Source organism: Callithrix jacchus, chromosome Y (assembly GCF_049354715.1).
Source record: "Callithrix jacchus isolate 240 chromosome Y, calJac240_pri, whole genome shotgun sequence".
NCBI lineage: Eukaryota > Metazoa > Chordata > Mammalia > Primates > Cebidae > Callithrix > Callithrix jacchus.
In genome coordinates this window covers 6,905,892-7,009,037 of record NC_133525.1, presented here as the reverse complement: position 1 = coordinate 7,009,037, position 103,146 = coordinate 6,905,892, and the positions used below count along the sequence as shown (strand labels likewise).

The 103,146-nt window shown below is 38.8% G+C and overlaps 1 protein-coding gene across 6 annotated transcripts; it reads left to right on the top strand.

The window, feature by feature from the left end:
• The first annotated feature begins 42,585 nt into the window (after positions 1 to 42,585).
• On the top strand, positions 42,586 to 102,191 carry KDM5D (lysine demethylase 5D). 6 transcript variants are annotated; one of them, XM_035289837.3, is made up of 27 exons: positions 42,586 to 42,837; positions 42,934 to 43,102; positions 44,271 to 44,348; positions 45,610 to 45,732; positions 52,792 to 52,962; positions 54,106 to 54,237; positions 58,020 to 58,149; positions 58,289 to 58,416; positions 60,725 to 60,883; positions 61,304 to 61,423; positions 61,540 to 61,698; positions 75,034 to 75,215; positions 75,308 to 75,470; positions 84,738 to 84,857; positions 84,977 to 85,171; positions 85,444 to 85,625; positions 85,709 to 85,833; positions 85,944 to 86,091; positions 97,093 to 97,189; positions 97,779 to 98,137; positions 98,584 to 98,722; positions 99,174 to 99,353; positions 99,537 to 99,674; positions 99,873 to 100,472; positions 100,744 to 100,822; positions 100,964 to 101,163; positions 101,287 to 102,191. In XM_035289837.3, exons 2-27 carry the CDS (start codon positions 42,953 to 42,955, stop codon positions 101,551 to 101,553), a joined length of 4,524 nt encoding a protein of 1,507 aa, XP_035145728.1. In that variant the 5' UTR covers positions 42,586 to 42,837; positions 42,934 to 42,952; the 3' UTR covers positions 101,554 to 102,191. The 6 variants fall into 6 exon arrangements, with proteins under 6 accessions (XP_035145728.1, XP_035145727.1, XP_035145734.1 ...); XM_035289836.3 differs by having other exon boundaries at positions 54,103 to 54,237; XM_035289843.3 differs by lacking the exon at positions 99,873 to 100,472 and having other exon boundaries at positions 54,103 to 54,237.
• The last annotated feature ends 955 nt before the right edge of the window (positions 102,192 to 103,146 follow it).

Sequence of the window (103,146 nt, the reverse complement as noted above, 5' to 3'; positions counted from 1 at the left end):
ACAAACTGCCATTTACTATTGCTACAAAGAAAATAAAATACCTAAGAATAAAGCTGACAGGGAACGTAAAGGACCTCTTCAAAAAGAACTACAAACCACGGCTCAATGAAATAAGAGAGAACACAAACAGATGGAGAAACATTCCATGTACACGGTTTGGAAGAATCAACATCGTGAAAATGGCTATACTGCCCTAAGTAATTTACAGACTCAATGCTATCCCCATCAAGCTACCAATGACTTTCTTCACAGAACTGGAAAAAAACACCTTAAATTTCACATGGAACCAAAAGAGAGCCCGCATAGCCAAGTCCATTCTAAGCAAAAATAACACAGCAAAAGACATCATACTACCAGACTTCAAATTATACCACAGGGATACAGTAATCAAAACAGCATGGTACTGGTACCAAAACAGAAATATAGACCAATGAAAGAGAACAGAAGCCTTGGAGCCAACACAACATATCTGCAACCATACAATCTTTGATAAAGCTGACAAAAACATGCAATGGGGAAAGGATTCCCTGTTTAATAAATGCTGTTGGGAAAACTGGCTGGCCATGTTCAGAAAGCAAAAACTGGACCGCTTTTTGACACCTTGCACTAAAATAAACTCCAGATGAATTAAGGACTTAAATATGACCTAACATCATGAAATCCCTAGAAGAAAATCTAGGCAAAACCATTCAGGACATAGGAGTAGGCAAGGACTTCATGAACAAAACACCAAAAGCATTGGCAACAAAAGCCAAATAGAACCTAATCAAACTCCACAGCTTCTGCATAGCAAAAGAAACAGTCATTAGGGTGAATCGGCAACCAACAAAGTGGAAAAAATTTTTTGTAGTTTACCCATCTGATAAAGGGCTGATATCCAGAATTTACAAAGAACTAAAACAGATTAACAAGAAAAATAACAAAAAAGACCATTCAGAAATGGGCAAAGGATACGAACAGACACTTTACAAAAGAAGACATACATGAGGTCAACAAACATATAAAAAATGCTTATCATCATTGGTAATCAGAGAAATGCAGATCAAAACAACATTGAGATACCATCTCATACCAGTTAGAATGGTGATCATTAAAAAATCTGGAGACAGCAGATGCTGGAGAGGATGTGGAAAAATAGAAACACTTTTACACCGCTGGTGGGGGGTGTAAATTAGTTCAACCATTGTGGGAGACAGGGTGGAGATTCCTCAAGGACCTAGAAATAAAAATTCCATTTGGCCCAGCAATCCCATTATCGGGTATATATCCAGAGGACTATAAATCATTCTAATATAAGCACACATGCCCACGAATGTTCACTGCAGCACTGTTTACAATAGCAAAGACCTGGAACCAACCCAAATGCCTCCTGATGATATACTTGACTGGGAAAATGTGGCGCATATACACCATGGAATATTATGCAGCCATCAAAAGCAATGCATTCATGTCCTTAGTAGGGACATTGATGAACCTGGAGAATATCATTCTCAGCAAACTGACACAAGAACAGAAAATGAAATACCACATGTTCTCACTCATGGGCGGGTGATGAACAATGAGAACACATTGACACAGGGAGGTGAGCATTACACACTGGGGTCTATTGTGGTGAATCGGGGATAGACAGTGGGGCGGGGCAGTTGGGGAGAGATAGCATGGGGAGAAATGTTACATATAGGTGAAGTGGAGGAAGGCAGCAAATCACACTGCCACGTGTGTACCTATGCACCTATCTTGCATGTTCTTCACATGTACCCCCAAATCTAAAATGCAAATAAATAAATAAATAAATAAAAAGAACACCAAAAACAGAGCAAAACAAAACAAAAAAAAAAAAGAGTCAATACCAATTGCTGTGCTGTATTGGGGAGACTCATCTCACTTGCAAAGACACACCTAGACTCCAAATAAAGGGATGGAGGAAGACATACCATGCAAAAGAGCTAAAAAAAAATTCATTTACCATTACATAATGCCCTTTGTCTCTTTTCATCTTTGTTGGTTTAAAGTCTGTTTTATCAGAGACTAGAATATATCTAAAATCAACACCCTAATGTCACAACTAAAAGAACAAGAGAAGCAACATAAAACAAATTCAAAAGCTAGAATAAGACTGGAATAACGAATCAATGAATCTAGGAGCTGATTTTGTGAAAAAATCATCAAAATAATAGATTGCTAGCCAGACTAATGAATAAAAGAGACAAGAATCAAATACCTGCAATACAACATGATATCACCACTGATCACAAAGACAGACAAACTAACATCAGAGAATACTACAAACAGCTTTATACACATAAACCTGTAAATATAGCAGAAATGGATATATTTCTGGACACTTAAATCCTACCAAGAGTAAATGAGGAAAAACTCTATCTCTAAATAGTCTGAGGAGAAGGTCTAAAATTCAGGCAGTGATAACCTACCAGCCAAAAAAAAAAAAAAAAAAAGTCCAGCACCAGATGGATTCACAGCTGAATCCATACCAGAAGTACAAAGAAGAGCTGATACCATTTTTTTCTACAATATTGCAAACAATAGAAAAAAGAAAAAACCTCCCTAACTGATTTTATGGGATCAACATCAACCTGATACCCAAACCTGGCAGAGACACCAAAACAATAACAAAATTGAAGCTAATAGCCATGATAAACACTGATGCAAAACCCTCAATAAAATATTAGCAAACTGAATCAAACAGCACATCAAAAAGCTTATCCATCACAATCAAGTTGACTTAATTCCTAGGATGCAAGGCTGGTTCAACATACGAAAATCTATTGATTTAATTATTCCATCAAATAAACAACAAAAGACAAAAACCTAAATGATCTCAATAGATGCAGAGAAGGCCTTCAAAAAAATGCAACAGGTGTTTTGCTAAAAACTCTCAATAAACTTAAGTATTGATAGAAGGTGTGTCAGAATAGTAAGAGCTGTTTATAACAAACTCACAGACAATATCACCCAGATTGGGTAAAAACTGAAAGCATTCCCTTTGAAATCTAGCACTAGACAAGGATGCCCTCTCTTACCACTGCAATTTATCATAATATTGGAAGTCTGGTAGGGCAATCAGGCAAGAGAAAGAAATAAACAATTTTAGGAAAAGAGAAAGTAAAATTGTCTCTATTTGCAGAAGACATAATTGCATTTAGAAGACTCCATCATATCAGCCCAAATTCTCCTTAAGATGACAATCAACTTTAGCAAAGTCTCAGGATACAAAATCAATGTGTGAAAATTACAAGCATTCCTATATACCAGTAATGTGAAAACAGAAGGTCAAATCATGAGTGCATTCCCATTCACAATTGCTAGGAAGAGTATTAAATATCTACAAATGCAACTAACAAGGGATGTGAAGGACCTCTTCAAGAAGAACTACAAATTACTTCTCAAGAAAATAAGAGGAAACACAGATAGATGGATAAACATTCCATCTTCATGGTTAGGAAGAATCAGTATTGTTGAAATCACTGTAGTGATTCAAAGTAACTCATAGTGATTTCAAAGTAATTCATAGATTCAATGCTATCTCCATCAAGCCACCATTGACTTTCTTCACAGAACTGATTAAAAAAAATACTTAAAACTTTCTATAAAACGAAAAAAGAGACACAGAGCCAAGACAATCCTAAGCAAAGACAACACAAAACAAAACAAAAACAAAAAAGGGGAGGATTCAGGATCACAGCTCTCAGTGAACGCGCAGAGGGTGAGTCAACGCTGCATTTCCAGACAGATCTTTGTTGCCCACAGAATGAAGAAATTCCCAGGTGTAGGAGAGACACGGGACGCCAGTGCAGCTATTTTGGCTGGTGCGGCCGCTTTGGCCGGCCCGGCAGCGCAGCGGCACTCCACAACACGTCGCACAGAATGCACTGATCTGGGTGCCCTGTTAAACTGGCAATCTGAGATTTGGGAGGGCAGATTAGCATTTCCATCTGATTAAACAAGACTAAGACAGTGAGCCAGACCAGGAGATTCCTGGGAAGCAGCGTCTGAGCCAGCACAGTGGGTCGCTGCACAGGAAATCACACAGACCCTGGTGCCCTAACAGCAGGCGACTTAAACACCTGGGAGAGAGTCAACTGTTCAACTTTCAAAAAAAAAAAAAAGGCACTCTGAGGCAGGGAGCCAGGTGAGCAGACTCGGTGGGTTTCACCCCCACAGGAACAAACAAAACGGCAATCCAAAACGCTCTGAGTGGAGGTTCACTGCGGGTACAGCTGAACCCAGGATGGTGCAGCTCGGTGGGAAAAGGGTGTCCGCCATTACCGAGGCAATCTGCCCCTACTGAGGTACACTAACATTGCTGATTCAGCCTGCCATTGCCGAGGCAACCCGCCAAAACAGAGAGACTCTGCCACAGGGTGGAGCCCATGGCAGCAGGGTGGAGACTGTGGCAGCAGGGCAGAGCCCACAGCAACAGGGCAAATCCCATGCCAGCAGGGCCCAGCCTCGGAAGGCAAATAGTGACTAGACTGCCTCCTAGCTGGGCGGGACAGTACAATGGACACTCATAAAGAAAGCCCTAACTCCCCGAGACAGAGCATCTGAGGAAAAAAAAAAGGTTTTATGAGTTCTGCTGCAGCAGACTTAAATGTAGCAGCCTAACAGTCTATAATGAACAACGAAGCTAACAGCTCAGGACTTGAGCTCCTATAAACTACAGACTGTCTCCTCAAGCAGCTCCCTGACCCCTGTATATCCAAAGAGTAACTTAAAAAAAAAAACTGATCAGAGTGACATTTGGCGGGCACCATTCTGGAACAAAGATAGAAGGAGAAGAAACTAGTAGCATCCCACACTGTTCCACAGCTGCTACAGGTGTACCCCAGACAAGCAGGGCCTGGAGTGGACCTCAGCAGTGGTACAGCAGAGGGGCTAGACTGTTAGATAATAAACAAAGTAACAGAAATACTTCATCATCAACAATCTGGGAATCCACATAGAGACCCAATCAAAAAGTAAGCAACTACTCAGACAAGAGGTGGATAAATCCAAAAAGATGGGAAGAAACCAGGGCAAAAAAAAAACAAAAACAAAAAAACACCCAAAACCAGAACACCTCTCCTTTTACAAAGGAACAAAACGCCTCACCAGCAAGGGAACAAAGCTGGATGCAGAATGACTGTGACGAAATGGCAGAATTAGACTTCAGAAAGTGGGTAATGAGAAACTCCTGTGAGCTAAAATAACATGTTTTAAATCAATGCAAAGATAATAAGAAATTTGAAAAAACATTCGAGGAAATGATAACAAGAATGGATAACCTTAGAGAGGAATATGAATGAATTGAAGGAGCTAAAAAAAAACACACGAGAACTTCATGAAGGCTGCAAAAGTTTCAACAGATGAATTGACCAAGCAGAAGAAAGAATATCAGAACTCGAAGAACAACTCAATGAAATAACACGAGAAACCAAGATTAGAAAAAAAAAAGAATGAAAAAAGTCTCCAAGAAATGTGGAACTATGTGAAGACACCTAACCTACGTTTGATAGGTGTACCACAATGTGAGGAAGAGAACGAATCCAAGCTGGAAAATACTCGTCAGAATATTATCCAGGAAAATTTCCACAACCTAACAAGGCAGGCCAACACTGAAATCCATGAAATACAGAGAAAACCACAAAGATATTCCACAAGAAGAAAAACCCCAAGGCACATAATCCTCAGATTCACCAGGGTTGAAATGAAGGAGAAAATACTAAGGGCAGCCAGAGAGAAAGGTAGGGTCACCCACAAAGGGAAGCCCATCAGACTCACAGCAGATTTCTTGGCAGAAACTCTAAAAGCCAGAAGAGAGTGGGGGCCAATATTCAACATCCTTAAAGAAAAGAACTCTCAACCTAGAATTTCATATCCAGCCAAACTGAGCTTCATAAGTGAAGAAATAATAAAATCCTTTGCACACAAGCAAGTACTCAAAGATTTTGTGACCACCAGACTTGCTGTACAAGAGACCCTGAAAGAGGCACTACACATAGAAAGGAACAACCAGCACCGGCCATTCCAAAATCACACTAAATGCTAAAGAGCCTGAACAAAATGAAGAATCTACATCAACTAACGGGAAAAATAGCCAGATAGCATCAAAATGGCAATATTAAATTCACACATAATATTAACCCCAAATGTAAATGGGCTAAATGCACCAATCAAAAGACACAGACTGGCAAATTGGATAATAAGCCAAAAACCATCAGTGTGCTGAATTTAGGGAACCCATCTCCCATGCAAGGATACACAAAGGCTCAAAATGAAGGGATGGAGGAAGATCTACCAAGCAAAGGGAGAGCAAAAAAAAGCAGGAGTTGCAACTTTCATCTCTGTTGAAAGAGACTTTAAAGCAACAAAGATCAAAAGAGACAAAGAAGGCCATTACATAATGGTAAAAGAATCGATACAACAAGAAGAGCTAACAATCCTAAACATATATGGACCCCATACAGGAGCACTGAGATACATAAGGCAAGTTCTTAATGACTTACACAGAGACTTAGCCTCCCACACAATAATAGTGGGAGACTTTAACACTCCACTGTAAATATTAGACAGATCCACCAGACAGAAAATTAACAAGGATATCCAGGGCTTGAACTCAGACCTGGAACAAGCAAACCTGATAGACATTTACAGAACTCTCCACCCCAAATCCACAGAATATACATTCTTCTCAGCACCACATCACACCTACTCTAAAATTGACCACATAATTGGAAGTAAAGGACTGCTCAGCAAATGCAAAACAACCGAAATCATAACAAACAGTCTCTCAGACCATAGTGCAATCAAGTCAGAACTCAAAATTCAGAAACAAACCCAGAACCGCACAGCTTCATGGAAACTGAACAACTGGCTCTTGAACGTTGACTGAATAAACAATGAAATGAAGGCAGGAATAAAGAAGTTCTTCAAAACCAATGAGAACGAAGACACAACATGCCAGAATCTCTGGGATACATTTAAAGCAGTATCTAGAGAAAAATACATAGCGATAAGTGCCCATATGAGAAGAGTGGAGAGACACAAAAATTGACACCCTACAGTCAAAACTGAAAGAGCTAGAGGATAAAGATCAAAAAAACTCAAAACCTAGCAGAAGACAAGAAATAACTAATAACAGAGCAGAACTGAAGGAGATTAAGACACGAAAAACCCTTCAAATAATCAATAAATCCAAGAGCTGCTTTTATGAAAAGATCAAGAAAATAGACAGACCACTAGCAAGACTGAATAGAAACAAAAAGAGAGAATAACCAAATACATGCAATAAAAAACGATAAAGGAGAAATCACGACAAATTCCACAGAAATTCAAACCATCATCAGAGAATATTACAAACAACTCTATGCACATGAACTAGTAAACCTGGAAGAAATGGATAAATTCCTGGACTCCTGTGTCCTCCCAAGCCTAAATCAGGAGGAAGCTGAAACTATGAATAGACCAATAACAAGGTCTGAAGTCAAGGCAGCAATTAAGAGCCTACCCCGCAAAGAAAGCCCAGGTCCAGATGGGTTCACAGCCGAATTCTACCAGACACATGATGAGAAACTGGTACCATTCCTTCTGAAATGATTGCAAATAATCCAAAAAGAGGGAATCCTTCCCAAATCATTTTATGAGACCAACATCATCCTGTTACCAAAACCCAGAGAGAAAACTCGGGTTCTCTCCAAAACCCGGAGAGAACCAATGAGAAAAGAAAACTTCAGGCCAATATCCATGATGAACATAGATGCAAAAATCTTCAATAAAATACTGGCAAGCTGATTACAACAGCACATCAAAAAACTTATCCATCATGATCAAGTAGGATTCATCCTGTGGATGCAAGGCTGGTTCAACATACGCAAGTCTATAAACGTAATTCACCACATAAACAGGACAAAAAACAAAAACCACATGATTATCTCAATTGATACAGAGAAGGCATTTGACAAAATTCAACAGCCGTTTATGCTAAAAACTTTCAATAAACTCGGTATCAGTGGAATGTATCTAAAAGTAATAAAAGCTATTTATGACAAACCAACAGCCAATATCATACTGAATGGGCAAACACTGGAAGCATTCCCTTTGAAATCTGGCACCAGACAAGGATGCCCTCTTTCAGCACTCCTATTCAATATAGCACTGGAAGTTCTAGCTAGAGCAATCAGGCAAGAAAAATAAATAAAGGGTATTCAAATAGGAAAGGTGGAAGCCAAATTGTCTCTAATTGCAGATGATATGATAGTATACCTAGAAGACCCCATCACCTAAGGACAAAAACTCCTGAAACTGATAAGTAACTTCAGCAAAGTCTCAAGATATAAAATCAATGTGCAAAAATCACAAGCATTTGTATACACCAATAACAGACTTAAAGAGAGCCAAATAAAGAACGAACTGCCATTCACAATTGCTACAAATAGAATAAAATAACCAGGAATACAACTCACAAGGAACGTAAGGGACCTCTTCGAGGAAAACTACAAACCACAGATCAACAAAATAGGAGAGGACACAAACAGATGGAGAAACATTCCATGTTCATGTTTAGGAAGAATTAATATTGTGAAATTGGCTATACTGCCCAAAGTAATATACAGACTCAATGCTATTCCCATCAAGCTACCACTGACTTTCTTCACAGAATTGGAAAAAACCACCTTGAACTTCATATGGAACCAAAACAGAGCCTGCATAGCCAAGTCAATTCTAAGCAAATAGAACACAGTGGGGGGCTACCAGATTTCAAACTATACTACAAGGCTACAGTAATCAAAACAACATGATACAGGTACAAAAACAGAGATATAGACCAATGGAACAGAACAGAGGCATCGGAGGCAACACAATATATCTACAACCATACAATCTTTCATAAACCTGACAAAAACAAGCAATGGGGAAAGGATTCCCTGTTTAATAAATGGTATTGGAAAAACTGGCTAGCCATGTGCAGAGAGCAAAAACTGGACTCCTTCCTGACACCTTACACTGAAATTAACTCCAGATGGATTAAAAACTTAAACATAAGACCTGGCACCATAAAAACCCTAGAAGAAAATCTAGGCAGAACCATCCAGGACATAGGAGTAGGCAAGGACTTCAAGAACAAAACACCAAAAGCCTTGGCAACAAAAGCCAAAATAGACAAATGGGATCTAATGAATCTCCACAGCTTCTGCATGGCAAAGGAAACAGTCACTAGAGTGAATCAGCAACCAACAGAATGGGAAAAAATTTTTGCAGTTTACCCATCTGACAAAGGGCTGATATCCAGAATTTACAAAGAACTCAAACATATTTACAGAAAAAACATTCAAAAATGGGCAAAGGATATGACAGATACTTTACAAAAAAAGACATACATGGGGCCAACAAACATATAGAAAAATGCTCATCATCACTGGTCATTACAGAGATGCAAATCAAAACCACATTGAGATACCATCTCACGCCAGTTAGAATGGCGATCATTAAAAAAATCTGGAGACAACAAATGCTAGAGAGGATGTGGAGAAATAGGAACACTGTTGGTGGGAGTGTAAATTAGTTCAACCATCGTGGAAGACAGTGTGGTGATTCCTCAAGGCCTTAGAAATAGAAATTCCATTTGACCCAGCAATCCCATTCCTGGGTATATATCCAAAGGACTATAAATCATTCTACTATAAGGACACATGCACACGAATGTTCACTGTGGCACTGTTTACAATAGCAAAGACCTGGAATCAACCCAAATGCCCATCGATGATAAACTGGATTGGAAAAATGTGGCACATATACACCATGGAATATTATGCAGCATTCAGAAATGATGAGTTCCTGTCATTTGTGGGGACATGGATGAATCTGGAGAACATCATTCTCAGCAAACTGACACAAGAACAGAAAATGAAATACCACATATTCTCACTCATAGGTGGGTGATGAATAATGAGAACACATGGACACAGGGAAGGAAGTACTAAACACTCGGGCCTGTTCGGGGGGAATAGGGGAAGGACAGCGGAGGGTGAGGGAGCTAGGGAGGGATAGCCTGGGGAGAAATGCCAAATGTGGGTGAAGGGGAGAAAGGCAGCAAAACACACTGCCATGTGTGTACCTATGCAACTGTCTTGCATGTTCCGCACATGTACCCCAAAACCTAAAATGCAATAAAAAAAAAAACCAGGAAAAAACATTTGAATTCAGATGAAACTACAAGACTACCATAATCAAAACAGCATGGTCCTGGTACCAAAACAGAGATATCGCCTGATGGGGCAGAACAGAGGCATCAGAAATAATGTCCCATATGATATTTGACAAATCTGACAAAAACAAGCAATGGGGAAAGGATTCCCTGTTTAATAAATGGCGTTGAGATAAACTAGCTAGCCACATGCAGAAAGCTGAAAATTGAACCCTGTCCTTACACCCTATACCAAAATTAACTCCAGGTGGATTGAAGATTTAAACATAAGACCTAACACCATAAAAACCCTAGAAGAAAAGCCAGGCAATATCATTCAGGAAACAGGGATGGGCAAGGACTTCATGACTAAAACACCTAAAGCAATGGCAACAAAAGCTGAAATAGACAAATTAAATCTAATTGGACTAAAGAGCTTCTGAACAGCAACAGAAACTATCATTCGAGTGAACTAACAATCAGAATAGAAAAAAATTTTTTTGCAATCTACTCATCTAACAAAGGTCTGCTATCCAGAATTTACAAAGAAGTTAAATAAATTTACAAAAAACAAACGATCCCATCACATGTGGGTGAAGGATATGAACAGACAGTCTCAAAAGAAGACATTTATGCAGCCAACAGACATATGAAAAACTCCTCGTTTGTTATTAGAGAAATGCAAATCAAAACCACATTGAGATACTACCTCACACCAGTTACAATGGCAATCAATAAAAAATCAGGAGATGAAAATGCTGGAGAGAATGTGAAGAAACTGGAATGCTTTTACACTCTTGGCAGGAGTGTAAATTAGTTCAACCATTGTGGAAGACAGTGTGGTGATTTCTCAAAGACCTAAAAATGAAAATATCATGTGACCCAGCAATGTAATTTCTGGGTATATACCCAAAGGACTATAATCATTCTATTATAAAAACATGTGCATAAGTATGTTTGCTGTGGTATTGTTTACAATTTTAAAGCCCTGGAACCGACCCAAATGGCCATCAATAACAGACTGGATAAAGAAAATGTGGCACATATATACCATGGAACACTATGTAGCCATAAAAAAGGATGAATTCAGGTCCTTCGCAGGAATGTGAATGAAGCTGGAAACCATCATTCTCAGCAAAATGGCAGAAGTACAGGAAACAAACACTGTATGCTCTAACTCATAAAAGGGGGTTGAACAACAAGAACAGCATGGACACAGGGAGTGGAACATCACACACCAGTGCCTGTCAGGGGGTGGGGGTTCGGGGAAAGATAGCATGGTGTGGGGACATAGGGGAGGGATAGCATTAGGATAAATACCTAATGTAGATGACAAGGCGATGGATGCAGCAAACCACCATGGAATGTGTATACCTATGCAACAAACCTGATTATTCTGCACAGGTACCCCAGAGGTTAAAGTATAATATGAAAAAAATTTAAAAAGGGAAAATGCATCAGAAGTAAAACTAAATAAATAGGATATACTAAAACTAAAAAACTTTGTCTAGCAAAAGAAATACTTATGAGGACAAGCAACCTATAGGAGAAAATATCTGCAAATTACACATCTGACAAAGAACAAACATCCAGAAACAACATGAAACTCAAGTAAGCTAGAAAGCAAAAATAATGATTCCATTAAAATCATTAAAACATGAGTGAATGCATGAGTGGCTATTTCTGACACAGAAAACAACTAGCAACAAACACATTTTAAAATGCACAATATCATTAATCATCAGGCAAATTAAAACAACAGTGGGATACCATCCTATCTCAGCCAGAATGAAAAGTACTAAAAAATAAAAAAAGGATAGATATTGTCATGGATCTGGTAGAAAGGGAATGCATGTTATAGACTGCTGGTGGGAATGTAAATTAATACAAACTTTATAGGAAAAACTATGAGGATTTCTCAAATAACAAAAAGTACATCTTCCATTTGATTCAGCAAATTGTATGCTAGCTATAGATCCAACAGAGAAGTTGCTACTGTCAGCAGTATTTATATGTTCATCACAGCACAATTCACAATTGCAAAGACTAATCAGCTAAAATGCCCAGAGAAAATGTGGTGTGTTTCAAGAATTGAAAATGAAATACGGCGTATTCTCACTCATAGGCACGTGATGAAAAATGAGAACACATGGACACAGAGAAGGGAGTACTAAACACGGGGGTCTATCGGGAAGAATCGGGGAGGGACAGCGGTGAGGAGGAGCTGGGGAGTGATAGCCTGGGGAGAAATGCCAAATGTAAATAAAGGGGAGGAAAACAGCAAAACACACTGGCATGTGTGTACCTATGCAACTGTCTTGCATGTTCTGCACATGTACCCTCAAACCTAAAATGCAATAAAAAAAAGAGTAGAAAAAGGACATTATATATCTTTTCTAACAGGAAAAAAAAAAGGAAGAAAATGTGGTGTGTTCATGTGCATGTGCCCCTCCCCCTCTGTGTATGTGTGTGTGCGTGTCTGTGTGTGTGTATGGCAGAAAAACATGTGTCCCATTATATTAGTTCATTTTCATGCTGCTGATAAAGACATACTTGAGACTGGGTAATTTATAAAGAAAATAAGTTTACCTGACTCACAATTCCACATGACTAGAGAGGGCTCATAATTATTGCAAAAAGCAAAATTGGAGTAAGTCACATCTTTCATGGTGTCAGGGAAAAGAGTACTTGGGCAGAGGAACTCCGCTTTCTAAAACTATCAGATCTTATGAGACTTATTCAGTATTACAAAAACAGCATAAAAGACATTCTCCCATGATTCAACTACCTCCCACTGGGTGGATCTGTTCCTCTAACACATGGAAATTATGGGAGCTATAATTCAAGATGAATTTAAGGTAGGTACACAGACAAACCGTATCAACCCTACAACTATTGAAATAAAAAATAGATAGTTTAAAAACATAGAGAAGGATATGAATACCTAGGTATATGACGGTCAACTAACACAAACTATAACTAACACAAACTACTTCATATACTGAGGTATGTGAAGGTCAAAGACCACAAACTATTTACCTCCCATAAGCCTACCTCCAAGTTATATCAACTCTCAAAGCTAAAGAACAAAGGCAAGGTTTTAAGAGTTAGCAAAAGAGAGATGTTGAGAAAAATTATGGATAGGAGGCAAGACTAACATACAAATCTTGCACAGATGGCATAGCATCTGGAGACTCACACTGTGAACCTTTTGTTCCAGAAACTCCTGCAGAAACATACTAGAAAAACTGGAAAAAATCACAGATACTCTGAAAGAAACGGCTTGCCACTGCATATGCCATTAAGGCAGTAAAAAACAAAACAAAACAAAACAAAACCTGTGAGTTTCTAAAGTGTGAAGGGGTGAAAGAAAGCCTCCAAACACATTCACACTGGGGAAAACAAATATGCAGAACACAAAAGGATTTAAGCTTACAGAAGGCCAAAACACATTTAGAGAGCCAAGAAAAATATGTAGTTGAATTATGTAGTTTCTACTTAGAAACCCCAGCAGTAAGTAGAAGAGGTAGCCAGAAGAGTTGTGTAGGCACTATTGTTCCCATCTGAAGCCGAAAGAAGCTATTTCTGACTGAGATCCTCAGCGTTAAGGAAAGCAGATAGTGAAATTGGGGGTGGGGCACAGGATGAAGAAAGCTCTTACCTGAGCTTTGTAATAATTTTGACTGAGCATAAACCTTCTGAGCAGAATCTGCAGTGGGGGAAGAGGAGATAAGAAAGTGTAGAAACAAGTACAGAAATCACAGGCAATAGTGCTAGCAGGTGGGTGAGGCCAGACAACACTGCTTGCTTTCTGAGTGGAGAAGCTTGTTGCCTGGGCAGGATCTCAGCCCTGTTCATGGGCTGCCTAAACAATATAGTTATGGTGGAATGGTGTAAGTGAGATTGACCTTGGTGGCTGCATAAAAGCTGGGTTTTATGCAGCTGTCACTGCTGGCTTTCCCCGACTTCCCTGGTGCCTGTATAATGTAGCATAGGCAGCCATAATCCCCTTGGGAATGAAATTCCACTGACCTGAGAACCACCCTCCCATCCCCCACAGTAGCCACAGCAAACCCAGCCCAAGGAAAGTCAGAACTCAAACCTGCCTAACCCTGCCCCTACCTTTTGATTTTCTCTCCCAGCTGGTAGCTGAAGACAAAAGACATAATCTCTTAGGAATCTACCCACCACCTTAGAAACCCCAGCAGTCAACTGGGCAAATGTAGGTTAAGATAAATGCCCCTTCTCCTACTGCAGCTGATGCTGTCTTTAATGTGTCCCAGGTGTAAGCTAACTATGTGAAGCCATTATAGCAACCCATAACAGAATAACCCTAATCTGAAAAAGAGGAAAACCACAGTTAACTCACTGCAAGCAAAGCCCTGGCTAACAACCAGAAGTCCAGAGTCTGTCCATGTGACAGCTTCATTGCTAGCATAATCAGAATTCAAAAAAAACAGTGCACTAAAAACAATTACTACCAATGACTCACTTGCCACCTTCACCAGACCAGCTACTGCTATCCATAGCTGGGAGACCTGAATACAAATCACATTTTAGGACTCTGCAGACATGCCCCAGCACCTGAGTAGAATTGGAGACCATCATTCTAAGTGAAACCAATCAGGAATGGAAAACCAAACATCTTATGTTCTCATTTACAAGTGGAAGCTAAACTAGAAGGATGGAAAAGCATAAGGATAATGTAATGGTCTCAGGGGATGTGGGGGGAAGTGTGGAGGGGTGAGGAATGAAAGACTATACAATGAGTTGAGAATACACTGTTCAGGTGATGAGTGAATCAGAATGTCAGAAATTACCACTAAATAACTTATTCATGTACCTAAACACTAGCTGTTACCCAAAAGCTACTGAAATAATGATTCAACTACATAGAGTATTATCTCCACATTAATCAAGAGAATACTGACATCTAACCAAATACAGTTGTGATATATTTAAATTTTTTGAAATAGATGATGTTATATTCATGATAGTTTATCTTATTACTAACATATTACATCTCAGAATAAAGACTTAAGAGAAGCAGTTCTTAACTCAAGTTCAAAGTAGAACTATGTCCACAAATCACATTTCTCTCATTAATTTATATTTGTATCTTTAATACAAGTCTTACATGTGAACACCAACTCACTCAAATATTCTGATTAAATCAGATATTATATCCCAGAGATTTGCTCTATTATGATATTATAAATAAAAATTATCCTAACTCTGGAAAATGTAAAATTAGGGACATGTTATGAGCCAAATTTTATTATTTACTTATTTGAGATGGGGTCTCACCCTGCCACCAGGCTGGAGTGCAGAGGCTCAATCTCGGCCCACTGGAACCTCTGATTCCCTGGTTCCACCAATTTCCCCTAACTCAGCCTCCTGAGTAGCTGGGATTACAGGAAGGCACCACCACATCCGCCTAATTTTTATATTTTTAGTAGAAACAGGGTTGCACCATATTGACCAGGATAGTGTCAATCTCCTGACCTCATGATCTGCCAGCTGCCTTGGCACCACAAAGTGCTATGATTACAGGTGTGAACCATTGCGTCAGCCAATTTTTATTTTTTTAAGAAAAATATAGCAAAACAAAAAAAATTCAAATAACATAAAGTAACTCTCATACGTCTGACAAGAGGATTCTAACTGAAAACTTTAAATAGCCAAAAAAGTGCAGGATGACACATTCAAAGTGCTAAAGAAACAAATGCTTCCAGCGTAGAGCATTTTATCAAACATTCTTTGAACATGAAAGAGAAATACACTTTTCCTGGACAAACAAAAGCTAAAGGATGCCACAAACAGAACTAGCATAAAAGAAATTTTAAAGGGAGTTCTTAAATCTAAAACAAACAAAATAAATATTACCAAAAAACACATGAGGATGACAAAAGTCAAACTGGCTGACTAAAAGAAGCCAGAAAGAGTTCCTTCACTAAGACCATCAAAAAGATTGGTACACTACAAACAGATTTTCAGAATAAAGACATTCGGATTCACCTGAGGAAGAATGCAGATGCTGGGCTGAAAGACAAGGAAGATGGAAACCCTGCTCCGGATTACTGAGCATCACTTCCTGGCCCTTCATGCCTTCAGGAAAAGAGAGTAAAATAGGTATGTAATGCCTGCTCTTACCATAAACCTGGGAATTAGAATTGCTTCAGAATATTTTTTGCTTTGGGAGATATCATAACCCTCATAAACATTTGGATTGGTAGGGAGAACTGCTAGAAGAGATGATAGGGTTAAAACTCCAGCGGGTTTAGCAAGTTAATGGCTGAAGCTAATTACAGTAAGAAAGCCCATCCTCCTACATTTGCCACTCTCCTACAAAGGACTTCCACCTTCGTTGACTGAAAGAACTAAACTGAGCAGGACTGTCCTTAGGGATGGAACATGGCTGGTCTATTTTTGCCCTTAGATCCCACTACATTGCTGATTCATGCTTGCCCATACCCTTCTCCACCATCACTATGCTGCTGCATTTGCATATGAACCTCACCTGTGTGAGTGCATCGTTAGTTCACATCACACTGCCACTGCCAGAGGGCATGTTTATATGGACCCAGATCTACCACCACCAAGACACCACAGTCACACATGTGTAAGTAGAGATTCCATGGCCACTGCCCTGATGAAGGACTTTGGCAGCATACCCATTGGAGTTGTGTCATCATCAGACTGAGAACACATTGGCCCCTATGGTTCAGGAGGTGCTCAGCATCACAGGATGGGTTATTTTAGACAAAACAGTAAATTTAAAGTTAAATTAACAATGATCAAAAAGACAAAGAAAACATTACATAAAGAAATTCTGAATTTAACAGAAAGTTTAATTATCCTAAATATAATTGTACCTGAATAACCAGGTTAATAAAACAAGTTCTTAGACACACGCGAGTATACTTTAAAGCCACACATTAATAGTGAAAGACTTTGGTTAGGCATAGTGGTTTATGCCTGTAAAATGCCAGCACTTTGAGAGGCTGAGGCAGGTAGATCTCCTGAGATCAGAAGTTTAAGACCAGCCTGGCCAACATGGCAAAACCCTGCCTCTATTAAAAATACAAAATTAGCTGGATGTGTTGGCAGGTGCCTACAATCCCAGCTACTCAGGAGGTTCAGATAAGAGAATTGCTTGAACCTGGGAGACAGAGGTTGTAGTGAACTGAGATGGCACCACTGCACTCTAGCCTGGGTGACAAGAGCAAAACTCCATCCCCTCCCCCATTAAAAAAAGCAAAAGACTTCAACATGCAGCGAATTGTATTAGACTGAGGAAGAAAACAGAAATACAATCAGAACCAAAACCTGACAATTGATCAAACTGGTGTAACAGATATTGACAGAATACATAACTAATCAACATCAGAATATGCATTCTTCTGATTTACACAGGCACATACTTAAAATCGACTACACACTGAGCCATAAAGCAATTCATTGAAAATTCAAAAGAATCAAAATGGGCCAGGCACAGTGGCTCATGCCTATAATTCCAGCACTTTGGGAGGCCAAGGTAGGCTGATTACCTGAGGTTGGGAGTTCGAGACCATCTTGACCAACAAGGAGAAACCTGATCTCTCCTAAAAAAACAGAAAACTAGCCAGGCATGGTGACACATGCCTGTAATCCCAGTTACTTGATAGACTTAGGCAAGAGAATCACTTTAACCTGGAAGGCAGAGGTTGTAGTGAGCTGAGATAGCACCATTGCACTCTAGAGTAGGCAACCTGAGTGAAATTCCACCTCAAAAAACAAACAAACAAAAAATCAAAATGTAAACAGCCACATTTACAAAATGCAGTGTAATAAAAATAAAAATCATATGAAGAATATCTCCAAACTACACAGTTATATGAAAATTAAATAATTTGCTGCTGCTAAACTTTGGCTAAATAATACAATTAAGGCAGAAATTTAAAAAGTTTGTTACTAATTATGCACAGTCTGAATCGTAAGGAATAGGTAAAACTTGGAAGCCTTCTCTTTGAGGAGACTGGAATCAAAACAAAATTGACCACTGTCATCATTCCTATTCAACATAGTGATGGAAGTCCTAGTCAAAGCAATCACTTAAGAGAATTAAACTGTTTCCACATAGTAATGTTAAACTGACCCAACAGGATCATAGACTGTTCTTTTTTACACATAAAAATTGACCTTCTGATTTTACAGCTTATTTGAGTCCATTCCTCAGGAAAAGAGGTTCAGGTTGCTCAAGCAAATATCAAATAACTGAAACTTAACAAATTACTGTATCACATACTTGAGCCCTCATTTACCATGATTTCTTCCTTGCACCTCCCTGGTTCTGGATCTCTTACACATTGTTACATTTTCTCCCTCATTTTAGTGAGTCAGGCAGATGAATTTGAAACTGGGTTTCCATCTCCTCACCTGCAGCATCTAATTAAAGCCTTCTTTCTTGGCAATACTTATTGTCTCAGTGATTGGCTTTCTGTGCAGCAAGCAGTAGGACCTAGACCAAATCCCTTGTGCTTTGTAACATCTATTGCAAGTGCCATGACTTCAAGAACACAAGCTATTCTCTTTTTAGGCATGAGTTTATTGATGCATATCCTCAAAGAATCTTACAAAAAAATAAAATCCCTGTTCTCCCTTCAAAAAAAAAAAAAAGGAAAATAAATAAAGAAGGTTTAACTATCTCTCTTCATGAATTATATTTATTTTGTACTTAGAAAACCCACAGTCTTTGCCCACAGGTGCATAAAACTTATTTTAAAAACACAACTTCAGCAAAGTTTCAGGATACAAAATCCATGTACAAAGTCAATAGCATTTCTCTATTCCTAAGTAGCATCCAATCTGAGAGCCAAATTAAGAACACAATTGGAAAACACTGCTAAAAAATCAGATGTGACACAAATTAATGCAAAAAACTCAATAATCTTGGATTAAAAAATCAGCACTATTAAAATGATCATACATCTAAAGCAGTTTACACATTCAATGTTATTCTCACCAAATTGCCAATGATATTTTCACAGAATTAGAAACTAATATCTTGAAATTTATTTGTAACAACAACAACAACAACAAAACTCTGACTAACCAAAACAATCCTAAGTAAAAATATGAATCCAATAGTATCAGACTATCCGACATCAAACCCTACTAGTAGGCTACAACAAACAAAAGAGCATAGTTTGTATGAAAGAGACACATAAATAAACTGAATATATTAGAAAATCCCAAAAGAAAGCCACACACCTATAACCATCTGAAATTTGACAGTCAATAAGAACAAGCAAGTAATGAGGAAAAAATCCCCATATTCAATACATAGTTCTAGGATAACTGAGTACTTATATGCAGAAGACTGAATTGAACCCCTTGCTTTCATCACATAGAAAAATTATCTAAAGATAGATTAAAGACTCAACTGTAAGTCTGAAGCTTTAAAAACCCTAGTAGAATACCTAGAAAGTGTCATTCTGTATATAGGCCCTGGCAAATATTTTATGACAAAGATTTCCCCCAAAATTGCAACAAACAGCAAACACTGACAGGTCAGACATAATTTAAGTGAAAATCTTCTGTATGGCAAAAAAAACAAAAACAAACCCCAAAAAACAAAAAACTGCAAGCAGAGTGAAGTGGATAATCCACTCCAGGTGAAAATATAATTGCAAACTATGAATCTGACAGAGGCTTAATATCAAGCATCTATAACGCAATTAAATGAACCCGTATAAAACAAACAATTCATGTAAAAATAAACAGAAGACATAAACACTTCTAAAAAGTATACATCTAGCCAATAAGCATATAAAGACGTTCCGTATCACTAATTTTTAGAAAAATGCAAACCAAAACCACGAGACGCCATCTCACACAACTGCTATCACTAAAATGCCAAAAAACACAGATGCTGACAAGGTATTGTGGAGAAAAAGGAATATCTAAACACCACTATTGATTATGTAAATTAGGTCAGGCATTCTGGAAATTAGTTTGGCAATTTTCCAAATCACTTAAAACATAGCTGTCTTTTGACTCAGCAATCCCATTGCTCAGTATATACTCGGTTGCCGCGGTCCAGCCGGGCAAGGTCCAGGGGATCTCAAAGGTGAGCTAGGCGTCGGCTGAAGGAGGCAGCACGATTTGCAGGTTATGTTAACCAAAAGATGTGTGTGTGTGTTTATTATAGGCAACTTATGATTTTTATACTTTTAATTTTGGCAGGTGAACAGACAAATCAGGAAATTCAAACATTAACAGGGTTTTGTGGTTACACTTCAAAAAAATTACATTGTCCAGAACAATCAGAAGAGTTTGTTTCAAAGATGATTCCAAGGAAACCTTAGATATCTACATTCTACTCTTTCTAATTAACTTTCCTTTTTTCTTAAAGGTTATTAATTTATGATTAACTTGTGTTAGCCATTATGCTTTTATAACTAAATGTTAAAGAAATTATAAAACAGATTAAGAGTTAAATTTTGACCAAGTGATAGACATTGTCCATTCTATCTTCAGGGATGAGTGGATAGTCCTGGGAGACAAGAACATCAAACATTGGCAACGCATATTATTAACTATGGTTACAGGAAAGGGTCAATGAAATTCAGACTATGAGGTAGAGGAAAGCGTGGAAATTCATGAACTTGCTTTCTTTAACTGTTTTAGTGCAAATATTTTTTATTGTTTTGTTTTTATTCACCAAGGAGATCCTGTTCTAGCAAGCGCTTTCATAAATGTTAGAGAATGACAAAGGACAGTGTCTATAATAACGATTTTTATTCCATCCTTGCTATTTACTTCTGTATAAGGTAGAGAAAGATCAGTAAGTCTAATTGTTTTTTAATTAACTTTTGTTCCTTCAGGGGGATACCAAAATTTATTCCCTAGCTTATAAGCTACCTAAGGAAGCCTCTGGGCAGTGGGAAGTAAATTTCTAAGTTTTTGTTCTTTCCTTATTTCTGGGAATAGATGTAGAGGTGACTGGTTCCTAGAGTATTTCCACCTGTTGTAATTCAAGCATAAACTGCTTTATGTCTTTAATGAATTTAGGGTCTTTCCTCAAGATATCAAGTATACTGTGGTGACATCTGGGGCCATTAGTAGTAACGGGGATTTCTGAGGTGCTAGGAGTGTTGGTGGAAAATTGGGACTCTAAAGTGACATCAGCCGAGTACACAGTTTTTTGATTAGCAAGAAAAATGATATAGCAGACAATTCCGAAGAACCCACTGATCCACCCAAGAAATTGTATCCCCACCTTGTCCTTTTCCAGGAAAGAGTCTTCCTTGAAGCTTGTCTCCCCACACTCGGACTTTGTCAAGCAATATGGTTAGAAAACGACATGGCACTTGGTGGCTCATGCCTGTAATCCCAGTATTGTGGAAGGCTGAGGTGCGTGGATCACAAGGTCAAGAGATCGTAATCATCCTGGCCAACATGGTGAACACCCATCTCTAGCAAAAATACAAAAGTTAGCTGGGCATGGTGGCTTATGCCTGTAATCCAAGCTACACTGGAGGCAGAGGCAAGACAATCCCTTGAATCTGGGAGGAGGAGGTGGCTGTGAGCCGAGGTCACACCACTACACTCAAGCCTGGCAACAGTGTGACACTCCATTTAAAAATAAACAAATAAAATAAACATATAAAAACTACATATAAACAATGGAATACTGGACAGCATAAAAAGGATAAAATTATGTCCCGTGCAGCAACACAGATGTAGCTGGAAGCCATTATCTTTTATTTATTTATTTATTTATTTATTTTGAGACAGAGTTTCACTCGTTACCCAGGCTGGAGTGCAATGGCGCGATCTCAGCTCACCGCAACCTCCGCCTCCTGGGTTTAGGCAATTCTCCTGCCTCAGCCTCCTGAGTAGCTGGGATTACAGGCACGCACCACCATGCCCAGCTAATTTTTTGTGTGTGTGTATTTTTAGTAGAGACGGTGTTTCATCATGTTGACCAGGATGGTCTCGATCTCTCAACCTCGTGATCCACCTGTTTCGGCCTCCCAAAGTGCTGGGATTACAGGCTTGAGCCATTATCGTAAAGAAAGTAATGTAGGAAGAGAGAACCAAATACTGCACGTTCTCATTTTTACATGTAAGCTTAAAATTGAATACACATGAAAACAAAGAAGACAATAATGGACACCAGGCTCTACTTCAGGGGTGAGGGCCAGAAGAAACTGAGCAAAGAAAACTACCTATAAGAAATACTATGCTCATTATCTGAGTAACAAAATAATCTGTGAACCAAACCTACACAACTTGCAGTTTATCCATGTAACAAACCTGCATATGCAGTCCCCGAACCTAAACTAAATGTTTGAAATTTAAAAAGTAAACAATAGAATTAAACAAGTCTTCTGAAGTTATAAAATTCAATATCAGTAGTAAATACACAAGTATAAAATACTCTGTTGCAATACCACTCACATCTTTAGTAGAAACACTAAAGAACTGATATGTTAAAAGTGATTACATCATTTAAGAGACAGGTAATACGGCACATATACAGCATGGAATATTATGCAGCAATCAAAAATGATGAGTTTGTGTCATTTGTAGGGACATGAATGAATCTGGAGAACATCATTCTCAGCAAACTGACACAAGTACAGAAAATGAAATACCGCATATTCTCACTCATAGGTGGGTGATAAAAAATGAGAACACATGGACACAGGGAAGGGAGTACTAAACACTGGGGTCTATTGGGGGGAAAGGGGAGGGACAGCGGGGGACAGGCAGCTGGGGAGAAATGCCAAATGTGGGTGAAGGGGAGGAAGGCAGCAAATCACACTGCATGTTCTGCACATGTACTCCAAAACCTAAAATGCAATGAAAAAAATAAAAACTAAAAAAAAGAGACAGGTAATACATGAAAACAGAAGGCAACTAAAAGACATAAATCAGAAAGACTACAATGTGGAGATTTTTAGTTTTCTATGTTTTTAAATTTTGTGATTATCATTTTTGTTTATTTAAAACAATTGGTTATTACGTGTTATTTGTAAGCCAAATAACCACATACCAAAAAGCCATAATTGACACAGAATACATTAAAAGAAAGAAATTAAACTGTAGAAGCAGGGAAAAAAATCACATATTAAAAAAAAAGAGAATAAGAAAAAAAATGATTATAAAAAAGAAACAAATAAATATCAGTATTAAGTTACTGCTCATCTATAATAATGAATGTAGGCTAGGTGCAGAGGCTCACAGCTGTAATCCCAGCACTTTGGTAGGCCAAGGAGGGTAGATAACAAGATCAGGAGATCAAGACCATCCTGGCCAAGATGGTGAAACACTGTCTCTACTAAAAATGCAACAATTAGCTTGGTGTGATGGAGGACGGCTGTAGTCTCAGCTACTCGGGAGGCTAATGCAGGAGAATCCCATGAACCAGGGAGTCAGCACATGCCGTGAGCTGAGATGGCGCCACTTTACTCCAGCCTGGCAATAGAGCCAAATTCCATTTCTAAATACATACATACATACAGACAGACAGACAAACATACATAAGTAAAATGTAAATAAACTAAAAATTTTTTAACCAAAAACATAAAGTAGTTGAATAAATGAAAAAGGATGACAGCACAAATATATGCCAATGGAAATCGAAACAGAGGGTTAGTAACTATACTTTTATCAGATAATATAGATTTCAAGACAAAAATGTGGCTATGAAATGATGATAAAGGTATCAATTCAGCCAAAAAATGTAACAATTTTAAATTTTCCTGCACCCAATTCTATAGCATCAATATTTATAAAGCAAATATCATTAAGGTAATGAGATATATGCCAATACAATAATAACTGTGGACTTCAAAACTTCATTTTTGGCACTGAATGGATCGTTTAAACAAATAATTAAAAAACAACAACACAAGCAACAGGAAGCCAGTGATCATGCCCCAACACAGGGAAGTAGTGAGTGAATGTGTACCCTGGGAAATGATGCTTGATACTTCTAAGGATCTTTGTAACATTCCAGTCAGGAGATCCCCTCATGATCCCACTTCACCAAGGCCTTGGGTTTCACACACAGAGCTGTGTGAAATCTTGGCAGAGTACCTACTCAGGCATACACAAAGTATCAGGAGAAATTTTTCCATACTTTAGGCCAGGATCTCCCGCAAAGGTGACTGCCACTCAGGCAAGGTGAGAGATGAGATCTTTGTACATAACCCTAGGAAGAGAGCTGAATCCATGAAGCTGAGCAACATCCTCTGTGGGCCCACTTTCATGGTACCTGACAGGATAAGATCCACCACCTTGGCATTCCAGCCAGCTCCTAGTAACTGTGTTGTCCAAGCTTGGGTGTAACAGAGTTCTCACAGAAAGGAGCAGGTTGCCATCTTTGGTGTTTAGATGGCTCACTTGTTCCAGCCTGTGGATTTAGGAGAGTCCAAACTAAACCTGACTGGGAGAGGACAGGGACTCGTTGGCACACCACATCTGCTCTACCAAAGTTTGGCTAGACTGCTTCTTTAAGTGGGACCTTGATCTGCTTCTTATCTCTTCAGAGGAGCCTCTCAACTTGGGTTTTAGCTATCCCCACCTATATTCTCCAAGGTTTGATTTCTCCCTGGAATGAAGTGAGCAGGGGAAAGGGTAGCCACCATCTTTGCTATCTGGAAAACTCAGCCACTCCAGCGTGCAGATGTAGGAGAGTTCAAACTATTCAGGAGCAGACAGTATTCCAGCACAGCACTGTTGCTCTATGAAAGCATAACCAGAACTGTTTAAACGAGTTCCTGGTTGTTCTTCCTGACTTGGTGGAACTTCCCCTCCAGGCCCTCCAGTCACTCCCACTGATGTTCTCTTGCCAAGAAATGTTTGAAAACTTCCTGGGACAGACACCCTAGAGAGAGGAGATATTGCCCATCTTTTTTTTTTTCCTTTTTAAATCAACCTAGCAGTTCCAGCCCACAGGATACAAACAGCCCACCCTGACTGGTGGGAGTTTAAGGGGTAGAAATACTAACTCAGTATAGTAGGGCTGCTCTGCAAAATCAGAGCTAGACTGTTTCTTTAAGTGTGTTCCTGGTCCGATTTCTACTTGCCGAATGGCATCGGCCAACCAGTGTCCACATATACCTTCTACAGGTGCATGCAGGCTAACAACAGGTCTGTACACCCCTGGGATGAAGCTCCTAGAAAAACTAATAGCATGCAATCCGTGTTGTGTCACAGTCTTCACTGCTGACAGTTCCAGGTACTGGAAAATCTGACATAACTAGGAACTGAAGCAAATGCTCAGAAAACCATAGCAACTCTATGAAAAAGCAGCCAGACTGTTGAAAGCAAACCAATGACCCCAAAGATTAGCCACCTCAAAAATTGAAGGTGTAGAGAAGTCTACAAAGATGAGAAAGAATCAACTCAAGAATGGTGAGAATCTAAGAAGCCACAGTGCCCTCACTTCTCAAAATGGTATCACTTCTCAAGCAAGCGTTTGGAATGGAACTGTGGCTGACATCATTGATATGATAGAAGCAGATCTCAGAATGTAGATAGAAACAAACTTCACTGAGCTAAAAGAACTCAATGCAAGGAAGCTAAAAATCATGAAAAATCATTGTAGAAACTGACATACAGAATACCAAGTATAGAGAACAAAATCAACCTGATAGAGCTGAAAACCACAATATAAAAATTTCATAATGCAGTAGTAAATATTAATAGCAGAACAGACTAAGGAAAATAAAGAATCACAAAGCTTCAAAACTGTCTGTCTGAAATGACACAGGCCAATAATAATAGAGAAAAATGAATAAAAGGAAATGAATAAAACCTCTTAGAAATATGGGATTATGTAGAGATGGAAGTTATGACTGCTTGGTGTAACTGAAAGAATGAAAATGAATTTGCAAAATGTTGAGATGGAATCTAAGACTGATTGGTGTAACCAAAAGAGCCAAAACGAATCTGCTTGGTGTAACTGAAAGAGCCAAAACGAATTTGCAAAATATATTTCAGGATATCAATCAGGAGAACTTCCCCAACCTCACCAGATGTGCCAACATTCAAATTTAGGAAATACAGAGAAGAAGAATAAGATATTCCACAAGAAGATCATCTCCAAGGTACATAATAATCAGATTCTCTCTTAAATGGGAAAAATGTCCCAATTAGGAGATACAGAGAAGCAGTCTGGATAAAAACCCGACTCATTGTTATGCTGACATTGATAGATCTCATATGCAAAGACACACATAGGCTCAACATAAAGAGTTGGAGGACAATCTATCAAGCAAATAACAAGAAGGAAAAAGTGGGCTCAAAATTCTAGTTTCTGAATAAACGGATTTTAAACCAACAATGATCAAATAAGACAAAGAAGGACAATACAATGATGAATAGTTCAATTTAAAAAGAAGAGGTAATAATTCAAAATATATGTGCACCCAACACAGAGGCATCTAGATTAATAAAACAAGTTTTTATAGACCTGCAAAGACAGTTAGACCCCCACACAATAATAATGAGAGACTTAAACACCCCGCTGACAATATGAGACAGATTATTAATATAAAAAATTAACTATTGACACAGAAAATTAATTACTGATACCAAAAATTCTAAGGACCTGAACTCAGTTCTTGATCAAATGTACCTGACAGACATCTGGAGAACTCTCCACCAAAACAAACAGAATATACATTCTTCTCATTGTCATATGACAATTCATCTAAAATTGATAACATAATTGGACATAAAACTCCATAGAAAATTCAAAACAAATGAAAACATAAGAAAGAGTCTTTTAGACTACAGCACAATCAAATTAGAACTCGAGAATAAAAATTTTACTCAAACCCATACAAGTGGATAGACGCTGAATAACTTGCTTCTACATGACTTTTGGGTAAATAACAAAATTAAGGCATAAACTGGCCAGGTGCAGTGGCTCATGCCTGTAACCACAGCACTTTGGGAGGTGGAGGGGAATCACAATGTCAGAAGTTCGAGACCAGCCTAACCAATATGGTAGAAATGCTGTCTGTACTAAAAATACAAAAATTAGCTAGGCACGGTGGTGCACACCTATAATCTCAGCTACTCAGGAGGCTGAGGCAGGAGAATCTCTTGTACCTGCGATGCGGAGGTTCAGTGAGCTGAGGTTGTGCCACCGCACTCTAGCCTGGGCAACAGAGCAAGATTCAGTCTGAAAATAATAATAATAATGATGAAATTAAGCATAAACAAAGAAATAATTTGCAACTCATTAGAACAAAGATACCATGTGATGGAATCTTTGAGACACAGCAAAGGCAGTGTTAAGAGGAAAATTTATAGCACTAAACATCCACATAAAAAAATAATAAAATCTCAAGTTAACAACCTAACTTTGTAACTAAAAGAACTAGATAACCAAGAGTCAACAAAGTCCAAATCTAGCAGAAGACAAGAAATAACCAAAATTAGAGCTAAACTAAAGGAAATATACACAAAAAAAGCATTAGAAAGCTCAATGAATAAAGAAGTTTTTTTTTTTTTAAAAAAGATTGCTGCTAGCAAAGACTAGGAAGAAAAAAGAGAAGAATCAAATAAACATAGTCAGAAATAATTATGAAGATATTATCACTGAATCTACAGAAATATAAACAGGAGAGAATAGTACAAACACCCCTATGTACATACACAGAAAATCTAAAAGAAATAGATACATTCCTGGTCATACAAACCCTCCCAAGACTGAACCAGAAGGAAACTGCATCCCTGAACACATCAATAATGAACTTTGAAACTGAGGCAGCAATACGCAGGCTATCACCCACCCCCAAAAATTCTCAGGATCACATGACTTCATAGCTGAATTCTATCACGGGTACAAAGAAGAGCTAGTGCCATTTCTATTGAAATTATATTTAAAATTGAAAAACATATTTCCCTAACTCATTCTATGAGACCAGCATCATCTGGATACTAAAATCAGGCAGATACACAACAATAACAAAAACAACAACAATAACAGATTCCAGGCCAGTATCTTTGATGATCAATAGAAAAATCTTCAACAAATGGAAAAACATTCCATGCTTATGGTTAGGAAGAATCAATATCGTGAAAATGGCCATACTGCCCAAAGCAATGTACAGATTCAATGCTATCCCCATCAAGCTACCAAGGACCTTCTTCACGGACTGAAGAAAACCACCTTAAACTTTACATGGAACCAAAAGAAAGCCCCCATAGCCAAGACAATCCTAAGCGAAAAGAACAAAGCCAGAGGCATCACACTACCTAATTTCAAATTATACTATAAAGCTAGAGTATCAAAACAGCATGGTTCTGGTACCAAAACAGAGATATAAGACCAATGAAACAGAACACTTGGAAGCACCATATATCTGCAACCATCTGATCTTTGACAAACCTGACAAAAACAAGCAATGGGGAAAGGATTCCCTGTTTAATAAATGGTGTTGGGAAAACTGGCTAAAAGTGTGCAGAAAGCAAAAACTGGACTCCTTCATAATGCCTTACACTAAAATTAATTCCAGATGGATTAAAGACTTAAACACAACACCTAACACCATAAAAATCCTAGAATAAAACCTGGGCAAAACCATTCAGGACATAGGCACAGGCAAGGAATTCATGACTAAAACACCGAAAGTATTGGCAACAAAAGCCAAAATAGACAAATCGGACCTAATTAAATTCCAGAGCTTTTGTACAGCAAAAGAAACAATCATTAGAGTGAACTGGCAACCAACGGAATGGGAAAAAATGTTTGCAACCTACCCATCCGACAAAGGGCTAATATCCAGAATCTACAAAGAACTAAAACAGATTTACAAGAAAACAAATAACCAAACTTATCCAAAATTGGGCAAAGGATACGAACAGTCACTTTTCTCAAAAGAAGGCGTATGTAAGGCCAACAAAGATATGAAAAAATGCTCATCATCACTGATTATTAGAGATATGCAAATGAAAACCACATTGAGATAACCACCTCATGCCAGTTAGAATGGTGATGATTAAAAAATCTGGAGACAACAGATGCTGGAGAGGATGTGGAAATACAGGAACACTTTTACACTGTTGGTGGGAGTATAAACTAGTTCAACCATTGGAGAAGACAGTATGGCAATTCCTTCAGGACCCAGAAATAGAAATTCCATTTGACCCAGCAATCCCATTACTGGGTATATACCAAAAGGATTATAAATCATTCTATTAGAAAGACATATGCACACATATGTTCATTGTAGCACTGTTTACAACAGCAAAGACCTGGAACCAACCCAAATGCCTATCAATGATAGACTGGACAAGGAAAATGTAGCATATATACATCATGGAATACTATGCAGCCATAAAAAATGATTAGTTCATGTCCTTTGTAGGAACATGGATGAATCTGGAAACCATAATGGTCAGTAAACTGACACAAGAACTGAAAATCAAACACCGCATGTTCTGACTCTTAGGCCAGTGCTGAACAATGAGAACACATGGACCCAGGGAGGGGAGCATCACATAATGGGGTCTACTGGTGGGGGCACCGAGTGAGGAACAGCGGGGAATGTGGAGGTCAGGTAGGGATAACATGGGGAGAAATGCCAGATGTAGGTGACAGGGCAATGGGGGCAGCAAACGACATTGCCATGTGTGTACCTATGCTACAATCCTGCATGATCTGCACATGTACCTGAGAACATATAGTACAATAAAAAAAAAAAGAAAGAAAAATCTTCAATAAAATACTGGCAAACCAAATTCAGCAGCATGTCAAAAAAATTGTCCACCATGATTAAGCAGACTTCATGCCCAGGATACAAGGCTGGTTCAACACATAGAAATCAATAAATGTGTTTCATTTCATACACAGAACTAAACATAAAAACCACATGATTATCTCAATATATTCAGAAAAGGCTTTTGATTAAAGTCGGTCTCACTTCACGTTAAAACTCTCAATAAACTAAGTATGGAGGATATATTGTAGGGGTTATTAAGAAATTATTGCCAGGTGCAGTGGCTCATGCCAGCACTTTGGGAGTAAGAGGCAGGTGGATCATCTGAGTTCAGGAGTTCAAGACCAGCCTTGCCAACATGGTATAACATCGTATCCACTAAAATAAACAAATATTAACTCGTGTAATGGCATGTGCCCGTAAACCCAGTTACTCAAGAGGCTAAGGCAGGGAAATCACTTGAACCTGGGTGGCGGAAATTGCTGAGAGCTGATATTCACACCACGCACTCCAACCAGGGTGACAGAGCAGGACTCCATCTCAACAACAAAAAGAGAAAAGAATTAGGCAGGTAAGAAAAGGGGTCCTTCAGGAGTTTTTCTTTTTGAGATGAGTTTTGCTCGTTACCTACACTGAAGTGCAATGGCATGAGAAGTTTTTCTTTTTCTTGTTTTTTGAGACAAAGTTTTGCTCCTGTCACCTAGGGTGGAGTGTAAGGGCATGACCTTGGTTCACTGCACCCATCATCTTCCAGATTCAAGTGATTCTCCTGCCTCCACCCCCAAGTAGTGGGGATTATACGCACCCACCACCAATCCTGTCTAATTTCTGTATTTTTGATAGAGACAGGGTTTTGCCATGTTGGCCAGGCTGATCTCGAACTCCTGACCTCAGGTAATCCAACTGCATCAGCCTCCAAAAGTGCTGGGATTACAGGTGTGAGCCAACATGCACAGCTGTTTTGGTTTCTTTCATAGCAGCTCCAGAAATGTATCTTGTCTAGCTGGAAAGCACCTGCTCAAAGAGCTGTGTGATAATCTTGATATGCAAAGGCTGACCATTAGAAACTGGGTACACACAAACATAACAATTCCTTCCCTTTTCTTTCTTGCCCCCACATGTGTCTGGCAACATGGTCACCCCCACATATCCTACAAGTGTAGAACATGGTGCTTGCATTTGCATATTAAAAGGCTAGGGTGAAAGAACTAGTTTTTTTCCAGGCTATATGAATGACATATCCGGTCAAACCAATACCTTGAGCCATATGCAAATCATACACTACCTCCTTCAGCCTCCCCATAAAAGCAGCTACTTTTTTTTTTTTTTTTTTGCCACACACAGTGTTTTCTCTTTGTTGGAATTCCTCTCTCTCTCTGTCACTGTACAGGGGAGTTGTTTTCTTCTTCCAATACTTTCTTGCCTATTAAGCTCTCTGCTCCTTAAAACAACCCCAGGTGTCTCCATGTCATTTTATCCAATTAAGTGCAAGAGTAAAGACCCTAGTGCTACTCCACTCATCTAAGACATGTCAGAAAATCCCTCAAAATAATAAAAGTCATATATGACAAACCTGCTGCTAATATCATAATGAATAGGCAAAAGCTGGAATCATTTCCCTTGAAAACTGGCACAAGACAAAGATGTCCCCTGTCACCACTTGTATCCCATATAGTATTGAAAGTTCTAGGCAATCAAGGAAGAGAAAGAAATAAAGGACATTGAAATAGAGAGGAAGACAAACTATCCCTGTTCACAAACAACATAATACTATATGTAGAAAAATCCATCATCTCAGCTCCAAAGGCTTTTAAGCTGATAAACAACTTAATCAAAGTCTCAGGATATGCAATCAATATGCAAAAATCACTAGCACTCTTACTCAAAATCAAGAATTCAAATCAAGAGCCAGAGGGGACTCAAGATGGCACAGTGAGAACAACCCAGGATTGAAGTTCTTGATGAATGCGTGGAGAGGGTGAGTCAGGGCCGCATTTACAGACAGATCTTTGTTGCCCACAGAACGGGGAAATTCCCAGGTATAAAAGAGACGCGGGATGCCAGGCAGAGGTTTTGGCTGGTGCAGGCAGCGGCTGGCGCTGTAGTGGAGAGGCGCTACAGTGCAGAGGCAGTACACAGTGCTCCCCACAAGGCACACTGGTCCGGGTGCCATGTTGAACCGGCAATCTGAGACTTGAGAGGGCTGAACTTGGGACTGAGTGGGACTTGGACATTGAGCCAGCCCAAGAGATTCCAGGGAGACAGCGTTTGGGGTAGCACAGTGGGACAAAAAAAGCAGCAATTCCACGCGCTCCGGGCGTGGGCACAGCTGAACCCAGGACGGTGCAGCTCCATGGGGGAGGAGCGTGTGCCATTACCGAGGCAATCCGCCCCTACTGAGGTACACGCCCATTGCTGACGCAGCCTGCCATTGCCGAGGCAACCCGCCACAACAGAGAGACTCCACCGCAGGGCATGGCCCATGGCAGCGGGGCGGAGAACCCAGCAGCAGGGCAGAGCCTACAGCACCGGGGTGAACCTCGCACCAGCAGGGCGGAGCCTCAGCAGGCAAATAGTAACTGGACTGCCTCCTGGCTGGGCAGAAAAGCATGGTGGAAACTCACGAGGTAAGCCCCAATCCCCCCCCTCCCCGAGACAGAGCATCTGAGAAAAAAAAGGGTTTTGTTTTATGACTTCAGCCGCAGCAGAATTAAACGTAGCAGCCTAACAGACCTGGATGAACAACAGGGCTCAGAGCTCAGCACTTGAGCTCCTATAAAATACAGACTGTCTGCTCAAGCAGCTCCCTGACCCCTCTATATCCAAAAGACTGACATTTGGCAGGCATCATTCTGGGACAAAGATAGCAAAAAAAGAAACTGGTAGCATCTCTCACTGTTCCGCAGCAGCTATAGGTGCACCCCAGACAAGCAGGGCCTGGAGTGGACCTCAGCAGTCATACAGTAGAGGGGCCAGACTGGTAGAAAAAAAACCAAGTAACAGAAATACTTCAACATCAACAATCTGGGCATCAACTCAGAGACCCAATCAAAAAGTCACCAACTACACAGATGACAGGTGGATAAATCCACAAAGATGAGAAGAAAACAGCACAAAAAGAAAGAAAACACCAAAAACCAGAACATCTCACCTCCTAGAAAGGACCAAAACTCCTCACCAGCAAGGGAACAAAGCTGGAGAGGGACTGTGACGAAATGACGGAATTAGACTTCAGATGGTGGATAATGAAAAACTTTGTGAGCTAAAAGAACATGTTTTAAATCAATGCAAAGAAACTAAGAATTTTTAAAAAAGATTTGAGAAAATGATAACAAGAATGGATAACTTAGAAAAAAATATGAATGAGCTGAAAAACACAATATGAAAACTTCACGAAGCATTCACAAGTTTCAACAGCTGAATTGACCAAGCAGAAGAAAGAATATCAGAAGTCGAAGATCACCTCAATGAAATAAAATGAGAAACCAAGATCAGAGAAAAAAGCGCAAAAAGGAATGAACAAAGTCTCCAAGAAATGTGAAACTATGTGAAGAGACCTAACCTACGTTTGACAGGTGTAACAGAATGTGACAAAGAGAATGAATCCAAGCTGGAAAATACTCTTCAGGACATTATACAGGAAAATTTCCCCCACCTAGCAAGACAGGCCAACACACAAATACAGAAAACACAGAGAACACCACAAAGATATTCCACAAGAAGAGCAACCCCAAGGCACATAATCATCAGATTCAACAAGGTTGAAATAAAGGAGAGAATACTAAGGGCAGCCAGAAAGAAAGGTTGGGTTACCCACAAAGGGAAGCCCATCAGACTCACAGCAGATCTCTCGGCAGAAACACTACAAGCCAGAAGAGAGTGAGGGCCAATGTTCAACATCCTTAAAGAAAAGAACTTTCAACCCAGAATTTCATATCCTGCCCAACTGAGCTTCAGAAGTGAAGGAAAAATAAAATCCTTTGCGAACAAGCAAGTACTCAGAAATTTTTGTCACCACCAGGCCTGCTTTACAAGAGCTCCTGAAAGAGGCACTACACATGGAAAGGAACAGCCAGTACCAGCCATTCCAAAATCACACTAAATGCTGAAGAGCATCAACATAATGAAGAATCTACAAAGACTAATGGGCAAACAAGTCAGCTAGCATCAAAATGGCAGTATCAAATTCACACATAACAATATTAACTATAAATGTAAATGGACTAAATGCACCAATCGAAAGACACAGATTGGCAAATTGGATAAAAATCCAAAACTCATCAGTGTGCTGTATCCAGGAAACCCATCTCACATGCAAGGATTAACAAAGGCTCAAAATAAAGGGATGGAAAAAGATTTACCAATCAAATGGAGAGCAAAAAAAAGCAGGAGTTGCAATTCTCATCTCTGATAAAATAGACTTTAAAGCAACAAAGATCAAAAGAGACAAAGAAGGCGATTACATAACGGTAAAAGGATCGATACAACAAGAAGAGCTAATGATCCTAAACATATATGGGCCCAATACAGGAGCACCCAGGTACATAAGGCAAGTTCTTAATGACTTATAAAGAGACTTAGACTCCCACACAATAATAGTGGGAGACTTTAACACTCCACTGTCAATATTAGACAGATCAACCTGACAGAAAATTAACAAGGATATCCAGGGCTTGAACTCAGACCTGGAGCAAGCAAACCTGATAGATATTTACAAAACTCTCCACCCCAAATCCACAGAATATACATTCTTCTCAGCACCACATCACACCTACTCGAAAATTGACCACATAATAGGAAGTAAAGCACTCCTCAGCAAATGCAAAACAACTGAAATCATAACAAACAGTCTCTCAGACCAGAGCGCAATCAAGTTAGAACTCAGAATTCAGAAATCAACCCAGAATCAGACAGCTTCATGGAAACTGAACAACTGGCTCTTGAATGTTGACTGGATAAACAACAAAATGAAGGCAGAAATAAAAAGTTCTTCAAAACCAATGAGAACGAAGACACAACATACCAGAATCTCTGGGACACATTTAAAGCAGTCTCTAGAGGAAAATATATAGCAATAAGTGCCCATATGAGGAGAATGGAGAAATCCAAAATCGACACCATATCGTCAAAATTGAAAGCGCTAAAGGAGCAAGATCAAAAAACCTCAAAACCCAGCAGAATACAAGAAAAAACTAAGATTAGAGCTGAACTGAAGGAGATAGAGACATGAAAAACCCTTCAAAAATTAATAAATCCAAGAGCTGGTTTTTTGAAAAGATCAACAAAATAGATAGACCACTAGCCAGATTGATTAAAAAGAAAAGAGAGATCAACCAAATAAATGCAATAAAAAATGATAAAGGGGAAATCACCACAGATTCCACAGAAATTCAAACCATCATCAGAGAATATTACAAACAACTCTATGCACATAAACTAGTAAACCTGGAAAAAATGGATACATTCCTGGACTCCTGTATCCTCCCAAGCCTAAACCAGGAGGAAGCTGAAACTATGAATAGACCAATATCAAGGTCAGAAGTCGAGGCAGCAGTTAAGAGCCTACCACACAAAAAAAGAACAGGTCCAGATATGTTCACAGTTGAATTCTACCAGACACACAAAGAGGAGCTGGTACCACTCCTTCTAAAACTATTCCAAGTAATCCAAAAAGAGGGAATCCTTCCGAAATCATTTTATGAGGCCAATATCATCCTGATGCCAAAACCCAGCAGAGACCCAACGAGATAAGAAAATTTCAGGCCAATATCCATGATGAACATAGATGCAAAAATCTTCAATAAAATATTGGCAAGCCGATTACAAGAGCAAATCAAAAAATTTATCCAATATGATCAAGTAAGATTCATCCCAGGGATGCAAGGCTGGTTCAACATACGCAAGTCTATCAACGTAATTCACCACATAAACAGAATCAAAAACAAAAATCACATGATTATCTCAATTGACGCAGAGAAGGCATTCAACAAAATTCAACAGCCCTTTATGCTCAAAACCCTCAATAAACTTGGTATCGATGGAATATATCTAAAAGTAATAAAAGCTCTTTATGACAAACCAACAGCCAATATCATACTGAATGGGTAAAAACTGGAAGCATTCCCTTTGAAATCTGGCACTAGACAAGGATGCCCTCTTTCATGACTCCTATTCAATATAGTACTGGAAGTTCTAGCCAGAGCAATCAGGCAAGAAAAAGAAATGCAGGGCATTCAAATAGGAAAGGTGGAAGCCAAGTTGTTTCTATTTGCAGAGAACATGATAGTATACCTAGAAGATCCCATCGCCTCAGCCCAAAAACTCCTGAAAACTGATAAGCAACTTCACCAAAGTCTCAGGATATAAAATAATGTGCAAAAATCACAAGCATTCCTCTACACCAATAACAGACTTAAAGAAAGCCAAGTCAAGAATGAACTGCCATTCACAGTTGCTACATAAAGAATAAAATACCTAGTAATACAACTCACAAGGAATGTAAGGGACCTCTTCAGGGAAAACTACAAACCACTGCTCAACGAAATCAGAGAGGACACAAACAGATGAAGAAACATTCCATGTTCATGGTTAGGAAGAATTAATATTATGAAAACGGCTATACTGCCCAAAGTAATTTACAGAATCAACACTATCCCCATCAAGCTACCATTGACTTTCTTCACAGAACTGGAAAAAACCACCATGAACTTCATATGGAACCAAAAGAGTGCCCGCATAGCCAACTCAATTCTAAGCCAAAAGAACACAGCGGGGGGCATCGCACTACCAGATTTCAAACTATACTACAAGGCTACAGTAATCAAAACAGCATGGTACTGGTACCAAAACAGAGATATAGACCAATGGAACAGAACAGAGACATTGGAGGCAACACAACATATCTACAACCATACAATCTTTGATAAAACTGACAAAAACATGCAATGGGGAAAGGATTCGCTGTTAAACAAATGGTGTTGGGAAAACTGGCTAGCCATGTGCAGAAAGCAGAAACTGGACCCCTTCCTGACACCTTACACTAAAATTAACTCCAGATGGATTAAAGACTTAAACATAAGACCTGGCATCATAAAAACCCTAGAGGAAAATCTAGGCAAAACCATCCAGGACATAGGAGTAGGCAAGGACTTCATGAACAAAACACCAAAAGCATTGGCAACAGAATTCAAAATAGACAAATGGGACCTAATTAAACTCCACAGCTTCTGCACTGCAAAATAAACAGTCCCTAGAGTGAATCGGCAACCAACACAATGGGAAAAAATTTTTGCAATTTACCCATCTGACAATGGGCTGATATACAGAATTTACAAAGAACTCCAACAGATTTACAGGAAAAAAACAAACAAGCCCATTCAAAAATGGGCAAAGGATATGAACAGACACTTTACGAAAGAAGACATATATGAGACCAACAACCATATGAAAAAATGCTAATCATCACTGGTCATCAGAGAGATGCAAATCAAAACCACGTTGAGATACCATCTCACGCCAGTTAGAATGGCAATCATTAAAAAATCTGGAGACAACAGATGCTGGAGAGTATGTGGAGAAAAAGAAACACTTTTACACTGTTGGTGGGAGTGTAAATTAGTTCAACCATTGTGGAAGACAGTGTGGCGATTTCTCAAGGACTTAGAAATAGAAATTCCATTTGACCCAGCAATCCCATTACTGGGTATATATCCAAAGGACTATAAATCGTTCTGCTATAAGGAGACATGCACACGAATGTTCATTGCAGCAGTGTTTACAATAGCAAAGACCTGGAAACAACCCAAATGCCCATCGATGATAGACTTGATTGGGAAAATGTGGCACATATACACCATGGAATATTATGCAGCAATCAGAAATGATGAGTTTGTGTCGTTTGTAGGGACATGGATGAATCTGGAGAACATCATTCTCAGCAAGCTGACACAAGAACAGAAAATGAAATACAGCATATTCTTACTCATAGGCGGGTGATGAAAAACGAGAACACACGGACCCAGGGAGGGGAATACTAAACACTGGGGTCTAAAAGCGAGGGCCAGCAGAGGGTGGAGCTGGGGAGGGATAGCCTGGGGAGAAATGCCAAATGTGGGTAAAGGGGAGAAAGGAAGCAAAACACACTGCCATGTGTGTACCTATGCAACTGTCTTGCATGTTCTGCACATGTACCCCAAAAACCTAAAATGCAATAAAAAATTAAAAAAAAAATCAAGAGCCAAGTCATAAACAAACTCTCATTCAAACTTGTCACAAAAAGAATAAAACCTAGAAGTACAGCTAACCAGGGAAGTGAAAGATCTTTATAGGAAAAATTATTAATAAAAATCACTACTCAATAAATCAGAAATGATACAAACAAATAGAAAAAATTCCATGCTTGTAGATGTGGAGAATAAATATAAAATGGCTACTCTGCCCAAACCAATTTATAGATCTAGTGTTATACCCATTAAACTACAACTGACACTCTTCACAGAACTAGAAAAATCTATTTTAAAATTCATGTGAAATGAAAACGGAGCCTGAATATCCAAAGCAATTCTAAGCCAAATAATCAAAAGTAAATGCATCATGTGATTCACATTCAAACTATATGACAGGACTATAATAACCCAAACTAGCACTGACTGGTACTAATATATATATATATATATACCAATGGAACAGAATAGATAACTCAGAAATAAGACTGCATACTTATAACTATCTGATTTTCAACAAACCTAACAAAAGAAAGCAATGGCAAAAGGACTCCCTATTTATTAAATGGTAATGTGATAACTTGCTAGCCGTTGGGCAAAAATGGAAACTGGGCCTTTTTAATTACACTATATACAAATATTAACTCAAGATAGATTAAAGATGCAAATGTAAACCTCAAAACTATAAAAACCATAGAAGGAAATCTAGGCAATACAATTCCAGACATAGGCAGGAGTAAAGATTTCATGACAAGGTGTGAAAAGCAATTGTTACAAAAGCAAATGTTAATAAATGACATCTAATTAAGCTAAAGAGCTTCTACAATAGCAAAGTAAGCTATCAACCAATTTAATAGACAATCAATAGAATGGGAAAAAAATTGAAAGCTATGCATCTGACAAAGGTCTAATATCCAGCACTTATAAGGAGCTTGAACGAATTTACAAGGAAAAATAAAAAAACCCCATTAAAAAGTGGAAAAAGAATAAAAACACACAATTCGCAAAAGAAGACATACACATGTAGGCAACAAACATTTAGAAAAGCTCAACATCACTGATCGTTGGAGAAGTGTGCATTAAACCACAATAAGGTACTATCTCAAACCAGCCAGGATACTATATTATAAAGTCAAAATCTAACAAATTCTGGTGAGGTTTTGAATAGGAATGTTTTACACTGTTGGTGGGAGTGTAAAGTAGTTCAACTATTATGGAAAAGAGTGTGGCAATTTCTCAGTGCCTAAAGACAGAATTATCGTTCAACCCACCAATCTCATTACTAGGTATACACCCAAAGGATTATAAATCATTCTGTTAAAAAGATGCATGCACATGTATGTTCATTGCAGCTATTCATAATAGCACATGTACATTCGCTGCAGCTATTTCCAAGAGCAAAGACATGGAATCAATTCAAAAGCTCAACAATGATAGACTGTGGTAAGTATACACCACAGAATAAAATGTGGCCAAAAAACGGACAAAATCATGTCTTTGCAGGGACATAACTGGAGGCCATTACCCTTAGCAAATAAATGCCAGAACAGAAAACCAAATACTGCATGTTCTCATTTATAAGTGGGAGATAAATTGTGACAATATACATACACAGAGCGGGTAATAATACATGGTTGGCTCTACTGGTGGACAGAGCATAGGAAGAGGGAGAGAAGCAGGAAATATAATTAATGTATATAAGGTTAAATACCTGGGTGATGAAGTAATCTATACAATCAACCCTATGACACAGGTTTACCTATATAACAAACCTTCACATCCTGTATCTCTGAACCTAAAAAGTTAAGAAAAAAAAGGCACACATGTGTACCTCTGAACTTAAAAGTTAAAAAAATTATTAAAATAAATGAGGTTAGCAAGGTGGTATGACAAAAGATCAACATACAAAAGTCAATCATATATCTGTATATCACTAACAAATGCTTCATAGGGGACATCTTAAAAATACAATTCATAGTAGCAGAAAAAGAATAAAATAATCTGAAAGAAATTAAGTTCAAATATGGAATACATACTATACATACTAAATACTAACATATATATTAAAAACTATAAAAGTATGTTGAAGGACATCCAAGAAGACCTAAATAAATTAAAATACATGCGTTGTCAATGTACTCTGTAGGAAAATTAGATGGAAATATTTTCTAAATTTGTCTGTGAATTCAATATTTCTGTCTCAATCCCAGCTTGCTTCTCTGTAGAAATCCAAGCTTTTTTTCTCTGCAGAAATAGGCAAGCTCAAAGCAGTCCTGAGAAAAACAAGAACGAAGTTGGATTACTCAGTGTTTCCAATTCAAAACCTTTTACAAATTCTACAAATTACAGCAATAAAAACAATGACATTAGAATGTATACATACAGATATATCAAATGGAATTGAGAGTCCAAGAATAAATCCATACATCAATGGCATATGGAATGCTATCAAGAGTGCCAAGAACAATTAATGAAGCAATAATAATGTTTCCAACAAATATTGGGACAACTAGAAGGCAAAATGCAAAAATACTGACTTGGATCATTACTTCACAGTGTTTACAAAAGTTAACTCAAAATGTATCCAAGTCTTTAATGTAAAAGCTAACACTAAAAAGTTCATAGAATTGAGTACATCTTTGTGACTTTGGGTTAGACAAAATCACCTGAGGCAATAATGAAAGTGCAAGAGACAATAGAAAAAAACTAAACTGTCCAGAGATCAAATTAAAAATCTTTCAGTTTAAAGGTCACTATTAGGAAAGAGAGAAGCCAGCACACAGAATTATTATTTTTTTTTCAAATCAAACATCTGATAAGAGAATCAGGTAAGAATAACTACAACTAAACAAAGACAATGCAATGTGAAAATAGCCAAAAACCTTGAATAGACATTTCTCCAAAGAAGGCATATAAAGCACATGAACAAGCCAACAACAAACCAGAAGATTCTAAGCATTATTGTTTCATTAGTAATTCTGGAATTCCAAGTCAAAACTCAATGAGATTACACTATGATGGTAAAATCAGTTCAGTGATGTAATTACAGTGTTGGTGAAGACATGCAGAAACTAGAACTGTCTTCCACTTTTGATGGAAATTAAATAACACCATACATATGCTTTAGAGAACAATGTATCAGTTACTCAACAGTTTAAAACTAAGTTTTCTGTATAACCCACCAATTCTACCTGTAGGTGTATACACATGAGAAATAAAACTAAGCCTGCACCCAAAAACCAGCACACAAATGTTGATAGCAACATTATTTATAATAGCTAAAAGTAGAAACTGAAATATCTATTTACTGATGAATTAATGAAATATAAAGCTATTTCATAAGAAATTTTGAATCGTGGAAAAATTAGAAAAATTTGATAACCTAAAATAATAATACACACTAAACTATAACTGATTTTTATAGAGAAATGTAGATAAAAACTGGTAAAATGAAAGCAGAAAATTAAGCAAATTACTTTTGACACAGAAATATATATAGTGTAGCATAATAAACTAATAAAGCCGATAATCGGGATGGAATGGATAAATTGTTCCAAAAAAAAAAAAAAAAGGAAGAAACAATCATAGAATATAAAGCAATAGTCAAAGCAAACTTAAAGCAGTTGTTTTCAAAATGAGATTCACTAATTTTTAAATTTACCTTTTGCATATTTTTTTCAAATATAGAGAATAAGATAATGCCTAAGTGAATTGATTCTAAAAAAACAATAGCAAAATAAGGTGATTTTTGCTTATTAACCGGGTGTAAAATATTGTAAATAAAATTATAGGCAACAAAGTGTGACGTCTTATTTTGTTTTGCAATTAAAAATCGCAATAAACTATAACTTCCTTTAAAAACAACTTAGAGAATTCTACATCAAAAAATAGATTAGCAGAGTGTTTCTTTCAGTTAATTTACGGTACGAATGTTAGGCAATGTTGAAGAGTTACTGCCGTTATCTTACAAGGTATTTGTGATCAGTTTTAAATTTAGGGTATTACCAGGTAATTTTTAGGGATGTGTATCATGTGGTTTTTCCCCGTCATAAAGTCCAATCTAGAACTGGTAAAAAGTGTAGCGACAAATGTGCCCATGTGGAGGACACTGTTAATGCAGGTTTACAAGAACATTAAATGCATCCTACCACATGTCCTAGCTCCTAAACGTGTTGTGACAGGAAAGCTCGCTAGCTGAGAACCCAAGTAAGTCCTCAGAGAATGTTAGTAAAAACCTCCGCGTGAACACATATCTTGGGCGATTTGTACCAGCAGGAAGAAAAAAAAAAAAAGGTGCGCTTCTGGCCAGCATTTTCGCAAAGACGAAATTTTCTGGGAGAAATCCAGTCGTCCGATCGCGTCAGATCCTTTTACGATCCTTCCCTGCAATACGCAGGCGTAACTTGCGCATTGGTCCCATTTTAAAAGAAGATCCGGCCATACTATTTTTAGCTTGCTTTTTAGTTCCGTCGGAGTGCCTTTGAATATCAGTCCAGCGACTCTCTGTGGCTGTTTTCCTCCATTAAAATTGCTCTTTATTCCCAGCTTTTAGGTGAGGTGTAGAAGGTCTCAGAGGTTTGGAAATAACGCCAGGAAAAAAAAATCGATCCGCGGAGTGAGACGGTCAGCACCACACAGCAGAGCAAGATGGTGGTTGTAAAACCGAAAGCCCCGGTGGTTGGTAAACCGCTACTGGATTAAAGTAAGTCAGGAATTTGTAAGTGAAATTTCGCTAGCTAGCCTTTTCAGTAGGAGGAACCCATGTGCCATTAAAGAAAGTGTGATTCTTATTTTACAGCTTAGCATTAAGGACCGACATGGAACCCGGATCTGACGAGTTCCTTCCCCCGCCGGAGTGCCCGGTGTTTGAGCCTAGCTGGGCTGAATTCAGCGACCCGCTGGGCTACATTGCGAAAATCAGGCCCATAGCCGAGAAGTCTGGCATCTGCAAAATCCGCCCACCCGCAGTAAGTCTCTGAAACAAAACTTGGAGTGGGTCGCCTTCTGTTTGAACGTTGTAGCAGTTTACCACTTGAAGAGGCTTTACATTTATGAAGAGAAATCCTTAGCTCCCTATTCCTCGTTTAACTTAATTACTAGAACAGGCTGTCCTCAGAACATTTGTATCTGATCGCCACATTCTACGGGATTCTAAAGATCTGACTTCTTTAGGAACAAAAATATACGCTTCAAACATTTTTACTTTGTGCCGTTACTTAAATATACTTCGGGCATACACAAATTTACTCTTAACTGCAAAAAAAAAAAAAAAGAAAAAAAAAAGAAAAAAAATTACCCAGAAGTACTTGATCTATCACAGAACCAAGTTATATAAACTTGTGTCCACCACGTGGACTGGTGTTTTCATTATTTAATATAACTTGATATGTATGTAACAAATAGCAAAGAATGGGAGTGATGTGGCATTCTTTGCCACCAATTAAGTTTGTATTATTAAACGTAGAGCATCTTGGTTTGCTACACTCAAAACTACTAAACGGACCTCGTAGAAGTTTGACTGAGTTAAGGATACACACTGAAATGAGCCTAGGCTGTCGTTGTAAACAACTAAAAGAATATTCATATAAATCAAAAAGTTTTCGCAGAGCATACAATTTTTTTCTCATATGTAGAACCAGGCTGCAACTTTATTTTTCTTTGGATGTTCCCAGTTGTCAGCATTCGCAGTTAAACTTTTGCTTCTTGTGTCGTTTCCACACTGCTGCGAGTAGAAAGAGATAATGGCTTAGGTTCGAAAAAAATGAAGCAGTTTTTTAATCTGTTTTACGTTTATCTTTAGTAACGACTCATAACGCAAATAGCATAGTGTTCAGATGTGCATTATACTTTTGAAGTAGCTTTCTAGGCTTGAGATTTTGGTGGCTTTTATTTTGTTTTACTTTTTAGCATGTTACGAAGGAGACATATCAAGGTGAGTTTTGGATTTGCAGGATTTTGTCTTTTCTTCTTTTTTATTCAGTTAATCTTGATTTTCAAGAAGAAATCATTTGAGGCCCTTGTGTACCAAAATGGTTACCAGAAGTCTTTAGAAGCTTGGAAACAAATGATTGTGGTTTTCACCATCTTTTTCTTTTACTTTGCTATTAATATCCAGGTTCTTATGCTTTCTTCTAGGACTGGCAGCCTCCCTTTGCAGTAGAAGTTGACAATTTCAGATTTACTCCTCGCATCCAAAGGCTAAATGAACTGGAGGTAAGATTGGGAGCCATACTTTTATTAAAGGTATCTAACCTCTAATCATGGCGTTATAGTTTTTTAACAATGTGGAACCTAGATTTTGTAATTGAATGTATTAAATTTGAATCTGAGCCTCACCATTTTCCAGAATGTTAATCTTGGAGAAAGTCTTCTATAAAATACATATTTATTATTCACAGAAATGTCAGAACATACAGAAGGGTTTAAATTTCTGAGGATGAAGGATTTATTCTTTTGCTATACAATGGGTTCAAGTTAAAACAAAATGACAGTACGTTTCCCATTTGGTTTTCTCATATCCACATATTTAACGACTGATTTTTTTTTTTGAGACATCTCATTCTGTCTCCCAGGCTGGAGTGCAATGGTGCGATTCAGGTCACTGCAACCTCTGTTCCTGGGTTCAAGGGATTCTCCTGCCTTAGCCTCCCAAGTAACTGGTATTACAGATATACACCACCAGGCCCAGCTGATTTTTGTATTTTTAGTAAAGATGGAGTTTCACCATATTGGTCAGGCTAGTTTTCAACTCCTGACCTTAGGTGGTCTGCCCACATTCACCTCCTAAAGTGCTGAGATTACAGGCATGAATCACTGTACTGGCCTGACTGAATCTTTCTGATTGGTTAACAAAAGCAGAGTTCAGAGAAATAATAGAAACTTTTGAATATTTAGCAAAAGGCTGATAGTCTTACATATGTTCTGCTTTAATATGATATTAGAGGCAAAGCTGACTTTTTAAAGCAGTCAGTTCAATCTTTACAGCATAGGAAGTATACGCATGATTTGTCATTTTCTTTTACTATTAGGATTTTGACTATGATCAGTAGCTAGGAGCTGCATATGAGTTAGGATAAGAAAGCAAAGAGTCAGAAACTGGTTTCATTTCCAGTTTGACATGGACTAGAAAAATACTTATTTGAATTTTTTAAAGTGTATCTCAGTACATTGTAAGTAGGTGATACTGAGGCTCAATATTCTTGGAGTCTAAATAGTTTTTGTCAAGGCATTTTTTAAGTCAAAGAATTCTTTAAATTTAGATATGATATTGATTTTAAAATAGCACATTCTTAGCCCTTCTTAAAGACTCAGCTTATTTGAGCTTTTTCTAGATACCACTGCTGAGATAGACAATGAAGCTGGGACATTAGTAGAAAAGTGTAGATAGCATAGAATAATACTTGTTTATTTACTTCACGCTGGACAAAGTCAGTTTAAGAAGTATGCCAATCCTATAAGACTTTCTCTTTCCTAGGCCCAAACTAGAGTGAAATTGAACTATTTGGATCAGATTGCAAAATTCTGGGAAATTCAAGGCTCTTCCTTAAAGATTCCCAATGTGGAACGGAGGATCTTGGACCTCTACAGCCTTAGTAAGGTAAGATAGTCTACTTTCTAACGGAAAAATAAAAACCTTGGCTCAAGGGTCTTCTGTGTTAGAAAATAATGTTTCCAGGCAGGAAAGGAAAGAACACTGAGCCTAGCAGCATTTCTTGACATAATCTTTGAATATTGAAATGGTTGATATTGGCCCCCCCAGATTTAAGCCTCATTGCTGTTTTTAGTCCTTTCCAGTCTGTTCACAGTTCTTCCACAGCTTTTCTCTTTTTCTTTCTTTTTTTACCATTATATATTCTTCCTTTATTTATTTATTTTATTTCCATAGGATATAACTTTGTTAATTGTACTTTAGGTTTTGGGTACATGTGCAGAGCATGCAGAATTGTTGCATAGGTACATACATGGCAATGTGATTTGCTGTCTCCGTCCTCCCATCACCTATATCTGGCATCTCTGTCCATGTTATCTCTAGCCTCCCCACCTCCCACTGTCCCTACCCTAGATTCCCCAAAAGATCCCATTGTATGATGCTCCCCACCCTGTGTCCATGTGTTCTCATTGTTCAATACCCACCTGTGAGTGAGAACATGTGGTGTTTGATTTTCTGTTCTTATGTCAGTTTGCTGAGAATGATGGTTTCCAGATTCATCCATGTCCCTGCAAAGAACATGAATGAACTCCTAATTTTTTATGGCTGCATAGCATTCCATAATGTATATGTGCCACATTTTTCTTGTCCGGTCTATCATCAATGGGCATTTGGTTTTTGGTTCCAGGTCTTTGCTATTGTAAACAGTGCCACAGTGAACATATGTGTGCATGTGTCTTTAGAATAGAATAATTTACAATCCTTTGTGTATATAGTGAGCAATGGGATTGCTGAGTCAAATGGAATTACTATTTCTAGGTCTGAGGAATCACCACACTGTCTTCTACAATGATTGAACTAGTTTACACTCCCACCAACAGTATAAAATTGTTCCTATTTCTTCACATCCTCTTCAGCATCTGTTGTCTCCAGAACTTTTAATGATTGCCATTCTAACTGGCATGAGTTGATATCTCAATGTTGTTTTTATTTTCATTTCTCTAATGACAAGTGATGATGAGCATTTTTTCATGTTTGTTGGCCTCATGTATGTCTTCCTTTTTTTCCTTTTGTAAAGTGTACATATCCTTTGACCACTTTTGAATGGATTAAAACAAATTTTTTTTCTTATAAATCTGTTTTAGTTCTTTTTAGATTCTGGATATTAGCCCTTGGCAGATGGGTAGATTGCAAAAGTTTTTTCCCATTCTGTTGCTTGCTGGTTCGCTCTTATGATTGTTTCTTTTGCTCTACAGGAACTCTAGACTTTAATAGATCCCATTTGCCTATTTTCTCTTTTGTTACCATTGCTTTTTGTGTTTTAGTCATGAAGTCCTTAACCTGTGCCTATGTCCTGAATGGTTTTGCCTCGGTTTCCTTCTAGGGTTTTTATGGTGTTAAGGTCTTAATGTTTAAGTCTTGAATCCATCTGGAATTAATTTTAGTGTAAGTTGTCAGGAAAGGGTCCAGTTTTGCTTTCTGCACATGGCTAGCCAATTTTCCCAACACCATTTATTAAACAGGAAATAGTTTCCTCATTGTTTGTTTTTGTAAGGTTTGTCAAAGATCAGATGATTGTACATATCTGGCATACCCTCCGAGGCCTCTGTTCTGTTCCATTGTTCTATATCTCTGTTTTGGTACCAGTACCATGCTGCTTTGATTTCTCGTAGTATAGTTTGAAGTCAGGTAGTGTGATGCCTCTGACTTTCTTCTTTTTGCTGAGAATAGTCGTGCCCATGCATCCTCTCTTTTGGTTCTCTATGAAGTTTAAGGTGCTTTTTTCTAGTTCTGTCAAGGTCGTTGGAAGCATGATGGCGATAGTGTGGTATCTGTAAATTACTTTGTGCAGTATGGCCATTTTCACAATATTGAATCTTCCTACCATAAGCATGGAATGATTTTCCATCTGTGTCCTCTTTTATTTCGTTGAGCAGTGGGTTTGTAGTACTCCTTAAAGAGGTCCTTTGCATTTTTTGTTACTTGTGTTTCTAGGTGTTTTATTCTCTTTGTAGCAATAGTGAATGGGAGTTCCCTCTTGATTTGGCTCTCTGTTAGTCTGTTATAGCTGTATAGGAATGCTTGTGATTTCTGCATTGATTTTTGTATCCTGTGACTTTGCTGAAGTTGCTTATTAGTTTAAGGAGATTTTGGGCTAAGACAGTGGGCTCTTCTTAATATACAATCATGTCATCTGCAAACACAGACAATTTGACTTCCTCGTTTCCTAATTGAATACCCTGGATTTCTTTTACTTCCCTGATTACTCTGGCAAGAACTTCCAATACTATATTGAATAGGAGTGGTGAGAGAGGGCATCCTTGTCTAGTGCCAGATTTCAAAGGGAATGCTTCCAGTTTTTTTGCCCATTCAGTATGATATTGGCTGTGGGTTTGTCATAAGTAGCTTTTATTATTTTAAGATACGTTCCGTTGATACCTAGTTTACCGAGAGTTTTTAGCATAAATGGCTGCTGAATTTTTTCGAAGACCTTCTCTGCATCTGTTGAGATAAATGTGGTTTTTGTCTTTGGTTCTGTTTATGTGGTAGATTATGTTTATAGACTTGCATGTGTTAAAGCAGCGTTGCATCCCCGGGATGAAGCCTAGTTGATGGTGATGTATACATTTCTTGATATGCTGTTGCAATCTGTTTGCCAGTATTTTATTGAGAATTTTTTCATTTATGTTCCTGAAGTTTTTTTTGTTGTTGTTGAGTCTCTGCTGGGTTTTGGTATCATGATGATGTTGGTCTCATAAATGATTTGGGAAGGATTCCCTCTTTTCATCTTGTTTGGAATAGTTTCAGAAGATGTGGTACCAGCTCCTCTGAGTACATCTAGTAGAATTTGACCATGAACCCATATAGACCCGGAATTTTTTTGGTTAGTAGGCTATTAATTGCTGCCTCAACTTCTGCCCTTGTTATTGGTCTCTTCAGGGTTTTTACTTCTTCAAGGTTTAGGCTTGGGAGGGTGCAAGTGTTCAGGAATTTATCCATTTCTTACAGGTTTACTGGTTTATGTGCACAGAGTTGTTTGTAGTAATCTCTGATGGTAGTTTGTATTTCTGTGGGATCGGTGGTAATATATCATTTATCATTTTTTATTGCATCCATTTGATATGCAATAAAATGCCTCTTTTTTTCTTTTTATTAATCTGGCTAGTGGTCTGTTTTGTTGATCTTTTCAAAAAACCAGTTCCTAGATCTATTGATGTTTTTCAAAGGGTTTATTGGGTCTTCATCTCTTTCATTTTTGCTCTGATCTTAGTTACTTTTTGTCGCGTGCTAGCTTTTGAGGTTTTTTTTATCTTGCTCCTCGAGGTCTTTAAATTTTGATGATACGTTATTGATTTTAGATCTTTCTCGCTTCTCATATGGGCATTTATTGCTACAAATTTCCCTCTAGATGCTACTTTAATTATTTCTCAGAGATTCTGGTATGTTGTGTCTTCATTCTCGTTGATTTCAAAGAACATCTTATTTTCTGCCTTCATTTCATTGTTTATCCAGTCAACATTCAAGAGTCAGTTGTTCTGGTTTCATGAAGTTCTGTGGTTCTGAGTTAGTTTCTTAATCCTGAGTTCTAATTTGATTGCATTGTATCTGAGAGACTGTTATGATTTCCGTTCTTTTGCATTTGCAGAAGCGTGATTTACTTTCAATTATGTGGTCAAGTTTAGTTTAAGTGTGATGTGGTGCTGAGAAGAATGTATAATCTTTGGATTTGGTGTGGAGAGTTCTGTATATGTCTATTACATTTGCTTGGTCCAGATCTGAGTTTAAATCCTGGATATCCTTGTGAATTTTTTTTCCCATTGATCTGTCTCATATTGACAGTGGAGTGTTAAGTCTCTGACGATTATTGTGTGGCAGTCTAAGTCTGTTATTAGGTTGTTATGATCTTGCTTTATGTATCTGGTTACTCCTGTATGGGGTATGTATATGTTTAGCATCATTAGCTCTTCTAGTTGCATTGATCCTTTTACCATTATGGAGTGCCCTTCTTTGTCTCTTTTGATCTTTGTTTTAAAGTCCGTTTTATCATAGACTAGGATTTAAATTCCTGCTTTTTGTTGGTCTCCATTTCCTTAGTAAATCTTATTCCATCCCTTTATTTTGAGCCTTTATGTGTTCTTGCACGTGTGATGGGTTTTCTGATACAGCACACACATGGGTCTTGACCCTTTATCCAATTTGCCAGTCTGTGTCTTTTGATTGAGGCATTTAGTCCATTTACATTTAAGGTTAATATTGTTATATGTGAATTTGATCCTGCTATTTTGATGTTAGCTGGTTGTTCTGCCCATTAGCTGATGCAGTTTCTTCATTGCGTCAATGGTCTTTACCATGTGGTAGGTTTTTGGAGTCGCTGGTACTGGTTGTTCCTTTCCATGTTTAGTGCTTCTCTCAGGATGTCTTGTAAAGCCCTTCTGGTGGTGACAAAATCACTTAGTGTTTGCTTACCCATAAAGGATTTTATTTCTTCTTCGCTTATGAAGCTTGGTTTGGCTGGATATGCAATTCTAGGTAGAAAGTTGTTTTCTTGAAGGATATTGACTATTGGCTTCCAGCATCTTCTGGCTTGTAGGGTTTCTGCTGAGAGATCCACGGTGACTCTTATGGGCTTCCCTTTGTGTGTAATCCGACCTTTCTCTCTGGCTACTCTTAGGATTTTTTCCATCATTTCAATTGTAGTGAATCTGATGATTATGTGCCTTGGGGTTGCTATTCTTGAGGAATATCTTTTTGTTGGTCTCTGAATTTCCTGCACTTGAATGCTGGCCTGCCTTGCTAGGTTTGGGAAATTCTCCTGGATAATATCCTGACGAGTGTTTTCCAGCTTGGAGTCATTCTTTTAGTCACATTTAGGTACACCAGTCAAGCGTATATTAGGTCTTTTTACATAATCCCATATTTCTTGGAGGCTTTGTTCATTTCTTTTCACTTTTGTTTTCTTTCTTTCTTTTTTTATTTTTTTTTGAGATGGAGTTTCACTCTTGTTACCCAGGCTGAAGTGCAATGGCGTGATCTCGGCTCACTGCAACCTCCACTTCCTGGGTTCATGCAATTCCCCTGCCTCAGCCTCCCGAGTAGCTGGGATTACAGGCACACGCCACCATGCCCCGCTAATTTTTTTTATATTTCTAGTAGAGACGGGGTTTCACCATGCCGACCAGGATGGTCTCGATCTCTTGACCTCATGATCCAGCCGCTTTGGCCTCCCAAAGTGCTGGGATTACAGGCTTGAGCCACCGCGCCTGGCCTGTTTTCTTTATTCTTGCCTTCTCCTTTTATTTAATTGAATTGATCTTCCATCTCTGATATCCTCTCTTCTGCTTGGTCAATTCAGCTATTGAAACTTGTGTATGCTTCACAAAGTTCTCATGCCATGTTGTTTTTCAGCTCCATGAAGTCGTTTATGTTCTTTTCTAAGCTGGTTATTCTACTTAGCAGCTTTATCTAACCTTCTTTCAAGGTTCTTAGTTTCTTTATATTGGGTTATAGCATGTGCTTTTAGCTCAGAGAAGTTTCTTATCACCCACCTTCTGAAGTATGCTTCTGTGAATTCATCAGACTTATTATCCATGCAGCTTTGCTCCCTTGCTGGTGAGGAGTTGTGATCCCTTGGAGGAACAGAGGGCGTCTGGTTTTTAGTGTTTTCATCCTTTTTGCACTGGTTTCTTCCCATCTTTGTGGATTTATCTACCTGTGGTCTTTGTAGTTGGTGGCTTTCAGTTGGGGTCTATGAGTGGACATCCTTTACTTTGATGTGGAAGCTATTTCTTTCTGTGTTTTAGTTTTCCTTCTAAGTCAGGCTCCTCTGCTGCAGGACAGCTGGCAGTTCACTCCAGATCCTGCTTGCCTGCAGATCACCTGTGGCGGCTATAGAACAGTAAGGGTTGCTGCCAGTTTCTTCTTTTACCTTCATCCCAAATGGGTACCTGCCAGATGTCAGCCTGAGCTTTTCTTTATGAGGCATCTCTTTGGATATAAGGGGGCAAGGAGCTTTTTGAGGAGTTGTGCTTTCCCTTATAGTAGCTCAAGTGCTGTGCTGTTTACTCCATTGTTCTGTTCAGAGCTGTTGTGCAGGTACATTTAAGTCTGCTGCAGCAGAACTCATAACTGCCTCTTTCCCAGGTGCTCTGCCCTTGGAAGGTGGGGCCTTTTAAGTTCCTAAATGTGCTGCTGCTTTTTCTCAGAGATGCCCTGGCCAGCAAGGAAGTAGTCTAGTCACAGTGTGCCAGCAGAGGTGTTGCTGAGCTGCTGTGGGCTATGCCCACATGCTGTATAAACTTCCTTGTGGTTTTGTTTATAAAGGTACTCTTAGAATTGCCTCTGTAAAGATGGTCTGCCTCAGTAATGGTGGATTGCCTCAGTAATGTTGGCATGCCTTGGTAGTGGCGTATTGCCTCAGTAATGGTGGATGTCCTTCTCCTACTAACCTGGGCTGTGCCAGGTCCAGCTGTACTTGCTGTGAAAGTTTCAATGCAGAGTACTTAAAATTGCTGGTCTTTGTAGGTATAGGATCTGCTGAACTAGATCACCTGGCTCCCTGTTTCAGACACCTCTTTTTCAGTTGATTGGATGGCTCTATATCCCAGGTGATTCAGGTGCTTGTTGAAGTAGCCGCCCAGATTTGTGTGAATTTTTGTGTGGAAACTCATGGCACTGGCTGAAACAGCTGTGCTGGAAACTTCTGGTCTGTGGGGAGTAAAAACTCTTTTGGAAATGCCCTCTATGCTGTTCTCACTGGGAACTGCACTCCAGAGGTGTTACTATTCAGACATCTTGAATGTCTCTCCCATTCTCCCTTCTGTGTGAAGAGATTGGAACCCCTGTGCTCTGCCAGTAGGAATGTAAAATGGTACAGCCACTGTGGAAAACAGTATGGAGGTTCCCACTGCTCTCCTGGGAAAACCAGACCTAGGTGTTTCAAAATCAGAAGCGGGGCATGCTAGTTCACTTTGAAGGGCAAGAATCCCATATCTTTTCTTATACTTTCAGATTGTGATGGAGGAAGGTGGCTATGAAGCCATCTGCAAGGAACGTCGGTGGGCTCGAGTTGCCCGGCGTCTCCACTACCCACCAGGCAAAAACATTGGCTCCCTGCTACGATTGCATTATGAACGAATCATATACCCCTATGAAATGTTTCAGTCTGGTGCCAGCAATGTGGTGAGGGCATTTAAACTGGTTTGTGGACTGACATGATTATGTTTTCTTTTGTATTGGACTTTCCTCCTGAGAAGTCGGATTCTAGAGATTACAATCTAGAGATTATAAATTTCTGGAGTGAAGATACTCCAGAAATTGATACTATTATGCAGCCTCTGTGTGGCAAGGTTTTATACCTGTTATAGTTAAAAGAAAAACTAGCGTGATCTTTCTGTCTTTTTAGCAGGTTGATATTTACTAAGATCTTATTATGGAGAAGATCTTAAATTGGATGCTATGGGAAAACATTTCCTATTTTAAATATCTTAAGTGAAAAAACTAATTATCTTAATGAAGTTATTAAGCTTTCTTGAGGCTGGTTCTCTTAAAGATAGGGAAAAAAAGCTTGGTATTGCTTGGGTTTAACTCAGGGAGTGGTAACAGTTTATTTTAAATAATAAGTTAGTAGATGTTTTTTTTTTGGAAACAGGTGCTCACTCTGCCACCAGGCTGGAGTGTGATCTCAGCTCACTGTAACCTCTGCCTTCCAGGTTCAAGTGATTCTCCTGCCTCAGCCTCCCGAGTGGCTGGGATTACAGGAACACGCAACTATGCCCAGCTAATTTTTGTATTTTTAGTAGTGGGGTTTCACTATGTTGGCCAGAATGGTCTCGATCTCGTAACCTCGTGATCTGCCCACTTTGGCCTTTCAGAGTGCTAGGATTAAAGGTGAGAGCCACCGTGCCTGGTCAATGTTAGATTTTATTATTCACAAAACTTTTAAATATTTTATAAAAACTGTGTCTGTATGTTTAAAAACACAGTTCTCTTAGTGTTCAAAATTACTAGATTTGATATTTTCCTTTCTGATTTATCAGCCAGGAAATTGAAACACAAAGAGAGAGGTTCAGTATATTTATCGAAAGCACACAAAGAATAAGAGTAAAAACCCAGTGTTCGATCATATTCCTTGCTGCTCATTCATGCAAGCAGAGGCACTGGGGCATTTTTAGGATATGTGTTCTATCACTCGAAGAACAAGAGAAGTGGACCTGTGTAATTTAGGAAGAACTACAGCTTTATTTGCTAGAGTTTTACTTGAAGGAATCACTAATCACAAATATGACTCAATTTCTGATTCTATGTTTTTTTTCTCTCTAGCAGTGTAACACACACCCATTTGACACTGAGGTAAAAGATAAGGAATATAAGCCCCATAGCATCCCCTTTAGACAGTCTGTGCAACCTTCAAAATTCAGCAACTACAGTCGACGGGCAAAAAGGCTACAGCCTGATGTGAGTGACTTTTATTTCTATAGCTGAGAAGGTCTGTCTGGACTTTGATATGAGGGAAATTCATTACTAAAAGCATTATTTGACATACGATGGTTCAAGATAACATTAATTATAATGAATTATGTTTTCATAGATATGGTTTATAGTACTTTGCGTTTGTGGTTTTGCTTGCATGCATTTTGAAAGCAAATGTATTAATGTTCTTTTTATGTTATGGGGTCTTGCTATGGTTGCCAGGCTTTCTTCATCTCCTAGGCTTAAGTGATTCTCCCTCCTTAGCCTTTGGACTAATTGGGGTTATAGGCATGAGATACTATGCCTGATTATAAGGTTTGTTAATTCTTTTGAATCTTGGAATTATTTTTGTAAAGCACATTGTACAAGTTGGATTTAGTAACTGTTGGTTTTCTTCTGTGGTGTTCCATGTGATAGTCAGTAATGTGTGACCACAGAGAGACTCAGGAATGCAAAGTTTATTATTTTCACAGGTCTTAAGTAGTCACTATATACTACATAGTGCTACAGGGGAAATCACATTTTGAACATGCAGAAGGAGCAAGAACAAGGAAAGAACCTGGCCATAGCCTTTATTGGGGTTCCCAAGGGAAAGGCAGGGCAGAGCAGGATAAGCAGTTTAGGATTAGCTAGTTTGAATAATTTTGGCAGGCTTTAGCTTATAGCAGAATTCCCTAGTTACCTGACTTTGAATTAAGGAAGAGGAACATTGCCTCCTGAATTGTATGGGTTAAATAGAGGAGGATTAGGTTTGTCTGTGAAAATATTAAAGTCATATTAAAGGCATGCTCCTGGGTGAGCCATTTGGTATTTCTAGGAGAAGTTAACCTTGGGAGGGCAGTCTTAGCCAGAAAGATTTAAATACTAAAATATTATAATATATAGAAAATGAAAAATGTTAACAATGTGTTTTTAGTAACTTGTTCTAGGTAAGGCTGTTTTCAGTGCTCCACATACAACATTTTCATAACATTCAGATATTTTTATTGCTGAAAGAAATTAAGAAAGTGTTGTGTGTCATTAAGTGTTTTCTGGATAATTTTAACAATATTTAAATGTTGACATATTGTAACATTACTAATTAGACCAAAGTTAGAAATTTTATCTACTTAAAATTATTGAAATACAGATGCATTCTGTATTAGTACTCTAGTTTTTTGTGGTAAGAACTATGTATAGAAAGAACTGAATAAGAAAAATGAGCATGTAATAACTATGAAACTGGTCTAAAACTTTTTCTAGATAAAATGGATCCTTAGACACTTTTTTTAGCAAGGGAAGTTGATTGTCTGCTTTGCAGGAATGGTTTTAAGAATTTTTGGGCCAGGCATAGTTGCTCATGACCATAGTCCCAGAATTTTGGGAGGCTGAAGCTGGTTGATAACCTGAGATTTGGTGTTTGAGACCAGCTTGGCCAACGAGGTGAAACCCCATCTCTATTAAAGAAGCCTGGTGACAGGCATCTGTAATCCCAGCTACTCAGAAGGCTGCAATATGACAATCACCAGAGCCTGGAAAACAGAGGTTGCAGTGAGCCAAAATTATGCCATTGCATTCCAGCCTGAGTGACGAAGGGAGACTGTATCTCAGAAAAAAACGAAAAAGACAAAAACTTGAAAACTGTATGGTTTACAAAAACTAATAGTACTTCCAAAATATAAAGAAAACAATTATAAATTCTGCATAAAGCAAGAAAGGAGACATGAGAACTAACATGTCTTTTCTATTCTAAGTGTTTGTAATTTGAGTAGGTTGTAAGTAGACTGTCCAAAATGTAAAATAGTACAGTATTACTTTCTTTATTATTTTATTTTATTTTTATTTTATGGAGACAGTCTCGCTCTGTTCCCCAGGCTGGAGTGCAATGGCTCAATCTATCTTGGCTCAATGCAACTTCTACCTCCTGGCTTTAAGCAATTCTCCTGCCTCGGCCTCCCAAGTAGCCAGGACTATAGGCACCCATAAGCATGCTGGGCTAATTTTTTGTATTTTAGTGCAGTTGGGGTTTCATCATGTTTCCCTGGCTGGTCTTGAACTCCTGACTTCAGGCAATCCACCTTCTTCGGCCTCCCAAAGTGCTAGGATTACAGGTGTGAGCCACCGCATCCACTTAGTATTATTTTATTTTAAAAGAAACAAATATTAGCTCTTTTAAAAAGTGTTTAATTGCTAGGAATTATTATATAACATTAATGTAAAAATTAAAATAATTTAACTTATAATCAGATTGATTTTAAATTAAAATTAGTTTTCAGCTATTACAAATACTATGAAATGTAGATGTAAAATTAATGTTATATGAGATGTAACATTAAATGTACATATTTCATGTATTATGTAATGTGCATAACAATACTATGTAGCTAATAGTTATATAATATTCTGTTTAACTTCTATTATTATTTGAGTATGATAATACAGTGAGTAGATGGGTGCTAATGATTTGTGCCCTAGTTTTAATTATAGGGATGATTCAGTAATGATGACATGTAGAGGTCAGTGCTAAAAATTTTCATTGCTGTTTTCTTCCAAATAGATATAAAGCGTACCACACAGGGGCACAGAAGTCAATCATGAGCTAAAATGTAAGGTAAAAGGCACAGATCACAGCCTTTGTTGGTATTTCTGTAATACAAGCAAAGCAGGATGATGTAAATATTTTAGAATTGTCTAGTTTGTTGGGATAATTTTGGTGCACTGTGGAACATAGTGGATGCTGTTAGGTTTCTGGTACGTGGCTCTGAGTTGGTTTAGAGCAGGGAAAATACTCACTCTATATGATAGTTAAATAAAATGAATAGTTAGAGGTTCTGACTTGGGATTGATTGGTTTATATGGTAAAGATAGGCTTTAGTTTGGCCAGCTGCTAAAGGGCTGGTTTTCCTAGCCAACAGGTTACCCCAGAAGTGTCAAAACAATATACAGTATATGAAATAAAAATTAGATTAATAGTTACTTTACTCTTCAAAATGTCAAAAAGTTGGAAACAGCCTCCATGCTGTCTAATTAAAAAGTAAGTTTACTGATTTCTGGAAAAATGTTATGATAAGCTGTGGGAGTAAAAGAAAACCTTAAAAATACATTATTTTGTGTCTGCATGTATGTTTATGTGTATAGAAGAAAATCTGTAGGAATAAAGGTTTAAAATAAATGGAAAAAAATGTAATAGAGCTTAATTTCAAGGTAGAATAAATTAATCCAAACATTGATAAAATATATTTACAATGTTCTCTAAGAAGAGATAACTGCTAAAAATGGTATATAATATATATGATATATGCTATGTATTCTGATATTTAATACGTTTCCGTTTTCCCAGGTATATGATTACATTGTAGTCAGAAAGCAGTTATGGTTCTAATGGTAATGAGTTTAAATGGAATAGAATTTTTTCTGTCTTAACTCTTTTCATCTTGAATTCAGTTGGAAAGGGAGGACTATTTATAATTATAGAATTGTAAAATACTAGGAGATACAGATTTTGATACTTAAGATTTACAAGCCTTGCAAACCCAGGAGTATTTTATCATTTTATTCATTGCATGGAAAAAAATTGAGAAACTTCATTACTTTCCAAATTTATTTATTCATTTGCTCCTACCTGCCCATACCATACTAATAGGTGAAAATGTGCTTAATAAACGTTCAAAAGTGGATAAAGGCTGTTAGTTGATTTTAGCCTGTGTGACCTGTCTAGATCTTGCCTATAAAATATTTATATCTGCATATGTAAAGCTCACTTTGTTGTCTGAATCTTCTTTAAACAGCCAGAGCCTACAGAGGAGGACATTGAGAAGAATCCAGAGCTAAAGAAACTACAGATCTATGGGCCAGGTCCCAAAATGATGGGCTTAGGCCTCATGGCTAAGGATAAGCATAAGACTATTTGTAAGAAAGGTGAGGAATTTACATGGTAGTGTAGTGTGAGGGGTAAAATGGTAAATTATCATGGGAGAAATAGTTTATTAATTATGATGTAGGAGAGGATTGTTCTCAGAGTTGTTTTTCACTTCTTTCGTTACGTGCCCCACAACAGTTACGATAAAAGATGAAGAAAGTAGAGATGGGAAAGTGTCATCAACACTGTCGAAGCCACCCTTGAACCTAGACCCCTGCATTAAGACGACCATGCAGCTACGAAAGAATCACAGCAATGCCCAGTTTGTAAGGAGTCATGATTTTTGTAATGTGCTGTGAACTGTCAAGATGAGATTGAACCTAAAATTATTTCATTATTCTTTACTTTTTCTTTTTCTTCCCTTCTTTCTGCTTATGAGCCTTTTTGTTTAAAGAGATTGCTGGCTAGAGAAGGAAAGAAACTTATTCAAGGTACTAAACTTAAGAGCAAAATTTTTGTCTTTTTAGATCAGAACTTTTCACCAAACTACGGTTTTTTTCAGCTTAGCATTTTTTTGAACTTTTATAGCTTACTATTGGAGATGATCTGATCCAATATAAATTATGTAAAAGAGCTATTTGTTTTTGACAAATTCCTTCAGACCCTCAAAGCATCACATTTCTTATAGTAGTGACTTATCTATTTTTTTATTTTACTTTTGTCTTTTGTATACATACATCCTCTTTTACCCTTCTTTCTACTTCTCACCTGGAAGATTTTTACAATGTCTTCATGAAAGTCTGCCCAACAAGAAAAAGAAAAAAAAAAAATCTTATCTTTCTCCTTACCATTAGCTAATTTCAAGCTATTTTGATAATTTCGTTTGCCCATCCTTGTTCTGTAAATGTTGATCTTTCAAAAAATTTTGTTCTCAGACTTTTGCTTTGAGCTGCAAATTCATGTGTTTCTCTTAGTTGTTTCCACCTGATGATTGAAATATCATCTTTATCACCACTATTCTGTTTTCACTTGTCTCACTGTTTTTCATTTTATGGACATAAGTTAGACCAGTCATCAAACCTGAAGTCTGGGAGTTATTGACAACTACTTTCTCACCCTTAGAGCTAGTTGTTTACCTACTTCTATTGCTTTTTTTATATTTCAGTGTATAATGAATACACAGAAATATCTGGATTAGTTAATGTGTTTTTATACTTTTAGTTAAGTAATCATCTGTTTTGTATTGGCTTCTTTGCCCAGGGTTTTGTTAGAAAAATTTATATATATGAGTGTTAATATATATATGAGTGTTAATACTCACTGTTGTATTGTGTTCCATTAAGTGTAATTTCATTAGGAACAACATTTTTTCTACATGTTTTACCATTCTGTTTTTGGTAGTTAACAATACTTAGCTATTACAAATAATTCTATGAATATTAAAGTTTATATCTCTAGGTAACATATGTACATTTCTGTTACATAGACAGGATTGGATTGCTGTGACTGAGACTATGTATATTTTCAGTATTGGATTATTGTCATACTATTTTTAAAAATGATTGACCAGTGTTTCAACTAGTATTGTATGCCAATTCTGGTTGCCATTTGTCCACACTAATACTTAACGATTGACAACTTTGTTTTCATTTTAGTTCTTTTGAAGATGTATACTTGTATTTAATTATAATTTTTATTTGCATTTCCCTGGTTTATGATTTTTTATATTGAGCATCTTTCATAAGTTTAAAGTTTTTTATTTTACAAAATCTTTTTCTTATAATTCTATTGAATTTTCTTATATTTATAAACTGTTTTGTATGATGGTGGATGTGTGTATATGCATACGTATGCATATGTATGTATGCATGCACACATGTATTTATACACATACATAATCTCTGTGTGTGTGTATGTTTGTGTGTGTGTATATATGCAGAAGTATACCTTCACTTGTCTTCTCCTGCTCTTGAGTTATCTTTATTTTCTCTTTACTGATCAGTTTACTTCTGGATTCTGGTAGAAAAGCTCATCCTCCTTATTGAAACTAATTTTTTCAAAATGTGATTCTACCCTGCTAAAAATTTTATCACTGCATTTTCCCTTTAAACTGGTAATTATTACTAGATTTTTTTCAGTAGTATCAGAGAATCAAGTTATTTAGTCTTTGCTTCGTGTTTCTGTTTTGTGACATATTACTTGCGTGACAATTTAATTCATCACCCAAACTGAAGATACTGTTTAGAATGAAGTAGACATCTACCAGACCTTTCACTAGAGAAATATAACTGGTATTTGTTCACTTTGCCTTTTTATGTTCAACTTGCCCTCTGTGCCAGTTAAATTTTTAACTATATGTTTATGATTTTTTTATGCCACTGAACCTCTGTAAAATGTCTTAATTTATTGCCCACATGGTTTCTTTTATTAATTTGTTGTATTATACTATATTTCCTGTCATAGTTTATGCTACATAGTAAACTCATAAACTCATAAATGCAACACTGTGTAGTTACTGACTAATGGTAGGTGTTCATGAGTGGTCTAGAAACCTGGTATAAGGTATCAAATATAAGGCTTTTTAAAAAATTTTTTATACTTTTCTTTGTTTTCTTACTTTTTTTTTTTTGGTAGGTTGACTGTTATGTTTGCCAGATATGCTCCCGTGGGGATGAAGATGATAAGCTGCTTTTCTGTGATGGCTGTGATGACTGTTACCACATCTTCTGCTTGTTACCACCCCTTCCTGAAATCCCCAGAGGCATCTGGAGGTGCCCAAAGTGTATCTTGGCAGTAAGACCTGTCTGTCACAGATATTTATTTTCGGTTCTTGGTGATTTTCTGTAATCTCTCCTTCTGGATTTTATGGAAGTTGTTTCTGTCGTTTCATAAGTTAATCCTTTTGTTAGATTTTGATTAAGCTATCAGTGAGCATAGCTGGTACTATGCAAGAATGATTAAAAACACTAACTGTAAATTAATAGAGACTTGAATGAGCCAGAGGCAAGGGACCATAATCCAAATGTCATGGACCATAAAGATTAGGAAATAAGTTTAATACATACCAAAGAAACTCTCCTAACTGGAAACATATGAAAATGCAGAATTATAGCATGAGATATTGAGTGTAACCTGAAAAATTTCTCTCTCTTTAGGTTTCCAGTTTTGGATTTCTTATATTCCTTTTTCTTGCTGCAATATATTTTATTTCAGGAGTGTAAACGGCCTCCTGAAGCTTTTGGATTTGAACAGGCTACCCAGGAGTACACTTTGCAGAGTTTTGGTGAAATGGCTGATTCCTTCAAGGCTGACTACTTCAGTATGCCTGTACATGTATGTGATCTGAGGGCTGGACTCAAAGGGATTAAGTTGTGGTTGTCTTAGTTCTTATGGATATATGGGTCTAAAGTATAGTGGGCTTTAATGATCTTTTACACTTGTTTTCACAGATGGTGCCTACAGAACTTGTGGAGAAGGAATTCTGGAGATTGGTGAGCAGCATTGAGGAAGATGTGACAGTTGAATATGGAGCTGATATTCATTCTAAAGAATTTGGCAGTGGCTTTCCTGTCAGCAATAGCAAACAGAACTTATCTCCTGAGGAGAAGGTAGTATAGTTTATGTTAACATCATGTCTGGGGATACTCATATTAGCATGTAAATTGTCTGTGCTCATAGATTCTCCCACACAGTGTTGTCTTCACGTATTAGGGATAAAGGTGAGGTTTGATGGTACTGGATGATCTGGCAGTAAACCAGAATTTGTCCAGTCATACGATATTTATTATCTTGAAATTCTGATGAGGATAGACAAAAGGAGCAGTATATATCTTGATATTTTAGTGAGGAGCTGTGGTGTTCCTTCACCTTTCCTTAAATCTAAATATTGGAAGATTACTACCTTTTTATAGTAAAGTAAATAAGTACTCCAACCAGCATATTTTGAAATACATAGAAGTGTGTAAGGAAGTGCCTTTGTTAAGTTTACCTATTTGTGTACGTGTCAAACACATGAAGTCATAGAGAAACCACTAATTTCATTGTTTTTTATAAAGTGATTTCTTGTATTAGTCAAAAAATCCATACAGATGTCCTAGATTCTGATTCATCACATTTGAATTTGTTCTAAGGTCGAGAGCCAATAAAAAGTAATACCAGAAGTAACTTAATTTGGAGAAAGAAAGCTAAAATGTGACCAGCCTTAAGCATTATTTGGACATTTGAGAAATCAATTCTATTATAATTGCTGTTTTACCATGTTGACCAGAACCAAAAGAATTAGTATTAGTATTTGGCATTATTGTACTAAATATTGTAGAAAAGTCTAATAAGAGAGTTGATCCCAATAGAAGAAATTAGTGGTTTAATGGTAAACTTAGCTAACAGCTGTGACTAAAGTTTCTGAAAAGGCTCACTCTGATATTTATGTATATATACTATTTATGGAAATACCTATATCTGTGTAAGTGGTATTATAGAGTGAGTCATATGCTGCATAACAGTTTCAGTTCAACAAAGTACCAATACTGTACTTTCACTGTGTCTCTGTTTATAGGCAGTTGTTTAACCTTGTGTTATGTGACCTACAATATTCAGTATAATAATGTCACACTAATTTGTAGTCTAGGAACAATACTCTATCATGTTCACATTAGGCAAAATTGCCTAAGGATATATTTCTCAGAATATATTTGAGAAATACTCTATCATATTTGGAAGTGCTGGGAATTGTATAATACTCTTATCATGTTCACATTAGGCAAAATTGCCTAAGGATATATTTCTCAGAACATATCCTTTTGTTAAGAGATGTGCAGCTAAATATGATAGTAGCTTCAGATATTCCTGTGATACTGTTTATTATCTGTCTATCACATTGCTTTCATGCATCAGGCAACTTACATATATTCACAAGTGGCTCTAATTAGGGGTTACTATTAGTTTGAGATTATAATTGTGGGAGCAAATAGATTATGTTGGTTCCCTTCTTCATCATCAAATTAGAATACAAAAAATAACCACCAGGCTTAGTGGCTTACCCAGTAGTGCCCATACTTGGGAGGCTGAACTGGGTGGATCACCCGAGGTCAGAAGTTAGAGACCAGCCTGGCCAAGGTTGGTCCAGCCTGAGGTCGGGAGTTAGAGATGGTGAAACCCCATCTCTACTAAACTACAAAAACTTAGCCTAGCATGATGGCACACTGATAGATGTCCACTAATCCTAGCACCGTTTTTTGAAGACTATATTTCTCCATTGAAAATTTTGATGAAAATTATTTGATTATACATATGTGAATCTGATTTTGGACAGTCATTTATATACTTTGGATCTGTCTTTCTTTGCTAATGCCATTATCTGCCTATTTGGGTTATTGTAGCTTGGTAGTAAGCCTAAAAATTTGGAGTGAGTCCTCCAATATTTTTCTTCTTTTTTGAGATTAGCTTTGCAGTGTCTCTTGTAGTTCTCCAAGAGTTGTAGAATTAACTTCTCATTTCTACTACAAATATCATTGGGATTTGACGGCAGGATTCTGTTGAACTGTAGATTGCTTTGAATTGTGTCATAACCATAATACTCAGCGATCTTGTCCACAAGTATCAATGTCTATTTATTTTTCTGTTTTTAATTTTATTCATGAGCTCTCTGATTTTTGTTGTACTAAGAGTTTCCTTTCCTGGTTTAAGTCATTTCTGGAAATTGTGCATTGTACGATGCTGCTGTTAATGGACTTGTTCTACAGTTTCTTTTATAGAGTGCTGCTTATTGCTGATATTCTATACACACTGAATTTTGTGTGTGATTGTATGTTCTATACCTCTGCTGAATTCATCATGAATGAGCTCATTTATTTAGTTTTAGCTTATTCATTCAGTAACTTGTGTATTGTGTGTGTGTGTTTGTGTGTGTGTGTGTGTGTGTGTGTGTGTGTATTTTTAGGATATGAAACCATGTGGTCTGCAAATAGAGACTATTGTCTTTCCAAATAAAAACCGTTTTACCTAATCATTCCAGCTAGAACTTGCAGTATAATGTTGAATAGGAGTAGTGAAAGTAGGCCTCTTCCTCCTGTTCCTGGTCATAGAGGGAAAGCTTTTACTCTTTCACCATTGAGTTAGATCTTAGCTGAGCCTCTTTCATAAGAGTGCTTTAACAGCTTGAGAAGGTTTATTTCTTGCTTAGTCAGCTTGGTGTGTTACAACAAAATACCACAGGCTGAGTGGGTCAAATAACATATTTACCTAAATTTTGGAAGCTGGACAATCCAATATCAAGGTACCACTATGACAGGGTTCTTGGCGAATGCCCAACTACATACAGCCATCTTCTCAGAACCTCACATGGCTTAAGAGAAGAAAGGGAACAATTAAGCCTCAGCATCTCTTCTTAGAGGAGCACTTACGCCTTCATGAGGTTGTTCACCCTGTGCCCTAATTACCTCAAAAAGGACCTGCTTTCTAAGATTTCAACAAATGAGTGGGGGTGGGGAGTGGACACAACATTTAGGCCATAACACCTTGTAATCCTTATTGGTTGAGGGTGTTTATCATTAAAGCATCTTGATTTGATTATAGGTAAATGCTTTTTCTACATTTAACTGTTTCTTTAAAGAAATTGGGATGATTGTTTTTACCCTTTCATTCTATTAATGTGGTTTATAACATTCATTTATTTCTCATATGTGGAACATCCTGCATTCTCCCTGATGTATAGTTCTGTTAATAACTGTTTAAGTTAGTTTTTCTAGTTTTTGTTGAGATATTCTGCATCTTGATTGGTAATATATAATGATCTGCAGTTTTCTTATTATTTCTTTGTTTTTGGTATCAAGGCTTGTCTCTCAGAATTAAGTATTCATATCTTATTTCTTGAAGTTTCAGGTAGATTTGTATGGATTCTTCTTGAAATGTCTGGTAAATTTAATCAGTGAAACCATTTTTTTCCTGAAGTGTGAGATTTCTGATTCAAAATCCTTATATGTTATACATTTCTCTGTTTTTTTAATTCCTTGAGGAAGTTTTGAGAGTTTTTATGTTGCTAATAATTTGTCCATTTTATCTAACATACATAATTTCTTAGCATAGAATTGTATTTAATGTTTTGCGGTCCTTTCTATTGTGTGAGGTCAGTAATAATGAACCAATTTTCATTTCTGAGTTTAGTAAATTAATACTTTTTAGCATGGCTTATGTGAATCATTATGAAATATTTTGTAAAATTCTTTTAGTTTTTTTTTAATTTATAACAATGTAGGTTAATACTCAAATATTTGTATTTTTTTTAAATACTGATTTCTAGTTTGAATGTATTGTGGTGAAAGAAGATTTTATGACTTGGATTTTAAAAAAAATGATTCACACTTGTTTTGTGGCCTAACACTATGTCCTTTCCTGGGAAGTCTTCTGTTTATACTCGAGTACAATGTGAGTTCTGCTGATATTGCATGTAGTAGTCTGATTATGTCCCCTGGATCTAGTTTCTCTATTCTGTTCAAGTTTCTGATTTTCTTATACATTTCTGCTCTGGTGGATTTAGTAAAGTGAGCTATAGTGATGTTATTGAAGTATTATATTGACAGTACTATTACTGTCTAATTCTGCTTTCATTTCTGTCACAATTTTTACCTCATTTATGGGGCTAGTTTTTGGTGTATATGTGTAATTGTTATAACTTCTTAATGGATTGACAACTTTTGTTAGTATATAATGTCATCTTAGACTTTTATAATTTTTTCTTAAGGTCTGTTTTGTCTGATACTCCTAAATATATTAGTGAATATATATATATACACACACTATATATATATATATATACATTCTATATATGCTGATCTATACTGATCTCTTCGAAGAGTAGAAAAGTCACTATATATAGTGCCTTTTGTATTGGAATTTCTGGTTTATTGCCTGGTTTATTTCAGTTATTGTCTTGGAATTTCTGGTTTATTGCCTGGTTTATTTCAGTTAATGTCTTCCATGTTTATTTATGTTGTTGGAAACAACAAAATTTCATTAATTTTATGGCAGAACAATGGTGTTCCATTGTGTTTACATATCACGTTTTCCTTATACATTTATCTTTGAGTGAACATTCTCATTAGAGTAAGTCGGTATCTCATTAGTTTGCATTTCCCTGATCATTGAGCACAGTTTTCATGTGTCTGTTTGGTATTATTATAAGTTTTCTGGAAAAATTTATTTTCAGATAGTTTGCCACGTGTTAGTCCATTCTTGCATTGCTATGCAGAGATGACTGGGTAATTTATTAGAAAAAGAGGCTTAGTTGGCTCATTGTTCTACAAGCTATGCAGAAAGCACAGTGCTGACACCTGCTTCTGGGGAGATCTCAGAAAGCTTCTACTCATAGTGAAAAGTGAAGGGGGAGCAGATGTCTCATAAGCATGGGAGTGAGAGAGAGTTCAGGGAGAGAAGGAAAGAGAGAGAGAGAGAGAGAGAGAGAGAGAGAGAGAGAGAGAGAAAGAGTGTTCAGGGAAAAGTTGCCACACTTTACAAAACGAGATCTTACTCGAACTGAGTCACTATCACAAGGACAGCAACACGCCATTAGGGATCAGCCTACATGACACAAAACTTCCCGGCAGGCCCCATATTCAGTATTGGGACTTAAAATTTAGCATGTGATCTGGCCTGGGACAAATATGGAAACTTATTATGTCCTGAAAAAAACCCAGCTTTTATGTTAGCTACAGAGAGTATAATATGCAGGCTTGTTATGTGAGGATATTGTTTGAGGTCGAGGTTCAGGGTATAGATTCTTTACTTAGGTGGATAGCATAGTACACAATAGGTACACTTTCAGTCCACAGTCCTGTCGTTCCCTCTGCTCCATACTAATTGACAATGTGTCTTTTGTTTATTTTTTTTAATTTTTATTTCTTTTAAGTTCACTAAAATAACAATTTAGTGGTGGGAAAGAAGCCAAATTATTTTTAGGGAAAGAATACAAAAGTGGAAAAAAGAATAGAAAACAGGAAGAGGAGTCTTTATATTTAATAGGTAGAGAGAGTCAACCAAAAATTTCTTTTTTTTTTTTTTAATGGATTGGAGGTTTCAGTGGGATGGGAGAATCACAAGGAATCAGGTATTCAGAGGAATGTATTGAGTAGAGGTGAGAAACTAGGATGTTTAAAAGTAAAAAAAGAGAAGGAGAGGAAGAAAGAGGAAGAAAAAGAGGGAGAGAGAACAGGACTATTGCTTCATTCTAAAAATGGGTATTAATAATGGCCGATCAATATTTTGTGTATTTAGAATGCAGAACTCTATAAATATTTATTGAGTTTACTTGTTCCGGATCTGAGTTGAAGTCCTGGATATCCTTATTTTCTGTCTTTTTGAGTCTAAATCTCGTTATGGGTCTTATGTATCTGGGTATTAAGATCTCTTATTGTTGCATTGATCCTTTTACCACTGTATCTTTGTTACTTTGAAATCTATTTTATCAAATGTAAGAATTGCAACTCCTGCTTTTTATTTATTTATTTTTGCTCTCCATTTGGTTGGTAAATTTTTCTTCAACCCTTTGTTTTGACTCTTTGTGTATCTTTGGATATACCGATAGGTTTCGCTGTATCTTTTGATTGGGGGATTTAGTAGATTTAAATTTAGGGTTACTGCCATTTCATGCTAACTGGTTATTTTATCCATTCGTTGATGTAAATCCTTCTTTATGTTGATGCTCTTTACTTTTTGGTGTATTTTTAGAAAGGCTCATACTGGTTGTTCCTTTCTATGTATAATGCTTCTTTCAGAAGTTTTTGTAAAGCAGGCCTGGTGGTAATAAAATCTCTGAGTACTTGCTTGTTCCTAAAAGATTTTATTTTTCCTTCAATTGTGAAGCTTAGTTTGGCAGGATATGAGATTCTAGGCTGAAAGTTCTGTTCTTTAAGTATATTGAATATTGGCCCCCACTCTCTTCTGGCTTGTAGGGTTTCTGCTGAGAGATCTACTGTAAATCTAATAGGCTTCCCTTTATGGGTAACCTGGCCTTTCACTCTGGCTGCTGTTAGTATTTTCTCCTTCATTTCGATCCTGGTGAATCTAATGATTATGTGCCTTGGGGTTGCTCTTCTTGAGGAGTATCTTTGTGGTGTTCTCTGTATTACCTGGGGTTGAATAGTGTCCTGATTTGCTAGATTGGGAAAATTTTCCTGGATAATATCCTGAAAAGTATTTTCCAGCTTAGATTCATTCTCCATCACATTCAGATACATCAATCAAACATAGATTGGGTCTTTTCACATAGTCCCATATTTCTTGGAGACTTTGCTGATTCCTTTTCATCCTTTTTTCTCTATTCTTGTCTTGTCGTTTTATTTCATTAAGTTGGTCTTCGACCTCTGATATCCTTTCTTCTGCTTGATCCATTCTGCTATTTATGCTGAAAAGAATAGACAATATAGAGAGGAATATAAATGAACTAACGGAGTTGAAAATACAACACGAGAACTTAGTGAAATATGCACAAGTCTTTTGTTTATATGTTTGTTTCTGAGTATGTACAATGTTTAGCTCGCACTTAGAAGAATGAGAACAAGTGGTGTTTGATTATCTGTTCCTGCCTCAGTTTTCTTAGGATTATGACCGTCAGCTGCATTCGTATTTCTGCAAAGTGTATGATTTTATTTTGTACTTTTTATGGTTGCATGGTTTTGCATGGTTTATATGTGGCAGTCTAACACTGATGAGCAGCTCGATTGATTTCACGTCTTTGCAGATAGTGCAGCAGTGAACCTAGAAGTAAGTGCATGTTTGTATCTTTTTGGAAAAATGATTCATTTTTCCTTAATTTTTTATTGCATTTTAGCTTTTGGGGTACATGTACAGAACATGCAAGACAGTTGCTTAGGTACACACATGGCAGTGTGTTTTGCTTCCTTTCCCCCTTCACCCACATTTGGCATTTCTCCCCAGGCTATCCCTCCCCACCTTATCCCCCCGCTGGCCCTCCCCTTTTCCCCCAATAGACCCCAGTATGTAGTACTCCCCTCCCTGTGTCCATGTGTTCTCATTTTTCATCACCCGCCTATAAGTGAGAATATGCGGTATTTCATTTTCTATTCTTGTGTCAGTTTGCTGAGAATGATGTTCTCCAGATTCATTCATGTCCCTACAAATGACACGAACTCATCATTTCTGATTGCTGCATAATATTCCATGGTGTATATGTGCCACATTTTCCCAATCCAGTCTATCATCAATGGGCATTTGGGTTGGTTCCAGGTCTTTGCTATTGTAAACAGTGCTGCAATGAACATTCCTGTGCATGTGTCCTTATAGTAGAATGATTTATAGTCCTTTGGATATATACCCAGTAATGGGATTGCTGGGTCAAATGGAATTTCTATTTCTAAGTCCTTGAGAAGTCGCCACACTGTCTTCCACAATGGTTGAACTAATTTACACTCCCACCAACAGTGTAAAAGTGTTCCTTTTTCTCCATATACTCTCCAGCACCTGTTGTCTCCAGATTTTTTAATGATCACCATTCTAACTGGCGTGAGATGGTATCTCAGTGTGGTTTTGATTTGCATCTCTCTAATGACCAGTGACGATGAGCATTTTTTCATATGTTTGTTGGCCTCATATATGTCTTCTTTTGTAAAGTCTCTGTTCATATCCTTTGCCCAATTTTGAATGGGCTTGTTGGTTTTTTTCCTGTAAATATGTTTGAGTTCTTTGTAAATTCTGTATATCAGCCCTTTGTCAGATGGGTAAACTGCAAAAATTTTTTCCCATTGTGTTGGTTGCCGATTCACTCTAGGGACTGTTTATTTTGCTGTGCAGAAGCTGTGGAGTTTGAATAGGTCCCATTTGTGTATTTTTGCTTTTGTTGCCAATGCTTTTGGTGTTTTGTTCATGAAGTCCTTGCCTACTCCTATGTCCTAGCTGGTTTTGCCTAGATTTTCTTCTAGGGTTTTTATGGTGCCAGGTCTTATGTTTAAGTCTTTAATCCATCTGGAGTTAATTTTAGTGTAAGGTGTCAGGAAGGGGTCCAGTTTCTGCTTTCTACACATGGCTAGCCAATTTTTCCAACACCATTTGTTAAACAGGGCATCCTTTCCCCATTGCTTTTGTCAGGTTTATCAAAGATTAAATGGTTGCAGCTATGTTGTGTTGCCTCCGATGCCTCTGTTCTGTTCCATTGGTCTATATCTCTGTTTTGGTACCATTACCATGCTGTTTTGATTACTGTAGCCTTGTAGTATAGTTTAAAATCCAGTAGTTTGATGCCCCTCACTGTGTTCCTTTTGCTTAGAATTGAGTTGGCTATGTGGGCTCTCTTTTGGTTCCATATGAAGTTCATGGTGGTTTTTTCCAGTTCTGTGAAGAAAGTCAATGGTAGCTTGATGGGGATAGTGTTGATTCTGTAAATTACTTTGGGCAATATAGCCATTTTCACGATATTAATTCTTCCTAACCATAAACATGGGATGTTTCTCCATCTGTTTGTGTCCTCTCTTATTTTGTTGAGCAGTGGTTTGTAGTTTTCTTGACTAGGTCTCTTACATTCCTCTTTGTGTGTCTGGTAGAATTCGGCTGTGAACCCGTCTGGACCTGGGCTTTTTTTGTGTGGTAGGCTCTTTATTGCTGCCTCGACTTCTGACCTTGTTATTGGTCTAGTCATAGTTTCAGCTTCCTCCTTGTTTAGGCTTGGGAGGACACAGGAGTCCAGGAATTTATTTATTTCTCCAGGTTTACTCGTTTATGTGCATAGAGTTGTTTGTAATATTCTGATGACGGTTTGAATTTCTATGGAATCTGTGGTGATTTTTCCTTGATCATTTTTTATTGCATCTATTCGGCTGTTCTTTCTTTTCTCTTTTATCAATCTGGCTAGTGGTTTGTCTATTTTGTTGATCTTTTCAAAAAACCAGCTCTTGGATTTATTGATTTTTTTTGAAGGATTTTTTTGTATATCTGTCTCCTTCAGTTCTGCTCTAATTTTGACGATAGGGTGGCGATTTTGGATATCTCCACTCTTCTCATATGGACACTTATTGCTATATATTTTCCTCTAGAGACTGCTTTAAATGTGTCCCAGAGATTCTGGCATGTTATTGGTTTCAAAGAACTTATTTATTTCTGCCTTCATTTCATTGTTTCTCCAGTCAACATTCAAGAGCCAGTTGCTCAGTTTCTATGAAGCTGTGTGTTTCTTTGTTGGTTTCTGAATTCTGAGTTGTAACTTGATTGCACTATGGTCTGAGAGACTGTTTGTTATGATTTCAGTTGTTTTGCATTTGCTGAGGAGTGCTTTACTTCCAATTATGTGGTCAATTTTAGAGTAGGTGTGATGTGGTGCTGAGAAGAATGTATATTCTGTGGATTTGGGGTGGAGAGTTCTGTAAATGTCTATCAGGTTTGCTTGTTCTAACTCAGGTCTGAGTTCAAGCCCTAAATATCCTTTTTGATTTTCTGTCTGGTTGATGTGTCTATTATTGACCGTGGAGTATTAAAGTCTCCCACTATTATTGTATGGGAGTCTAAGTCTCTTTGTAAGTCATTAAGTGCTTGCCATATGTATCTGGGTGCTCCTGTATTGGGTTCATGTATATTTAGCATCGTTATCTCTTCTTGTTGTATCAATTTGTTTACCAGTATGTAATGACCTTCTTTGTCTCTTCTGATGTTTGTTGCTCTAAAGTCTATTTTATTAGAGACGAGAACTGCAACTCCTGCTTTTTTTTGCTCTCCATTTGATTGGTAAATCTTCCGTCATCCCTTTATTTTGAGCCTTGCATGTGAGATGGGTTTCCTGGATACAGCACAGCGATGAGTTTTGGCTTTTATCCAATTTCCCAGTCTGTGTCCTTTGAATGGTGCATTCAGTGCATTTTCCTTTAGGGTTAATATTGTTATATGTGAATTTGAGACTGCCATTTTGATGCTAGCTGGCTGTTTTGTCTTTTAGTTGATGCAGATTCTTCATTTTGTTGATGCTCTTTAGCATTCTGTATGTTTTTGGAATGGCTGGTACTGGTTGTTTTTTTCTATGTGTAGTGCCTCTTTCAGGAGCTCTTGTAGAGCATGCCTGTTGGTGAAAAATCTCTGAGTACTTACTTGTTTTCAAAGGATTTTATCTTTCCTTCCCTCATGAAGCTCAGTTTGGCTGGATATGAAATTCTGGGTTGAATGTTCTCTTCTTTAAGGATGTTGGATATTGGCTCCCACTCTCTTCTGGCTTGTATAGTTTCTGCCAAGAGATCTGCTATGAGTCTGATGGCCTTCCCTTTGTGGGTGACCCAACCTTTCTCTCTGGCTGCCCTTAGCATTTTCTCCTTTATTTCAATCGTGGTGAATCTGAGGATTATGTGCCTTGGGGCTGCTCTATTTGCGGAATATCTTTGTGGCGTTCTCTGTATTTTTGGGGCTTGAATATTGGCTGCCTTGCTAGGTTGGGGAAATTTTCCTGGAAAATATCCTGAAGAGTATTTTCCAGCTTGGATTTATTCTCTTCGTCACATTCTGATACACCTATCAACGTTGGTTAGGTCTCTTCACATAGTTCCACATTTCTTGGAGACTTTGTTCATTTCTTTTTGCGCTTTTGTCTCTAATCTTGGTTTCTGATTTAATTTCATTGAGTTGATCTTTGACTTCTGATATTCTTTCTTCTGCTTGGTCATTTCGGCTGTTGAAACTTGTGCATGCTTTGTGAAGTTCTCCTGTTGTGTTTTTCAGCTACTTCAATTTATTTATATTCCTCTTTAAGTTGTCTATTCTTGTTATCATTTCCTCAAATCTTTTTTGAAATCTTTTTTCAAGGTTCGTAGTTTCTTTGCATTGATTTAGAACATGTTCTTTCAGCTCATGGAAGTTTCTCATTATCCACTTTCTGAAGTCTGATTTCGTCATTTCATCACACTCATTCTTCGTCCAGCTTTGTTCCCTTGCTGGTGAGGAGTTTTGGTCTTTAGTTGCAGGCGAGGTGTTCTTGTTTCGGGTGTTTTCCTCCTTTTTGCGCTGGTTTCTTCCCATCTTTGTGGATTTATTCACCTGTTGTTTGAGTAGTTTCTGACTTTCAATTGGGTCTCTGAGTGGAGGCCCAGATTTTTGATGATGAAGTATTTCTGTTACTTAGTTTTCCTTCTAACCATCTACGCCCTCTGCTGTACGATTGCTGAGGTCCACTTCAGGCCCTGCTTGTCTTGGGTACACCTGTAGTAGCTGCAGAACAGTGAAGGATGCTTCCAGTTTCTTTTTTTTTCTATCTTTGTCCCAGAATGATGCCTGCCCAATTTCAGTTTGATTAGTTCATTTTGAGGTGACTCTTTAGATATACAGGGGTCAGGGAGCTGTTTGAGGAGACGGTCTGTACTTTATAGGAGCTCAAGTGCTGATGTGTGAGCTCCATTGTTCATTCAAGGCTGTTAGGCTGGTGTGTTTATGTCTGCTGCAGCAGAACTTAAAAAACCCCTTCTTTTCCTCAGATGCTCTGTCTCGGGGAGTTAACGCCTTTTTTATGAGTATCTGTTGCACTGTCCTGCCCAGTTAGGAGGCAGTCTAGTCACTATTTGCCTGCCAAGGCTCTACGCTGCTACCTTGGGGTTTACCCTGTTGCCGTGGGCTCTGCCCTGCTTCTGTGGGCTCCGCGCTGTTGCTGTGGGCTCTGCCCTGTTGCCATGGGCTTCGCCTTGCTGCTGTGGGCTCCACCCTATTGCTGTCGTCTCTGCCCTGCTGTTTTGTGTTCCACCCTGTTTGTGGAGTCTCTCTGTTATGGCGGATTGCCTCAGCAACGGCAGGCTGTATCAGTAGTGGGAGTGTATCTCAGTAGGGGCGGAATGCCTCTGTAATGGCAGATGCTTCTCCCCCACCAAGCTGCACCATCCTGGATTCAGCTGTTCTCGCAGTGAAACTCTTAACCCTGAGTGTTTTGAATCGCCATTTTGTTTGTCCCCGTGGGGGTGGGACCTGCCGAGCCTGATCACCTGGCTTCCTGCCTCAGAGTCCTTTTTCTTTCTTTCTTTTTTTTTTAAGTTGAATGGTTGACTCTCAGCCAGGTTTTTCAGTCACCTGCTGATTGGGCACCGGGATCTGTGTGATTTCCTGTGCAGCGACCCACTGCGCCGGCTCAAATGTCGCTTCTTGGTAATCTCTTTGTCTGGCTCACTGTCCGAGTCCCATTTAATCAGATGGATATGCTAATCTGCCCTCCCAAATCTCAGATTTCCCTTTTAGCAGGGCACCCAGACCAGTACCTTTTTGTGCATAGTTCTGTACTGCAGCGCTGGCTGAAACGGCCACACCAGCCAAACGGGGTGCGCTGATGTCCCATGTCTGTCCTACACCTGGGAATTTTCCCATTCTGTGGGCAGCGATGATTTGTCTGGAAATGCGGCTTGAACTCACCCTTTGCGCCTTCACTGAGAGCTGTAATCCTGAGTTGCTGCTACTGTACCATCTTCAGAAGTTTCCTTAACCTTCTTAAATAAAGTTATTACTAGGGTTTTTTTGTTCAGCCATTATAAGTAGTTTTTATTTTTAGGTTTTAGACAAATTCCTATGAGTATATAGAAACACTACTGATTTTTATGTTGATTTTGTATTCTGCAAATTTACTGACATTATTTGCTCTGTCCGCATTTTTATGGAGGCCTTAGCATGTTCTTATAAAAGAAGTGTTTTCTTTAGGACTTTCTCCAAACAGAGATAATTTAACTTGTTTTCCAATTTGAATGCTTTTAAATTGCCTTTTCTGCCTCACTACTCTGGCTAGGATTTCAGAACTATATTGATATACAGTGATGAAACATGGCATTATTTTTTAGTTTACAGCGTTGGCCTTTTGAATGACCAGGAATAATATTAAGCAGCATGCTCCATGCTCTAAGACACAGTTGTCTTTTAATGCATATGTTGCTCAGTTTGCCTTTCTTCACCATATCTCACTGCGTACTCACTCTGGCAAATCTCTTACCCAACAGGATTATGCAACCAGTGGTTGGAATTTGAATGTGATGCCGGTGCTAGATCAGTCTGTTCTCTGTCACATCAATGCAGACATCTCAGGCATGAAGGTGCCCTGGCTTTATGTGGGCATGGTTTTTTCAGCATTTTGTTGGCATATTGAGGATCACTGGAGTTACTCTATTAACTATCTGCACTGGTGAGCAGGGCCCCGGTGATTGGGATGGATGTTGAGACTGACTGATATGCAAGGATGTATATAGACTCGATGTGTCTTCTCTACCTGAGCAGGGGTGAGCCGAAGACGTGGTATGGCGTACCCTCAGTAGCAGCGGAGCATTTGGAAGAAGTGATGAAGAGGCTGACACCTGAGCTGTTTGATAGCCAACCTGACCTCCTTCACCAGCTTGTCACTCTCATGAATCCCAACACTCTAATGTCCCATGGTGTGCCAGTGAGTACCAAGGATAAAGGATTAGTGAGGACCAAGGATCAAAACAATTTTAATTTTATTCCCTCGGGTGAAAAGGGAATGAGGACAGACTTAGTTTTGCAGGAAATAACCCGTATGCATTTTTTTGTGAAGATTAGGCTTAACATCACACCTTTCTTTGTCTTTTATTGGTGACATCAAGTTGCAGATCGGTACAGTTCGCTGGGACACCTAAGAGAAAATACGAAAGAGAAATTATGTAATTACTTAAGAGAATAAAAATTAAAACTGTGATTCTGGCCTTTTTATCTCCTTTCTAGTCTAGAACTGGTTTTCTTTTAATATTACTGAATGTAGTTCTTAAATTTGCAAAACCCACATGGGGCTGGGGGACTGGTTTCAAAGTTTTGGGTATTTCTATGATTGAATTATATCAGCTCATTTTGCTAAAGAATCAGCTAGTAATTTGTTTATGGTACGTGGACTGCGTTACTCTCTACATGCAGTGCCTTTTCTTATTTGAAATTCTGTAAGCTTTGCATTGACTGCTTTATAAGCTTTCATAACTTTCCTGGCAAAAATCTTCCTCAGTTTTTTCTTCTGAACAAATCGCACTTAGTTTCTCCAACGCTCTGAGTTTTTACTGACATTTTATACATTATATAAATTCTAACTTGTACCTTTTCTTTTCCGTTTTCTAGTATTGCTCTTCTCTCATGAGGAAAGAATGTTGATGATAATGAGCACTGAAACAATCTGATATTGGCTGTGGAGTTTGTCATAAATACCTCTTATTATTTTGAGATATGTTCCATCAATACCTAGTATATTGAGAGTTTTTAGCATGAGAAACTGTTGAATTTTGTCAAAAGCCTGCTCTGCGTCTATTGGGATAATCATGTGTTTTTTTGCCTTTGGTTCTGTTTATGTGATGGAATAATTATGTTTATAGATTTTTGTATGTTAAGCCAGCCTTGTATCCCACGGACGAAGCCGACTTGTCTGTGATCGATAAGCTTTTTGATGTGCTGTTGGATTCGGTTTCCCAGGAATTTACTGAGGATTTTTGCATCAACATTTATCAGGAAATCTGGCCTAGAATTTTCTTTATTCACAGAGTCTTTGCCAGGTTTTGGTATCAGGATGATGCTGCCCTCATAAAATGTTTAGGGAGGATTCCATCTTTTTTTTCTTAATTGCATTTTAGGTTTTTGGGGTACATGTGTAAAACATGCAAGATTGTTGCATAGGTACACACATGGCAGTGTGTTTTGTTGCCTTCCTCCCCTTCACCTACATTTGGCATTTCTCCCCCTGTTATCCCTCCCCAGCTCCCCCGATGCTGTCCCCCCCTTATTCCCCCCAATAGACCTAAGTATGTAGTACCCCCTTCCCTGTGACCATGTGTTCTCATTGTTCATCACCCGCTTCTGAGTGAGATATGCAGTATTTCATTTTCTGTTCTTGTGTCAGTTTGCTGAGAATGATGTTCTCAAGATTCATCCATGTCCCTACAAAGGACATGAACTCATCATTTTTGATTGCTGCATAATATTCCATGGTGTATATGTACCATATTTTCACAGTTTACTCTATCATCAATGGGTATTAGGGTTGGTTCCAGGTCTTTGCTGTTGTAAACAGTGCTCCAGTGAACATTTGTGTGCATGTGTCCTTATAGTAGAACGATTTAGAGTCCTTGGGATATATACCCAGTAATGGGATTGCTGGGTCAAATGGAACTTCTATTTCTAAGTCCTTGAAGAATCGCCACACTGTCTTCCACAATAATTGAACTAATTTACACTCCCACCAGCTGTGTAATAGTGTTCCATTTCGCCACATCCTCTCTAGCATCTGTTGTCTCCAGATTTTTTAATGATCGCCATTTTAACTGGTGTGAAATGGTATCTCAATGTGGTTTTGATTTGCATCTCTCTAATGACTAGTGACAATGAGAATTTTTTCATGTTTGTTGGCCTCATGTATGTCTTCTTTTGTAAAGTGTCTGTTCATATCCTTTGTCCATTTTTGAATGGGCTTGTTTGTTTTTTTCCTGTAAATCTGTTTGAGTTCTTTGTAAATTATGGATATCAGCCCTTTGTCCGATGGGTAAACTGCAAAAATTTTATCTTATTCTGTTGGTTGCCGATCCACTCTAGTGACTGTCTCTTTTGCCATGCAGAAGCTGTGGAGTTTCATTAGGTCCCATTTGTCTATTTTGGCTTTTGTTGCCAATGCTTTTGGTGTTTTGTTCATGAAGTCCTTGCCTACTCCTATGTCCTGAATGGTTTTGCCTAGATTTCCTTCTAGGGTTTTTATGGTGCCAGGTCTTATGTTTAAGTCTTTAATCCATCTAGAGTTAATTTTAGTGTAAGGTGTCAAGAAGGGGTCCAGTTTCTTCCTTCTGCATATGACTAGGCAGTTTTCCCAACAGCATTTATTAAACAGGGAATCGTTTCCCCATTGCTTGATTTTATCAGGTTTATCAAAGATTGTATTCTTGTAAATATGTGGTGTTGTGTCTGAGGCCTCTGTTCTGTTCCATTGGTCTGTATCTCTGTTTTGGTACCAGTACCATGGTTTTTTGATTACTGTAGCCTTGTAGTATAGTTTGAAGTTTGGTAGTGTGATGCTTTTCACTGTCTTCTTTTTGCTTAGAAGTGACTTGGCTATGCGGGCTCTCTTTTGGTTCCATATGAAGTTCAAGGTGGTTATTTGATTGTTAGGCTAATTGCTGCCTCAACTTTGGGCCTTGTTCCTGGACTATTCAGGGATTCTGTTTCTTTCTGGTTTAGTTTTTGTAGTCTGTATGTATTTAGGAATGTATCCATTTCTTCTAGATTTTCTGATTTATTTGCATAGAGATATTTATAGTATTCTCTAATGATAGTTTGTATTTCTGTGGGATCGGTGGTGACATCCTCTTTATCATTTTTATATTGCATCTGTTTTCTTCTCTCTTTTCTTTATTAGTCTGGCTAGTGGTCTATTTCTTTTGTTCATCTTTTCAAAAAGCCAGCTTCTGGATTCATTGATATTTTTTTTTTCTCTTCGAAGGGCTTTTTGTGTCTCTGTCTCTTTTTTTGTTTGTTTGTTTAATTTTTTATTGGATTTTAGGTTTTGGGGTAAATGAGCAGAGCATGCAAGACAGTTGCGTAGGAACACACATGGCAGTGTGCTTTTCTTTCCTTCTCCCCTTCACCCACATTTGGCATTTCTCCCCAGGCTATCCCTCCCCACCATCCCCTCCCACTTGCCCTCCCCTTTTCCCCCCAATAGACCCCAGTGTTTAGTACTCCCCTTTCTGTTTTAGTTCTGCTCTGATCTTAAGTTATTTCTTGTCCTCTGCTAGCTTTTGAATCTTTGCTCTTGCTTCTCTAGTTCTTTAATTGTGACATTAGGATGTTGATTTTAGATCTTTTTTGCTTTCTCTTGTGGGCATTTAGTACTACATATTTTGTTCTACACACTGCTTTAAAAGTGTCCCAGAGATTCTGATACATTGTGTCTTCATTCTCATTGGTTTCAAAGAGCATTTTTATTTCTGCCTTCATTTCATTATTTATACAGTAGTCATTCAGGAACCGGTTGTTCTGTTTCCATGTAGTTTTGAGGTTTTGAGTGGGTTTCTTAATCCTAAGTTCTAATTTGATTGTAGTGTGGTCTGAGAGATGGTTTGTTAGGATTTCTGTTCTTTTGCATTTGCTGAGGAGTGTTTTGCTTCCATTTATGTGGTCAATTTTAGAATAAGAGTGATGTGGTGCTTAGAATAATGTATATTCTGTGGATTTAGGGTGTAGAGTTTTGTAGATGTCTGTTAGGGCTGCTTGGCCCAGATCTGAGTTCAAGTCCTGGATATTCTTGTTAATTTTCTGTCTCATTGATGTGTCTAATATTCACAGTGGGGTGTTAAAGTCTGTCATTATTATTTTGTGGGACTCTAAGTTTCTTTATAGGTCTCTAAGAATTTGCTTTATGAACCTGGGTACTCTTGTATTGGGTACATAAATTTTGAGAATAGCTCTTCTTGTTGCATTGATCTTTTTACCATTATGTAATGTCTTTTTTTGTGTCTGTTGATCTTTGTTGGTGTAAAATCTGTTTTATCAGAGACTAGGATTGCACCCTCTGCTATTTTTTGCTTTCCATTTGCTTGGAAAATATTTATCTTTTTATTTTGAACCTATGTGTGTCTGTGGACACAAGATGGGTCTCCTGAATACAGCACACTGATGGGTCTTGACTTTATCCAGTTTGCCAGTCTGTGTCTTTTAATTGGGGCATAGCCCATTTACATTTAAGGTTAATATTTTTATGTATACATTTGATCCTGCTATTATGATGCTAGCTGGTTACTTTGCTTGTTAGTTGATGTAGTTTCTTCATAGTGTGGATGGTCTTTATGATACAGTGTGTTTTTACAGTGGCTGGTACCTGTTGTTTTTTTCCGTGATTAGCGCTTTATTCAGGAGCTCTTTCTTGTAAGGCAGGCCTGATGGTGACAAGAGATTATGTCACCATCAGGCCTGCCTTATGAGATGTTGCTTGTCTGTAAAGGATTTTAAGTCTCCTTTACTTATGAAGCCTAATTTGGTTGGATATGAAATTCTGGTTTGAAAATTCTTTTTTGTAAGAGTGTTCAATATTGGCCCCCCTCCCTTCTGGCTTGTAGGTTTTCTGCTGAGAGATCTGCTAATACTCTGATGGGCTCGGGGTAACCTGGCCTTTCTCTCTGGCTGCCCTTAACACCTTTTCTTCATTTCAACCATGGTGAATCTGACGATTATGTGCCTTGGAACCCGGCTGCTCTTGTGGTATATCCTTGTGGTGGTTTCTGTATTTCCTGAATTTGAATGTTGACCTTTTTGCTAGATTGGAGAAGTTCTTTTAGATAATAATCCTGAGTAGTGTTTTCCAACTTGGTTTCATTCTCCCCATCACTTTCAGGTACACTGATCAAATGTGGATTTGGTCTTTCCACATAATCCCATGTTTCTTGGAGGCTTTGTTTGTTTATTTTCACTCTTTTTCTCTAATCTTTCCTTCTTGCTTTCATGGAGTAGATCTTTTTTTTTAAGATGGAGTTTCGCTCTTGTTACCCAGGCTGGAGTGCAATGGCACGACCCCAGCTCACCACAACCTCCGCCTCCTGGGATCAGGCAATTCTCCTGCCTCAGCCTCCCGAGTAGCTGGGATTACAGACATGTGCCACCATGCCCAGCTAATTTTTGTATTTTTAGTAGAGATGGGGTTTCACCATGTTAACCAGGATGGTTTTGATCTCTTGACCTTGTGATCCACCCGCCTCGGCCTCCCAAAGTGCTGGGATTGCAGGCTTCTAATGGAGTAGATCTTAAATCTCTGATAACCTTTCTTATGCTTGATTTACTCAGCTATTGAAACTTCTGTATGTTTCATGAAGTTCTTGTGCTGTGTTTTTCAGCTCCCTTGGGTTGTTTCATGTTCTTCTCTAAACTGGTTGTTCTAGTTAGCAATTTGTCTAACCTTTTTTCAGTGTTCATCGTTTCCTTGCATTGCGTTAGAACATGCTCCTTTAGCTCAGAGACATTTGTTATTACCCACCTTCTAAAGGCTTTTTCTGTCAATTTGCCAAACTCATTCTCTGTCTATTTTTGTTCCCTTGCTGGCAAGGAGTTTTGATTCCTTGAAGGATGAGACGCATTCTGATTTTTTGGAATTTTCAGCCTTTTTGCACTAGTTTATTCCCATCTTTGTGGATTTATCTGTCTTTGGTCTTAAAGTCAGTGACCTTTGGATGGGGTCTCTGAGTGACCATCCGCTTTGTTGATGTTGATATTATTACTTTCTGTTAGTTTTTTTTCTCACAATCAGTCCATTAGGCCCATCTGCTGCAGGTTTGCTGGAGTGTGCTGGAGGTCCACTCCAGGCCCTGCTTGCCTAGGGGGTATCACTGACAGCGGCTCCAAAACAGCAGAGATTGTTGCATGATCCTTCCTTTGGTAGCTTCGGCCCTAGTGGGAAGTGCCGCCGAGTCAGGATATATGGGGATCAGGGAGCCACTTGAGGAGGCAGTCTGTGCCTTATCAGAGCTCAGATGCTATGCTCGAAGATCCTCTGCTCTCTTCAGAGCTGCCAGTCAGAGATGTTTAAGTCTGCTGAAGCTATGTTCACAACCACCCCTTTTTCCAGCCTCTGTCCCAGAAAGGTGGGGATTTATTTATAAGTCCCTGACTGGGGCCACTGCCTTTTTTCATATATGCCCTGCCCAGAAAGGAGGGACTCTAGGTGAAAGTCCCTCAGTCAGTCTGCTGTGCACTTGCTGAGCTGTTGCTCTGCTCAGTCCAAACTATAATTTTAAAGCCACCTACCTACCTGAGCCTCAGCAATGGCAGACGCTCCTCCCCACACCTAGCTTGAGTATCCCAGGTCCAGTTTAGGCTGCTGTACTGGCTGTGAAAATTTCAAGCCAGTGGGTCTTAGCTTGCCGGTGTTCATGGAGGTTGCATCTGCTGAGCCAGACCACTTGGCATTCTAGCGTCAGCCCTCTTTCCAGGGGAGCGAGCGGTTCTGTCTTGCTGGCATTCCAGGTGCCACTGGGGTATAAAAAAACAAAAACAAAACTGCTGCAGCCAGCTCAGTGTCTGCTTAAATAGCTGCCCAGTTTAGAGCTGGAAGCCTGGAGCCTTGGTGGTGTAGGTACCGGAGTGAATCTCCTGGTCTGTGTGTTATGAAGACCATGGGAAAAGCACAGTGTCTGGGCCAGGGTACAGGGCACTGTCTCTCATGGCTTCCCTTGGCTAAGAGAGGAAGTTCTTTGACCCCTTGTGCTTCCTGGGCAAGGTGATGCCTCACTCTGTTTCAACTCCCTCTCTTTGGGCTACGCCCACTGTCTGACCAGTCCCAGTGAGATGAACCTGATAACTCAGTTGGAAATGCAGAAATCACCTGACTTTTTCATTGATCTCTCTGGGACCTGCACATCGGAGTTGTGGCTATTAGGCCATCTTGGACCTACCTTCTATATTTTTTTACATAATTACCTCTCCCAGTGGAATAAATTTCTTTACATGGCTCTGAATTACTCACGTCAGCCTGAAGGAGTCCTTCTGTATTTCCTGTAGGCAGGACTTTGGGAGGCATACTTTCAGAATGTTCACTTCCCTACTAATTTATTGTCTTTTTCCATTGTAGGACTTCAGACATGTCATCCTACTGGCTTCTGGCCTTCATTATTTCTAAGGAGAAATCTGTCAATAATTTTGTTAATCTGTTAATAATCCATTTTGTGTTAAGGATCATGTCTGTCATACTGCTATGAACTTCCATCTTGGTGTCTTATCTTTTGATAGTTCAAATATATGATGTCTCCTAGAGTTTATATAGTCGGAGTGCACTGAACTTCGTGGTTGTAGGTAGACTTTCAGGGCATTCCACAAATTTGGAAATTGTTTAACGATTTTTGCTTCAACTGTTCTTTCTCACCCTCTTTTCTCCTTTTCTTATGAAACTCTCATTCTGCATGTATTGGTTTACTTGATGGTATTGCACAGGTCTCTTAGGAACTGTTTAATATTCTCGTTTTCCCCCTGCTGACTTGATTATTTCAATTGACATGTCTTAGAGTTTGCCAGTTCTTTCTTCTCCCTGTCCAAAGCTCCTTTTGAAACCGTCTTGTAAGTTTCTCACTTTTGCTATGGGACTGAGAGCTTCAGAATCTTGATTTGTTTTTATAATTTTTGGGCCAAAGTCTTGAAACTTTTTGGAGGGACGTTATTCTCCTGATGTCCTTTCATTCTTTGTGCATTGCTTATTTAGCCATTTAAGCCTGTTTAAGAGAGTTGATAGCCTTTATTAAGGCCAATGCCTGGGCTGCCTCAGAGCTTTTCTCTTTTAACTGAAGGGCTATACTTTCTGATTTATTTGTATGCCTCCTAATTTTCCAGACTGAACATTTTCAGTGTTTTGTCAACTCTGAAAATCATGTTATTCTCCTTGTCTTCTCTCAAAAATTGGTTTTTATTGCTTTTATTTATAGTAGTTGTTGTTTGGTTAATAAATTTCCTGAACTAATGTCATTTGGGGATAATTTTAAATTCATATAACACAGATAAACCATCTTAAACTGAAAAGTTTGGTGGCATTTAGTACATTCACAGTGTTGTGCAGCCACCATGTCTCTCTAATTCTAAAACATTTTTATTACTCCAGAAAAAGTCTCAGAGCAATGAAGTAATTTCTCATTCACCTATCCTTCTACCCTTGGACCACAGATTTGTTTTCTGTCACTATGAATGTGTCTCGTTTGCATATTTTCTATAAATGGAATCATATAATATGTGGCCTTTTGTATCTGATTTCCATTACTTAGTAGTGTAATTTCTTCAGAGTTCATCTGTACTGTGGCACATGTCAGATTTTCACTCTTTTTCCATGGCTCAATAATATTACATTATATAGACAGACCACATTTTACTTACCCATGCATCTGTTGAGGCACATTTGTGTTGTTTCCACCAGTTAGCTATTGTGAATACATAATGTGTTCAGATATTTGTTCAAATTCTTTCTTTCAGTTTTTTGGGGTATATACCCAGAAGTGGTATTGGACAGTCATATGGTAATTCTCTTTTTTAGCTTTCTGGGGAACTTCCATACTGTTTTCCCTAGCAGTTTCATAACTGTTTTGCATTCTTGCTAGCCACCCACAAGGGTTCTAATCTGTCTGGATTCCTGCCAGCACTGTTATTTTCTGCGTCTCTCTCATTAAGTGTTCTCTTGGTATCTGTGAAGGTTTTTGTTTGTTTAGTTTTTGTTTTTGTTTTTGAGACAAGGTCTCACTCTGTTGGTCAGACTAGAGTGCAATGGTGCTATTTCTGCTCACTGCAACCTCCGCCTCCCAAGCTCAAGCAATTCTCTTGCCACAGCCTCCCAAGTAGCTGGGATTACAGGTCACACACCACCATGCCTGGCTAATTTTTGTAAATTTTTAGTAGAGGTGTGGTTTCACCATGTTGGCCAGGCTGTTCTTAAATTCCTGACCTCAGATGATTCACCTGTCTCACCACCACAAAGTACTGGGATTACAGGCATGAGCCTCCTGTTCTATATTTATTTCTTTAGTTACATGTTTTCTCTGAATACCACTTGTGAACTTCACAATCTCATTATTGTTGAGGTACATACTTGAAGATAGAGCGTTTTGACTCTTCCTACATCTGTTCCAGCATCTAGAGACATTTTGAGTTCACATCTGACCCATTAGTTTCACCCACACCTCTTTCTGTTTTTCTTTGTCCTTTTTAGGTTGTCCGCACAAACCAGTGTGCAGGGGAATTTGTCATCACTTTTCCTCGTGCTTACCACAGTGGCTTTAACCAAGGCTATAATTTTGCCGAAGCTGTCAACTTTTGCACTGCTGACTGGGTGAGTTGGAATGTGGTGGTGCTGCAGGTAGAAAGTATAAAGAATATGGGTAAGGATTATTGTGGAGACACTAAGCGTGGTCTCCAGAGAGCCACACACAGTCTTGAACACACTTGCAGCTACCTACTGGACGCCAGTGCATTGAACACTACCGCCGGCTTCAGCGCTATTGTGTCTTCTCTCATGAAGAGCTTATCTGCAAGATGGCTGCCTTCCCAGAGAAGTTGGATCTGAATCTAGCAGTGGCTGTACACAAGGAGATGTTCATCATGGTTCAGGAGGAGCGACGTCTACGAAAGGCCCTTTTGGAAAAGGTGAGTGGTCAAGAGCAGGGCTTAGAGATTTAGTCACATGTGCTATGTTACAGAGACACAGACCAACATCGAGTAACCATTTTGTGTCTGACCTTTAAATCATGCATTCTGAAATGGAAAGACAGAGGCTGTGTGTCTTTATATTTTTTCTTCCAATTTCTCTACAGCTATTCTTACAAGGTTGAGTCCACAACAGGGCTCAGTATTGGCTGAGGTGGGGTGTCCACAACCTGCTCCTAGTCTTTACAGTATATGTGGGTTGATACCCCCAGGGCATCACGGAGGCTGAGCGAGAGGCTTTTGAGCTGCTCCCAGATGATGAACGCCAGTGCATCAAGTGTAAGACCACATGCTTCTTGTCTGCCCTGGCCTGCTACGACTGCCCAGATGGCCTTGTATGCCTTTCCCACATCAATGACCTGTGCAAGTGTTCTAGTAGCCGACAGTACCTACGGTGAGCATGGGAACACTGAGGGGATGTGGAGGAGGTTGCAGAGCTGGGCCAGACGTGTACCCTTCCCTGCTTTTTTTCTCTAGGTATCGGTACACCTTGGATGAGCTCCCCACCATGCTGCATAAACTGAAGATTCGGGCTGAGTCTTTTGACACCTGGGCCAACAAAGTGAGAGTGGCCTTGGAGGTAGAGGATGGCCGTAAGCGCAGTGAGTGATGGGAAATGGAAGGACCCCAATAAGCCCTGTATATTTGGGGTATTCACAGCCTTCTTTATGTACTAACACGGCCTACCTGTTGCAACTTTTACTCTCTCTAGGCTTTGAAGAGTTAAGGGCACTGGAATCGGAGGCTCGTGAGAAGAGGTTTCCTAACAGTGAGCTGCTTCGGCGACTAAAGAACTGTCTGAGTGAGGTGGAGGCTTGTATTTCTCAAGTCCTGGGACTGGTTAGTGATCCGGTGGCCAGGTATGTGAGAGGGGAGAAGGCAAACAAGGGTGGCAGTGTGTGAAAATGAATAAGAAAAGTGGACAGACTATAAACAGACAATCCCGTTTGAGGCTGAGGCACGAGAATCACTTGAACCTGGAGGTGTAAGATGCAGTAGCTGAGATCGTGCCATTTTTCTCCAGCCTGGGCAACAAGAGCGAAACCCCATCTCGGAACAACAAAAAAAAGCAGAGACTCAGCATTCGTCAAGTTTTACTGAGAAACGGTACATAATAAATGGACAAAAAAAAAAACCCAAAACAAACAAAAAAACAGTATAATATGAACTAGAAATTACTGAAGTAAACAGTTTCAAACATAAAATAATGTGGCAGTAAGAATAACATACTGGCAAAATTGCAGTCTTGTTCTGCTTCTTAGGAAATCTCATAAAATTATGCAGACATCAGAATTTCCACAAAATTTACTTTTGGCTCTATAGTGAGGTAAAACTTTAGATGTTGAAATAATCCTCGAAATTTATTTAATTCTTAGTTTCCAAATGTACATGACAATAGATACATAGACTTTTCAGATTGAAAAATCAAGTATATGGTTATGTACAGTCAGGCGATGGAGATGTGTTTGAAGAAAAGCATGACTAGACAATTTTGTCATTGTTGCATACATGCCGTCTATCTACATAAACCTGGATGCTGTGACCTCCTACACACCAAGGCTGTGTGGTAGAGCCTATTGCTCCTAGGCTGCAAACCTGCACAGCGTGATACTGTACTGAATATTGTTGGCAGTTGTAACACATTGGTGAGTATTTGTGTGTCAAAATATCGAAATATAGAGTTAATACAATAAAAGTATTGTGAAAGACATAAAATATGGTATACTTACCATGCATGAGACTTGCAGGACAGGAAGTTTCTCTGGGTGAAGAACTGACTGGTGAGAGAATGTGAAGACTTTGGACATGATTGTACACTCCTGTAGATCTACTAAACATGTTACACTTTGGCTACATTGAATTTATATAAAGGTATCTTTCTTTAATGGTAAATTAGCCTCAGCTACTGTAATTTCCTTTTTAACTTTTGTTCAGAGTGTGTCTGCAGATTTGTTCTGTAGGTACACTTGTGTCATGGGGGTTCGTTACACAGTTTATTTCATCACTCAGGTAATAAGCCTAGTATCCCTTAGTTATTTCTCCTATCCTCTATCTCCTTTCATCCTTCACCCCGATAGTCCCCAGTATGTGTTGTATGCATGCATCTGTGTGTTCTCATCATTTAGGTCCTGCTTATCAGTGAAAACGTGCTATTTTATTTTCTCTTCCTGTGCTAGTTTTGCTAAGGATAGTGGCCTCCAGCTCCATCTATGTTTCTGCAAAGGGCATGATCTCGTTCTTGTAATGGCTGCCTTGTATTCCATGGTGTGCATGTACCATTCTTCCTTTACACAAGCTATCATTAATGGGAATTTAGGTTGATTTCATGTCTTTGCTATCATGAGTGGTGCTGCAGTGAGTCTAGCATGGGCATATGTCTTCATGGTAGAAAAATTTATTTAACTTTGGGTATATATCCAGAAATGGGATAGCTGGGTCAAACAAATGGTATTTCTGCCCCTAGATCTTTAAGGAAGTGCCACAGCCTTAACTAATTTACATTCCCACCAACAGTGTCTGTGAGTTCCTTTTTCTCTGCAACCTTACCAGAACCTACTATTTCCTGACTTCCTCATAATTGCCATTCTGACTGGCATGGTGAGGTGGCATCTCACTTTGATTTTATTTTGCATTTGTCTAATGATCACAGAGGCTGAGCTTTTTTTTATATGTTTGTGGGTCGCATGTATGTCTCTGAAAAGTGTCTGTTTATATCCTTTGCCCACTTTGTAATGAGGTTGTTTCTTTTCTTCTTGTAAATTTGTTTAGGTTCTTTTATAGATGCTGGATATTAGATCGTTGTCAGATGCATAGTTTATAAGAACTCTCCCATTCTATAGGTTTTCTGTTTACCGTGTGTGTAGACAGTTTCTTTGTCTGTGCAGAAGCTCTTTAATTAGGACTCATGTCAGTTTTTGCTTTTGTTGCAGTTTGTTTTGACGTCTTCATCATGAAAGATAAAGAAGGCATTTTGTCCATGCCTGTGTGCAGAATGGCATTATCCAAGTTGTCTTCCAGGGCATTTATGGTTTCAGGTTTTACATTTAAGTCTTTAATCCATCTTGAACAGTTTTTGTGAAAGGTATCAGGAATGGGTCCTGTTTCAATTTTCTGCATATGGATTGGGCAGTTAGCTCATCAACATTTATTGAGTAGGGAGTTGTTTTCCCATTGCTGCTTTCTGTCAGCTTTGTCACAGATCAGATGGTTGTAGGTGTGCAGCCTCATTTCTGGGCTTTCTATTCTGTTTCATTGGTCTGTGAGTCTGTGTTTGTTGTCTATTTCATAAACATTGAATTTCTATTTGAATGTTTTACACTTTTCTAATAATGGTTAGCTTAAAACACAAATGCATTGTACAGTTGTACAAAAGTATTTTCTTGTCTCCATATTGTCATTCTGTAAGCTTTTTTTTTTAAATTTAAACTTATTTTGGTTTGTTTTCCATTTCAAACATTTTTATTAAAATTTAAGACATAAAGACACATACTGGCCTAGGCCTACACAGACTCAGGATCCTGAATATCACCATCTTTCCCCATCCACATCTTATTCTAATGGAAGATGTTAGTTATGGCACTGACACATGTATAAATGTATCTGATATGATAACAGTGCCTTCTCCTGGAGTACTTCCTGAAATTCCTTTTGAGGCTCCCTGACAGTTAACTTTTGTTTATAGTAGGAGTATATTCTAAAATAGTGATTTTTAAAAAAGTAGTGTGGTGTCAAGACATTAACCAGTTCATAGCCATTTGTTATCATTAGTATTACATACTTTATGTGATGGATATGCTAGATAGACTTATATGACAGGCAGCAAGGTGGGTTGTTAACACTAGCATCACCACAGACACACGAGGAATGTATTGCAATTTTACAGCTGCTATGCTGTCAGCAGGTGATAGGAATGTTTCAGTACTGTTATAATTTTACAAGCCCACTATTAAATATGAGGTTTGTCACTCACTGAAAGGTCATGTGGTGCATGAGTGTAAACTGAAAATTTTAGGTAAAAGCAGAAATAACAGTAATCGTTAATCACAATGCTAACTCGAGTCATGTCTTATTAAGAACTATTAAAAAAATAAAGCTTTGTTAGTAGTAAGGAATTTTAGATGAAGTAGGTCATTGTGAGAGTAAAGATACCAAGACTATAAAGCAAGGGTGTACATTTGAAGCAGTTTCTGCCTGAGAATATAAGTAATTTTTTCAATGAACTTTAAGGGAACATAGATTTTGAAGTGGAGAAGAACACAGCAAAATAGATATTATACAATTTATTATTTTGGGCCTGTTTGAAGAATAGGTCTGGCAGGATGTGACATGGTCTGATTTAAAATAAATAAACTGATGAGGAAGCTTTTTAAACAGTCCACCACATAATTATTAGCCTGAGCTATAATTGAGATTGTAAATAGCCATTTTTCCTTTTCTGCTCCACCTAGATTTTCAATGGCCCGTATTTCCTCGGCTTAGGGCTTAGTTTCTTGTGTTTTGTCTTTATTCTCAGGTTTGCCACATTTTAGAAACACATTGTTTCAAATACTCTTAAATAGTCTTACCTGTTCTTTTTTTTTTTTTTTTTTCTGAGATGGAGTTTTGCTCTTGTTACCCAGGCTGGAGTGCAATGGTGCGATCTCGGCTCACTGCAACCTCCTCTGTTCAGGCAGTTCTCCTGCCTCACCCTCCTCAGTAGCTGGGATTACAGACACGCACCACCTTGCCCAGCTAATTTTTTTGTATGTTTAGTAGAGATGGGGTTTCACCATGTTGACCAGGATGATCTCCATCTCTTGGCCTCGTGATCCACCCACCTCAGCCTCCCAAAGTGCTGGGATTACAGGTTTCAGCCACCATGCCTGGCTTCCTACTTGTTCTTAACCTCTTTTATGATTGCTGTCTTTCTTTATAACATGGAAACATAAAATTTTATAAATTTCACTTTTATGGATAACTCCTTTCCTGACTCTAGTTCAGGTAAAATAAGGCTTTTCCAGCTTGAACCGATGATACTCACATATCATGACCTTGGGTTTCAATTTCAGACTGTCTTTAGTTTTCCTCCTGTATTTAACTTTCAGGCCTCTTCAGTTCTTCTTTTTTAGGCAGTGGAACCAAAGAGTAAATCTTGGAATGTGCCATCATTGGTACTGTTTCACTTCTGACATAATGAACTTTTACTTCTTTTTGGTCTAGAGTAAATTTATTATTCTGACCATTATCATCACGTAGCCCTCCTTGCTGCTGCTTTCTTTTAAAATTTATTTATTGGCTGGGTGAGGTGGCTCAAGCCTGTAATCCCAGCACTTTGGGAGGCCGAGGCGGGTTTATCACGAGCACAAGAGATCGAGACCATCCTGGTCAACATGGTGAAACCCCGTCTCTCCTAAAGATACAAAGAATTAGCTGGGCACGGTGACACGTGCCTGTAATCCCAGCTACTTAGGAGGGTGAGGCAGGAGAATTTCCTGAACGCGGGAGGCGGAGGTTGCAGTGAGCGCCATTGCACTCCAGCCTGGGTAACAAGAGGGAAACTCCATCTAAAAAAAAAATTTTATTTATTACACTTTAAGTTCTGCGGTACATGTGCAGATTGTGGAGGTTTGTTACATAGGTATATACTTGTCCTGCTGGTGGTTTGCTGCATCCATTGCCCCATCATCTACATTAGGTATTTATATATTTTAATACTATTGCTCCCCAATCCCCCCAGCCCCCTGCTACTCCTCCCCAGCCCCCAGCCACCCGGGCTCTGGTGTGTGATGTTCCCCTCCTGGTGTCTGTGTGTTCTTATTGTTCAACACCCACTTATGAGTGAGAACATATGGTGTTTGGTTTTCTGTTCTTGTATCAGTTTTGGTGTGAATGATGGTTTTCCAGATTCATCCATGTCCCTGCAAAGGACATGAACTCATTCTTTTTTTCTGGCTGCATTGTATTCTATGCTGTATATGTGCCACATTTTCTTTATCCGGTCTATCATTGATAGGCATTAAGGTTGGCTTCGAGTCTTTGCTATTGTGAGCAGTGCTTCAGTAAATATACATGTTCATGTGTCTTTATGACAGAATGGTTCATAAACCTTGGGTATATTCCAGTAATGGGATTGCTGGGTCAAATGGTATTTCTACTGCTGGATCCTTGAGGAATCGCCACACTGTCTTCCACAATGGTTGAATTAGTTTACACTCCCACCAACAGTGTAAAAATGTTCCTATTTCTCCACATTCTCTCCAGCATCTGTTGTCTCCAGATTTATGTAGTGATGGCTATTCTAACTGGCGTGAGATGGTATCTCAATGTAGTTTTGACTTGAATTTCTCTAATGACCACTGATGATGAGCATTTTTTCATATGTTTGTTGGTGGCATAAACATCTTTTGTAAAGTGTCTGTTTATATCCTTTGCCCACTTTTTGATGGGGTTGTTGGTTTTTTTCTTGTAAATTTGTTTACATACACTTATGAATTTGTTTAAGATTCTGGATGTTAGCCCTTTGTCAGATGGGTAGATTGCAAAGAAATTTATCCATTCTGTTGGTTACCAGCTGACTCAATTTACGGTTTCTTGGGCTGTGCAGAAGTTCTGAAGTTTAATTAGATTCCATTTGTCTATTTTGGCTCTTGTTACCATTGCTTTCAGTGTTTTAGTCATGAGTCCTTTTCCATGCCTATGTTCTGAATGGTATTACCTAGTTTTGTTCTAGAGATTTTGTGGTGTTAGGTCTCATGTTTACATCTTTAATTTAGGTAGAGTTAATTTTTCTATGCGGTGTAAAGAAGGGATCCAGTTTCAGCTTTCCACATCTGGCTGGTGAGTTTTCCCAACATCATTTATTAAATAGGGAATCCATTCCCCATTGCTTTTGTCAGGTTTGTCACAGATCAGATGGTTGTAGTTGTATGGCATTCTCTCTGAGGCCTCTATTCTGTTCCATTGGTCCATATCCCTGTTTTGGTAGTGGAGTCATGCTGTTTTGATTACTGTAGACTTGTGATATAGTTTGAAGTCAGGTGGTATGCTGCCTCCAGCTTTTTTTTTTTTCCCCTTTGCTCAGGATTGTTTTGGATATGCAGGCTCTTTTGTCGTTCAATATGAATTTCAAGGTGCTTTTTTCCAGTTCTGTGAAGAAAGTCATTGGTAGCTTGATGAGGACAGCATTGAATTTATAAATTACTTTGGGCAGTATGACCATTTTCACGATACTTGATTCCTCCTAACCATGAGCATGGAATGTTTCTCCATGTGTTTGTATCATCTCTTATTTCCTTGAACATTGGTTTATACTTTTCCTTGAAGAGGTCCTTTACATTTCTTGTTAGTTGTATTTCTAGGTATTTTTTTCCTCTTTGTAGCAATTGTGAATGGGAGTTCACTCATGATATGGCTCTCTGTTATTGGTGAATAGAAATGCTTGTAGTTTTTGCACATTGATTTTGTATCTAGAGACTTTGCTGAAGGTAAGCTTCTCAGCTCAAGGAGGTTAGGAGCTTAGACAATGGGATTTTCTATATCTACAGTCATGTCATTTACAAACAGGGATCATTTGACATCCTCTCTTCAGATTCACATAGGCTCCATTTCTGTCTCTTGCCTGATACCTATAGCCAGAACTTCTAGTACTTTATTGAATAGGAGTGATGAGAGAGGGCATCCTTGTGTGTACCAGTTTTCCAAGGGAATGCTTCCAGTTTTTGCCCATTCAGTATGATAGTGGCTGTGGGTTTGTTCTAAGTAGCCTTTGTTATTTTGAGATACATTTCATCAACACCTAGTTTATTGAGACTTTTTAGGATAAAGGCTGTTGAATTTTGTTGAAGGACTTCTCCACGTCTATTGAGATAATCATGTGGGGTTTTTGACTCTGATTTTGTTGATGTGATGGATTACATTTTTAGATTTGTGGATGATGAACCAGCCTTACATCCCTGGGGTGAAGCCAACTTGATTGTGAGGATAAGCTTTTCAATGTGCTGGTGCATTTGGTTTGCCAGTATTTTATTCAGGACTTTTGCATCAATGTTCATCATGGGTCCTGGCATGAAATTTTGTTTATTAATTGTGTCTCTGCTGGGTTTTGGTATCAGGATGATGTTGGTCTCATAAACCATGGTAGGAAGGATTCCCTCTGTTTTGAGTTGTTTGAAGTTGTTTTGGAAGGAATGGTGCCAGTTCCTCGTACATCTGGTAGAATTGGACTGTGAACCTACCTGGTGCTGGACTTTTTTTGGTTGGTAGACTATTAATTGATGCCTCAATTTCAGATAACGTTATTAGTCTATTCAGGAATTCAACTTTTTCCTGGTTTAGCCTTGGGAGGGTGTAGGTGTTAAGGAATTTATCTGTTTCTTCTATATTTCCTGTTTTATTTGCATAGAGGTGTTTGTAATAATCTCTGATGGTAGTTTGTGTTTCTGTGGGATGGAGGTAATCTCCTTTGTAATTTTTTTATTGCATCTATTTGATTCTTTTCTCTTTTCTTTTTTATTAGTCTGGCTGGGGTTCTATTTTATTGATCTATTCAAAAATCCAGCTCCTGGATTTATTGATTTTTTGAAGGATTTTTGGTGTCTCTATCTCTTTCAGTTCTGCTTTAATCTTAGTTATTTCTTGCCTTATGGTAGCTTTTGAGTTCGTTTGATGTTTCTCCTCTAGTTCTTTTAATTGTGACATTGGGATGTCGATTTTGTATCTTTCCTTACTTCTCTGGTGGGCATTTAGTGCTATAAATTTTCCTCTAGACACGGCTTTAAATGTTTCCCAGAGATTCTTGTACATTGTGCCTTTGTTCTCATTGGTCTTGAAAAACTTTATTTCTGCCTTCATTTCATTATTTATCCAGTAATCATTCAGGAGCAGGTTGTTCCATTTCCATGTAGTAGTGTGGTTTTTGAATGAGTTTCTTAATCCTGAGTTCTAATTTGATAGCACTGTGGTCTGAGAGACTGTTGGTTATGATTTCTGTTCTTTTACATTTGCTGAGGAGTGTTTTATTTCTAATTATGTGGTGACTTAGAATAAGAGTGTTGTGGAGCTATGAAGAATGTATACTCTGTGGTTTTTGGGTGTAGAGTTCTGTAGATGTCTATTAGGTCTGCTTGGTCCAGATATGAGTTCAACTCCTGAATATCCTTATTAATTTTTTGTCTCATTGATCTGTCTAGTATTCACAGTGGGGTGTTAAAGTCTACCACTACTATTGTGTGGGAGTCTGAGTCTTTTTGTAGGTCATTAATACAACTTGCTTTGTGTATCTGGGTGCTCCTGTATTGGGTGCATATATAGTTAGGATAGTTAGCTGTTCCTATTGCATTAATCCCTTCACCATTACATTATGCCCTTCTTTGTCTCTCTTGATCTTTGTTGGTTTAAAGTCTGTTTTATCACAGACTGGGATTGCAATGCCCTGCCCTTTTTTTTTCCATCTCCATTTCCTTGGTAAATCTTCCTCCATCTCTTTATTTTGAGCCTGCGTGTGTTTTTGCATGCGAGATGGGTCTCCTAAATACAGCACAGTGATGGGTCTGACTCTCTACTTAATTTGCCAGACTGTGTTTTTAATTGGGCCATTTAGGCCATTTATGTTTAAGGTTAATATTGTCATGTGTGAATTTGATCCAGTCATTTTGATGCTAGCTGGTTGTTTTTTGTCTGCTAGTTCATGCAGTTTCTTCATAATGTTGATAGTCTTTACAGTTGATATGTTTTTGCAGTGGCTGCTACTGGTTGTTCCTTTCCATGTTTAGTACTCTGTTCAGGTGCTCTTATAGGGCAGGCCTGGTGGTGACAGAATCTCTCAGCAGTTGCTTGTCTGTAAAGGATTTTCTTTCTCCTTTGCTTATGAAGCTTAGTTTGGTTGGATATGAAATTTTAGGTTGAACATTCTTTTCTTTAAGGTTGTTGAATATTGGCCCCCACTCTCTTGTGGCTTGTAGGGTTTCTGTCAAAAGATCCAATCTGAGTATGATGGGCTTCCCTTTGTGGGTAACCCGACCTTTCTCTCTGGCTGCCCTGAGCATTTTTTTTTTTATTTCCACCCTGGTGAATCTGACAATGACGTGCCTAGGAGTTGCTCTTTTCGAGGAATACCTTTGTGGTGTTCTCTGTATGTCCTGTATTTGAATGCTGGCCTGCCTTGCTAGGTTGGGGAGGTTCACCAAGATAACATCCTGAGGAATGTTTCCCAACTTTGTTTCGCTCTCTTTATCACTTTCAGGTACACCGATCAAATGTAGATTTGGTCTTTTTACATAATCCCTTAGTTCTTGGAGGCTTTGTTTATTTCTTTTCACTTGTTTTTCTCTAGTCTTGCCTTCTCACTTTATTTCATTGAGTCGATCTTCAGTCTCTGATAGTTTTTCTTTTGCCTGGTCAATTTGGCTATTGAAACTTGTGTATGCTTCACAAAGTTCTTCTGCTGTGTTTTTCAGCTCCATCAAGTCATTTCTGTCCTTCTCTACACTGGCTATTCTAGTTAGCATTTCATCTAACCTTTTTTCAAAGTTCTTAGTTTCCTTACATTGGGTTAGAACATGCTCCTTTAGCTCAGAGAAGTTTGTTATTACCCACCTCCTGAAGCCTGCTTCTGTCAGTTCATCAAACCCCTTCTCCATCCAGTTTTGTTCCCTTCCTGGTAGTGGGTTGTCATGCCTTGGAAGAGAAGAGGCATTCTTGATTTTGGCAATCTCAGTCTTTTTGCACTGGTTCCTTCCCATCTTTGTGGATTTATCTACCTTTCATCTTTGAAGTTGGTGACTTTTAGATGTGTTTTCTGAATAGACCTCCTTTCCATTGATGTTGAGGCTATTTCTTTCTGTTTGTTAGTTTTCCTTCTAAGAGTCAGGCTACCCTGCTGCAGGTCTGCTGGTGTTTGCTGGAGGTCCACTCCAGACCCTGCTTGCCTGGTAGTCACCTACCTTCAGGGGCTGCAGATCAGCAAAGATTACCACCTGTTCCTTCCTCTGGTAGCTTCATCCCAAAAGGGTATCTGTCAGATGTTAGCCAGAGGTCTCCTGTATGACATGTCTCCCAGTTAGGGTACACACAGGGTGGGGTTAGGAGGGCTGGGTGGTCAGGGAGCCACTTGAGCAGGCAGCCTGTCCCTTAATAGAGCTCAAGCTCTGTGCTAGGTGAACTGTTGCTTCCTTCAGGGCTGCTGGGCAGGGATATTTAAGTCTGCTGAAGAGGAGCTTCACAACTGCCCCTTTTCCCAGGTGCTCTGTCCCAGGAAGATGGGGGCTTTTTAAGCCTCTGATAGGCTATCCTTTTTTTAGAGTTGCCCAGCCCAGCACCCTCCTTGCTTCTTAATCCTCCCATTGCATTGTATTTAAAAATTCTTGTACTTCAGTTTCTGCCTTAATAGATGTATTGTGTTTTGTCTCACTGTGAAATCTCCTATTCCTGAATCCTATTGGCTATTTGTTTTTATGTCTCTTCCTCATTCTTTAAGTGTTAACTGGATGACTGTTGAAAATATAACTTAAGCTATCTTTGGGCCATTTCACATTTCTCTTGCTGCCTATTTATATTTATTCTTCTTCTTCTTTCAAATATTTCTAGCCATTTGGTATTATGTTAGTAGTAGCCACAGTGGTAGCAGATTAATATGGTTACCTTTCCTCAAGGAACTGGACTCTGTCACTTTGACATCTGTAGTTTCCACTAAATGCTTCTGTCAACTACCTACAGGTGTTTTTCTCAAATCTTAACTTACTGGTCAGTATCTCTGCACTTAGCAAAAACCTTTGTGTATATTACGGAAATACAAAAGGGAAAAAAAGACATTAAAACTCACAAATTGTTTGAAATATGGCCTTAGGAGGTTCACTGACCAAGTTCTTTCTTCCTGATTCCTGCAGGATGGACTCTCCACATCTGACCTTGACTGAGCTCCGGGTACTTCTTGAGCAGATGGGCAGCCTGCCCTGTGCCATGCATCAGATTGGGGATGTCAAGGTAAGGAGGGCCTAGCAAGATGAAATTTTTGTTAACAACAAATACTCAGGAAGTCTGACACATTAGGAAAGCTCGAGAACCTAATTATTCTAAACAACCTTCTTACAATAAAAGGGTCTTTCCTAGAAGTGATGGAGTTCAGTGTTCTCATACTGACTCTGTCTTTACAGGGTATAAGGAAATATCCTTGAAGACTCAAATAATTAAAAACTTTAAAGAAGGGCCTATATAAGATCTAGCTCTTGGGAGTGGGATGGAGAGGTTTATTTGTTTATTTTTATGTTTTTGTGTTTTTATTTTTATTTTTTCCCTCTAGACACTAGAGTCTTAGAAAGCTTATTAGAGGGATAAGGTTGTATTAAATTAGGTCTGGAAAAAGATACCTTAGGTAATTAAAGGATAAAAAATGGCATTCTGGGTCAACAGAAGACCTTTGTTAGTATCAAGTAGATGATGTTTTAGTATATGGTTGAGAATAAGTGTAAAGCAACAGTGAATGCCTGTGAGAGAAGATGGGAAGTGAAGCAAATCTTGGTGGTTGAGAATTTATGTGGCTAAAGAATCTGCATTTTATTCTATGTCCTTGCAGGATATCCTGGAACAGGTGGAGGCCTACCAAGCTGAAGCTCGTGAGGCTCTGGCCTCACTGCCATCTAGTCCAGGGCTATTGCAGTCCCTGCTGGAGAGGGGCAAGCAGCTAGGTGTGGAGGTGCCTGAAGCCCATGAGCTTCAGCAGCAGATGGAGCAGGCACAATGGCTAGATGAAGTGAAACAGGCCCTGGCCCCTTCATCCCACAGGGGCTCTCTGGTCATCATGCAGGGGCTTTTGGTTATTGGTGCCAAGATAACCTCCAGCCCTGCTGTGGACAAGGCCCGGGCTGAGCTTCAAGAATTGCTGACCATTGCAGAGTGCTGGGAAGAAAAAGCTCATTTCTGCCTGGAGGCCAGGTGGGGCCTAGCGTCCTAGCATCTCCCTGTCTGTGTCTTGACTATAATCCTCAAAGTTTGGGGGTGACCCTAAGTATTACGATTTCTATGGGTGCCCTTAGGTACCAGACTTCCAGTCGGGCATCTACTAAACTCCAAAGGATTGGCATGACATGCCATTGAGTCCCATCTATATGACATGCCATGCTAATGTTTCAGTGTTGTAGAGGCAACAATTGGTGATATATTCCTTGGAAGACTTAGTTTTCAGGTGAATGGATGCAGAATGTGACTTACAAGAAACCTGTATGCCCCTTGCAATGCTAGAAAGTTCCGCTTTGTGGCTCATTTACTCTGTCACACTTTTCATTGCTTATGTTTTTAGCAAGGAAACATAGGACTAAAAAGGCGAGCATGTATACCTGTAATATGTAATGATAGGTTTCTCTTTTTCCAAAAAATTCTAGGCAAAAGCATCCACCGGCCACACTGGAAGCCATAATTCGTGAGACAGAAAACATCCCTGTTCACCTGCCTAACATCCAGGCTCTCAAAGAGGCTCTGACTAAGGCACAAGCGTGGATTGCTGATGTGGATGAGATCCAAGTGAGGATCAGATTTCCTGCCTACCACTTCAGGCCAGCAATTAGAAGAGAGACAGATATACCTTATATATATATTTTTTCTGTTGGGTTGCACCAGAAGGTGAAGGTGGGAAGTTAGAGGATTCCTTGAGGGAGCTGACTTAGTTTTCCCTTGAGGGAAGAGAAGCATGAACATGGGCATATAGTTAAGCAGAGACTATCAATATAGACAAGCGGATAGAGGAAGCAGGACACAACAGAATAACTTGCCTATGTAGAATTTTTGGTTCTGAGCCAATGAAAGTAGGAGTTCTGAGAGAAAAGTGGTTTCTATCCCATTTTTTCCTTAAGAAAACATCTACATATTTTTGTTCCTGTGATTATACAGTATAATACCCAGTATTACGAAGCACAGATTTAGACACAGTATTATTGACATACTTTAAATCAACTGTCTGTTTTTCCCATCCCAGAGTGGTGACCACTACCCCTGTCTGGATGACTTGGAGGGCCTGGTGGCTGTGGGCCGGGACCTGCCTGTGGGGCTTGAAGAGCTGAGACAACTAGAGCTGCAGATATTGACAGCACATTCCTGGAGAGAGAAGGCCTCCAAGATCTTTCTCAAGAAGAATTCTTGCTACACGCTGCTGGAGGTGAGGTCTAGGATCCTCTTCTGCATCTGGACTGGCTGCTCTGAGATGGCGTGTATGATGAGAACATAGGTTTTTTTTGTTTGTTTTTTTTTGTTTTTTTAGGGGGCACCTCGGTAGGAAGGAGAAGGTGTGGGAGGTGAGGGAAGCCTGGTCATTTCCTCTCTGTCTGCCTTCCTGCCTCAGGTGCTCTGCCCATGTGCAGATGCTGGCTCAGAAAGCACCAAGCGTAGCCGGTGGATGGAGAAGGAGCTGAGTTTGTACCAGTGTGACACAGAGCTGCTGGGGCTGTCTGCAGAAGACCTCAGAGACCCAGGTTCTGTGGTAAGGAGCATGGCCCAGATGGGGAAAACGTGGGTTCTGGGTATCTCTCTGAAGTGAGGAGAGCCTGGTGATGATAGGGTGCCTGAGCCCTATCACCACAAATTTCTGTTCTCCTAGTTAAGGAGCCAGGCATTAGGGTGCCAGACAACGGCAAGGGTGGGCTGCTGACCTACATTCCTTCTCTTCTGGACATGGTAGATTGTGGCCTTCAAGGAGGGGGAACAGAAGGAGAAGAAGGGTATCCTGCAGCTGCGTCGTATCAACTCAGCCAAGCCCAGTCCACTGGCACCACACCCCATGGCCTGCTCTGCAACTTCTATCTGTGTGTGTGGGCAGGTTCCAGCTGGGGTGGGAGCTCTTCAGTGTGACCTGTGTCAGGACTGGTTCCATGGGCAATGTGTCTCGGTGCCCCGTCTCCTCAGCTCTCCAAGGCCCAATCTCACCTCATCTCCACTGCTGGCCTGGTGGGAATGGGACACAAAATTCCTGTGTCCACTGTGTATGCGCTCACGACGGCCACGCCTAGAGACAATCCTATCCTTGCTGGTTGCCCTGCAGAGACTGCCTGTCCGGCTGCCTGAGGGTGAGGCTCTTCAGTGTCTCACAGAGAGGGCCATTGGCTGGCAAGACCGTGCCAGAAAGGCTCTGGCCTCTGAGGATGTGACCGCTCTGTTGCGACAGCTGGCTGAGCTTCGCCAGCAGCTAGAGGCCAAACCCAGGCCAGAGGAGGTCCCCGCCTACACTTCAGCCATTGCCTTTGACCCTATCAGAAAAGGCAGTGGCAACACTATGTCTCAGGTGAGCTGTCCAGGCCACCCACTGTCCTCACATTTCTGACTTCTAGCCCCTGTCCTTTTGGCTTGATCCAGCTTTGTCTGGTCTCCAATTTGCAGTCTCCTGTGGCCTAGCCTCTTTGTCGCATTCTGCACCCATCCGGATCCTTTCCTGCTCCCCGCTGGAAGCCTATGTTGACTCTCCTTCAGAAGATAGAGGCTCCCAAGTTTGGGGGCTGTGAAAGAAAAGATAGGACTTGGTTCATCAGCTCAATTATTCTTCATTTCCCTGATAGGTCCAAGGGCTGCTGGAGAATGGAGAAGGTGGGACCAGTCCTGAGAACATAGCTCCAGCGAAGGGCTCTGATAACACAGGTGTGGTTTGGGTAGGCTGTTGGCTACACATTACCAAGTGACCCATGTTGTTTGTCAGCTTTGTTGTGGCCATGAAGGATAAGACCAAGAGTGGCCTCTAACCAAGTCTGTCCCTGCACCCTCACCCCACCTTCCATCCAGACCTGGAGCTACTGTCCTCACTGTTGCCGCAGTTGACTGGCCCTGTGTTGGAGCTGCCTGAGACAACCCGGCTGCCCCTGGAGGAACTCATGATGGAAGGGGACCTGCTCGAAGTAACCCTGGATGAGAACCACAGCATCTGGCAGCTGCTGCAGGCTGGACAGCCTCCAGACTTGGAGAGGATTCGCACTCTTCTGGAGGTAGGAAGGGGGGTACTGGGCAGGGCAGGAGATCAGGTCCAGCAGGCAGGGATCCCAGTCCTGATCTTTTTCTGCTTGTGTGTGTGTGTGTGTGTGTGTGTGTGTGTGTGTGTATGAATGCAGCTGGAAAAGCTTGAACATCAAGGGAGTCGGACAAGGAGCCGGGCTCTGGAGAGGCGACGACGGCGACAGAAGGTGGATCAGAGTAGGAAGGGTGAGGATCTTGTTCAAGAGGAGCTGCAGTCAAAACGGGCTCGGAGCTCCTTGATTAAATCTGAGGAGGGCCAAGGAAGAGAACATTTACAAGAGAAAGCAGACTGTGAAAATATGTTCCTGACACCTTCCGCAGACCACATCCCCTTCTCGAAAGGAAACCAGAATAGCTTATAACACAAGGATTCAGGCTCCTCAGCTTCTTGTCCTTCATTAATGCCTTTGCTACAATGCTCCTTCTCTCATCATCAAGAGTTGTGATAGTAGCACCAAAGGTTGTTTGTGGTTGTTTTTGTCTGTTTCATAAATCCCACTGCCTCCATGCCTATACCTCAGAAGGAGTTTATTTCCTACCTAGAATTTTTCACTGCCAATTTTTGATATCTTCACTCCTAGAGTGATTGTTTAAAGCTTGGTTCTTAAAGTCCATGAACTGATGGCCAGAAGTGTCTTGCCAGCAGCATTCCTGCTAGCATACGAAAGTGGTTTCCTATGCCAGTTTCATTCTAGTCTGAATAAGGGCAAAGAATCTTGAGAAAGGCCAAAGTGCATACCTTTATTTCTTACCTGCCCCCAACTCCACAACCCACCACCCTGCCCCTCCCTGATCCTCTATTTCTGTACTCCTTTTTCTTTTTTTTTTTTTTTTTTTGGTCCCTGTGTCTTTAAAATATTTTGGTGCTTCAAAACTTGTACCTTCATTCTACTTCCTTTTCTTTTCTCCCCTGGGTCATACTGTAAAAGAAGATAGTGTATGGTGTAATTACTTGTAAAGACCAATAAGAACAGAGTAAAACAAAAATTTCATCACTCTACCTGTTGTCTATTTTTTTTTAAGTTCATTTCCTTTCTTAAAAATAGAACAATGAATGGATTTGGAGGCTATGCATATGATTTGAACTTTTTAAAGTAGAAGAGTGAAGGATTGAGGTTGGAAAACACAACAGTAGCATGGGTCAACATAATTTGTAATCATCTTTTTAGGGGGAGCAGGGAAGGGTAGCTTTTATTTACAAAATGTGTGTGAGACTTATGCCAAGGTGATTGTTTTCTCAAAGGATGTCCACGTGACCCAGCATCAGCAATAGAAGATTTATCTATTCTGCACTTAACTGCCTTGAGCTTCTTATTGAAAAATCTATTGGCTGGACTTACATGTGCCAATATCTGGGTTATTTGTTGTTTTGCCTTGTTGAACTATGAGTCAGTCCCCTTTGGATGCATCACAGTATCTTAGTTACAGTTGCTTAATAGTGAGTCTTAGAACAGGGTAAACAGATTAGTCTCTACTCTATTCTTTTTCAAAGTGTTTCAGCAAGTCAAGTCCCCAGCTGTATTTTCAGTATCCAGTTGCTTTTTTATCCTTAATCTGATTGAGTTGAACTGAAAGAAATTTTCTCCCTCAGTATTTTCCGTTCTCTCAAATGGTCAATAAAATAGTCAACCTAAGTCATTTGTTGTAAGAATTCAGTAAAATTGTTATGTAAATATTTCAGGTGAAATGAGTATGATACCATTAATCAATTCATGTTCTTGCCTTGTGTCTCTCTGGGGGATGTACTCATATACACTGTATTATGCATCTCCTAATCCCTTATAAGGTGAACACATTCTGTCATCCTGGATTGAATCTCATATACTTTTTCACCTTACGCCTGCTGACTTCAGTCAGTGTAGATCAAATGATGTCCCCTAGCAGCTTCTCATGCCTATAATCATATTATTTTCACTATTGTCTACCCTTTTTACTTTTTTCTGTATTTGAAACTG

Excerpts from the sequence above, each read along its gene's own strand:
- KDM5D (XM_035289836.3), top strand. The coding sequence starts at position 42,953 with ATGGAACCCGGATCTGACGAGTTCCTTCCCCCGCCGGAGTGCCCGGTG. Across the intron at positions 97,190-97,778 it reads ATCAGATTGGGGATGTCAAG|GATATCCTGGAACAGGTGGA; the intron begins GTAAGGAGGGCC and ends ATGTCCTTGCAG. Across the intron at positions 98,138-98,583 it reads CATTTCTGCCTGGAGGCCAG|GCAAAAGCATCCACCGGCCA; the intron begins GTGGGGCCTAGC and ends AAAAAATTCTAG.